At 42.1% G+C, this 121,637-nt stretch overlaps 7 protein-coding genes across 17 annotated transcripts; 3 read left to right on the top strand and 4 right to left on the bottom strand.

Moving 5' to 3' along the window:
* Positions 1 to 3,009: 3,009 nt before the first annotated feature.
* Positions 3,010 to 11,234, bottom strand: slc7a4 (solute carrier family 7 member 4). Its single transcript, XM_012854749.3, has 5 exons — positions 11,070 to 11,234; positions 8,167 to 9,230; positions 7,365 to 8,071; positions 7,142 to 7,250; positions 3,010 to 5,342 (listed from the first exon to the last, which is right to left on the bottom strand). Exons 2-5 carry the CDS (start codon positions 9,146 to 9,148, stop codon positions 5,125 to 5,127), a joined length of 2,016 nt encoding a protein of 671 aa, XP_012710203.2. The 5' UTR covers positions 9,149 to 9,230; positions 11,070 to 11,234; the 3' UTR covers positions 3,010 to 5,124.
* Positions 11,235 to 14,444: 3,210 nt separating this feature from the next.
* c12h5orf34 (chromosome 12 C5orf34 homolog) lies at positions 14,445 to 20,060 on the top strand. The gene is given in 12 exon segments (XM_036144536.1): positions 14,445 to 14,755; positions 14,836 to 14,925; positions 16,815 to 17,144; positions 17,202 to 17,467; positions 17,544 to 17,636; positions 18,800 to 18,920; positions 19,012 to 19,103; positions 19,190 to 19,259; positions 19,344 to 19,441; positions 19,534 to 19,580; positions 19,689 to 19,735; positions 19,737 to 20,060. Coding segments are annotated over 12 exon segments (1,593 nt in total). The 5' UTR covers positions 14,445 to 14,551; the 3' UTR covers positions 19,872 to 20,060.
* A 5,939-nt stretch (positions 20,061 to 25,999) lies between these two features.
* LOC105919439 (rapamycin-insensitive companion of mTOR) lies at positions 26,000 to 58,797 on the top strand. 9 transcript variants are annotated; one of them, XM_036144530.1, is made up of 39 exons: positions 26,000 to 26,119; positions 26,245 to 26,292; positions 28,242 to 28,339; positions 31,208 to 31,272; positions 31,553 to 31,684; positions 31,911 to 31,974; positions 33,969 to 34,095; positions 35,424 to 35,593; positions 35,887 to 35,954; positions 36,611 to 36,678; positions 36,775 to 36,857; positions 38,056 to 38,143; positions 38,368 to 38,458; positions 38,545 to 38,611; positions 38,700 to 38,780; positions 38,914 to 39,014; positions 40,906 to 41,071; positions 41,213 to 41,314; positions 41,393 to 41,439; positions 41,525 to 41,660; positions 41,762 to 41,961; positions 42,070 to 42,196; positions 42,417 to 42,581; positions 43,650 to 43,726; positions 43,847 to 43,925; positions 44,013 to 44,122; positions 44,207 to 44,294; positions 45,319 to 45,411; positions 45,516 to 45,622; positions 45,718 to 45,947; positions 47,444 to 48,527; positions 48,655 to 48,813; positions 50,852 to 51,010; positions 53,317 to 53,576; positions 53,673 to 53,879; positions 53,970 to 54,122; positions 56,411 to 56,534; positions 56,907 to 57,045; positions 57,131 to 58,797. In XM_036144530.1, exons 1-39 carry the CDS (start codon positions 26,071 to 26,073, stop codon positions 57,209 to 57,211), a joined length of 5,493 nt encoding a protein of 1,830 aa, XP_036000423.1. In that variant the 5' UTR covers positions 26,000 to 26,070; the 3' UTR covers positions 57,212 to 58,797. The 9 variants fall into 9 exon arrangements, with proteins under 9 accessions (XP_036000423.1, XP_036000421.1, XP_036000422.1 ...); XM_036144535.1 differs by having other exon boundaries at positions 26,001 to 26,119; positions 48,733 to 48,813; XM_036144528.1 differs by having other exon boundaries at positions 48,733 to 48,813; positions 53,673 to 54,122.
* Positions 58,798 to 60,973: 2,176 nt separating this feature from the next.
* Positions 60,974 to 81,109, bottom strand: npc1l1 (NPC1-like 1). The gene is made up of 21 exons (XM_012854755.3): positions 80,948 to 81,109; positions 77,890 to 78,051; positions 76,893 to 77,798; positions 76,510 to 76,803; positions 76,197 to 76,420; positions 76,008 to 76,108; positions 75,738 to 75,910; positions 75,273 to 75,401; positions 70,631 to 70,813; positions 69,811 to 69,925; positions 69,449 to 69,714; positions 67,481 to 67,570; positions 66,493 to 66,683; positions 65,266 to 65,393; positions 65,018 to 65,147; positions 64,883 to 64,938; positions 64,582 to 64,732; positions 64,218 to 64,449; positions 62,425 to 62,538; positions 62,133 to 62,295; positions 60,974 to 62,032 (listed from the first exon to the last, which is right to left on the bottom strand). Exons 1-21 carry the CDS (start codon positions 80,990 to 80,992, stop codon positions 61,812 to 61,814), a joined length of 4,074 nt encoding a protein of 1,357 aa, XP_012710209.2. The 5' UTR covers positions 80,993 to 81,109; the 3' UTR covers positions 60,974 to 61,811.
* Positions 81,110 to 91,120: 10,011 nt separating this feature from the next.
* Positions 91,121 to 93,260, bottom strand: nono (non-POU domain containing, octamer-binding). Its single transcript, XM_012854761.3, has one exon. It carries the CDS (start codon positions 93,040 to 93,042, stop codon positions 91,726 to 91,728), a length of 1,317 nt encoding a protein of 438 aa, XP_012710215.3. The 5' UTR covers positions 93,043 to 93,260; the 3' UTR covers positions 91,121 to 91,725.
* Positions 93,261 to 94,916: 1,656 nt separating this feature from the next.
* Positions 94,917 to 101,238, top strand: pold2 (polymerase (DNA directed), delta 2, regulatory subunit). The gene is made up of 11 exons (XM_021311856.2): positions 94,917 to 95,066; positions 95,187 to 95,419; positions 95,516 to 95,637; positions 97,478 to 97,601; positions 97,681 to 97,795; positions 97,896 to 98,094; positions 98,193 to 98,273; positions 99,303 to 99,460; positions 99,550 to 99,677; positions 99,751 to 99,852; positions 101,037 to 101,238. The coding sequence occupies exons 2-11, from the start codon at positions 95,194 to 95,196 to the stop codon at positions 101,195 to 101,197; spliced, it is 1,416 nt and encodes a 471-aa protein (XP_021167531.2). The 5' UTR covers positions 94,917 to 95,066; positions 95,187 to 95,193; the 3' UTR covers positions 101,198 to 101,238.
* Positions 101,239 to 101,332: 94 nt separating this feature from the next.
* si:ch1073-459j12.1 (inactive carboxypeptidase-like protein X2) lies at positions 101,333 to 120,069 on the bottom strand. 3 transcript variants are annotated; one of them, XM_036144524.1, is made up of 22 exons: positions 119,571 to 120,069; positions 116,878 to 117,045; positions 116,736 to 116,795; positions 115,544 to 115,942; positions 115,156 to 115,230; positions 114,556 to 114,618; positions 112,424 to 112,507; positions 110,513 to 110,584; positions 110,310 to 110,419; positions 109,917 to 110,056; positions 109,740 to 109,824; positions 109,521 to 109,665; positions 109,351 to 109,439; positions 108,556 to 108,679; positions 107,141 to 107,337; positions 106,833 to 107,009; positions 106,479 to 106,642; positions 105,899 to 106,338; positions 104,193 to 104,332; positions 103,679 to 103,778; positions 103,400 to 103,566; positions 101,333 to 101,968 (listed from the first exon to the last, which is right to left on the bottom strand). In XM_036144524.1, exons 1-22 carry the CDS (start codon positions 119,842 to 119,844, stop codon positions 101,606 to 101,608), a joined length of 3,636 nt encoding a protein of 1,211 aa, XP_036000417.1. In that variant the 5' UTR covers positions 119,845 to 120,069; the 3' UTR covers positions 101,333 to 101,605. The 3 variants fall into 3 exon arrangements, with proteins under 3 accessions (XP_036000417.1, XP_036000416.1, XP_036000418.1); XM_036144523.1 differs by having other exon boundaries at positions 114,556 to 114,621; positions 119,571 to 120,068; XM_036144525.1 differs by having other exon boundaries at positions 114,556 to 114,621; positions 119,607 to 120,068.
* Positions 120,070 to 121,637: the final 1,568 nt, after the last annotated feature.

Raw genomic sequence — 121,637 nt, 5'->3', positions numbered from 1 at the left:
AAAACAAGAATTAGGGCGGGGGGGGGGGGGGACTTTGAATTCAAATCGGCACAAAGTCAAGAAAAGAAAGTAAATAAACATACAGAAAATTAATTACATTCTAGTTAGTTATTATCGAGTGCAGCTGCCATTTTCTCTTTGTAAAAAAAAGATTAGGTTGACAGTATTCATTGGGTTGACCATTGCACAGACCAATGGGAAAGTCCAGCTAACTCAGTGAAAATCTGCAACGACTAATTGAGTATTTATACAAGTTTAGTCTTTTTTGAGCCTTTTCTGAACAAGTCTTTTCCGGGATAAGAAAGAAGACCCATACTGCCACCCTCAGATGAAATTAGGTGAAATTTGCAGCTGCTGAAACAGACCACCCAGTTGCTTTCTGAAGATATTCCATGGTGACATGATGACAAAGATGGAGTTAATTGGCTACGAGCACAAGCATATTTTATTTTCAAACCCAGTAACACTGGATCAGCTGTCAAGCGTGGTGTTGGCATCATCATGCTGTGGGGCAGTTTCATGTACTGTTGTACTGCTGGCTGACACAACGTTAATGTTGAAAATAATTATTCGACTTTCTTTCAAATTCATCACTGGATGGCTGAAATTATGAACGCAAAAGTTGTTCCAACAGGACATTTGAAAATGGATAAGGCAGACTAACAATTAGCTTTTAAATTGACAATCATGACACTCAAAAATCCACAGGACTTTCAAACTTGTGCAGCTATTTCTTTTTTCGAACAATCTTTTGAGTTTTTTGTCACTGGATCATTACACCCTGATAAAGTACAGGAAATAAATGCATGCATATCCTTAACGAGTTTATAGAAACTTTTCACCGTAGATGACTGAAAAACAGCAACACAAAGCTACAAGGGGATGTCTTGTCACAAGGTTAGAATATGTTGAATTCAGGTTTCTCTCCCGTTAGTTTATCTTCTAACAAAGCTGCAGTACATTTTTGATGTTGCTCTTCACGAAAGAGGTTTCAGAAGCTTTTTCACGCAAAACAAAAGTTGATTTCTGCAGCTGAAAAGCACCAGTTTAAAAGCCTCCTCACAAAACGGAATTAAAAAGACTATGCAGATTGTGTGTCTCTGTCTGCCTGTAAACTCTGTTTCAAACCCAACAACCAGCACAGCTGTGAGACACCCGCCAGCGATGTAAATCAATTCTCTTTTCTCATTACAAAATAATAATACAAAAGAGTCGGCTCTCAGACGTTTGAATGCATTTGAGGAGATGATACATACAAAGCATATTGTTTTGTTTGCTCTATGCTGGGACAGTCATGGCTGCTGACACGTCTCAGCTTTCAGGTCATATGATAGGTTTCTCAAACAAACCTGCGTGTGTGCGTGTGGAAGAAGGAAGAATGGCCTTCAGAGAGAATGAATCACGTGGTTCAGAGAACACAGCAGCTCACTCAACCTTGAGTGTCACACAAAGACGTAAGACACCGGTGTCTGTGTCAGTGTGTGTGTGTGTGTGTGTGTGTGTGTGTGTGTGTGTGTGTGTGTGTGTGTGTGTGTGTGTGTGTGTGTGTGTGTGTGTGTGAACAGAGCGGCAAGTGCTAGTTTCCATGGAAATGTGTTTCCATGATCCTCAGTATGTGTGTCCTCCATTCCCGTCCCTCTCATCTAACCCGTGCACACAATCTGTGTAGAAATCAACTGCACAAATAGCGGATGATGTTATAGAAAGATGTTGGTTTTAATTTTCTTTGTAAGGACTTTTAACTCTTTACGCTGAGCTGTCTCACCGTACCTTGATCTACCTGGTAACTAAAGTGTTCTGATACAGAAAATATGGCTAAAGTTGACACAATGCCAACCATTTCAAGTCAAAATGTTCTCTAACTTCAGCGTATGATGGCAGAATGGTTCGATGCACCGGAGGACACAAAATACCAAAGATCCATTTCATCACCACAATAAATATAATATTTTATTAGGATGTCATGTGAAAGACCGAGATAGTGTATAGTTGTAAAGTGTGAGGCAAGAGAAACATTGTTTTATTATTTTTCTTATATTTTTTTTTCAATAAATAGCATCATGCACACCGAGGAGCACAGCCGTATGAGATGTGGAGAATTTTAAATCAGGGTTAGGATTTGAGACGATATCCCAAAGCTTTCAACATCTAACAGAGCGGTGTTTATTTTTTTAATCTACAAGATAAAACATGTATTTTGCAACTGCAAACCTATCCAGACATGGCGTCTCACCTATGCTGACAGGCTGGGCAAGGAAAAGATGGATCAGAGAAACAGCCAAGAGCCCAACTACTCTGGAGGAGCTGCAGAGATTCCTAGCTCAGATCGGAAAATCTGTTAGGGGAAACCTATGCAAACTTGCAATCTAAAACTATGTCTTGCATTCTAAAAATCTGAGCTTCTTTTTAAAAGAGTGTCAGGAAGAAAGCTCATATTAAAAGAAAGTCAGTTTTACCCAATCCACAGGAAATGTGTGGAAAAAAGGTGCTGTGGTCAGCTGGGAGTAATATTTTGGGGAGTGGAAAGCCAGCAATATGATGCTAAATGTATAGTCCCTGCAGTGAAACATGGTGGGGGTAGCAGTGAAGCAACCAACATTGAAAGCATCCTCCTGTGTTGGAAAGATCTCGAGAAGGTCCAGACCTGAATCTAACTGAGAGTCTGTGGCAAAAGTTCAACATCGGTGTTTAAAGACAAATCGATCCAAGCTGGGGAAAAAGAACGGCTAAAAATCTCTAGATGTTCAAAACTGATTGCGACACACCCTTGAAGAACATCAATGGTTATAAAAGCTTAATACAAGGATCCTAACCTGCAACTCATCATTTTATCATGTTTTATTTTTTGCTGATTTTGTAAATAAATATATTCACTGAACTTTGTTTCTTATTTTCTGCCCCTGACTTGAAACAGACAAACCTGGAACGCAAAGCCACTCTAAGGATGCAAACCATGCGATTATGCAACGTGACGTAAATTCCTATCAATGAAACTCCAGGGATCCGTGATGCTGCTTCAAAACATTTATTTTTTGTTGTCTTTTTTGCATTTTACACAAACTAACATTACAACGTAGGGGCTCTGAGATTTTCATGTGCTAAAGCAGAGAACGATAACATTTAGAAGTAAGAAAAGTCTGATCGCTGACATTTGTGCATCCTGGCACAAAAAACAGAGAGACAGAGAGACAGAGTTGTGATAATGATCAGCTTAAAAAAAGCACCACAGTATAAATATATGGTATGTCACCAACCCTGACACCAAAAGCATAGCTATGAAACAAAACAACGGGACAAATCTGTGCAAAGTTGTATAAAATTCTTTCAAATCTTACGCCCAAAAGCTTTCTACGATCTACATTTGGGATCTTTTGTTGAATGAACGATGATTAGATAAGATTCTTCGTCTATAAGGGAAATAAATAAACAGGTGAATCGGCTTTGTAGATAAGATGTGTCACATGTTTAAGGCCATCGGTATCTATTGTAACATGCAAAAGCAAAGTGAAATCAGCAACAACAGAATTTACTTTTATCTAGGTGCATCACGTATTTCACGTGGCGTCGTATTGATATTCACAGGCGCAAACTAAAGGGAACGCCATCTCCATGTTACGGGGGGGTTCTCTCACATCTACGGCTTTTTCTTATCTAGGTCAGGCGACTGACCGGTGACAGTGACTGCTGCAAATCTGACGGATTACGGAGGCCTCGGAGAGACGAGGCCGATCCCAGGTTTAACAATATGCCTGCCTGGCAATATTTATGCGTAGAGGATCGCCGCGAACAACTCTGTGCTTGTCCGTGCGCTCATGTGAATAGAATAGTGACAGGATTTCAGTTTTTCTGTGCTTTTGATAAACGAGTGCTGCACAAATTGAAATAAAAAAAGGCTGCAGTCTAGAAAGGCATTGGGGGGGAAAAGGCTGATCACATGCAGGGGATCAGGGGGAGAAAAGACAACAGGGTCATGGGAGGAGATTTAGAAACTTAGGGAAGAAAGTGACATGTTCAGGCAATTTCAAAGTGAATACAAATTACTTATAAAGACTACTAAAGCCACGAGTGTAGGGAAAACATGTGATGAAGGAATTGGGATGAATAAAAATGTCAAAAACAGAAATGTATTGAAACGCTTCCAAATAAATAAACATGAAAAATATGAGTAGTATTTATAGAAAAATAAATAGACATTATAATTTATAGCTCAAGATAAAAATAATAAGATATTCTTGTATACTTAGATAAGTCTGAAGATTGCATACAATAATCAAATAATAAGGATTCAAACATATCTGTGCAGTATGTGGGGAAAATGGGAGAATAAAGGTTCAGCTATGCAATTCTGTGCCAAACTAAATAAATAACGTTAAAACAAAAAACCTTGAATGATTTCTATGTCGCTTATCTAATATGCAGTTATAAATAACAAAAAAAAAACAGCTAAAGTAAAATACTTAATATTTAAGTTTTATAAACGCTGTTCCTAGTTATACACAAACTAGTTTGTAGTTCGTAGCCATGGGTGTGTGAATTGTGCTCAGCTCTAACAATGTGAGACGTAAAACTGCACCCTTACAAAATAAGAGCACAGTTTAGAAGCACAGACCATAAATTTCCACTGGGCTTCATTCTTTTGTAAGTGTGGCAGTCACCAGGAGAGGTCCATGGCTTGTTGTTGCTTAAAAATGCCTGAAATCCAAACTAAATTGTTGCTTTGAAATATTGTCAAAAAATGATCAGCTCCAACTCCCAAAAACAGAAAAAAGAAAGGTCCTTTAGTAATAATACCAAAAACACAGCATGAAAATGGATTTGGACAGAACTGGCAAGGCTGCAAGAAAAGAGCTTGCTGTTTCCTCGGGGCAGTGATAAATATATTTACCGTGAATCTGATTCTTACAGCAGTTACAAAAAAAAAAAAAAAAAAAAAGAAGAAAGAAAACAGAAAAAAGGCCCTTTCCATTCTATCCCGTAAATACCTTCGCAGAGTAATGAGTACAGACTGTGCAGCACTACAGGGAGAGAGATACAGAAAGTACATTAGGCGTAACAATACAGGATGCGTGGGAGACAACAGTTAAAACCAGGCAGTGGTGATGATGACTCAGAGTGGGTCCCACATTATCTCTTCCCAGAAGCCTCGGCGGCTGTCGGGGCGGCGGAAGGGCTGAGTTGGGGCGCTGAGGTGACCACTTGGCCGTCGGGCTGAACGGACTGCACCGTCTCCACCAGGCTGCCGCTGGGTAGCACCACATAGCGGGCGGCCATGTCTTTGGGCTGCAGCTCCTTCAGTCCCTCTTTGCTGTGCCAGATCCCATAGCCAAAATACACAAGGAGACCTGGGAACAGGGCAGTATGAGACAGGTTTACTGACCAGAAGGAGCTTTAAGCCAACATAGATTATCATCTTTCCACAGGATCCCACCCCCTTCCTCCACTCGGTCTGAGCACCACCTACATCCTCAGAGGACCGCTGTCAAACAGGGAACTGCTTTCTGTTCTCTTTAAGCATGGAAAATGTTTGGGCAGTGAGGTAACCAATAAGTAGAATCAGGTTAGCTGGCTTGATAGAAGGTGGAGGGTTTATGATGCTGTGTTTAAACTGTTTCCGGAGATAAGATTCCCATCAGCTTGTGTGAACAGGAGACTGCAGTACAGCATTTGTGGAGGGAGGAAGATGAGTGCTCAGGGCTGACAGAGAATTCATTTGGTAACCAATATTTGTGCAAAATTATTGTGTTTATTATTATTATTATTATTATTATTATTATTATTATTATGTGTTTGCTCTTTTAAAAATATGCTTAAAATAGACATGGGCCAGTCAAGGTTTTCCAAAGTTGCAGTTTTCAAAACTGATTAAATCTTCCCCTACAATCTTCCTGTAGTTTAAGGTTATTTGAAATAGATGCCAGAGAAAGTGCTGAAGTGACCAGACTTTTGTTCGTGCAGCACAGAGTAACGTAGCCCCGCCCTTCATCCGCCTGCCGCTGCACACTCCTGGTCAGCTGGCTGATTGAAAGATGCTACAAATTTGCCTGTTAGGAAATGTGTCCTGTCATGACAATCATGGACCGCTATGGTCTGGAAACCAAATGAGCGTCATTCATCCCTCCTAACGAGGAAACACTGTTTACATAGATCTTACAGCTAAAGGCACCTTGTCTGCTCGGGTAGCCATTGTTCGCTAACATCTGTGGCCGTTTGCTAATATCAAGCTGAAGCTTTCTTAGAATTTTTTAGTGATGAAGCTTCTTCCAGTGAAACTTTATCCTGAATAGAAACAATTCTCCCATTTTAGCTGTGGTTTGAAAAGGTCAGATCAGAGACCGTAAGTTGTGGCTTTGCGGAAAGTATGAATAGAAAAAAATTAAGCTTTGAATTTTCAGTGATGAAGCTCATTCCAGTGAAACAATGAAACAAAAGAAGTTTTTCTATTTGTAGGAAAAAATTACTTTAGATCAGAAATCCCCAAGAATATGCTTAGCTTGTTTATTATTATTAATAGAAACAATTAAGTCTATCTATATGTTTGTTAATGTATTAAAGAAGTCTAGTCAAGGATTTATTTATCTTAATAATGTTTTTTATTGCTGTCTGTAATGTTTTTCTGCTCATATTCAGCACTTTGAATCATCTTGTTACTATAAAGTGCTATATAAACAAATGTACCTTACCTAATATCCGCTTGTTATGAATGTGTTTCTCTATAACAAGCAGATTATCAACAAGGTGTACTATTCTGCACACCTATATATATATATATATATATATATATATATATATATATATATGTGGTAAACTGGTGCTTTTTAGCTGCAGAAATCAACTTTTTTTCTGTATGAAAAAGCTTCTGAAACCTTTCGTGAAGAGAAACATCAAAAATGTACTACAGATTTGTTAGAAGATAAATAAATCAAAAGAGGACATAAAGAGATAATCCAGATAATAATCCAGGTTACCTTTTTTTTTCCAGCACTGGGAATAGTTATTTGAAACAGGAACAAATTGATAATTTAAAATAGTTATCTAAACAAATGCAGTACTGTGGTACCGTTGTATTTGTGCGCATGGATATCTCACCGGCCCATGCCTACTGAACATTATCTGCTTGTTCTGATGATTGGTGGTGTCTTACCTATAGCAATCCACACTGTAAACCGAATCCAGGTGAGAAGGCTTAGCTTCATCATCAGGAATACATTGAAGAGGATGCTGGCAGCTGGAGTCAGAGGAACTAAAGGTACCTATGCAACAAAAAAAGCTCCGTCATTCTCATTGGTAATACAGTTTTAACATATGTTTCCCTACTTAAATAGACTGCTTACAGCATGTAATACACACTATCCATGAAAGCTCACCTGGAATGTTTTGGCGTCTCTTTGTGGCTCATGAATCCATATAAGCGCCAGGCTGATAACATACGCTAAGCTAAAAATCACAACGAGCATCGTGAAGCACCAGACCGGGAACTGTAGCTGTTCATTTCCAAACTCCAGTACAGCACAGAGGGACACTGAGCTCACAATCAGGATGGTCACACAGAAAGCCACCACTTCGCCCGGTTCACAGTCCCCCAGCAGCCTGTCCAGGCAGGGTTCCCAGTAGGCCCTGAGAAGCCCCACCCCACGCCGCTCTCTCGTCTTCTGCCTCTCCACCAGCTGGAGTTTGTCGGAGAAGGACTCGTACTGCTTGGGCTCCTCGCTGTCTTCAGCTGTGGTCTGGCACTCCGAGGGAGCAGGGGAGACCTCGGCATTGGCGTTGGGCGACGTGGTCGCGGTGTCCTTGGAGCCGGCCTTCTCAGGCTGGAAGCGCAGCACAATAACACTCGCCGCCACAAAGGTGTAGGCGAGGAGAGTCCCGATAGACAGGAACTGAACCAAGGCCTCCAGGTCAAAGATCAAAGCCATGCAGGACATGAGGATTCCAAACACTAGAATAGCGTTGACGGGAACTTTGGTGACAGGGTTGACCCTGGCGAAAACGGAGAAGAACAACCCGTCCTCTGCCATGGCATACACAATCCGAGGGAGGGAGAAGAGATTGCAGAGGAGCACAGTGTTCATGGCTAATAAAAGAGGAAAAATGACAGTATTAGTCAAGAAAAAGTAAAAAAAAAAGGCTATACTTTCATTTCTTTTTTTCCAAAGGGCTGAAACTCACCACAGATGGAACCCACAGCCACGATGATTCCCGCCCAACTGTAGCCGCGGCGGAAAAAGGCGTCCGCCAGGGCTGAGTTGGGGTCCAGGGTACGCCAGGGTACCATCAGCGTGAGCACGCAGGACACCAGGATGTAGGCTGCCGCCGCGAGCCCAAGAGAGACAGCGGTGGCGATGGGGACGGCCTTCTGAGGATTTTTGGCTTCCTCGCTGGAGGAGGCAATCACATCGAAGCCCACGAACGCGTAGAAGCACGTGGCCGAGCCCGCCAGGATCCCCGACATCCCGTAAGGCGCGAAGCCGCCGTGCTCCTGGCTCCAGTTGGCAGGATCGGCGAGCACAAAGCCAAAGACCAAGATGAAAGCAATGACCACCATGCTGATGGTGGAGAAGATGTGGTTCAGGTACGAGGACACTTGAACTCCGAAGGAAATGAAGACAGAGGCGACCACCAGGACTCCTGCGGCCAGGAGGTCGGGGTAATGGGCGAGGAAGGGCACGTTCCACTGCATGATGTGTGTTTCCGTGAAGTTCTGGATGGCGTGGTTAAAAATCGAGTCCAGATAGCCGCTCCAGGCCCGCGCTACGGCAGCGCCGCCGATCATGTTTTCCAGAATCACATTCCAGCCAATGAGAAAGGCCCACACTTCTCCCACAGACACATAGGTGAACATATACGCAGATCCCGTTTTAGGGATGCGAGCTCCGAACTCCGCATAACAGAAGGCAGCCAGTAGAGAAGCGATACCTGCAAAAATGAAGGATATGATGACGGCCGGTCCGGCCGTGTCTTTGGCCACCGTTCCCGTCAGGACGTACAGCCCGGAGCCGACCATGCCCCCCACGCCCATCAGGGTCAGGTCCAGCGTGGAGAGGCAGCGCTTCAGGGAAGTCGCCATCATGTCACCGTCGAGCGTCTTGAGCCGGTTCAGTCTTTGACAAAAGCGCACGGCCGGCGCACAGCCCCTCGAACAAGTCGCCATGGCTACAGCGTTGGACAGGTCAGCGGAGTTGATGGTTGGTGCAGCTTTCAGTCCGGATCCATCATCTGCCTACGAAGATGACCTGGAAGACAGCGGTCTTTTGGTCACACATAAAAAATAAATAAAGGACTTATTTTGTTTTCAGGAAATATATCCCTACGCTCCAATATAGGATCAAAACCAAGACTTTTAAATCATTACTGTATAAACTGGTTATTTTTTTAATCTTCAGCCTAAATATAACGTTAGCCTCCCCAAACAAATAGCCTGTTTTAACAACTTTGAAAACTATGGTTGTTCCCCAAAACGTAATATTTTACTGGCTGTTTAGAAAGACAGAACAAATGGTGATAGTTTAAAATGAAAATCGCCCTTTTATTGGGGTTAATTCAGCATGCAAACCCTAAAACGTAGCTTTCCTTCTGAAATCGGCTTTTAATTTGAAAGCCGTGCAAAAGCTACAAAGCTGAAAGAGCTGACAGCACACAGTTTAATGCCTATCTTTGTGGACATTCAATATCTGCATTCCATATAACTTAAGCACACTCCTTCATGGAGCTACCAAGGACGAAGAGCCTGGTGGTCGTGGGAAGAAGTGCTCCCCTATCACTATACCCCCCCCCCCTCAGAGAATTAGTGCTCAGCAACAAACATATTTTTAGATTTCTCAGTTTACATTATGCAACTTATGTAGAACAATCTGTGATTATTCACTCTTATCCAAGGCAGCCATGCAACCCAGCTACATTTGAGAAGCATAGTTGTATTCTGTGCATTTACTGATGTAGTGCTGTTTGCTGTCAGTGAATGCGGAGATCGTGGATAAACAATCCTTGTCACGCTAGCCATTGCTTGAAAATGTTAGCTTATTCCAAGGGGTAAAAGACTGAACATTGTTAAGCGATTTTTCCACCCAAGGGCAGTCAGCTGCTCACAGGGGACTGATCAACCCCCAAAAAGGTCAAGTCCCAGAATGCCTTTCACCTTGCAATTAAACAGCAAAATCAAATGTCTAAAAGTTTAGAATGTTAATCTGAAAATTAACTACAAAATAATTAGGTCAAAAGCACTCATGGTTACTTCATTTTATATAACAGGTCTTTCCTGTAATTGAGAACTTGCAGTGAAGTATAAATAAAGGTTTGATGTTGAAGTTGACCATACCTGTGACAACAAGGTATTGTACCAACAAGCCATGTGCCTTAAACACACCATGTTTTCATTCTGTCATCAAAACAGTGTCTCTCCGTGTAGTCTACTTGTTTATTTTATAACCAATTATTATTATTTATTTTAAGTTCTTACAGTTTTATTCTTGCCTTTCACAAGCCTGAAAACACAGACGCACGGTCCACGACGCACGGTCCTCGGTCCTCGCCGGTCCACGTCACCTAAAAGGCATCGCTCATGTGTGAAATTATGACGCTTTAAATTTAATTTTTAATGTATTTTCCCCCATCCCCAGCCTTTGCTTGATGCGTTTAAGGTTTGATCATTCGCCCGCCAGCGTCAAGCCTCCAGCATCAACATCGGAACATCATCTGATTCCTGGCCTCGGTGAACATATGGCGACAACAGCAGGATGCCTCCTTTTATAATTACGTAACGCTTTTATTCCCGTCTGGAAATGGGAGCGCTGTCATGAAGTGTAGCAGCGCGCCGAGAAATTACTAAGCAAACATCCCTCCCCTGACGAGGAGATGCGCCATAGCCCCAACGAATGAAACTGGGAGTTGTTTTAAACGTCACATAAATTATTTATAACAAAATGGAAAAGAGCGCAAAGTGAACCTCGCTACCTCTGCCGCTACATCGCACTTTCCATTCGTGAGTTAGGTGTGCACTGTTTGATCCTCGATTTGCTTTATTATAAGACGAAAAGGTAGAAACACACGCAGCGACACGGGTATCAAATACGCACCCTTGTTGCTTAGAGCCTGCCATCTTTGCTGCGGGTCCGGAGTGCAGCGCTGTCAGACAGAAGAAGTTATCCGGGTGCATCGTCTGGTGATGGAGCAGAAGGTGCGCCGCTGTGGAATAAAAGCCAACGCTGCCTGCCTGCGCTGCTTCTTAAAGGGACAGGAACCTTATTTCCCCCCAGCGCGAGAGGGCTTCCCCGCTGTGCCCCACCCAACAAATAGGGCCTCTGGTCCTTATGGCGTTATAACCGGCATACAGTGACAGTGGTTCAACTTATAAAAATAATTTAAACGGAGAAGAAAAAAAATTTCTATATGTATGGACTGAATCTATTACAATAAATGCTGGTGATATTTGGCCAATGCAGTTTAAGGCTATAGTTAAATCAATGGTGAACTGTGAGCAAATAAAGGAATTGTTAGACAAATACAGTGACTCACAAAAGTGTGGAAACCTATTCACGTGCCAGGTTTTTCTACAAATAATGTCCATTGATCTTGAATGAATAAAGGGTGAAACACATTTATTAGAGGAAACAGTTGATCTCATACCAAAAAAAGTAAAAAAACAAAGCAACTATACTTGTTTTCCGTAGTTGAAGACGTTTCGCTTCCTCTCCAGGAAGCAAAGGCCTTGTAATGGCTTAGACAAGGCCTTTGTTTTGGTAGTGGTATATAGCTTGGTACTCATCATTACTCCAGACTTGAGAAAGCTTCCTGGAGAGGAAGCAAAACGTCTTCAACTACAGAAAACAAGTCCAGTTGCTTTGTTTTTTACTTTTTTTGTAATGACCACGACCTGGATGACTGAGAATCTTCACCAGCAGTTGATCTCATACTTTTCTGAAACACATTTGGATTTGGTTACAGCTTTCAGTCTTCTTTGTGGTACTGAACCATTTCAACCATCAAGGGGGATGAATAGGAAGGTCTAACGCCATCACGTTTTGGCCCAAAAACTTAAGTTGTCTGCCAGAAAGCTGAACATAAAACATGGTTTTGTATTTCAGCACGCTGAGTCCAAACCTAGGAGATTACTTCATGGAAAGCAAATGGACGTTTTGAAAATAGAGAGAGTCCTGACCTAGATTTGTACATCTGTACAGGGGTTGTGGATAAGAGGTGTCATCACAATCTGATAGATTCTGAGAATTTTTGGCAAATATACTCAAGAATGTGGCATTGTGACCAACAAGAAATGCCATGATAAAAAAAAAACAATTCTTTAATAAAATATTAATTTAAGGGTGCATACCATTATGAAGCCTGGTTATTGCACATGTTATTCTTCTTAAAGATTTATTCCTGTTTCACCTGGATTCTAAAGGATAATTGTTACATTTTGAAACAATTCATATTTATAAAAAAAAAAAAATCACATAACAAACTGAGGTGTGCACACTTCTGAGAGTCACTTTGTGGGATCCTTCAAACATAATTGTATTATATACCTTAAATAAATGAAACTTATCCTTAAGTATATTAATATCTCAGTAATGCATAAAAGATGCAAATACATAATTCAACGTCAAAATTATGAATTTAAATTTGAAATCATTATGTGCTAAAATCTCTTTAATCACTTCAGTATTTAATTATTTCATATTTCCCAAGGTGCAGTCCATCTTGAAATAGTTTACAGATTACTTAACCCTAGCATCTGATCGGCTGACCTGCAGCTCAAAACAACTACAGGCCAATCACAGTTCAGGAAGACAATGGAATCCACAGGTCAAGCAGCAAGCACACAGAAATATCCCCCAGCACCGGTGGGCATCAAATTAAATACCTTAATCGTTCTGTGTCTGTGGCTTCTTAAGATTGAAAGTGATCTGAAATCTGTCGTCTGGCTAAATAAAGGTGTGACTGTACTTTCTGCTACTTTTAAAAAAGGTCAATGAACAGCAGTTGGTCTTTGACAAAATAATGTTTAAAATGAATGGCGAAGGATTGGAAATGGAAAAAGTTAGGCCCGTGTTGGTGAAGATTCTCAGTCATCCAAGTCATCGTCATTCCAAAAAAGTAAAAAATAAATAAATACATTACAAAAAAATATATAAAAAAAAATATATATATATATATAATGGGGAGTCGTTAATGCCCTTAACGACTAAGGGGTTGTGCCTGTTTCAGTTCAATTTGCATGTTATCTAAGCCATTACAAGGCCTTTGTTGGGCAGTACCATAAAGCTTGGAGCTCCAGACTACTCCAGACATTTTGCATTGAGAAAGCTTTCTGGATAGGAAGCGAAACGTCTTCCAACTTCGAAAAAAAGTCTAGTTGTTTTTTACTTTTTTGGTTAGGCCCATGTGTGTTTCGCCCTGACTTGGCCCTAATATGACTAAATCCGCCTCTGCTAGGAACAGACGAAGAGCAGGGAAGGTAATAAAAAGCAGGAAAACACGTTCGCTTTTGTAACGAAAATGTCCCTTTCTGCTCTCCTTTGTACAGTAGGTGGCGTTATGTTGCATAGATATCCATAATAAATTATTATTATGGATATCTATGGTATGTTGCTCCAAGCATAGACATCATATACGTAGACGCGTCATAGGGCGCAGGTTCGCACGTCAACGTCACCGCCATATTGTATGTGGCAGAAAAAAGTCGAGTTCTGTTATTGTGAACGTGAATCAGAAAAGATGCCTCATTCCTGTGCTGCAATAAATACACACACACACGCATATAATAATATATATATATTATATATATATATATATATATATATATATATATATATATATATATGTGTGTGTGTGTGTGTGTGTTTATGTGTTATGAATGTAAGGATAAATTTGTTAAATCTAAACATTGTGGTCTTCATTATTTCATAAACCCGTGTCACAGGAGAACCTTTAGGAACAGACTTTTTGGGTGAGTATTAAAGAGGTAAAATTAATAATATGAGGGGAAAAAAGTCCTAAAGTAAAAATAAACTAACAAACACAAAAGTGATAATGTTATGATAAAAACATCATATTATGAGAATTAAGGGGAAACATTTCCAGAATAATCACAGTTTGCAGAATTATTTCACTCCTGGAGTAATAGGGCCAGGTTAGATTATTTTAATTATTTTTATTCTTTAGGAGAATAAATTCAGGAGAATGAAGCTAAAGGGATACGGAAATAAACTTGTAATATTACGAAAACAAAAATACTACGAATACAAAGTATATTCAGAGATTAAAGTCCCTCTGATACTGTTTAAGTGACTGAGTAACTGCCGATTTGCCACATTTAAGATGGCGGACGCTCTGACGCATCGCAGCATAGGCAGAACCCGCCCAATGACGCGTCTACTCTTATATTATGTCTATGGCTCCAAGCCTGTTTCAATTATCCAGCCTACTGTAAACAAGAGGTTGAGGAGGATACTTCCGGTCACGTGACTCCCCCGCAAACAGCGCGCGGATTCTAAACGGCTCCACGGAAATAACGCAGCCGCAGTGCTGTCGCTCACGCAAACACAGCGGCCCCACGATGGCCGCGGCGGAGCGTGTCAGCGTGATGATGATGTATGAGGACGAGTCTGTGGAGGTTCGTTACACACACGGAGCTCAGTTACAGCTGTCCCCGTGTGGCTGTGAGTTCACGCTGCTCAAAGCCACGGAGCAGCACGGACACCCTCTGCAGCCCGCGGAGCGAGTCCGACAGAGAACCAGGTTCGCCGTCAGTTCTTATAAGGTAAGAAGCCACCTTGTTACTGCACTTGGGATTCTTGGCGTGGGTCTGAAACATTAAAACTGTTGGCTGTGTTTAAAAAGGAGCTGCTGGTCAGCGCTCTGGCGTTCAGGAACAAGTATGCCAGTCGACCTTATCTTCCAGAGGAGCTCATCACTGCTGACAACAAGAAGGTGCAGTTTGTACACCATAACACACAAATTAAATGAATAAATAAATAACATAAACGGATGCATTTCAGTAAGATCAGAATATCATGAAAAACTACTGTATTACATAGTTGTCCATATATATATATATATATATATATATATATATATATATATATATATATATATATATATGCATTTATTTCTGTTAATTTGAAATCACTGATGGGTAGATTACACACTAAAACTGTCCTCAAGCAAGGGTAGCTTTGCTTTGATAGACCTCTAGCAGAAGTAAGAGCAAAAAAGAAAGCCTAAACTAAACACTTGTGTGCAAAGCAGCTCATGAATGTTGATGTGAATTAAAAATGTCTCAGCTGATCGTTGTCTCATCATGGTGAAGTGGCAACCATGGAGAAAAAAGCAAGGTCTTCCTGCGGTGCCAATGCGTCCACCGCGCAGCATTATTGTATGTGACCGTTTACAGCAATTAAAATAATTGCCACACACTTTGTCACGATAATCTGTGATCTGTGATACACGTCACCGGGGGAGAGGAGGGTGATGGTAGAAAACCCCGTTAAATTGTTGCGCAGACATTTATTAAAGATAGCCAAGGGTCACTTTTTTATTATTAATATTTGGAAGGTCCCATAAACTTGATATGATTTAATGTTTGTCACTGGTCTCACAACCAGTGACCTTTTTGATTTGATTATGATGCTTTTATGTTTTCATGATGTAAAGCACTTTAAACTGCCTTGCTGCTGAATTGTGCTATACAAATAAACTTGACTAACTTGACTATGTATACTACAGTGTCACCAGCGCAAGCAGGAATAACACTGTGGTTTTGAATTTTTATGCCACAATACAATAGAATTTAATTTCTAAAGCACTTCAAAAACAACACAGTTGACCAAAGTGGTGTACACCAATAAAAACAAATAAAATACAGAAATATAAAACTAATAAAAATAGATAAAAATGTATAATAAAAGTAAAAAACAACTTCTCCAACTGATTTAAAAGCCAAGTAGAAATAATGTGTTTTAAGGGAAGATTTAAAAACAGCAATTAAGCCACGCCCCCTCCTTGTTTACATAATCAAGCAAAAATGTATAAAGGACAGGCAGAAATAAATAAATAGGGTAAAAAAAATACAAAGGAAGAAAAAAAATCATACACATACGTACATTAGAATTAAGTAATTGATTGAACTATTGTACATAATAAATAAATAAGGTAATTGTTACAAAGATTTTAAAAAAAGGAGCTGATTAAAAGAGATATACATTTATGTCTCGCTGTAAAATTTAATTACTGCCTACAGTTATTTGCTGCATTTTTGTGCATTTAATTGTATGAATATGTATTTTTAAATATGTGTGGGGTAGCTCCTGAAGCTCAGACACCAAGCACAGTCCACACCTTGTGAGTTTCCAACAAACTTGCTACTGTGATTTGTTTCACACTCCTATCAAAGCTACATTTATCTCTGCTGCTTTTTTCCTTTCACCAAACCTTCACAATGGCCTTCAGTGGCTTACCTTCCAGTCTCAGTGATAGTTTGCTGGACCTCCGCTAAGTTAGCGGTCTTCATCATCATGTAGGGCAAAAACAGCTGTAACAGCATTTACTGTATTAAGAACCTTTTTTATTGGTCTTTGCCAAGAATCTAATATTCATAGAAACTTAATTAAATTTTTTTTTCTTTAGCTGTGAACCATATTTGTCTAAATTACCAGAAATAGATGCTCCAAATGTATCATTCTGTGTATAATGTATTCTATTAACGTTTGAGTTTCATCTTTTTGAAATTGAATTAATGAAAAACATAAACATACATAACGTGAGATGCACTTGTGTGTGTATAATTAAACTATCTAAACATTGTCTGCTTCCCTTTACAGCCTTTCTTTAGTATTGACTCGACGGTCAAATGGCCTGAGCGGTCCTCTTATGAGCCAGAGTTCGGGCCTGGAGGGGAGATCACGGTCAGGTCAGAGGACGGCCGAGCCACGTTGCTGCTGTCGCCCTCCGGCGAGGACTTCTCTGTCGAGTTCACGTGCAACCTCAGTCAACCTCAGCACCACGCTGTGTGGGGTCCAAACAAAGGTCCTGACAGTCAGCAGCAGGTAAACGGTCTGACCTGTGGCAACGCGGATCCGAATGAACAGATGCATCAGAGGAAGCAGTCCGCTAAAACGAGCTCTGCACATCTCACCGGCGCTACTAAACAAGAGGTATTACCGTTTGAATGTCGGTGTGCTTTTAGCTCATATGAAGGCTGACGTCTCGTTTGCCATCAGCCTGAACAGATGTACCGGACCACCACAGTTATACAGCATCGCTCTTGCTTTGCCGTTGAGCCCACATGGGCCTACGCTCTCTCCTTGGCTCGGCATCGCTGGACGGCTTGCCGCCAAGCTACTGAAGCTGAAAGAACAAGTAGTTCTGGACAAGCTGATGATGGAGTGAAAACATCTGACGAGCATCATAAGGACAGAGAGTCCCAGCTCCCCCAGGCTCTTCCTCTTACGTGCCCATCACCTCACTGGCATAGGTCGGGGGTTTACGCATGTTGCACACCCTCTCATTGCTAATAATCTCCAAATTAACCTGATGCTCGTGCTTTTCAGGTGGAAGATTAAAGACTCTTTGGTCGGCGAAGAAGCATCGGATCTTCCGCCGGAGCTTGTAAAAATATTATGGTGTCAAGGAGTCACGTACAGGTATGTGCAGTTAATAAGGACCTAAAAAAAAAAAAGAAATCTTGTGCATACTTAATGAACTCTGTTCATCTTGAGGCATTGAACGTTGTTATTGATGTGATGTTTAGGATTATTGGACAAGGAGGGTTTTATCACCTGAGTAAATCCCAAGTTTTCCAACTACAAGCATGATGGTCATTTTAAAATAGCAGGACAATTGGATTTGAACCTTTTCAGTCTGTTGGTGTATGAAAACAAACATCCCTGTCCAATCGCCACTCCATGGTTGAGTTGCAGAATGCGGTTTAATTATATCGTTCATAGTTGGGAGTCCATAGAGGTCCAAGTCAGAAATGCCATGTTTTAAGTTGTTAACGTCTTCAGAAGAGTCCCCTTGTAGTAAGATTGACCCTGGCCTCAAAATCCAATATGACTGCCTTGCACAGAAAACTTGGTGATTAGCTTTAGTGAAACAGTTAATCTGGTCTTCTGATGATTTACGACTTAAACCTTTCACACCTTTCCTGAACACATTGCTACAGTATTTAAAAATACAAAACCTGGTATTAGCGCTAGATTCAGATCTTAATTCATGTCTAAGTAGGCAATTACTTTTACAAGCAAGCCACAATAAAAATATATGAAAAAGAAAGCAACATTTAGTTAGAGGACATGGCACTGAATACAACAGCTGCAACCGATACAAAACAACTGTCCTTTAATTGCATATGAAGCCTATCAAATAAACAATAACTAAATTAATAAGCAGATAACATATTAAATCCATCACTTCCAGATAGAAACGAACCTTGTTAAAAAATCACAACGGCTAAAAATAGATTAAAACCCATCAGTGGTGAAGAAGATCCTCAGCCATAAATTAGTTAAGGCAATAGCGCCAGGAACAAATGAATGTTTATACCTGTTGGTCCGAACAGAGGGGAACCTGCTTAGAAAGCCGACTAAGCAGAGTAGCAGGGATATCTTCTGCCCTGTAAGCAAACTGCGAAGGATTCAATAGATCTGTTTGCTCTAGCAGCGCATTTTCCCGCAGTTTCACAAAACATTTCATAACTGCAGAAGTTGGGGCCACTGGTGTGCAATCATTAAAAACCTTGGAGTAATATTTTATTTAAATGGAGTTTTCTCGCTCCGTAATATTTGTCCTAACGTGTGGTCTGCAGGGTACTGAATGGAGCAGTCCCAGTGGTCGAAGTTTCCCCAGGGGATGGCTCATTGATCCGCTCCAATGGTGTCCTAAACTCCTATTTTACTCATCACAAACCTAAGCTCCAATCAGAGCAGGTTGGTTTCAGTCTTTCGATGCAAAGAGGTTATTCAATCAAAGGGTAGCAGCTTGTTAAATGTTTCTGCTATTTTTTTTTCCCCCCCTCAGGTAAGAGAAATAACGTATCATTTAAGCAGTCTTCCCCCTGATGTGCCTGGACAGCTGTATCCCGTAGGCTCCATTATTAGCCGTGCTAACAGGTACGATATCACTTCACTGCAGCTTGTTGAGTATAGAAACAATTATTTTCTTTTTTAGGATTTTAACCATCTCACATTTTCCCCAGAATTCTTGTTTGCTATAACCAGGCTAAGCGTTTGCTGAAGTTTCCTGCCATGCCCACCTGCCTGCAACAGGTTGCTCTACGTCAGTTTATACCTACGGTGTTAACACATTTTAAAGCATCCATTTTTGTTTATAGTGGCGCAATGTGCTTGCAGGTCAAACACTTTTCTAAACCAACACTGCCTGAGCAAAATCTGTCCGATGTGGCATTTGGTGAAAGACCTGTAAATATGCCACAGACAGCAGGAAGTCTGTAAGTTTTTTATTTTTTTATTTTGGATCACTTTATTTCAGTGGGGGTTCCCTTTTCTGACAGCTCTTTTCACCCTTACTGTTCAACTTTAGCCCAGATGTTGTTGGCGCAGAACTGGAGAAGATAAAGCGTTTCAGCTGTATCCTTTAGCAAAGAGCTCCCAACATAAAATGCAACGTAGCGTTTCTGAAAAGCGTATGATGTAGCAATATTTATGTCAGGTGTACTCTTTAACAACTCGGCCTAGTTCTGCTGGAGAACAACCACCTGCTGAGGAGGGAAACTGAGCCACGAAACTCAGTGGAAACATCTCCAAAGATCCCTCCAGGATGAACCAGTAACTGAGGACTACGTTGCTGAAGCTCTTAAAAGGACCTCTGAAGCCATTAAGGAAATTGATGCTCTCATATCAGCCGCCACGCTGGACTGAGAACTTTTAAAAAAAAAGAAGAAAAAGATGTTTAACCTTTATTTATACAGGTATTCACATTCACATCCAATATCTCATTTTCAGGGGACTGAGGACTTTTCATTATTTTCATCTCTGCTATAAAGTGTATATACTGGAATGAATGCAGGTATGGAGTCTGAAATAAAGTGTTATTTTTGTTCAAATGTATTGGGTTGCAATTTCTTGTGAAATCTACAAACAAATTAATATGATGTTACACATTAAAATTATTTCTTTCATTATGTATTTGATACCATTTCATCTTATCTGAACCAAAGTAAAAAGAGCAAATTTTATTCCCTATAGCATAAAAATTCAACATACTCTATATGTGACCTTAAAGTTCACATATAAACAATATATTCACATCTTTCTATCTTTACAACAATATTAGGCATTACATTTAGAAGAATTGGCTGGTACAATACAAACTTGCTTCTTTTTGTTGCCGTGAAATAGGATAGAGGTGCCAACAGCTAAATATCAAGCGTTTACATTGTATTTGTCTGTTGAAGAGGTTTTTCAGACATGAAATAAGGATAAGGAGTGCGACCAGTTTTAAAAAATCATTCTATTATTAAAAAGTTAATGGCCAACCTATGGTATGTTTCTCACGTGATTCATAAATTAATCCAGGCCAAGACATGTCATCAAATTTTCTAATTAGCCTTAAAACCCTGAAGTCAGACTACTTTCTGTCCAGCATCACTGACACTTCTTGTTTTTTGTGACACTCAGTGGTCCATATGGGTATTGCAGACATTTTGTGGCGCTACCATTTTGGTTTTATGTTGCTCCATCTGTATTTTGTATTTATGCTGATGAAAAAAATATTAAGTAATTCTATTCAAATTATATAATTATGCTGATTCCAGTTGTATGCTGTATTTAATTGTTTGCTGTTAACTTCATACTTTTTGAATATAACACAAATGTTTTTAGATAGCAGCAATAAAGTCATGCATTATTAAGTGTACTATTACAAATTGCCCAGTAAATAAGGTGAAATTGCTGTAAAATAAAGGCAGTCTTGTTTGTTGGTTAGCATCAAAAGCAAGTTTTTATTTTTAACATACCATATTTATTTTTAAAGCACTTAAAATGCAACATAGCAGCTGGCCAAAAGTGCTGTACAAATCTAAAAACTAAGAACAATAAAACAGTAAAGCAAATAAGCAAAAATAGTATTAAAAAAAACACAAATACAAGGAAAGACAGATATTAAAGAACATGATAAGTACTTAGTACCCAAGAAAGCAAAACCAGATCACGCATTTGTCATGCAAGAATTAAAAATATATTGTTTATATTGAGAAAACATCAAGGTTAATGTGATTTTGGTCTTCAAGAACATGTTTTATTGCTTTGCACCAAACATGTTGGTAAGAGATGGAAGTATTGGGCTGGGCAAACAAAGGCATAAAAACAATAAAACAATGCTGATCACACACACACACACACACACACACACACACACACACACACACACACACACACACACACACACACACACACACACACACACACACACACCAAAAATGTTCGGGCTGTCCAAATCAAGCAAACCCAGCATTGAACCACATCAGTTGTGGCGAGAGGCTTCATTTATTCAGAGCTTCGTTTTAGTGACATCTAGTGGCAGGAGACAGAAAAAACAACATCTTGGTTGTCCGAGTATAACTTGGCAAGTTGAGGGGAAAACGTCTAATCGATGGCTAAATGAAATGCAAAGAGCTCTGTCTTAAAATTAAAAATTTTGGGATACAAGTTAAACATTTTTTCTACGTCTTTTTTTAGACTTTGTAAATATAGAAACGTCTTAACAATGTTTACGTGCATAAAATAGTCAGCTACATTTACCCACAAACAAAGTGACTCGCATTTTGAAGACTGATGTGATTGGTTCAGAGGACTGAGACGTAGAAACAGGTTATGATGTCATTGACCTTTCCCGTCACAAAGCATGGGGATTGTGTTTTAATATTTGTATTTATTTGGTTCATTTTAATTAGGTTTTTATTTTTGATTTACTTTTGTTTTTGTCTTTATTAATACGTATTTGCACATATTTACAACCTTATTTATAAAAATGACATATTTGCATGTGAAAACAATTGGAGTTAATCATTTCTTTTGCTTGGAGGCTTATATCTCTGTCGACTTCCCGAGTTTGCCTAAAGCCCTTCATCACCGTAGTGGCCAGACTTTGCGTAATGACCTGGGCTTACGTAGAGACCAGAGTTTGCAAAGAGTACTGGTTTTACATAGCCTGCGTTTGCATGGAGGCCCTGGTTCACATGGGTGCCTCTGTTAGTATGCTGTCTTCTGTGGTCAGTGTGGCATTAACACTAACTGCATTAACACCTCTGTTTCTGTGGAAGCCTGTGTGACTGGGTGCCTGGGTGTGCATTGGGGCACCTGGTTGCATGGCGGTCTGTGTCTGCAAGGACCCCTCTGTTTGCAAGCAGACCTCTGGATGGTTGGAGAGACTTTGGGATGATTGTTTTTCAGAGCAAGATTCAACTTGACAGTCAAATCTGCAACCTGACCCTGCAGAGATTTTGTTGTTTCCTTCTGTTCTTTGTATTTTGAGGCTTGATTATCTCAGCTCCACAAAGAGTTAATGTTTAAAGTAACGTTTTACTATTGTATGATGAATGTATTTCTTGTTAACACCAGTTTATTGATTTATTTGCTGAGTGGAAGCGACTTGTTGTGAAGAGTCAAGAATGTGTGGGAATGTAAATGTAAAACTTATTTGTTTTATTCCAAAGACATTTCAACTATTTTTTTTATTTTATATATGATGAAATGCGCAAATTGTCCATGGGTTTAAATAAGCAGATCGCAAACGTTGTTCATTATGTGCCACATAACCTAAAACTCTCAGTGAAGTTTGCTTGGCCAATGTGGTCCTCAAATCATTGTCTTGATAAAGGTGTACATTGAAATAAATATTTATCTGCATCTGTTTGACAATTATAATAATTAATACTATGCAAAAATAAATTATATATATATTTTATTTATTTATTTATTTATTTATTTATTTATTTTTTTTTTTAAGGGTTGAGCTATGTGGCTGGAAACTAAAATCACAGATTTCATTATACCAAATTTGTTTAATCTGTTTTATTCCCTCCTTTTCAATTCACAAAAAGAAATTAAAGAAATTATTTTAAAAATGTACTTTTATGTCAAGCATTTTGTCAGGGAGTTGACCTGTTCAAAGTGCAACTAAATACAAGCTGTGAAGCATGGTTGTAAAACAAGATGGTGGCCCTGCAATAGAAAACAATGACAATGTAACAAATGTTTGCTGCTAGTTTTATTACACAATGAGCTAAGTACAGGCTTCCCTTCCATTGCGTAACTTCAAACTAACTTAAAAACAAATAAGTAAATGAATAACTTAAAAGTCCTCGTCTTGTGGTAAAAAAGTTTTTGACTATATTTTTTCCTAAACATTTGTTCAACATTGCATGCTATTCTGTAAATGGAAGCCCAATGAGTTCAATGGCAAAAAAAAAAATCTCAGTATATTGCAAATTTGAATTAATCAGTTTAATCGACTTATTGCCCAGCACTAATATTTATATATAGATATATGTATTTATTTATTTTATTTTATTTTTTGAGTGCAACATTCCTGATCCCAGGACATTGTAGCACTATGAATTAATAAGTCAGCCAATCACATGAAAAGTGGTGGCTGTTTCAGGGATGCCGATTGTAGAATACAAAAATTTTTTGCGGAAACTGTAGCTTTTTACAGCACTGTCCAAGAAAAAGTCAATGACTTTTCCTGTTCTTTTAGACTTCTTCGCTTCATTTAATAGAGTAGCCAGATAGGACCATACGTACTGCATTGTAAGTATATTTAGAAAATGTGCTGTTGTTTTAAAGACTGAATAACATGTTTTGAATACCTTTCTTTTTAGTCAAAGTTTTGGTAATTCTTTTTTGAAATCAACAAAACTCACCAAACATATCTAATAACGGGGCAAAATGTGTAATATTAACCAGGGTGAAAGACGTAATCTCAGCAAAGAATTTTTTCGTACTGGGCCACGAATAAGTGTTTGCATTTTATGTGGTGAAAGCTGCAAACTTTTTTGTAATAGATTAACACAAAGCAGCGCATAATTATGAAGACGAAAAAAATAGATATGCTTTTAAACCCTTTGAACAGATAACATCTGAAAAAAGGGGGCGTGCATTGGAGGTACTTTCCACCGCTTATCTAGAGAAATCTTTTTTGACCATTAATCTTTGAAAAATAGCTTAAGCTCAGTCAAGTTAAATGGGCTGATTTTTTTTTAAGGAATGATGATCAGTGGTAAAACCAACTTCTTGATGCTGACAACGACAAAAAGTAAACACAAGTAAATAATATTCACTGGCACAGTGGAACAGTGTATAAGCAAACTTGTGGAGTAACTCAGCCTTCTTAAACAGTAGATGGTGAGTAAAGAAAACAATGCAAGAGGTTATTCAGCATAACAACATTCCCCACTTCTTTTTGATTTATATAGAGGTGTCCAAAAAGTTATTATTTTCTTCAGGCCAGAGTTAAATATATATATATATTTTATTCATGTTTTGTTTTAAGAATTCTTTATTATCTAGGCACAGTCTTTCCTGGTTTAAATTTTTATCTGGCGGACAGCTAAAAAAAAATCATTACACAGAACCTTCAGAGCATATGGCTTACTCAGTTGTAACTGATCCATCTTGTTGAGAAAGTTGTCAGTGCTCTTCATTAAATCGACAAAATGTGGATATGTACTAATCACTCATTTCTGAAAATCAATGTCTCAAAAACTAATCAAATTCTAATTGATTTTTTTTTTTAGAAAGATCATGCCCTCCAGTTCTTTTGAATAGGCAGGAATTTGAAATTATAAGATAAGATAAGATAGGAAATTCTTTTAATTTCCCACAATGGGTGAATTTGGGATAATGATGTACATCAAAACTACAGGGATAAGTCTTGCGGAGCTCCCCTAACTCTACAGGACAAGAGTTACAAGGAACACAAAGGCTATCCTTGTTGACCCAAGCCACCCTCTTTACAATAATTACAGGTTGCTCCGAGGTAGATGGTAATAAAGTGCAATACCAAAAGGTATAAAGGTTCATTACTCAATGTTTGAGTCAGCCTCATTACTAATTTGATCTGATAGGCCCTCTTAGAGACTGTAGGAGCTTATGTTTAAACTGTGGTTCAATAAATGTGTGTTTTGTACTTCCTCTGCATTTGTTTTTGTTCTTGCAAAACAAATTGACTCTTGGTGACAATAAAGTTTATCTCATCTTATCATTCGATAATTACACATATAAATATAGTATTTATGTATTGACTGCTTGTGACTTGGTTATTTTGCTTGTGAAAGTTATAGATTTGCACAAGAAAATCCCATTTTGAGTAACACCTAAATTCAGGGGTTCACAAAGTGGGGGATCAGGACCCCCCCCAGGGGGTCTCGAAACACATATTGGGAATGTGAGATGATTTGATGCTGATAAGCTTTGATGTTGATAAGCTTTGATGTTGATAAGCTAAGTATTTATTTCTTTGTGAAACCAATACTAAAGTCTAACCTTACAAGATGCTCCATATTCCTCGTTTTAACGCAGGGAAAAAAAATATGACATTATAAAAATATGACATTATTCTTTTAATTTTACAACTTTATTCTCTAAGGTTGTGACTTTAGTCTCATAATTTCCAACAAAAAAAGGGGTAGCCAGTCTCTGCGACTGTTATGTTGGGTGTCGCAGGCTGAAAAGTTTGGGAACCTCTGCCTTCATTTATTATTTTGAACCTGCTTTTTTCTCTTCAGTGATAAATCGTATTTGGAGTAAAGACGGTCTTTTCTCCCTCACACCCCACCATAACTAACAGGTGAGGTTTGTGTTTTTTATTCCCATTGAGATTAGAACGCGTGAATAAATAAATAAATAAATAAATAAATAAAGAGAGAAAGAAGAGAGAGAGAGAGAGAGAGAGAGAGAGAGAGAGAGAGAGAGAGAGAGAGAGAGAGAGAGAGAGAGAGAGAGAGAGAGAGTTTCTCGCCTCAAGTCTTGCCTAGAGGATCTGCTGCGTCGGACCTTTGCTGTCCGTATTCTCGCGATACGGCACGAAGTTTCCGGTGTTGTGTATGTTCCTGGAAATATGGCGGCCAGCTTCCGCGGCCGTCCTATCCGGAGTCTTCGGATGCGGGGTGAGCATGAAAAACCCGGTTCATTGAAAGCCTTAACAGCGACATATCGTGAAAAGGGAAGACCCCGTGCAGGTAATGGCCCCGGAGCGATGTCTCACCGTGTGCGCTGTGTGTGTTTTTGTCAGGTCGGAATGACAGCGGGGAGGAGAACGTCCCGCTGGATCTGAGCAGAGGTAAGCAAAGGCTTCATCACATCACCATGAAAGCGATTATTGTTCAAAATGGATGAGGGCGCTTTCTGCAAACGCAAACGCCTCTACCGCCAAACGCAACGCGGCGTATGCAGCCGTGGTCCGGCTGCATACGCCGCGTTTCTGGCTGCTTCGCGTAAAGCCCGCTGCTAACGAGTGATGATAACCAGCGGCGGCGGCGAGCTAACTAAGACGAGCCGAGTTAGCTGCAGCTAGCTGCCACGGCTAACCAGCCATGACGCCGCGCCGTTGTTGTGACCGCCGTGACCGCGCTCCGCAGCCCGCCGCCTGGCCGGACGGCCGCCGGGACCGCGTCCGCGCGTCAGCCGCGGCTTCTCCGCGCCGAGAACCGGGGCGTCCGGCCGGCTCCGCGCTGAACGTCGCTGCGTGGGAAGGTCCGTGTGATGGCCGCTGAGCCAGGTCACATCCAGCCCTGCAGCAGAGACGCAGCGTACCCGTTTGTTTACACGGAGCAGCCCTCCGGACAGCCGCCGTCCCGGGGATTTCATGACTGCGGCCGTGTCGGCTTGAGAGATTGCTGCTGCTGCCGCCGCCGAGTCCCGGTTGTCTTTAGGAATCCCGATGTTTGCTCCCGCTTCTCTGCAGCGACTCTGTGGAAAAACATCTTTGAGTTCTCATCTGAAATCCACGCGATTGACAATCGGACGAGATTCCACTTGTAAATTACAACTATAATGCAATTTGCAGCAATGCATTGTTACATTTTTTAGGATTAGAGGTCATCCAAATTGAACAGACTCATCTGTGTAACATATTATAGTACTTCTTTAAATTGAGCAACAAAATTAAATTCTTGTTATACTTATTTGAATTCTGCACTTGGGATGCGCCACTTGCTCTGCCTGAGATATCTGACTGGGGATCAGCAGGAAATCCCCCCCCCCCCCCAAATAAAAATCCCACTACATCACCTATTCATTAGATGCATCAAAAGTCAAAACTTCCAAATTGTTCAGTCTATAAAGAAACCAACTAACTTAGATGGACTTTTTGTTGCTGTTGTTTAAAAGCAATCCATCTACGTTTACAGAGAAACGCTTCCAATGCATAAATGGGGATATAATGTATATTTTAAATTCACATATACTCCATTTATCAGTGAACCTGTCGCGCATTTTATTTCTCCTTCATGTTTTAGTGCCCTGTGAGGGGGAATAAAAAGGGAATCAGTCAACATCGGGATTAACGGGTCACAGCTAAAAATGGGAATCTGGGCATGGAAAAGGCTGATGTTCTACGCTAATTAGGAGACAAAAGAAAAAGGGTTGAGTTTGCGAAGCCTTTGGACTTCGCAAACTTTGGGCATAACAGCGCTGATATATGTGTCGTATAAACGTTTTCTGGCCAAGCTCAGAAATCAAACAGAAGACTTGAAAAAAATATCAAAATATGAACTGCTATTCTGAAGGAAATTGGTGACCTTCGATCATTTTTTCTTGTTGCTTTGGTTAAAAATATTCCTTTTTTCTCTCTCTCTATTCTTTATAGAGTCTATTTAGTTAAGCGAGCATTGGCCCGGTGAGATTTTTGTCAATATTTTGTCGCAGAAATAAAACATTGTGGAGGAAAAAAGCCTAATACGTCTTGCAGGGGTAATTCATGAGTGTTTTTGTCAGTGACGAAGTCTTATGTGGATCTCTTATCAAAAACAACTGCTGCTCATCAATCCTCTGTAACAACAGCGTAGAAAGGTTGCTAATGTGGTCAGGAACTGAAACTGTCGTCGTAGTCTGGCCTTTTTTACCTCGCTTGCTTTTCTCAACCTTTTATTTTTGCTTTACACTCACTCAGCGCAGCCAGCTGATCCCCCTTCCTTCGTCCATCAGCTGGTTATCACCTAAATGTGGCCTGATATTTGTTGATTTATTTTTTTAGTCACGCTTGGCTTTCCTGTTTCACTCCCCATACAGAACCATCAGAAAACTTTCGCGAGATCCTCCAAAATGTGGCCAAATCTCACGGCGTCAGTAACATGCGAAAGCTCGGCCACCTGAACAACTTCATTAAGGTAGGTCTGTCACGTTGTTTGTGCTCCACTGCAGGTGTTCTGTTCGTCATCGGGACTGAAATGTGGTGAAGGCTGCGCTCGGAGCGTTATGAGCTAAGCTTTCGGTTGACACTTAAAAAAAAAAAAAAAAAAAAAAGAGATGAGAGAACGTCCGTCTCACTCATCTTTACGGCTTGTAATGTGCTTTTTGCGCTTTTTTGCGCCACTGTGATGTGGACACACTAATGTAACGGGGGGTCCAGGGATGGGACAGCACCTCAGTCAAATGTGCATCCAGAGCAGCTAAATTAAAACAGTCTGTTTTTAAAATCGTTTTTCTATCTTGTTGTTGTTGTTTTTTTTTTTTTTTCACTTTGAGGTTAAGTGAAATGTACATTCTGTGTGGTTGTGGCTTGCTTCACACCCACTCAGCATGTCTGTTATGTCCACAGGCTAATAGCTACATCAAGCAGGAGCATCATCTAAGAAGTTCAGTTTTTATTCGGCAATTTGAAAAGCGCGACTCTCCTGAATCCGTACACAATTTCTGACTGGGTTCTTTAACGCACCAGCCCTGGTTAAGAACTGGAGCTTCTTTGGTCTAAAGGTCCTGATAGACATATCCAAGACTGTCACATTGCTCGTGTTTGGTCCCCCTTACAGCAGAGGCAAAGTGAGAAGCGTTTGTATCTCGGCGATTAAAAGTACAAACGCCCCCAGAGTCTGTCGGGAAACTTCAGCCAAGTTGCTGGAGGTCCGGTTTGAGGTTTCCACAGTTGGTGAGGATTTGTTGAGCCGTGTGGTCTGATGGTGTTGAGCCACCATGTTTCATCACTTCCAAACAGATCTTACAGCACTTCAAGCCTCCCTCCGCTCACCTGCTTTCATTTTCCAGCAGCTACCTTCCCACACAGCCACAGGCAGCCATACCTGCTGGTGGTCTGGTCTGGTTGGCCACACCTAACCCTGATGGAGAATCTACGATGCTCTTAATTATTGAGATACACCAGGATCATGACACTTCAGCCATCGATTGCCTCGGACAGATTACTAGCAGGCCAGATACTGAAGAATTTGACACATTCTTCCTGTTTAGATTTGACCTGCTTTGTTTCCGCTCCCCATCACCTCCTCGACTGATGTCTAATCAGACGTTTCCCTACTGTCAGCCCGCTGCCTCTCCGCGGCCTCGCCTCCAGCCGGCAGCTATGAATGGATTGTAAACAACTGTTTGCGCCTCTGCAGTCGACGAGCGTTGTGCAGCTGGCATTGTCGCGCACAGATCACTGCGGGGGAGTTTGTTTCCGCTCCTGCAGCTCCGGCTCTCTTGTTTACGTCTGACTCGAGGCTAATACCCTGTGCGTGCGTGTGTGTTGCACTGAAGCGCCATCGCTGTGATTCCTTAGAAGAGTTTCTGGACCGCAGGGGTGAGCTAATCCCCCACGGAGAGCATCACATGGCCGCCCCCCCCCCCTCTCTCCTCCTCCTCTCCTATGTCCTGCATAGACTCTGATATCAGAGCCATCCATCCCATCCTGCACCGCTGTATTGTCGGCTAATTTGATGGCTAATTAGTACAAAGCTAACAGCATGTTCCCCGGTAGGCAGAGCGTCACACTCCGGCTGTCTGGGGACGCCCTCGACAAAGTCAGCCGCTCTGAAATAGCCGCGTCCGTAGCTCGGGGACTGCTTTGCTCCTCTGACTTGGTGTGTTTTTAGCTGTTGCCGGTCCTAGCCTGTCAGCTGATTTTTTTTTTTTTTTTTCCCCCGTGGCAGCGGGAGTTCCTGTTAATGACCTGCGGGCAGGGAGCCGCTAAAGGTTGAAGTTTGCGCCCAAAGCGAAACGCCACGGTCAAGGCTGGCCCTGTTTTGAATACAGGTGCAGGTAGCCGGACTGTAAGCAGAGGCATTGGAAAGCAAATCTGATTATTTTGAGATAGTTAAGTTATATTTTTAGAGGAGTGTTTGCTTTTGCGAGGTGCTGACAGTACGCAGTAGAAGAGCCAAAAACGATTGAGTCTTCACTTTTATTGGCTTCAGACTAAATGGGATGAATAAAATCGTGACTGCATTTTGTTTCCATATCAGCCTGCTGCATTTATAGCCGCAGTTTTTCTTTTTAATCCCGTTTTATTTTGGTGCACACCTTGCAAAACTGTATTATAGATCACACCCACCATTCTGTCGAGCTAATAAATATGTTTTAGCTAACAATCGAAAGCTATTTTTTTTTCTTATTGCTGTTTACTACACTGTTCCCTGTTAGCTATTGTCTGCTGCAGCTTCCTTTCTGCTGCAACTGCAGCTTGAAATGCTAATCATTGAACATAATGACGTTCAAACAGCAGCGACTCATTAAATGCAACCATAATAATGCGTTGTGAGATGATGAACGATCAAATAGTCACTTCAGGAAGATCTGCCAGAAAACAGCCACAGGTTTGGAAGCAAAAGGAGTCAAGAAAAGGCTAAACTTTGGACAATAAGCGGTAAAAGTGCAGGACTTCCAAGCTTTTTCATTGCTTTAATTTTAACACATGTGACTGAGACTTAAAATAATGCAAATGTTCTTCAGGTGAGTTGTGCCCTGTTGGGGATGACGTATGTCGTTTTTGCTTCTGTTAAATAAAGATGAGCTACATTGATGGATATGAAAGAATGTTTACAAGCTGTTGAGAATACAATGCTGGAGAGATGCTGCAAGTTTATTTCATTGTAATAACTGGTGACTTAGGTGGGTGACGCAATCGACATTTATAGACAATACGAGGCATTTAAAGGTTAGCCTCAGATTAACCTAGCTGTTTGTTAACCGCTTGCGAGATTGAATTTTGATTGTTTGACAACAATTTAATCTTTTACCTTCTATTTTTTTTTTTTGTCTTTCAGCTGCTTTGCAGCATCGGACATCGGGAGGAGTGCTTTGGGTTTACATATGAAGAAATCATCGTTTGGTGCGTGCCTTCTGGGAATCCTGTCTTTTTCATCAATGTGAACTCTGTCCGTTCTTAGGAGTGCCGTTCCTGTAAAATTACATCCCCCCCCAAACTGTCTGGGCTGGTGGCTTTTATCAGCTGTGCTCGTTCACAATAACTTTATGACCCCCCCCCCCCTACATGAAAAGAAGCCGAACTCTTGTGTCTTTTAAAGCCCGCAGAGATTGAGCCATTCTTAACTCGGGTGATTTACGACGCACGTCTAAGAGATCTTTATTGTCTGTTTTTCAAACTTTAGTCTGCGACTAGCTCTTCTAAACGAGGCCAAGGAGGTGCGCGCAGCAGGTTTGCGGGCACTCCGCTACCTTATTAGAGACACCAACGTGCTGCAGAAGGTCCTCAGGCTGCAGGTGGATTATTTGATCGCCAGGTAAGATGTGGCTTTGAACAGACGGAAAAGGCCTTTTTGGATGACTTCATGTCTGGTCTTTAATTTTTAGGGTAGGTCAGACCCTTTTTTTATTTTATTTTTTATTAAAAAGGCCTTTGTTGGTAGGACGTGTGCTGCTTCACTGCTACAGCCTGTGCAGCACTTTGGTCCACTTACTCGTTTTGGCTCTGGCTCAACAATAACGGATCTCTCTGGGTTGTTACAGATGCATCGACATCCAGCAAAGCAACGAGGGGGAGAGGACTCAGGCGTTACGACTCGTCCGAAAGGTGAGATCTGTGTCTGTAGTTGCAAATGTCCGTGCGTTTATAAGCGTTCAGGGTAGCCGCTGTCCTGTCGGTAGAGGAATGCACCCCGACTGCACAGGCTGATGGCAGCACAAAGCCATCCGAACAATCCTTTGGGTCAGCAGTGGTGTCGGTGCAGCGGGTTCATCTGCCGCTCTGGTTATTTATAGCTCTGTCTGTAGTTTACAGTAAACCTTCTGCTCGCAGTGCTGTGCTTCTGAACAGTGACTATTGGCTGCACAGGCAGTGACACGACCTCTGTGCTCCTCTTAGAACAGAAAGGTTTCAGGCTGTTCTTTTTTTCTTGAATCGCCTTCAAATAGATTTACTTGGTAATCTTTTTGTTTTAGATGACACACAGTTCTCCATAATATGAGGTGAAAACTATGTTTTTTATAATACAAATAGGACTGAAATCCAACATCTAGACGTTTTGTTTGACAACGCTTTAAGATTTCTGTTGCATCAGCTGGTGACCCATCAAATCAAATTTCATTCCTATTTTTAAAGCTTTTTTGTTGTTGTTGTTGCTTAGAGTGGCCAGAGATCAACATTGGCTTGATTTCCCATGATGGGCTCTGATGGATGATCGGCAGATCAAATGTTGTGACGTCAATATTATTTATCCCCCTCTTTACCAAATGATGCAAAACAAAAGAATTTAATAAAAATCCAATAAAGGGAAGAGACAGATTTCTTGATGCATAAATGGGGATAATCTTGTAATTCTTGGATGTAATCTGGCAATATAGAAAAAATAACAGCAGTGCGTTTTGTGTCCTTTGTATTAATGTCCTTAGAAAAAAATGTAAATGGACAGGTCAGTCCATTAAAACCCCAAAACATCGAGAGAGTCTCTTATGTGTTTGGACACATAAAAAATAATAGAATGAATTTTGTGGATAAGGCAAGGCAAATTTACTTATATAGCACAATTCAGTACAAGGACAATGCAAAGTGCTTTACATGATTAAAATATAGCAAAATAAAACAGAATAAAAGCAAGTAGGAATAAAATGTAGATGGAAAATACAACAAAGAAGTGGTGATTCAGTTTACTAGAACAGTTGAAGGCAATCCTAAACAAATGTGTTTTTAATCTTGATTTAAAGGAACTCAGGCTTTCCGCACCTTTACAATTTTCTGGAAGTTTGTTCCAGATAAGTGGAGCATAGGAACTAAATGCTGCTTCTCCTTGTTTAGTTCTGGTTCTAGGTATGCAGAGTAGGCTGGAGCCAGAAGACCTTAGTGGTCTGGATGGTTGATACACTGATAACAAGTCTGTGATGTATTTAGGTGCTAAGCCATTTAAGGATTTATAGACTAACAGAAGTATTTTAAAGTCTATTCTCTTTAAAATACAGGGAGCCAGTGTAAGGACTTTAGAACTGGGGTTATGTGCTCTACTTTCTTAGTTTTAACGAGGACGCGGGCAGCAGCGTTCTGGATCAGCTGCAGCTGTCTGATCCACTTTTTAGGCAGACCTGTGAAAACACCGTTGCAGTAATCAATTCTACTAAATATAAACGCATGGATTAGTTTTTCTAGATCCTGCTGAGACATCAGTCCTTTAATCCTAGAAATGTTCTTCAGGTGATAGAAAGCTGACCTTGTAACTGTCTTTAGATGCTTTTGAAGGTTCAGGTCTGAGTCCATCACTACTCCCAGATTTCGGGCCTGATCAGTGGTTCCTAGATGAAGCAGCTGAAGCTGTGTGTTAACTTTTGATCTCTCCTCTATTGGTCCAAATATTATTACTTCTGTTTTGTTCTTATTCAACTGAAGAAAATTTTGGCACATCCACGTATTGATTTCTTCTAGGCATTTACTCAAATAAAGTTAAAGTCAACACAATGTCATTTAACACACACACTACATTAAATATAATGACATAAATAAAAATGTTACTTGTTTGTATAACGACTGCGTTATAAATTTTTTTGTGTGTCTTGTGTATCTCCTCTCTCCCGCTGCAGATAATCACGGTCAACGCCACGCTGTTCCCCACCTCCGTTGCAAACTCTCTAATCGCCGTCGGCACAGACGGACTGCAGGAGCGGGATCGCATGGTCCGCGCTGCCGTTGCCATCATATGTGAGCTAGGTGAGCACATGACGTCCAGGTGGAAAGTCACAACACCGACGTACAGTATCATCACCTCTGCACATGGGTACGCCGTGAGGGGTCAGTGGGATCCTCTGGTTATGATTGTACATAACCAGAGGACTTATTTTAGGTCGTTCCGCCTGGTAGAGCATTAGTTGTCCTGCATGCTTTAGACGTGACCCGGTTTGACGGAGCTGAATCACAACGACCTTCATGATTATTGGCACCGCTGGTGAAGATGTGCAAATAGCTCAAAAACTGATCGGTGCCGTCACTTAGTGTGAAGACGCGAAAACAAACGTCTCCAAATCTCATTGCTTAGGAACGGCAGCTGAGCGTGTAATCTAGGGGGCCGACAGATCTCCAAAACAACCATTAGATGAATCATGAGTTTTCTTCCCTACCTCCACAAACACGTAGGGTTTGCTGAACGCTAACTTTAACCGGACCTGTGTAGTTCGGTTAGATGAGACTAAGGTTGACAGTAACTCCAGGTGAAGCGTGAAGGAAGAGGCGCTCACGCCCGCTGACAAATGTAGCCGAGAAAATTACAGTAATTCATTTAACGAGCGGTTTTCAGAATCGTTTAAAGGAATAAGTTGAGGCTACAGCACTTGCACAGTCCCTCTCGTGTTCAGTTTCTGCACCGAGGCTCGGTCTGAGTGTGTGTAAAGCCATTGGATCAGCTGCCTTTCAAGACACCAAGCTGAATAGTCACGTGACGTAGCTGGCTACAGCTGATGCAGCGCGTATACACTGCAAAAAGGGAACTCAAAGTAGGTAAAATCCTCTTGGAATTAGTGTATTTTTCATTGAATTGAGCTAGTAAATCAGACTATTTGCCAATGGAATATGATTTTTTGCACTTAAAATAAGAACAATTTATCTCCATCATCGTGCTGGTGAAGATTCTCAGTCATCCAGGTCATGGTCATTCCAAAAAAAGTAAAAAACAAAGCAACTGGACTTGTTTTCCGTAGTTGAAGACGTTTCGCTTCCTCTCCAGGAAGCTTTCTCAATTCAAAAAGTTGAGATGAGTTGAGATGATATCTCCATCATCTTATTTCAAGTGCAGGATGTCTAATTATCTTATTTTAGGGATAGAAATTCTCATGTCATTGACAAATAGTCTTATTTAGATGCTCAAATCAGGGAAAAATACAATAATTTTAAGAACATTTTACGTATTTTTAGTTCCCTTTTTGCCGTGTATTTTCTCACTCGTTAACAGGATGTGAAGATAAGACCCGTGTTTGTTGTTTCATAAGATCCTGCGCTGTCACCGGTCTAACAATGTCCCTTTGTTGCTCCTTCTGCCCCCGTAGCCCTGAAGAACCCAGAGGTGGTGGCCAAACGCGGAGGTCTCAGCACCATCCTTAAGAGCGTCATCGACTGTCAGCTTAGCCGGATCAACGAGGCCCTGATCACCACGGTCCTCCACTTACTCAACCACCCATGCACCCGCCAGTATGTGCGTGTTGACGTCGAGCTCGAGGTACGCGTGTTGACGCGGACGGGAACCCAGAGGAAACTGTTGTGTATAAATGAAAGCGAGCGCTGGAAGTGTTTTCATGGGAGGTCAGCAGCTTCGGGTTGCCCCCATCTCTTTGAGTTTACAGTAATCAGCCACAGCAAACCCCCGCTGTCTGTAAATGTCTACGTAAGACAGAGAGACGCTCATCCATCACAGTGCAGAAGTCATAGACGATAATACGTATAGCGCCTGAGATTAGCAAAGAATGTTTTTTAATGTATTCATAACTCTGTGCTACGCACTCTGTTCTGCAGCAAATCCTGGCGCCTTTCACCGATTTCCACTATCGACACAACGCAGACATGTCTGAAGGACAGCTCAAGTAAGTGTGTGTTGGAGGGGGAGGGGCTGTTGAGGAGCTGAGGTGTCGCAGCAGAAACGAAAAGATGATGTGTGTCACACCCTTTGGTGACAACATACACTGCCAGTCAAAGGTTTGGACACGCCTCCTCATTCAGTGGTTTGTATTTATTTCTCTCACTACCTCTGGGAGCTCCTCCAAGACAGCCTAAAAAACCATTTCAGGCGACTAACCTCATGAAGAGAGAAAACCAAAGCAGTGATCACAACAAAGGGGCTATTTTGAAGAGTCTAAAATATAAAAGATGTTATTTCACATTTTTTGTTTGATACATAATTCTCTATACTTTTCCGTCTTGGTTTGGATGTCTTCAGTATGTGTCTACATTGTAGAAAGTTAAAGAAGATAAAGAAAAGTCATTAAATGCCAAAGGTGTGTCCAAATGTTGACTGGTGGTGTACCTTTTATAAAAGTTGAGACTATACAATGTTTTTGTAAAATGTCGTTATCATGGTTGTTTGATTCTCCAAGGAGGGGGGTGTTGTTATATAATATAGCTTGATTTAATTGAGAAGGCTTAATAGTTTATCATTTTATTTTTACTTTTTTTTTTAATTAGGATGCATTTTATATGCGACACGTCCAGTTTTGAATGTGCGTGTTTTTCTTTAATGCAGGGAAGACAGAGAATCCAGGTTCTTGTCAAGCAGGATGGCGATAGTTGCTGCATTTCGTTCCTGGTCTGGTAAGGGGTCGTATAATAATCAATAGAAATATGACTATTTAAGGGGAAAAATGCACCGTGATCTTAAAATCTTTCGTCTTTCTTTTCTAAATTTAGGAATTATCAACCTGTGCAAGGCTGGAAATTCTGGAATCCAGTCTTTAATCGGCTTACTTTGCATACCAAATATGGAAGTTAGGGTGAGTACGGAAACGGCTCCAGATATATGCAGGAAGAACTGATTTGAAAATATACAGTGTCTTACTAAAAGCATTACTGGGAACCAGAACTTTTTGACCCGCCACTAAAACATGGTGGTGACGGTGGCAGCATCATTGTGGTGGGCGGATTTACTTTAGCAAGAACAGGGACGCTGATCATAGTTGATGAGAAACTGCGTTTAAATACCCCTGTTGCCTTCAGAAGCCACCTAATTCACAAACCCTTGAGACATTTCTTATGCATGCACAAAGTGCACAGCGAGGATGAGAGACACAGGCCAACACACCAGACAAGTCCAGGATAAGACATCAGCAGCCAGAGAGCATTCATGAGAGAAACATATAAGAGGCTCACGGTGTCTCTGGAGGAGCTGCAAAGATCCACAGCTTAGGTTAAGATAAGCAGTCAACAGAACAACTATTAGATGTGAACTCTACAAAAGTGGCCTCCCTAGATGAGTGAGAAGAAGATAGAAATTAAGTAAAAGCAATAAGAAATCTTGCCACAGCAGTATAAGGCAACACAGCAAGCAACAAGGTGGTGGCGACATCTTTTGAGGGGTGATGCTTTTCTTTATGGGAGACAAGAAAGCTGGTCAGAGTTAATGAGACGATGGAGGGAGTTAAATCTAGAACAATCCTGGAAGAAGACATGTTTGACGCAGCAGCAGACCAGAGATCTTCTGCTTCCAGCAGGAAAGCTACCCTGATCATAATGCCAGAGCTAGAATACTGTGATTTTAGCTTAAGGCATGTTGATGTGTTATAATAACCCAGTGAGTTCACAGCTAGTCCCAGTTATAAATCTGAGGCCAAACTTTACCAGGAATTAGCTGTGCACCTCCAGTCTAACCAATGCTGGGCTTTACAGGTAGCCACTGTTATTTCTGTAGAAATGTGGTTTTATCAACTGTTTGCCCAGATGAATACAAATGTGGGTTCAAAGTGTGTACATGCTTTTAAAAAAGCACAGTAAACCCCTCCTTTGCACGACTTCAAAGGACCAAATCCAAGCACATAACGTAGTTGTCCTGTTACAGTTTATTAGAAACAAGTCTGTTTCTTTCAAAGGCGCTGAGTTGTAACACCATTAACAGTATTACGCTTACCTTAGCTCCCCTAGTCCTGTTTAATGTAGGTTAAAGCTCTAATCATTTTAATGTGCTTTGCTCTGCAGAAAGGCTTGTTGGAAGTGTTATACGAGATATTCAGGCTCCCTGTGCCCATTGTTACTGAAGACTTCATGGAGGCTGTCCAAAGTGTTGGTGAGGATTCCTCTTTTATCCACCATCAAAGCTCATTTACATATTCCCTCTCGCCAGGCATATTTATGCAAATCTGAGGGAAACGTGGTAAAGAGTGTAAACGTGCAGCTGAGTTTCTTTGGGCTAATCTTCAGACTAACACTGCTTGGACACATTGGTTGAAACGTATTTGTTATCGTGTTCGACACGCAGTGCGGACTAATCTTTGCTGCCGTGTGCTCCAGATCCCGCCAGGTTCCAGGACACCTGGAGACTCTCTGATGGGTTTGTGGCTGCCGAGGCTAAAGTTATCCTACCCCACCGGGCCCGCTCCAGGCAAGAGAACAGGAATAGAACTGGGTTAGCGTCACTTCTCGCTGGTTTACACGAACCTTTACATTTTGTTCTGGTTGCTTCTGTAGGGCTGACCTGATGGACAACTACCTGGCCTTTGTCCTTTCTGCCTTCATCACCAGTGGACTGTTAGAGGTGAGGGTGATCTGGTTAGCCCATTTAACATTTAATGGAGTATTTTCTAAACCAAGCCTCATTTCTTCATTCATTTTTGATACTCCAGGGTCTTGTGGAAGTCGTGACCAGCAGCGATGATCAGCTTGCCATCAGAGCTACTATACTCCTGGGAGAACTTTTACACATGGTAATATGCATATGTAGTTCATGATGATCAAAGATTGTTTATAATATATTTTAATTAGTTCCCTGGTATAAATAATTAGTGCAATTCTCCTAATAATTGACACTCCTTTTTTACCTGTTTTCTCTCGCTTTAGGCAAACACAATTCTTCCTCATTCCCATAGCCACCACCTGCACTGCCTGCCTACCCTCATCAACATGGCCGCCTCATTTGACATCCCCCAAGAGAAACGACTGTGAGTACAATCTGTTTCTCCTCTCAAAGGAACGATTATTACTACAAACAGGGGGAAATGGGACCGGGAATATTTTGGCACTAAACAAATTGGATTTAACATCGTTCCACCGTTTATTACCAGCATGCTAAATGAACCTTGAAGAGGCTGAAATATAAAAAAAAAAAAAAATTGCTCAATGAAGACATTGTTATGTAACTTGGTTCACGAGTTTCCACTACGGTCTGAAGTCGTAAGGACGTGTTTGCGACCGGACACCCTGACTCTGTTTAACCAGAACAGCAAACCAAGCATAGGTTATTTGTTTGATTAGCAAATATCAACATGTTCCTTTTCTTGTAGTTTGGCCACGGATAGTTTATGATGATACCTTTTTTTTAAGTCTGTCAGACCATTATTTCATGATAATGTAGCTGGTCGGAGTCTCGGAGCAGCAGATGCTAAAATCAGAGACAAATGTCATCGCCTAATACGGATGGATTTTATTGTCTGTGTCAGTGGCGACAAAAACCTTCTAATAAAAAATAGAATTAGGAAAATATAACCCACATTTGGACAAGAAAAAGAGAGGAAAAAAGAAAGGAAAAGCCTTACATCACAACTGCTCTCGTCATGGCAATATTTACCAATATAATCCCTGTCCAATGATTGTCTAATGGCGTGCAGCCGTAGAACTTCTTTAAAAGAGCTACAAGTAAGATATTTACTGTAAAATCAACCTAGATCATTCTCATTTGTCACCTGCGATGGAAGTAGCATTCCCTTTAAACAATCGGTTCTCTCCATTAACAATGTAATAGTCACCTTTTTCTCCTTTTAAACCTAGAGGTACGGTACGAAACTACTTTGGTTCAGAGTGTAGCCGGTGTTTTACTTCCTGGTTTCTGAGCCAATCATATGAGGTTTCTCAGGGTTCCCAACACAGAGCGCAGCATTTGGTATTTCATCTTGGCAAAAGAGCAGCAGCCTGCAAACATGGAAGCCAGTAAGAGAAGCGGACCAGAAATAGAACAGAGAACATAGACCTGTCCTGTGGAAGTGGAAATTCACAGCAGCAACACACCGATTAAAACGGGTTGTGATTGGCAAGCTGTTGTACCGATTTGAGCCACAAGGTGTCAGTATTACTTATAGCTTCCTTAATTCTGGCATTAGTTGTATGCCAATTTTTTTTCCCCCAACAAATGTCAAATACTGATGTTAAAAAGTATTTTTTTAAACCTTTAAACCTGGGGATGTCCCAATTTTCAGAGTCGGAAATGGAAAAAAGCCACAAATCCTGTCTACTGTAAATCTGGATTTAAATTATATATTTTTTTAAAACTTTAATGCCGACAGCATACACTCTATGTAATTTAGTCTCCCAAAAATGAAAGTGATTACAACACTCCTAAACGAACAATTGGAGCCATGAAATGTTTTTAAAGTCATTGTGATGCATACATTAAAATTATATTCTAGATAATGCTGTAGGTACACTGCCAAAAAGAGAAGGAAAAACAAGTAAAATTGTATTGAAGTGCGTGTATTTGCACTTGATTTGTAATAAAATTATTTGCCAATGGAATGAGTATTTTTACCCCTAAAATTAGACATACTGCACTTGAAATGAGATGATTAGTTGTTCCAGTTCTAAGTGCAAAAATCTTATTCCATTGGCAAATACTCTTATTTACCTGCTCAAATCAAGGAAAAATACTTTCATTTCAAGAACATTTTTCTTCTTTTTAGTTCTATTTTTGCAGTGTAAAGCTCAGCTAATTAACCGAACAGTAATTTTCTTCCAATGGTTCTGTTATGAATCTCTTACAAAGGGTATCAGTCAGTAGCCATGGTTTGACTCTGAACACCTGAACACATCCTGTTTTTTAATGTTTCGCGTGTTCTCCAGCCGTGCGAGTGCAGCCGTGAACAATCTGAAGCGTTTCCACGAGAAGAAGAAGAAAGGTTTGAAGCCGCACAGTCTTTACTTGGACCACATCATTCGCAAGTCTGTGTCGTCCCATAACCGCAGAGACTCCCACTCGCGGTCCCAAAGGGACATCTACATCATAAAGGTAAACATCTGCAAGGTTTTCATGCGTTTGATCTAACCGTCATATGCAGCTTTAATCGGCGCAGTTTGAAGACTTAGAGTTAGAGTTCCTTTCTGATGTGTCTGTATCGTCATACTTTAAGCAAGTGTTCATTGTTTTTAGGACACTGAAGAAACCCTGCTGATGAACCTGAGAGACAGCCACATCCTTAACCACAAGCAGAACCTGGAGTGGAACTGGTTGCTCATCGCCACCATCCTGAAGGTCAGGCCTGCTCCCACACAGCTGCCATTATGTAGGTGTTTTCTGCTTCCTCCTTTTCTAAATAAGCTTTTCTTTCAGTGGCCAAATGTGAACCTCAGGAACAACAAAGACGAACAGATGCACAGGTAAGATCAACTTTGCTGCGCATTACGACGGTTTTGCATGCTTGGGTGACATTTGGTTTTAAATGGATACTTGTTTTCTGTGCAGGTTTGTTCGGAGGCTGCTGTACTTTTATAAGCCCACTAGTAAATTATATGCTGGGCTGGCTTTGGATCACGCCAAGGCCAGACAACTCACAGTGGTTGGATGTCAGTTTGTGGAGTTCCTCATGGACTCAGATGAGGTGAAAAAAACAAAAAACACAACAACATCATGTCTTCCAGCTGGATCCTTCTGGTTTCCAGAGCTTCTCTCTAAATGTGTTTCTCCCTCTCTTGTCACCAGGATGGTCAGGGGTATCTGGAGGACCTTGTGAAGGACATGGTCTCGTGGCTGTCCTCGTGTTCAGGACTGAAGCCGGAGCGCAGCCTGCAGAGCAACGGCCTTCTCACCACACTCAGTCAGCACTACTTCCTCTTCCTGGGGACACTTTCCGCACACCCACAGGGAGTCAAAATGTTGGAGAAATGTGGCCTGTTCCAGTGGTGAGCTCTCCTCAGCACTTCCACCGAGCCTTAAGGACGTGTCTCCGTTTGATGAAATGTGCTGCTTGGAGCTCGCTGCGTCATCTACTGCTGTTCTGGTGTTTGCAGCCTGCTGAATTTGTGCTCGGTAAAGAACCAGGATGCTGTGCTGAAGCTGGCCGTAACGACTCTGGACTACAGCAGAGACGGCCTGGCCAGAGTCATCCTCTCAAAGGTCCTCACAGCTTCCACTGATGTAAGGAACCACAAACACGAGAAATAGTATTAATGGGGAAGTTGTCTTAATGTCATACAGTTTTAATAGAAACCACGTGACCGCAAGTGGCATTTTGGAGTAATATGCATGTAATATCAAAAAGGCTTGTTGCTCTTAATCCGTGTCCAAAGCAAACCTTCCACTAAGGGCTAAACTGTCTGAGAAATAACCACATGGTGTGTCTTGTCTTACTGAGCAGACGTGCAGGCTGTATGCTACCAAACACCTCCGCGTGCTGCTGCGTGCCGGCGTGGAGTTCTTCAGTAGCTGGGGCATGGAGCTTCTGGTCACCCAGCTTCATGACCACAACAAGGTGGTTTCCATGGAGGCCCTGGACATCCTGGATGAGGCCTGTGAGGACAAGGTGACCAAGTCAAATGTCTGGCTGATTTATTTCTTTGTTTCCTGTGGGTTTTAAACCTTTCAGGCTGTGTTCTCTTCTAAGGGCAGCAATATTCCTCAGGGTTCACCATTTTCCTCAACATGGGGGAAAAATAACAGGTTTAACGTCTCAAAACATGCATACAAGTGTATGTAATTATGTAATACTTTCTTCATTCATCAATAACCATTGATTAGATATTTATCTAAATCAATATTTTTTATTTGGTGTATAGTTAAATATAAGTGTATTTAAGCATGCATATATATATATATATATATATATATATATATATATATATATATATATATATATATATATATATATATATATATATATATATATATATATATATATATATATATATATATATATATATATATATATATATAGTGTATATAAGTGTAATTCAGCAGCTGACCTCCAGTTTGCTGGCAAAATACAGTAAAATGCAAAATTCCTAAGCGGAGACAATTCTAGCGGTGCAATAAGGACTATGGCACCAATACTGATTTGCTGTCTCTGACATTTATTGTAAATGAGCATAAAAAATAACATCGTTGTCTTTTATGTGGATTTAAAAGAGGTTCCTCTTGAAAAGATTTACCTCTATAAACAAAGCTGACATGAAAAAACAAAGTTTTTCTGCTCAATATCAATAGATTTTTTTGCTATCACTGTAACTATCATATTGTGTTACATACAGATGTCTGTATACATAGAGATTTTTTTTATTGTTTATAATACAACAACAAAACCTAGGATGATACAATAATCCATAATATTGATCAGTTTGAGATATGTTTTCAATTGATAAAAATGATAACATCACTTATACGTAAAAAAGTACAAGACGTGTTTATACAATAGTTGTGTCGTTGCTCATTAGTATACTTAAAATCTGCTGCTTTACTACGCAGTATATTTGATGTTAGTATTCTGCTGCATATCTTTATAGATGTAAACACGTGAAAGTAGGTTTTATTTTTCACATATGACTGTGCTAGGGGTTATTGTGTTAAACCTAACCTTTGTTTTTCTGTTTTACAGGCCAACCTTCACGCTCTTATCCAGCTGAAACCAGCTGTGTCTCATCTGGGAGACAAAGGCCTCCTGCTGCTCCTCAGGTGAGCGTTCACAATAACAGCATTTTCATCAGCAACTCCATGCAGTATCTGATCGGATTTTCCTTGAAGCTGCCGATGTACCGTCTTAAATGAACTGTGCATCGTCGTTTCGCTGTTTAGGTTCCTGTCCATTCCTAAAGGTTTTTCCTACCTCAATGAGAGGGGTTATGTCAGCAAACAGCTGGATAAATGGCAGAAGGTATTATTAAGATGTCAGCAGATTGCAAAGAATCTGAAAAAGTAACAGAGGTTGTTGTTTGACTCTTTAATGTCGTTTCATTGGCAGGAGTACAACCTAAAATATGTGGATCTGATAGAGGAGCAGCTGAACGAAGCACTAACGACTTACCGCAAACCCGTCGATGGAGATAACTACGTCAGACGCAGCAACCAAAGGTGAGTTTGTGAAACTGGCGAGCTCTTGACGGGCATCGGAGGAGAGATGACCCTGTGTCTAACTTTATTGATTTGTGTCTCCAGGTTACAAAGACCAAATGTTTATCTCCCTGTGCACTTGTATGGCCAGCTGGTTCATGATAAGACAGGCTGTCATCTCCTGGAATCTCAGGTAAAAGTTTTGGCTATTCGGAAAATTTGTGGAGATCTACAAGAGCCAAAATCTGATCTCTGGTTTTATTGAAGCCTTGACCTGCTTGTGTTTCTCTCTGGGAACTATAATAACAAATTCAAACTACTTCTTACTACCCATTATAAATTGTCTTTAGCATAGCATTAGCATGATTAGCATTACTAACTGTAAACCTCAGTCTCTGTGTGCATTTAATGGGGAATCAGATCTTAGCGTAGAGATATCCAAAAGGCTGCCAATTCAATAAAATGTTATTTATATAGCGCCAATTCATGAAACATGTCATCTTAAGGCACTTTACAAAGTCAAATTCAATCATATTATATAGATTGGTCAAAAATAAGGGAACCAGTTGATTGCATCAAAGTCCCGACAAGCAGCATTCACTCCTGGAGAAGCGTAGAGCCACAGGGAGAGTCATCTGCATTGTTGATGGCTTTGCAGCAATCCCTCATACTGAGCAAGCATGAAGCGACAGTGGAAAGGAAAACTCCCCATTAACGGAAACGGAACGGTTTTAGGCCAAATAATGTTTACACATAAATTTCAAGATTTTCACAGTAACCCTTTAGGCCCAATTTCTACAGTTTATCTACAAAAGCAGTTGATTTGGGGTTTTGTTACTCTTTGAGAAGTGAAATAAATGGCTCTGAATGATCAGCAAAGTCTTTCTCTCTATTGCTCTAACAAACAGCAGATTGGCCTCTGTGGAGAACGATTTCTTTTTTAAAAAGCTTCTTGCTCTTGGTACGTTTCTTTTACAACCTCTTACATCTGGACGTCACTCATACTATTCGTCTTGGAGTCTTCTTCACTTAGTGACAGCGTTCACACTGAAGAGTGGCTTTGTCAGCTTAACTATGAACCTCTCAGGGTGTGGTGTATTCACTGATCGGGGAAAAAAAATGGGATTTTTGACTTTCCAACCAGCCGATTCCAGTCTCAGTTTCTCTGTGCATCTCCACTTATGTCGGAGCTTTCTAATATTTCCTTTTGTCTCCAGAATGTAGTTCCAGACCTCAGCTACACGGTCCGCTCCCCGATGCTGGACACCTGGGAGGGCGTCAAGCAGCTGAAGGCTGCTCTCTGGGCTCTGGTCAGTACTGTCTCTGATTAAAGGCTTCTCACCCACTCCACTGTCTGGTCGATGCTCTCACAGAGGCGGGCGGCTCTGATCGCGCGTGTTGGCTTTTATTCCAGGGCAACATCGGCTCTTCAAACTGGGGTCTGAATCTCCTGCAGGAGGAGAACGTCGTCCCTGACATCCTCGCAATGGCTCAGCACTGTGAGGTGCTGTCAGTGCGCGGGTAAGCTTCACTCCGTAGGACTTTTCCCTAAAATCAACCAGCAAGGGGTAAGAACAGTGAGCTGCACACTCTCTTCTATCTCTTTCCATCCACAGGACATGCATTTATGTGCTCGGCGTGATTTCCAAGACCAAGCAGGGATGCGAGGTCCTCAAACAGTACGGATGGGACGCGGTCAGGCACAGTCGCAGGACGCTGTGGCCTGTCACTCCCGAAGAGGTCGACACCCTGCTCACCTCAGAGCTTTCCTCCGTACCGAGCACGCTCAGTCTGAACTCGGAGTCCACCAGCTCACGCCACAACAGCGAGAGCGAGTCTCAACCAAGTACGTGGGCTTGGTTGTCTTCCCTTCATCAGTTAGCTCTCTGTTTGGCAAACTGCCTCACTGAAGGTTTTAAAGTCATCGTCAAGGATTTACGAGATACACTTCAAGCCACATTTATCGGCTAAAAACCTTTAAAAAAATTAATGTCGAGTCGCTCAGTAACGTTTTGTAAATCCAACCTTTGATGCCATTTGTGCTGCTGGGGGGAAACCCCACACGTTAATTAAGAAAGGATTTCCTTTCACAAAATCACCACACTGCAAAAAAGGGAACTAAAAGTAAGTCACATGTTCTTGAAATTAGTGTATTGTTTCTTGATTTGAGCAGGTAAATAAGATTATTTGCCAATGGAATGAGTATTTTTACCACTAAAATAAGATTATTAGCTATCCTGCTCTTGAAATAAGATGATAGAGATGAATTGTTATTATTTTAAGTGCAAAAAACTCATTACATTGGCAAATTGTCTTATTTACCTGCTCAAATCAAGGAAAAATACACAAATTTCAAGAAATCTTGACTTACTTTTAGTTCCCTTTTTTGCAGTGCATTGGCCCAGTTAAAATTGGCCTTGCTGTTGATACTTTGTACAATCCCCTTTGTGCCAACATGAGCATTGCTTATGTTAAAGTCCCTGCAGCGATTAGCAAACTCAACATTTGTGCTGTTGGACAGGTATGTCCCCTAAAAAAAAAAATGTAGACGGCATCAAACGGTGGTCATGGAGACTCGGATGGTCCTTGACGGCACTCTTGGCTGCAGCTCTCCAGCAGTGAGCTTTGGAGATTTTTTTTATTTATTTTTTCCTTTCCTTTCTCCCTTTCTCCTTTTTTTCCCCTCCTGGGGGTGGGGGGGAAAGGGTGAAAAACGGGGGGGGCAGGGGGGGAAAGGGGAAAAGGGGGCGAGGGGGGGAAGAGGGGGAGGGGAGGGAGGGAAAAGGGGGGACCCGAAAAGGGGGGGAGGCCGGGGGGGCTAGGGGGGGGGTTCTTTTTTTCCTTTTGGGTCCCCTTTTTTTTTTTCTTTTTTTTCTTTCCCCTCCCCCTTTTTTCCCCCCTTTTTTTCCTTTTTTCTCCCTTTTTTTTCCTTTTTTACCCTTTTTTTCTTCTTTTTCCCCCTTCCCCCCCTTTTCCTTTTTTCCTTTTTTCTCCCTTTTTTTCCTTCTTTTTTTTCTTTCCCCTCCCCCTTTTTTTTCCCCTTTTTTCCCTTTTTTTTCTTTCCTTTTTTTTTCCGTTTGGAGATTTTTTTTAGCCTCCTTACCATCTTGTTCGACGTGCTTTGCAGCTTAGAGGCCGGTGGCTTGTGCCCCAGCGACACAGAACGCGATGGATCAATAGTTAAATAAAAAACGGTTTATTTATATAAATTATCTGCTTCAGATAGATCTGTTTTAAGAGATTTATTCGAGTACCAGGGCTGCTTTTGGCAGCGTGAGCCAGCTGTGGCTGAATGTCCTCCTCTCCACACTATTTATATGGCTGTCTCCTCTCTGTTGCCAGACATGTACATCCTGGACGATGACAAGTGCGACGGTCTGGACTCATCCGACGACCCCTCGTTCTATCCACACTCCAAAGCGGTCAAAGAGCGCAGCCCCTTCACAATCCTCGGTTCCACGCGCTTTGTGCGCTCCCGCTTCCTCAACTCCCTGTCCCTCCCCAGCAAGAAGCTACGCTCCACTAGTGACCCAAAGAGTCCCTCGGGCTCGCGCACCCTGTCCGACCTCAAGATGGAGAGCCCGAGGCGGAACCGGACGGTGACGGAGCCCTCCGTCTACAACCAGGGCGACGTGTTCACCACGGTGTTTAACGGCAGGGGAATGCCAAAGAGTCCCACGGTTAGCCTGGAGACCTCCTTTGTCGGCACCAGGGGGGGCTCCGAGGAGCAGCTGGTGGACGGCAGGCTGGTGAGGGGAGGGGGCTCGGGCCTCGGGCTCAGCGGTCTCGGTGGACATGGGGTGGTGGAGCACCACAGGGAGCAGAGCAGCCGAGAGCGTCTAGCGGGCGACGGCGGCTCCTCCGGCGGAGGGAACGTGGGCGGGGGCGGAGGGGGCGGGGGCACTCAGTTCAAAAGCCGCAGCCAGAGCTTTAACACGGATACAACCACCAGCGGCATCAGCTCCATGAGCTCCAGCCCCTCCCGCGAGACCGTCGGCAACCCCGAGCATCCCGAGGTGGAGCCAGACTCCTCCGACTGCGTGAGCCTCAACACCGTCGTGTCAGCCAAGACTGTCAAAACGCTCTCCTCCCTCAGCCCCCAGCCCCAAAGCAACCACATGTGCGCCTCCAAGTCCTCCAACATTTCACTGGTGCCGCCGGGCTCCTCGCACACTCTGCCCCGCCGAGCTCAGTCCCTCAAGTCCCCGTCGGTGTCGACCATCAAGAGCCTGGCCGACTGCAGCTTCATGTACACCAGCCCCAGAGACGCGCTGGGCTACGCCACGCTGAAGAGGCTGCAGCAGCAGAGGATACACCCGTCTCTGTCTCACAGCGAAGCCCTGGCCTCGCCCGCCAAAGACGTCCTGTTCACCGACACCATCACCATGAAGACCGGCAGCCTGGACTCCAGGTTAACGCCTCGCAGGTGGGTCAGCCGGAGCCGCGGGGGCCCCCCCCCCCCTCGGTCGGCCACGCCTACTTTAGTCTCCTCCTTTTTTCAGATGTGAGAGTTGTTTGTTGACAACGTTTCCATGAACATTACTCTTCAGCAGCTGTGGTTCTAGTGGAGGTGCGGGTTCTGCCCCCCTCAGCAGTGACAAAGTCCCCGTGTCTGTTGCTGTGTCTGTCAGGCTATCAGACAGGAGGAGTACCTGTCCAGCGCCCAGCGTCCCCAGCCCGTACCGCAGGCTGTCCCGAACACTCGTACCGCGGTGGGTGGACCTGCCTAGTGTCGTCCTCAGTAGAGACTCGCCTCCTAGCTGTGATTGTTTCTGCTTGTAGTGAAGTAGCAGCAGCTCCAAGCCTGCAGCTGATGTCCCAGTAGTTAGGTTATAGAATGAGCAAATGAAGGTTACAGCGCTGCTCAGAGATTTACATGAAGATCTAGTTAATTCACACTTTAAATCATTTGAAGCGTTCTTTCTCCAGGGTGGAGAGATTATAAGTTGCGTAGTGCAGCTCTAAGAAGGCTGTTTGTCCAGCTGTGTTGTCTGGTAGGTTTACGGCTGCTCTGACGCTCGTTCAACAGCTTTACTGACCGTTCCATGTTGCTCTCAATCATCCGTTAAAATGAGCGCAACGATCTGATTTCAGCGTAATTTTGAAAACCTTTGAAATGCGCTGCTGAGAACCATGGTGAGGTTGATCAATTTGCTGATTGCCGTCATTTAATTTCATTCATGTACAACGCATCAGTAGCACTGACAGCTTACACTGCAAAAACGGATCTAAAAATAAGTAAAATGTTCTTAAAATTTGTGTTTTTGTCCTAGATTTGAGCAGGTAAATAATATTATCTGCCAATGGAATGAGTATTTTGACCCCTAAAATGAGATAAATAGACATCCTGTACTCGAAATAAGATGATGGAGATGAGTTGTTCCTATTTTAAGTGCAAAAATCTTATTCCGTTGGCAGATCATCATATTTACCTGCTCAAACCAAGGACAGATATACTAATTTTAAGAAAGTATTACTTATTTTTAGTTCCGTTTTTGCAGTGTAGCACACTGTCTCCATGATGCCGCCGCTGCCATGCCTGACAGTTTTGTATTGCATGTTATTCACTGCAAAAATGGATCTAAAAATAAGAAAAATGTTCTTAAAATAAGTGTTTTATCCTAGATTTGAGCAGGTAAATAAGATTATCTGCCAAAGGAATCAGTATTTTCACCCCTAAAATAAGATAATTAGATATACTGCACTTGAAATAAGATGATGGAGATGAATTGTTCTTATTTCAAGTGCAAAAATCTTATTCCATTGGCAGATCATCTTATTTACGTACTCAAATCTAGGATAAAACACTTATTTTAAGACAGTATTACTTATTTTTAGTTCCGTTTTTGCAGTGTTGCAATATTATTAACTGTGAAGCATGTGAAATAGATGGCTTTAGATGAGGAGAGCTACTGACCATGTGATGGAAATGGAGTATGAGGAAAGAGTCGAGTTTCAAGGCTTTTTTTTTTTCTTATTCTATTATTTAAACAGTAAAAATCAGGATTTCTGCTAAAGTTTTTTTTTGTTGGTCTCTGTTTATCAGATGACTTTCCTCCTTGGTTTGCTCGTTACAAGTTGAGTTGGGGACGATTTAGAGGTTTGAGGTGCTGACGGATCAGCACACATATTTAGAAATGAAGAAGGCGTCGCTTCACTCCTCTGTTTGTCCTCCAGATGCTTTCACTTTCGGTCTGGAGGCTAAAATCAAACTGACCCCAGATTTGGAAAGTGGAGATCTCCCTGATCACAAACCGATTCAGAGGATCTGCCTTCAATCTAGAATAATCCAGGTCAGATTTTTTTCTGAGTACATGTGAGCCGAACTCGCCTGCATGACATAAAACAGTGAAACAGGCGAGTTGGGAGCCAGCGTTGGCTCTGTGGTTTCATGATTACTGTGGCAGGAAGCTACGCCAACCTTTGCACTCAAATATACAAAATCTTATTAATAACTGACTAGAAAAAAAGGATAAAACTTGAACTGGGAAATTTGTAGAAACCCTCCTTGTTAGAAACAAATCCCAGGAGCTCATTCCTCCTTGTAATTAAATAGCATTTTTCTATAGAAAACAAAGGGATTCTTGAACTGTGGTCATGAATCTTTATTTTAGCATTTGCCTCTATAGTATTATTCGCTCTATGTGACCCTGATGAGTGCCTTCCTAAATGTAGTTTGACAAGCTCCCCCCTCTGTGTGGTTTTTCGTCCAGTATTAACAACGTTTCCATGAACATTACTCTTCAGCAGCTGTGGTTCTAGTCGAGGTGCGGGTTCTGCCCCCCTCAGCAGTGACAAAGCGCCCGTGTCTGTTGCTGTGTCTGTCAGGCTATCAGACAGGAGGAGTACCTGTCCAGCGCCCAGCGTCCCCAGCCCGTACCGCAGGCTGTCCCGAACACTCGTACCGCGGTGGGTGGACCTGCCCAGTGTCGTCCTCAGTAGAGACTCGCCTCCTAGCTGTGATTGTTTCTGCTTGTAGTGAAGTAGCAGCAGCTCCAAGCCTGCAGCTGATGTCCCAGTAGTTAGGTTATAGTATGAGCAAATGAAAGTTACAGCGCTGCTCAGAGATTTACATGAAGATGTAGTTAATTCACACTTTAAATCATTAGAAGCGTTCTTTCTCCAGGGTGGAAAGATTTTTAGAGCTTTACTGACCGTTCCATGTTGCTCTCAATCATCCGTTAAAAATGAGCGCAACGGTCGGATTTCAGCGTGATTTCTGAAATGCGTTGCTGAGAACCATGGTGAGTTTGATGAATTTGCTGATCGCCGTTGTTTAATTTCATTCATGTACAACGCATCAGTAGCACTGACAGCTTAGCACACTGTCTCCATGATGCCGCCGCTGCCATGCCTCACAGTTTGTCTGGTTTTCTTAGGTTTGATGGCCTTGACCTATTCAAACGCACTGCAAAAACAGATCTAAAAATAAGTAAAATTTTCTTAAAGTTAGTGTATTTATCCTTGATTTGGGCAGGTAAATAAGATTATCTGCCAATGGAGTGAGTATTTTGACCCCTAAAATAAGATAATTAGACATCCTTCACTTGAAATAAGATGATGGAGATGAATTGTTCCTATTTTAAGAGCAAAAATCTTATTCCATTGGCAAATCCTCTTATTTACCTGCTCAAATCAAGGGCAAATACACTCATTTTAAGAACATTTTACTTATTTCTAGTTCCATTTTTGCAGTGCGTTCTCTTGCTGAGGCTGTTTTTTTTTTTATATATAATTCTGAGCCAGAGTGGCTTTAAGAAAATGCACAAAGCTTAACCAATATGACGTTGCCTTATAGATGAGATTATAATGGTGATAAATTGACTGTAAATGTGTCCGGTGTATAGGCCTGCACTCCATTCATCACAAATGTATGGTTTTGGCAATATCACCACGCAGTCTGTGTAGCGTGAAGAACGGCTTGGACTGCAATAGAAATAAACAAGTTATTTAAGCAGTACCACGCGTTCAGGCTCCCTACGCCTGTAATATATTTAGTGAGGCTGGCTATGTAATGCACAATAATATAAAATATAAAATAAAGAGGTGGAGACGTGGTCCTGTCATCAAGAAACTACAACAAAGTTGTTTTAGTGCCAAAACAGCAGCAGCTTCTTCACAAAAAAAAGAATCGCAGTTTAAATGGAAATAGTTATTTTCCTGTAACTTTAACGACTTTATTATTCTGGACCTATGTGTGCTACAAACCCAAAGCAGAAAGTCATACTATTATCGGGACATTGACCATGGATATTGCATGTTGTTGCAATATTATTAACTGAACCGTGTGAAATAGATGGCTTTAGATGAGGAGAGCTACTGACCATGTGATGGAAATGGAGTATGAGGAAAGAGTTGAGTTTCAAGCCTTTTTTTTTTCTTATTCTATTATTTAAACAGTAAAAATCAGGATTTCTGAGAAAGTTTTTTTTGTTTTTTTTTGTTGGTCTCTGTTTATCAGATGACCTTCCTTCTTGGTTTGCTCGTTACAACTTGAGTTGGGGACGAGTTAGAGGTTTAAATTGCTGACGGATCAGCACACATATTTAGAAATGAAGAAGGCGTCGCTCCACTCCTCTGTTTGTCCTCCAGATGCTTTCACTTTAGGTTTGGAGGCTAAAATCAAACTGACCCCAGATTTGGAAAGTGACGGTCTCCCTGATCACAAACCGATTCAGAGGATCTGCCTTCAATCTAGAATAATCCAGGTCAGATTTATTCTGAGTACATGTGAGCCGAACTCTCCTGCATGACATAAAACAGTGAAACAGGCGAGTTGGGAGCCAGCGTTGGCCCTGTGGTTTCATGATTACTGTGGCAGGAGGCTACACCAACCTTTGCACTCAAATATACAAAATCTCATTAATAACTGACTGGAAAAAAAGGATAAAGTTGAACTGGGAAATTTGTAGAAACCCTCCTTGTTAGAAACAAATCCCAGGAGCTCATTCCTCCTTGTGATTAAATAGTAATTTTTCTATAGAAAACAAAGGGATTCTTGAACTATGATCATGAATCTTTCTTTTAACATTTGCCTCTATAGTATTATTCGCTCTATGTGAACCTGATGAGTGCCTTCCTAAATGTAGTTAAACAAGCTCCCCCTCTGTGTGGTTTTTCATCCAACATCTCCTCACTTTACTCCTCGTGCTCCTTCTCTGTCCCAGCCTCTCCCCCCGGGTCCTCTCACGCACCTCTCCTCTTGCCCTGCCTAGGTTCCTGAAAGCCCTGAGCTTCGCCTCTCTGGATAAAGAGGAGCTGCTCAGCCCCATCAACCAAAGCACGCTGCACCGCTGCTCCTCGGTGCGCTCCATGGTCTCCAGCGCCACCTTCGGCTGCACCGACGACTACATCGGCCTGGCGCTGCCCATGAACATCAACGACATGTTCCACATCAGAGACTCCACCTACTTTCAGCAGAGGATCAGCCCGCCCTCCGAGGAGCGCAAGCGCTTCCTGTTCGGCGACGGAGACGGTAAAGGCGACTCGGCGGCGGCGGGGGGGGAACGGTGAAAGCGGGAGGTGCGTGATTTCTGAGCTGAATGCTGAATTTTTGTGGCTACCTCTGCAGGGGATCGGCCTGCTCTCCCGTTACTGAAGCAGCAGTTCAGCATCTCTGAGCTGATCGCGTCCCGAGGAGACGCTCAGAACCACCTGGTGGATTCGGAGGAGACGGGTCTGCAGGACCACTCGGAGGAAAACTGTCTGTACTGCGTGGGGGCCAGCGTCCTCGGGTACCCCACCCAGCCACAGATCAACAGCACCCACTCCCGGACAGGTGAGGGGGTCCAAAACGCACGTTTCGTCTCATGTGGAAAAAAGCTTCACGGTCCGAACAGAATGTCAAAAATATCATTTTCATTCCCAGATTATGTTGACTTCCCTTCATGGGGTGGTCAGGGTGCTCATCGTCTGGAGGTGATGCCCCAGTCTAAGTTCTCTGGGGTGTCAGGCTGCAGTGATGCTGCTGTTTCACAAGGTTCAATCTCTAGCACGCCCACGCCTGGTGACATTGTTATTGGTAAGAACCCCGAGCACAAACTGGGAAGGTACGCTGGAACCAAAGCAGCTCCGCTTACCCACCACCTGTCTATGTTTCGAAGGACCAGCTCCAGCACTAAATACACGCTCTACACTCAATCACACCGATGCTGTACTGGGCCAGGGTGAAGGATGTTCTGTCGCTCTGTGCTTTGTTTAGCTAGACCACCTCAACGAGGCAGTTTTTGGTTAAAACTGGGAAATACCAAAGGTACTTGATGGAGGTGGAGTCTGGTGTACCATGAGGATGTGGCTCTGAGTTTGCTCTCCCTCTGTAGCAAACAAAACCTCCTATAATGTTTTATTTTGTTTTATAGAACCAGCCCTGGCACCAGTTCTCATCGAGGGCAGAAGTAATTTTGGGGGAAAATGTCCTTTTTCTTTACTCACCGGGGTATCTGGTGACCAGATTTGAACTTTTCCACGTTTTCTGATGTTCCGACTACAAACGTTAACATATTAGCAGGGTTCCCATGGGTCCTTGAAATCCTTGAAAGTTTGTGAATCTGAAAAAATTAATTCAAGGCCCTTGAAAGTTCTTGAAAACAGCCAAAAAAACACCTTGTCCTTGAAAGTCCTTGAATTTTTTTGTGGGGTTGAAAGTTCACACAGATGACGACTCATGTGTCATTATTTTACTACCACACGATCTTTTAAAATTATGTTGATTCCGCAGACTTTTAATTTGCAAAAGTACGTTGGCTCTTCTTCGTTAGTTGGTAGGCTACGGTTTAGGCCTACGTGCATCCAATAGGTTACATTCACGCTGTGTTGCCAACTCAGCGACTTTGTCGCTATATTTAGCGACTTTTCAGAGTCAAAGTCAAAAACGAGTTTAATCAAAGATGAAAGTAAGTGAAACAAATTGATAAAATTCTGAACATCTGCACTTTTTTCCATAAATTTCCATGAAACGGTAGGCTAATGTACATCTTATATGTAATGTAGTATGGCATAGCCATGTACTGTGGATATAAATGTAGGCTATGAATATGATCAATATCAATGTAGGCTATAAATTAATGAATTAAGTCCACTTTCTTGCATTGCTTCTGACCCAACAACTTCTATGCCGTTTAGTCTTTTATTGAATTTGCATTGTATTAAAATATGAAAACCTATTCAGCGGTCACAGTAGGTAAATGCTGCCATGTGTGGTCCTTGAATTTGAGGAAATTGGTCCTGGAAAGTCCTTGAAAGGTCCTTGAATTTGATGTTCACCAAGGTGTGGGAACCCTGTATTAGGATTTCTTGTGAGAGACTAAAGCAAAGTAGCATATAATTGTTAAAGGAAAGGAGAATGTTTGCTTTGAATTTACTGATAAAAATGGGAAAGATCAGGATGCATATGTTGTTTGGCCCCAGTGAGGCGTTACGTGATCGAACCGGTTTTTGCTGTATTTACACCTGCTACTGTTCTGGGTATGTCTCTGCCAGCTTTGCTCTCACTTGGTCCAAGCGATCGGAGCGCGTCTGTGAACATCAGCATCAAGTCTTGCCGCAGACTCTGTTGGATGTAGGTCTGAGCTTTAATCGGGCCATTACGGCGCATGAATAGGCTTTGATCTCAGTAATCCCACTGCGTCTCTGGCTGCATGCTTGGGGTCCTGGTTGGAGGGGGACCCTCTGCCCCAGTCTCTGCTTTTCTGCTGTAAAGGTGTCCTTAGCTGCGTTTATCTTCCCGTCAACGCTGAACAGCTTCCCTGTCCCCGCTGAAGAAACGCGTCCCCACAGCACGGTGCTGCCGCCACCGTGTGTCTCTGTGGGGACGGTCTTTACAGATCTAAGTGTTAGTTTTCCGCCACACACGTTTTGGATGACACTTTTGAAAGGGGCAGCGTCTTTCAGGTCAGACTCTTCAAGTCAGTTTTCAGCCAGAAGCATCGATGCTGAAGGTAAGTGTCTTAAACTCCCGTTCTCTGACTTTTAGACGTGTCCCTGGTCCGACATACTTGAATCGAGTGGCTGATTTGACTCTGGCCCTTGAGGACTGGGGCGTGAGACCCCTGCTATAAGACAACGGTAGTTTGAATTTACTGTGAATTTCTGTCCTGTTGCCATATGTCTCCAAGGATGTACAGAACCAAAGAGACTAAAAGAACAAGGCAGGATTACGTGTACCCTGACTTGAGAAACAGTAAAAATGCCCTAATATTAAAAAAATAGATAAATAAACGGGGACGTCTGGAAAGCACAAGAGAAACAGGCTGATAAAGATGTAGGAGCGTTTATTCACTTATGATGACGGGTGTTAAATGTCTTCTGTAGGCGGGAAGGCGATATCGGATGACGGCCCGGCCTCTCGAGTCCTCCTGAGGAAGGAGATTCTGCGCCTCATCATCAACCTCAGCTCCTCTGTCGGAACCAAAGGCAACGAAACCGGACTGTTGACGTGAGTTGGCTGTTCACATCTGTAAAAATGAAGCTAAAAATAAGTCAAATTTTCTTGAATCTGTCCTTGATTTAAGCAGGTAAATAAGATGATTTGCCAATGGAATGAGATTTTTGCACTTAAAATAGAAACTCATCTTCATCGTCTTATCTAGAGGGCAGAATATCTAATTATCTTATTTTAGGAGTCAAAACACTCATTCCATTGGCAGACCATCTTATTTACCTGCTCAAATCAAGGACAAATACAATAATTTCAAGAAAATTTTACTTATTTTTAGTTTAGTTTTGTGCAGTGCACCAGCCGGGCACTGGTCGCCAACCGCCCGCCTGTCGCTTTGAGCGTCACCTTAAATTTCTCCTGTTTTCTCAGGATAAAGGAAAAGTTCCCTTACGCCTTCGATGACATCTGCTTGTACTCGGAGGTGTCCCACCTCTTGTCCCATTGTATGTTCCGTCTGACTTCGAGGCGCTTCATACAAGAGCTCTTCCAGGACGTGCAGTTTATGCCAGTAAGGAATCAAACACTGTTTAAATTGTTTGTTTGTTTTTTCTGGACTGTGCCGCGTGTTAAATCACTGAATGTCCGTCTCTCAGATGTACGAGGAGGCTGAAGCGATCCTGACAAAACTACCAAAACCTGTTGAAGAGGACGTTAACCCTCCTGCAGAGTCCTGATCGTCCCTGCGCCTAAACCCCACCACCCCACCCACCCACCCACCTGCCTTGTGCTCAGTTCACAGCTGCAGTCCTGGCTCCTGACAACCGTGGAAAGAAAGCAGGTCTGAGGCTCTACGGACAGAGGAGCACTGGCCCCGTGTCTGCTGCTGGAAACAAAGGACGCTCGTCGCTCAGCTCCTTCCTGAGCTGCAGACTAAAGACTTCAGTAACCGTACGCACACTCAGTGCCGTTTCAGAAACTAAATTCAACAGCAGTCTGGCCAAATACTGTTTCCGCGTTGATTGGCAACACTGACAAATATTCACTGAAGGACAGAAGACGGTGCATTGAAAAAAAACAAATGTTTTAAAATATCGAATCATGTTCTGATTTTCGCAGATTTAGGTTGTTTCCTGTAGTGAAACAAAGGCACATCTTGGCGTCTGCCTGAAGATTCCTCGGACCATGCGTTCTTTTCGTCAAACACAACACTATGAACTGATCCCGCTGTTCTCCTAACCCAGCTGGAGCCGTCCTGGTCCAGATCCCGCATCCGCAGCTCTCCTGCCTCACCACTTCCTGAAACCTTAAGCCTCCTGTCAGCAGAGACAGCCTGTTAACCTTTCTATTCCTTGTGTCACAGACAATCAAACGTCACCAGTGTTGTATTTTCTAAAGCATTATTATATCTGCCACTTTTACTCGGCCAATAAGCAGAATAGCATGTGATTTAACGCTAGTTTGTTCCATACTTTACTTGCTTTGGGCCGTTCTTGTTTTCTTTTCCTCTGCTTTTGCATCTTTACCAAGCTTCAGAGAAGGCCTGTTGGTTTCTGTGGGGTTTTTTTTTTTTTTTTTTTTTTTGAAGGTGCTCGCTTGTGTAAGTAATCTGTAGAAAAGGTCGATTTGCGGATGCACACAGATTTTCCTGAAACTCTCACAAACCAGCAGCTTCTCATCCCAATGCCTTCTTTACCTCTGTGCTTCACCCTCTACTGCATGTTCAACAAGCATGGCGAAGTTGTGCTTCACCCTAACTTATTTCTGGCTTATAAGACATTTTTTAAATTTTTTTAAAATAAATTATAGGTTGCCATTTCATGTCGCCATACATCGTAGAAGTAGCTACCCCATGGATCTGTTTCCACGATGCAATATCACTATCTGTCATTGGAGGAGGAGGACGACGACAGCAGAGGAGGGGAGTAGTTCAGCGCGAAGACTAAAGTATAAGTAAAAGGTTTCCAGGGAAACGGTTCGGTTTCCATCGGCTTTTTTAATTTTATTTTTTATTATTTTGCTATAATGCTGCTACACAAATGGACTCATAGAGAGATGATTCATAGATCCGCTGAGTGATGTCAGATCCGATCTATTTATTATACGTCTGTACCATAGTGAGCTCAACCAGAGAAGAAAAGTTATTTATATTTTTCCTCGAGACTGTATTATAATTTAATTTTTTTTTTTTTTCTTTTGCCTGAATTGTGTTTCCCTTGTATAATGTGTACAGTATGTTTTTGGGGCACTGATGACCTAAAGAAACATACAATCCTATCAAAGGGATATGTTGTTAATAAAACAAAATTTGAAACACCCTAAATGATTCTTAATTATTTTCCCCCACATTGTCTTGGATATATTTAATCTCACAGTTGTCAACTTAGGAGTGAATGCATCCGATTTTTCAATACCTAGTTTTAACTAAAGCTTCGAATTGGAAAATTGTTGGTGTGGAAGATGCAGGTAAGTGTTCAACAATCACCAGAAAAAAACTTAATGAGACAACCAGAGTGAACACAAAATGCTGTTTTCAATGGGAAACTGCAGTTCTGCCCACCCGGTACCTGTCAGCTACTTCAGGAGTCCCAGTCCCACTATTTCTAGCTGGTACCGCTCCGTCTCACCAAACACCTCCAGCTCCTTTCCCACCACTTAGGTGGCGTTCTACATCCATAAAGCCACATTCTGCCAGCAGAAATTAGCACAGCAAGGCCATCGTCTTTCATCCAACTTTCCATTTCACCCCATCCTGATGTTCCTCTCTGCAGGTGGTGGGCCTGTGAAGTCTGAAATTGCACTTTTGTAACGTTTTAGGAATGCCTAAATGCAGAACAGAAAAATAAGCGGACAGGCCGTCATGTAACAAAGTCCCTCCTTGCTGCTTCCACAGGATTCAAGAGGGAAGGCACCAATGTTTTTTATCTGTACTACTGTACAGACTGTACTACTACTGGGGCATAAAAACACAGAGACACGTCAGTCTGTATTTAGAATGGTGCTATAACAACATCAGAAACGATTTAGAGGCACAAATGACGTTTGCAAAGTTGAGCAGGAACAAATGCCAAGAATCTTGGAAGAATGTCCTCTGGATAGAAGAGACAACAGTAGATATGTTTGTCCTGAATGCACAACACAGACGCCTCAGCATCCACCATCAAGCGTAGTGATAAAGGGACGATCATCTGGGCTTGGTTGGTAGCGACAGGACCTGCACCCTGCTAACGTCCTGCTCTGTATACCAACATATTCTGGAGTCAGATGTGAGTCCATTTGTCCAATAGCTTAAGCTTGGCCCAAACCTGGTAATCAACACTTGCTGAACTCACACACAGCAGCAAATCCACCACAAAAGAAAATGAAGTGTTTTTGCAGATTTTTGCCCAGGTCCCCCTTGAAAATGAGATCCAGATCTCAACGGGGTTTACCTGGTTAAATAAAGGAAATAAAAATAAATAATAATAAAAAAAAAAACGAAAGAAGAAGAAAGTGAATGTTTTGCGATGGTCTAGTCAAAGTCCAGACCTCATCCATATTGCAGTGCTATGGGTTGGTGGGACCATCATGAAGGAATTTAGCAGAAGAAATGTCTGTAAACTGAAGCAATGTTACATTAATGATGTTGTTGCTGCTAAAGCCCAAAGGTCTGGTGTGTTTGTCCCATGTCCATATGGAATAAATGTGTTTGTAACAAGCCTTCACATAAGATAATATTAGCAAAGACAAAAGCTACAGAAGATCAAACACAACAATGCGTTTCCTCTGAGGAAAAATCTAATTAGCCGTTCACAGCTGTTGTCCAGTGTTGCTCTGTGTTAATATGGCCTCTTTCAGTGCTGATCCCTAAGACACCGAACTTGATAGCTGGAGCTATTTTGCAACTCTAAACTGGAGGGCAGCCCTGTAAAAAAAAAACCTTGTTGGTTTTTCAAACCACAACTTACAGCGTCTGAAGAGGACACACCCACACAGATATGAGGTGCCCTGAAAAAGGTGCATTTTTTATTTATTTATTTTTTTACTCAACTCCAGTGCAACCGGTTGTTTTCACAGATCACAAATTTAGCAAGTAGTTTCCCCTTGTAGCTCTCTGACCGACATCCAAACCACGATAAAACCTGGCGGTGGTATCGTCATGCTAACTGCTTCTATTCTGGCTTTGTGTTTGATTCTTTTTGAGCAATTACACCATTCCCTATTACCTGGGGGGAGTGGTGGCCTAGTGGTTGGAGCAGCATGCTTGGGCTCTGAAAAGGCTGCATACGCCCAGTTTGATCCCTGCAGACGGCCACTTTGGGTCTCTGAGCCACAGATTGCTCCTCAGGTGCTGTAGGCTGCCCTCTAAGGGATGGATTAAATGCAAACGACACATTTCACTGAAATGTCAAACTGTAATGACAAAGATTTCTTCTTTCTTCTTTGTAATCTGGATTAACATGATTCTTGCAATCATGCTGAAGTGACCCCGATCAAAGACACAATCAGTTCTTATGGAAGTTTTCATTTTATTTAAACCTTCTAAACAACTTTAATCTAAATGTTCAAGAATATTCACTTTTTCACTGTTTTGCAATGAGAAAATAAATCCTCTCAGCACATTTTTAAATACACAAACTGGCATTTTTTTTCATGCATAAAGACTTTTAAAGTCTTCTGAGTGATGTTGTGGCACAAAATTGCAGCATTTTAGTTTGTAAATAATAATAATAATAATAATAATAATGTTAGAACCAAATACATATATCTGCATTATATCTGTAACTTCTGATTATCTATCATGACAAATCCTCATTTATTTATTGAAAAGAATAATACACATTGTTTGGTGATTGCACATTTTCATACATAATGCATGAGGAAAAAAGACTAATAAAAGCTGGAGTGTGCTCTGTGAACGCTCTAAACAAGGCTCCTATGTAAATTGTGTACTAAATTGCACCCATCAGTTCATTTGTTTATTCATTCAGCCATTAATCGTCTATACCCACGTAATCCTGTTTTGAGTCAAAGGGAGGGCTGGTGGCTCCCAGTAGCACTCAGCAGGCTAAAGACGGGTTACCAGCCATATTCAGTACAAAAAATCTACAAAAAACCCCTCGGCAAACTCAAGGTGTAGAGTCGCAGTCGCTTGCTTTTGCATTATTTCTACAAATATTGCACAACTTTATGTTGTTATCATCCTTCCCAGAAGTCCTTTTGCTGATTGAGGTACAAAGTTGGGTTAATGATTTCCACATGGAGCTGCATACGTGACAGCATAGGGGCTTTGTGTCCTTCTCTCTGTCCGTTTTTGCTCCATATACAGTACAATATATATTAGAGGAATGATTTCTTTTATGGTTGATGCTCAGGAGCGTGAATTCTCTCCCCGTTTTCATCTTTAGGTGAGGGTTCTCGGACGTCAACTGAAGCCTTTTTGAAGTTTGAGTCAATTTCCTCGTATTTCTCCTCTGAATAGGTGATGTTATCGTGCCCTTTGTCCATGTTATATCCCATCTCCACGGCTTGTCTGGCCCTCTGTTGCAGCAGCAGCTCTGCTTTGTTCACGCCAGGACCTAAAAAACAAAAACAAAACAAAGGACAGCAGAACTTAGCTCCACTGCTGCCATCTGTTGCCCTGAAATGAAACTGAGAAGATACAATTAGTGATCATACCAAAGTAACTGAGCAGCACAGGGAGGAACACGAGTCCGTGGGCCATCCCCAGGAGCGTGATGACGAGATTTAAGCGGAAGAAGAAAATCTGGATGAGCTGTGCTTTGGCAAACGCCAAAACCAGGATGCCCGGCAAGTTGGTCATCGCCACGCCAGCAAACACCTTCAGGGGTTAGAAAGAGGATTATTAACCTCAAGCAGCTGTTTCTACTTGTCACAATTATACAAAACTAGTATCTAGGTTGGTCCATCAGCCTTAAGTCCTAACAGAACCGACGCAGAGTTTACTTACGGCGCTGCCCATGTTGGCCGTAGCCTCTTTTGCTCTTTCAACGCGTGTGTTCTTGGTGCTGAGGGCAAAGGATCTCGTCATGTGGGACACAAACTCCACAGAGATGCCCACCGCCTGCAGAAAGCATGGATTATACAATTAATGAATGGGGGGGGAAAAAAATCACTGCATAGATAATATGCTTAAGGATAGAATTCATTCATAGCAGGATATTTCATAGTGAGTGTCAGTTTCATCGTATTTTAGAAAAAGACCAGATTAAATATGGTAGAGATCATCCCAAATAGGATAAGCTTCTGGTAAAATAGATTAATGTCCATACAAAATGGAGAATAATAGGAAATGGTAAAAGAATGTGCCCATATTAAGGGACTATATGTATGAAACTGCACTAGGGTTGGAAAATATATTGAGATTTAAAACAATACCCAGACTTTAAAAAAATATATATACAGGATGAGACTATAACGTTTTTATATCAGAATGGTCAATGCTGTGTTAGAATTATACTTTTCTCAGCAGGTTATTTTTCAGCCGTTTCTCATATTTACCTACAGCTGTTTGTTAAAAAAAATGTGCCTGGGAGACGCCTTTTTATTATTATTTTATAAAAAGAAAAACATATCAAGATAAATATCATATATCAGCTTTCAGTCAAAAAATATTGAGATATTCTTTTTGGTCCATATCGCCCGGGGCCCTGAGCTGCACCCTGGCCTGGCCTTTAGCACGGAGCCTGCAGAGGCAGAAGCCCTGCAAAATGTTGTTTGTTTGTTGGCTAAATGTCTTTGGAATCAAAGAAAACCAAAAACGAGTATTTAGGGGTGCTCCCCCTGTAGGCTATCAAAGGGCTGCATTACAACCAACCAGCCACGCCGAGCAGGTCAGAGATAACAGCATGAAGCACCTCGCCTTCTTAATTGGTGGAGCTCAGAGCTCTACAGGCCTCCAGAAATGACTAATGAAGGACGAAGACATTACTAGAAGCTACCCCATTCTTTACGAGGATTTTTCTTTTAGAAATGGCAAACAAAGATCGTTAAAGACAAAAATCTATTAATGCTGACGGGGCCTAAAGGCCGAGTAGCTGTCATGTTCCTCATTGTTAGTCCATTACAATCAATCTTTTAAGACGGGTCAGGGTAGATCACCAAAACTGTTTCATGTTCCTGTTTGTTTAGATCTTCCTGTGGGCGGGAAAACATAAACTCTAAAATATTGTTCAATACAAGCTTGTGGCATAAACCAGCACAACGCAGCACATAACTGTGAAGCTGAAAGACAGCGACAGACGTTTTTCATTTTTCACTAGTAAAAAGTTTATACGTTTGTTTTCATTTCTACTTAGTCTGCCTGAGTCAAAACTTTGAAGAACCACGCTGCACTTTCTGTTGGGGGTATTTCCCTATCAGCTTGTCACGTTTCACAAAACCGAAACATTTTCTCATTCTTTGCAAAGCAAACCTTGCTCCAGATACTCAATTAGATTTAGCACCCCACAGCATGAGGCTGTCGCCACCATGCCTCACACTGAGGATGGTTTTTTTTTTTTTATGAGAGTGTGCAGGGTCGACTTTCTTTCAGCGTGGCTCTCTCCTTGCTTCTCTTTAAAAAAAAGGCCACGGATCTCTTGTGAGACTTGTCACATTTTTATGTCCCACTTTTATGCTGCACATAAAATCCCGTCAAAAATAAATAAAAGTTTTGGGTGAGAAACAGCTGGAAGGCCCCAGAAAACAAGCATCTTCAGATTGATCTGCCTTTCGTTTCCCCCACCGGGAACGTTCTCCTACCGTGACTAGATTGATCAGGGCCACCGCGTTGTAGTCTATGCCCCATAACGTCATGACACCAACGGTGTCCACGACGATCATGATGATGGTGAGCAGGTTGAGCAGGCCGGAGCGCAGATCCAAACCCAGCAGCAGGCAGCACACCACGAAGGTCGGCAGCAGACAGAGGGAGATGTTGAAGAGGCCTTCCTGCACGATGGTCAGATACTGCTCGTAAAACACGTAGGTTATCCTGGAGGACGAGGAAGAAAAAAGAGGCGATAATAGCTGTTTAGAAAGATGAGCACGAAGTAGGACATTCTAGAGCTGTGTCGCCACATCGGTATGTTTGTTCAGAGAGACAGACGTTGATTAGAACACGTACGTGTAGGGAAATACTTCAAAGTCGGGCGAGGTGCCCGGGATCTTCCTCATGCCCTCGGTGATTTCGTCGGCCAGCTCTCTGGCTTTGAGCAGGGCAGCCGTGAACTCCTGGGAGTTGGTCAGTGGAGTGTGATAGGCCATGAAGCGGGTGGCTGGGACGACAGGACAAGCAGAAAGGTTACTGACATCACCCCCACAACACTAAGCAAATCACATTTAGCGTGTTGTAAAATAAGACACCAATAAAACGATCATTTTTGTGCATGATCACGCGTTTGTCCAACAGTGTGAGAAAAACATACCTATTATTTCTCCGTTTTGGTCTCTCACCACCGACGTGTCATAGGCTCCTAAACCCCTGTGAGAAGAGGTACGGAGATGTGAGCGGGCAGTTTGTTTTAATTTAACTTTTCCACGTGTGAAGCTTCGTTACACACCCTTTGGAGCACTGCAGGTCAGGCCTGTTGCCCAGGAAATCAGGCAGGAAGCGGTTGAACTGCTCCATGGTGGGCCGGACAACGCCGTCCCCAGGAATCGGCATGCACCTCTTTCCACAGAGAATAGCAGCTGTTGTGGCGCGCAGGTCACAACAGGGGGGATTGTTTAAAAAAAAAAAAACTTGTTTAGAGAAATTTACAGCTAGGTGTGCGTTTTAAGGTTTCGTTTGCAGAGAAATTCCCCTCACATATGTTTGCAGGACAGAAGTTTCCAGCGTTTGGACCCAGGGTGTAGAGGCGACAGCATTTGGATCCAGGGTTCAGCCAGTCAATGAAATCGTCCACCCACGAGTTAGCAGGAATAGCCATGTAGGATCTGCGGGGTCACATTATCACTTTAAAGTAGGACAGACAGTGAACTGATATGACATGTCAACACACTATGACTAAATAACATGGTTCATAGTCAGTGGATGCAGTTCTGTTTAGAAGAATAGCTGGGCCAAGAGATAAAGTGCCCTAAACCTGGTAAAGATGTGTAAAATGCCTTAAAATAATTTAATTATACAGTGGGTAAAAAAAAACACATCTGTTTTTCACCCTGGCATTGATGCTTCAGTTACTAGTGCCCAAACAATTTCTGTAAATATGAATATACATGAACCGTCTTTACATGTACTGTAAACTTTAGCTTTTAAGGCTGATCTGTGTCTACAAATTTGTTGCTGATCCATGTCTAGAAAGCTTTGTATCTAAATATAGGAAAGGATAAAAGTGCCTTTTATCTTAACCGCTCTTTAAATAGGGAAAACGCACCCCAATCAGAGCAATAGTCAGAAAGTTTCAGACACCTGAAGCTTTGGAGAAGAAGGCTAGATGAGGACCAAAGCTTGGCATCAAGGAAAAGTGAGAACGGTGATAAAAAGGTGGACAGATTTTTACAAGGGGTGTGAATTATCACCAAGGCCATTGTCTAATGTTCTAGTTCGGGTCGAAGCAGAACCATGACTCAGTAAAAGCCGCTTACAATCACTACAGCCACTTTTCTGCTAACGCCATTAGGAGTTCCATGAAAAAGGATATCTGATTTATTAGTCAGTATGTTCATATGTCAAAATGTTCCTCGGGCTTGATTTATGAAAGTAAACGGGTCAGGTGCAGCTAATCAGGAAGTGTCTGAGAAATAAAAGCCTCCAGACGAATTTATTGTTGTTCGCTCTCTTCCAGGAAGTGAATGATTGTTCCAATAAACAATTAGCGCCACGATATGTGATTCATTCTCATGCAAACAACAGCAGGTGCTTTCTGCTTTATTGAATTTGTGCGGCATCACAGCATCGAGGTTGCTGCGGCCTACCAGGGAGAGATACGCGGACGACGGACACACGCAGGAGGTCTAATCAATGCAGCGAGCAGGAAATAACAGATGCAGAGGTTGGCTTATTGCTCTGATGTTAAGACTGGAGCGGACTCACCGTTCAGGGTAGTCTGTGGCATACCGGATCTTCTGGGTCATGGAGAACTGGTCGCAGCCCACGCTGGAGCAGACGCCGTTCATGCCCTCCACCGTGTTGAAGTTGTATCCCTTCTTTGTCACGAAGTAGACCGGAACGCCGACTTCAAAGTATTTGTAGAGGTAGTGGAAATAGTCCAGCATGTAGGACCCCTGCAGCAGAACGCAAGCATCCGCATGAGGCTACGGAGACAGAGGTCCGCTGTAGGGCTGAACGATTTTGGAAAATAATCTAATTGCGATTTTTTTTCTTAATATTGTGATTTAATGCGATTTTCTTTTTCCAGTTTAATTTATCATGTCTTTTTAAACATATACAAACAACAAATCATTTTGTTTCCTCGCTGTGCAGATTAGTTGCTAAAAGACCCACAGCATCTAAACTCAGATCAGAAATGATTGTGTTCTGCCTACAATATGTTTCAACCAAAATTGCAATTTTGACTTTTCTCTGCGTTAACCACAAGCAACAAAAATGGCCTCTAAATAAAGACATTTGTAAACAAGGACTATTTAAAACAAGAACTTTTAATGATTACATTAATCAGAATATTATTCAAGAGAACAGCTTTTAGTTGATTTGGACATCAATCCTTGTTGAACATAAAGTGCAACCAACAAGCAAGTCTATGTATTAAACTGATTGACCGGTACTTAATGCTATATATGATTATATAAACTCTAAAACAAGTAATAAAGTTAGATTTTCTCACTGCTGCAACTGTCTTCCCTTCCATGTGGAGGCAAACCCACTTTAAACATTTTACCAACCCCTAATGGACGTGTCTAATTCCCTAATTGTTACGTAGCCAAAAATTGCAGACTCTGCGATTTGGAAATTGTGTTTTTTTAAATCGCGATTATATTGAAAATGCAATTAATTGTTCAGCCCTAGTCCGCTGTCGTGTTTTTTTTTTTTGCGGCCCGCGAATGAAGCGCCTCCAACTGACCTGCGGCATGGCCAGCTCCTGGTCCAGACCCACTTTCACGTTCAGCATGAGGAATAAGGACGCGCACAGCATGAAGATGAAGACCAGCATCTGAAGGGGGAGAAAAACACAGCGCTGAGCATAAAGAACAAGTATTAACTCGCTAAATCTTTTGGAAATGTACACAGTTTTGTGGCATTATAACAACATCCATGTATTTTATTTGGGGTTTTATGCAATAAACCAGGACAGCGTAGTGTATGGTTGTGTATTAGAAGAAATATGAAAATGTGGTTTTCACAATGTTTTACACTGCAAAACCTGATCTAAAAATAAGTAAAATGTTCTTAAAATTAGTGTTTTTGTCCTAGATTTGAGCAGGTAAATAAGATTATCTGCGAATGGAATGAGTATTCTGACCCCTAAAATAAGATAATTAGATATACTGCACTTGAAATAAGATGATGGAGATGAGTTGTTCCTATTTTAAGTGCAAAAATCTTATTCTATTGGCAGATTATCTTATTTACCTGCTCCAATCAAGGAAAAATACACACATTTTAAGAAGATTTTACTTATTTTTAGTTCCATTTTTGCAGTGTAGAAATGAACATTTTGGTAGGCTATTCTCTTCAGAGCTCCTTACTTTGATGACCCTAACTATGATCCACTGCAAAGAGCAATATAATTGGCAGAGTTCCCCTGACTGTGTAATAATATCCATCAATAACATCAATATCCAGCCGTCAGTGGGCTAGAGGCTGTGTGATAACATCTCAGGTTAAATCCAGCTGTCCTGTGAAGGCTCTGGGGTTTTCCAGAGAGCATTAGAAGACCAACGGCATCACGAAGACCAAGAAACACGGCAGATAGGTCAGAGACTGGCTTGTAGAAAAATTTAAAGCAGGGTTAGGTTATAAAAAAGCCTCCCGGACTTTGAACATCTCATTGAGTTCTGTTCAGTCCATGTTTCTAAAGAATAGAAAGAGTACAACACAACCACAAACCTGTTCATCCAGACCAGGCGTCTCCACCTTGAAAATCCAAAAAGCCATTTTTGCCCTCAGTTCAATCAGATAAAACTCTTTTAGACCCCGTGAATGTTACATGAACTTTTGAAAATAAAGTTCACAATAGAACGACCCAATCTGTATAATATGATTGAACTTGACTTTGTAAAGTGCCTTGAGATGACATGTTTCATGATTTGGCGCTATATAAATAAAATTGAATTGAATTGAATTGAACAACTCTTTAACATCTATTTTTAAGTTACAAATAAAGAAAAGACAAAACCATTGTAAAAAAAAAAAGAGGGTTGATGCCCTGTCTGGGACAATATTAGTAGTACTTTTATTTTTTCTTTCTTTTAGGCATGGTTGATCGTTTGTTAATGGTAAAATTATATTTCGGTTTGACCCGCTCCGTTCATAGTGGTCTTTAATGTTGATGTTGTCGCTCTTCAGTTTAATTTTTTCCTAGGCTTCCTCGGAGAAAACCTCGTTTCTCCTTGCCCTCAGTCACTGAACTCCGCTCGAGTCCACCTGGTTTGACCCTGCTCCTGAGTGGGGCCGGAGAAACCGGACCCTGAAAAAAACTGTTGCTGTGCATGGCAGAAATAAGTGAATCGTGATGGTGGAAGGATGGTGATGCTTTTTTTGTCAGTGGTAAGTTGGTCAGATTTGATGACAACATGGGGGGAAGGTAAATTCAGGGAGAGAGACAGAGGACAGCAACCCTACACACACAGCAGGAGCTACAATAGAAATAAGATCAAAGCTGATTTGTTGTTTTCTTTATCACATAATATCCCCCACACCTCAAACGTTGAAGCTTGTAAGGTTGTAACTCAATAAAAAACATAGTTTTCTGGTCATTGAACACTGCTTTTTATGCGTTAGGGCGTTCAGTGACCTGAATAAACACGGTTTATACACCAGTGAGTAATACACGTGTCGTAAGTCACTTCTGAAGTTTTAGGAGCTTTACCACAGTGATCCTGGTGTAACGGTGCAGCAGGACGGGGGCATAGTATTTCCTCATGAAAGGCAGCAGAAAGCCCTCGTTTGGCTCGTTGGGGCGGTCTTTCGACACCGTAACACAACACAGCAGTTCACAGCGGTTGTTGTCTTGGCGCCGGGCATCGAGGGACAACAGCGCCACAAAGGCCGTCATCTGGAGGACAAAGTCCATGAGCACAGCCAGAGCAGCATACAGGGCAAAGGACTTCACGGCTGGCATGGTGGACAAGGCCCCTGGTGAGGCGAAACAGAAACATGGTCAGAATTTAGCAAAGCTCTTGGTCTTTTTTTATATTGTTTAGATAAAAGAATAAAAAAAAAAAATCATACCTAAAAAGAAGCAGACAGATTCTGAGAGGCTGCACAAGAGCATACTGGGAGCAACCTGCCCCAGCACACGGCCAATCTGCTCCTCCCGGGTCTCTCCAGACCTCCTAACATCTCTCTGCAAGCATGGAATGACAATGAATGACATTTACAACAAGTCTCCCTTCATAGAGACGTATAAATGGTACGTAGAGATGTCATTAATTAACCAGTAAACACTTCATAAATCAATAGTAACTGTTTATTATGTAATAACAATGGGTAAGAAAGACAAAAAGAGACATAATTCTGTACAGTGTAATATTTTTATTTGTGTCATGGTGTACACTTTATAAGTAAGGCTCCCTCGAGGGATATCTAAATGTTTAGCAATAATTAATAAAGGGTGCCATGGTGTAATAAGGCTCCCTCTGATAGTTGTGGATGTTTATATTGCAGTGATAAAGTAGAATATTACACGGTACAGAGTTATGTTAGCAAATGCTTATTGAGCTTACAAGGTTGTACTTTAGACTGAAATTTTTCATGTAGCAACTCTAGATGAACTATAGAGAATTAGAAAAGTTTTAGCCAAATATAGATTTTGCTCACTATTTGGCATCAAACCGGTCGTCTCCTTCTCGCCCCTTTATTAATGCACATCAAACAGTTACTGATGTTTAGTAAAGTGTTTAGAGATTAAATTGTAATATGTCTACGAAGCATTTACAAACCAATATAAAGGGAGCCTCAGTGTAAAGTGGTACCAACGTGACTAACATGAATATTGAAGTTTTAATTAGCAGCAATGCTGCAGATTCTTGGTGCAAAACAACAGACACACCTGGTGCTCCAGAACAAAGATGAAGATGTTGTCAGCTCCAACTGCGAGCACCAGGAACGGCACAACCTGCAGGATGACCAGCGAGGACGGGATCCCGATCCACGAGTAGAAACCCATGGAGGCCAGGACCGAGCAGCCCACCACCAGAATCCCCCCCAAACCCACCAAGAACTTCGAGTCCACCTACAGGACAGACACATACATCTACATTAATAACAACCCACACAAACACACCCCATACTATTTTTTGTACCACCGCTTTGGTGTTGTAAAAGTTTACGATCAGCAGACCTACGGTACATGTTCTAGAGTTAAGATAAGCACCATGGAGCTGACACAAGCACACTGTGGTAGCGTGAGCTTATCGATGTACCCGATAAGAAGCTTTTCATCAATTCTTCCCTCTTACCAGAGACCTTGTCTGATTTTATGTTCATAGAAAAACAAAGTATCAAAGCTACAGCTTATCTTTCTAGCTTGCTAAATAGCAAAAAAACAAGCCGAGGCCAATGGGAACGCTGTTGTTTTAGCAGCACACAGGCACGGTGGATGCATGATGCTACATTCAGTTTGAATTACAGCTTTTGCTGTTACATATGGAGAGCGCTCTCCATAGTTATATATGCCTATGCATGATAATGATGAAACATATCATGTCACTGAGGAACAGATCTTATCTTAATATACTAGAGGAAGGACAAATTTGGAGACGACTTGCAAGTGGCTTGCCAAAGTATTCACACCCCTTTTGCACATTTTGTCACATTACAACCTAAAACATTAATACATTTTATTGTAATTTTATAAAAATCTTTTGCAAGTGTTTTAAGGTATGTCTCTACAAGCTTTGCACATCTAGTGACTGAAATCTTTGCCCATTTTCTTTGCAAAACAGCTCAAGCTCAGTCAGATTACATGGAGAGCGTTTGTGAACAGCCGTTTTTAGACCTTGCCACAGATTTCCTTTCTCACTTTGACTGGGCCATTCTAACACATGAATATATTTTGTTTTAAACCATTCTATTCTAGCCCTGGCTTTACGTTTCGGGCTGTTGTCCTGCTGGAAGGTGAACCTCCACTCCAATCTCAAGTCTTTTGCAGACTCCAACAAGTTTTCTTCCTTTTTATGGTTTTATTTTAACAATGTTTTCTTCTTGCCACTCTTCCATAGAGACCACATTTGTGCACGACTAATAGTTGTCCTGAGAACAGATTCCCCCACCTGAGCTGTGAATCTCTGCAGCTCATCCAGAGTGACTACGGGCCTCTTGGCTGCATATCTGATCATTGCTCTCCTTGTTCAGCCTATAAGTTTAGGTGGACGGCCTTGTTTTAGTAGGTTTACTGTTGTGCCGCACTCTTTCCATTTCCGGATGATGGATTGAACAGTGAGATGTTCAAAGTTTGGGAAATCTTTTTAAAGCCCAAGCCTGCTTTAAACTTCTCCACAACTTTATCCCTGACCTGTCTGGTGTGTTCCTTGGACTTCATGATGCTGTTCGCTACCCAATATTCTCTTAACAAACATCTGAGGCCGATACAGGGCAGCTGTCTTTGTACTGAGATTAGATTACCCACAGGCGGAATCTATTCAGTCAATAGCACTCACCAGGCAACTTCTGAGGGCAATTGATCACAACTTCTGATCACATTATTCTCGTAGAAAGACTTGAACATATTGTAGGGATTAAGAGGAAAGCATCAAAATGGTTTAAATCTTATCTGTCTGACAGATTCCAGTTTGTTCACGTTAATAATACATCTACATCAAACTCTAGGGTCACCTGTGGAGTACCACAGGTTTCAGTCCTTGGACCAATTCTCTTTACTATATATATGCTTCCGATTGGCAAAATTATCAGACAGCATGGGATTAATTTCCACTGTTATGCTGATGACACTCAGCTATATTTATCCATAAATCCTGATGAATCCAATCAATTACTTCGACTGCAGTCATGTCTTGATGACATCAAAAGCTGGATGACTTTACATGTCCTGCACTTAAATTCTGACAAGACCGAAGTTGTAATCTTTGGACCAGAGTCCTCAAAAAGATAAACTTCTTAATCAATCTCTTAATGTGGATGGCATTAAATTGGCCTCTGGTAATAAAGTAAAAAACCTTGGTGTTATTTTTGACCAAGACATGTCATTTAAATCCCATATTAAACAGGTTTCCAGAGTTTCCTTTTTCAATATTAAAAAATATTGACAAAATTAAAAATATTCTGTCCAGGTGTGATGCTAAAAAACTAGTCCATGCATTTGTTACTTCAAGGCTGAACTATTGTAATTCTTTACTATCAGGAAGTCCACAAAATGCAGTTCAAAGTCTTCAGCTGATTCAAAATGCTGCAGCAAGAGTTCTGATGAAAATCAACAAGAGGGATCATATTTCTCCAATTTTAGCTTCCCTTCATTGGCTTCCTGTTAAATCAATAATAGAATTTAAAATTCTTCTTCTAACGTATAAAGCCCTTAATAATCAAGCTCCATCATATATCAGAGCTCTGATTACCCCGTATGTTCCTAACAGAGCACTTCGCTCTAAGACTGCAGGTCTGCTGGTGGTTCCTAGTCTCTAAAAGTAGAATGGGAGGCAGATCCTTTAGCTATCAGGCTCCTCTCCTGAGGAACCAACTCCCAGTTTTGGTCCGTGAGGCAGACACCCTGTCTACTTTTAAGACTAATCTTAAAACTTTCTTTTTTGACAAAGCTTATAGTTAGAGTGGCTCATGTTACCCTGAGCTATCTCTATAGTTATGCTGCTATAGGCTTAGGCTGCAATTGTATACCACTTTGTGTTGGTCTTTCACATAACATTCCAACAAAATGTATTTCTCTTTTAGGTTGTAATATGACAAAAAAAAGGGCTATGAATACTTTTACAAGCCACTGTATTTGATTTCATAATTTTTTTGTCTAATTTTGACCACGTCTTGGTCAGATTAATTTTTACCAGATCATATTACAATCTAAAGCTCACCCTATTTTATATTAAAGCCTTACAAAAGTAATCATGCCAGCTGATGTTTTCCACATTTTGCCCCTCTACAACCACAAATTTTAATGTCTTTTTACTGGGATTTGCTCAGCCGTCACCAACAAAAAAGTGTGTCATTTGTGAAATTGAAGAAAAAATAAATATGGTTCTAAATGTTTTCATGAATACAAATGTTAACTTTTGTTGTGGGGGAAAGTGATATTGCATTTTTCTCCTGATTCGAAGTGGGTTTAATGTTTTGGATTCCTGACTTGAATTGGACAGAGAATCTATGGAGGGAGTTTAAGATTATTGTGATGGTAGAGTTCAAACATCTGGATGGCATCATAAATGTTTTCAAAACCATTACTCCTTCCACAGTGTTTTAATATCTTTTGAGACATCCCTGTCTACTTTCTCTTAGAAACAAGTTTTATTGGGGGGTCGAATCAGATCCATTTCAAATCTAAGTCTGTCAAGATTTTAAACGATTCTGGGTCTAATTGTAGGTTTTGTTTGGAAACTCTGCCCCTCTTACATAGTAGAATGGATTTTATTTAAAGGCAGTAAAATCAATTTGGCAGGCTCTCTAGATTCTGCCTGGATGCACCATGCTGGGTGATCCAGCTCTTTTCTGGTGTAACAACCTGCCAGACCTCAAGGGCCTCCCTCCCTTTGAAATTTCCTGTCTGCTCTCTTTTAACGTCTCCTGATATTTAAGAAAGGTAAATATGTGAATACATTTTTTTTTTTACCTTTAATCAGCTACTGATATTACAAATGTTAATTCTGTTTTTTTTCAGAAATTCTCTTTTTTATCTTTAATTTATGTAATCTTATGTCTCTTAACCTAATTATTATTTTAACAGTAACAATGAGATTACTAACAAGTAATGACCGATTCCAGAAGAAACCAGTTTCAATCAGTTTTAATAGCACAATTAATAATATGATGTTGAGAATAAAAACATTTTGATATTTCATACTGCTCACTCCTTTCAGTAAAGTATGCAAATATGGGGCTTCTTGTGCAATTAATTGCTTGTCTTACGGTATTGCTACTGTAAGTGTAAGGTAAACCCTCCAGGTATATTCTTTCAATATGAGACTATCGAAAAATTATGGATATACTTAACAAAACTGGTGTTTTTAGGCATATGAGTATCTCAACCTCTAAATCAATGGGTCCACCGTTGATGAGTTCTTATTCTTCTGCGCGTTTTTCTCTTCTAAAGGCTTTTGAGGCCTTCAGAGAACAGCTGCAGAATCTACCAATTAGGTGACTTCTGAGGGCAGTGGACTTTATTTAAGGGTAACAGAGAAAGGGGGTTGAATACAAATGCAGACTCCACATTTTAGATTTCTACCAGGCAAAGGTTTTCATATAATTTTCCTTTTAATTCACAATGATGAGCAAAGTCGTGTTGCCCCATCGAACAATGTTTCCAGAAGAGACATTGAAGTTTGTGGTTGTAACTTGACAAAAATGGAAAACTTAATTTTACAGGGTGCTGAATGCAAAACACAGTAGTTTTACAAACATTTTACTTATCTTCTGACTACTAATCGACAAAAGAGGTACACAGACCAACTAGAAAATGGTGTGTGGTGCTGAAGTACTCCAGTGAAATTAGACTTCACTGCCCATAGTCTTACCAGTAAACGTTTGCATGAAGAGTACTCCCCCAGGGCCACGGCGATATAAACAAAGATTACTGCGTAGCTGATCATGAAGATGGGGATATCTTCTGCTGTTGTCCGATTAATCTCATCCTCCAGAGACCTCTGTAGGCAGGGAGAAAAAGACAATGTTGAGAAACCGCATGTGAAGGAATCATAGCGGTCAGTCTGAGAAAGACAGGATAGAGGAGGGAACTCAGTGACCCAGCAAAAGAAAGCTGCTGCATCATTTTCTTATCAGCAAAACTGGTGATAGCAACTTCATTTTACAGCTAGGAGCTGATCATGGGCAGTAGGTAAAAGATTGGTGGGATGTTAACGATGGCACATTATCAGGGGCAGTCCTGACATTATGCTTCTGCTGATACCACAGACGGAGCATCAAAAAAAAACAAAAAACATGAAAAGCAGAACCTGTGGAAATCCCTCGGCTCACTCTACCTCAGCCATGTACGCAAAGGTGAAGTTGGCATCCGGGCTTCTTTGGTAGTCTTGGACAATTTTGAGAAACTCTGTCTCCCACTGCAGAGCTACTTTGAACTTGGGGTTGTCGCGAACGTAGTTGTTGAGGGAGAAGGTCAAGATGAAGGCTTCCGAGTTGGTGTATTCGTCATCTGAAAAAAAGAAAAAGAAACGGGACCCACAACGTTCAAGTTGGCTCAAATGCATTTTTTTGTGTGTGTGTGCTTTGCAAAACACGAAGAGACTGACCCTTGTAGCCTCCCACAGCTAGAAATGGGAATACTGGAGCTCCATAGTCGGCCATGCAGCTCATTCCTAAATCAGTGATGTCTTTGAAGGACAGCGGAGAGCTTGAGAAGAGGCAGAAGAAACGAAAGGGAATTATATTTGAGCTTTGTGAGGAACCTTACCATTGCTCTTCCTTACGTCAATACGTACTTGAGGCAATAGATGAGATGGTCTCTCCAGTCTACCTCCTTGGTCACTCCCAGCTCAGTCATATTTACTTTAGCATTGATGTTGTCCAGGCTGTTCTGGAAGTACTGTGGCAAGCTGTTTACTGCACAGTCAGTCAGGGAGGGGTTGGACGGGTTTAACGGTGCGTAACACACATCCTTCAGGGTTGCCGTCTTGTTCAAATCCTCTGACCAGAACTCAATATCCTACAGCAATGCAAAAATAGAAAAAAGTCAACAGAGAGCTAAAGTAGCACTATTGTCTCAACCATTGCTGTATGCCACCCAGTCGTTACCTGTATTTTTCTCTGGAGATCAAGCAGCTCGAGGATGAGATCTTTGGAAAGAAGCCCGCTGAAGTTCTGCTTCCCGAACAGCAAAGAGTCGTAGATGTGGCCTTTTCTTCCCGGCGCTGTCAGGATCAGCTGGTTAGTCCTGAAGAAGGGAGTGAAGTGTTTGTCATGGAAGTCCTTCTCCTGGCGGGCCCTGCTGTTGGGAGAGGACCACAGCTCCACCGGATCCGTGGTGAGCTCGATGGACTTTAGGCCAGCGGAGAAAACAGCCACAACGATGGCTGCCACCAAGAGGACCTTGAATGAAGACGGAGGAGAACAATTGTCGGGACTCCAAGCGTACGTAGGCATGTAGGTGGAACAGATTCTCCTGGACCCATACTTACCGTGAGGGGATAAGAAGCCATGAGAGTCCCCCAGTGCTGAAACTGCTGACTCATAAAAGCTTGAGCTGCAAAGCTGCTTTTATCCGTACATGACACTTCTGACGGGGTGATGATGCGCTGACGCACTTCATTACAGTTCTCGTCTTTGCTTTTCCCTTTCCCCGTAGTTTCCTTCTGATCTTTTCGAGATGCAAGGTAGCAGGACACGGAGAGGTAAAGCACAAAGGCCAATACCAGAAGACAGAGTAAGATGATAGAAATCACTAGAAATCCATCTGCTCCCAGCAATCTGAAGGGTCCAGGAGGCGCAGGTGGCGGCGGCACAGGCGGGCACGAGTCTAGGCAGTCCTGGCAGGAGCAGGCCTCGCCGCCTGACGTTGTGACCTCGTTACATCCTAAAGCACGGCCATTGTAAGGAATAATCCCCTCCGGTACTCCTGTAGTGTCGTTTTCCTTCAGCAGCCTAAAGTCGATGTCTAGTGGGGCCAGGCCATTGCTGGTGTCACCCTGGAAATCGTACCAGCGCTGGGCCGTGCACAGCTTGGATCCATAACGGCCACACATGGTGGCGATGGCAAAGCCTCCTGTGGCCGGGATCCTGACGTTCTTGCAAGACTGGAAGGCGCCTTCGGCGAAAGTGTTGCTGATGTACGCCTGGTAGGCCACCACCGCATCCCTCGGCCTGCCCAGGTGAGTTACGTTCATGACCTTCGTCACGTTTACCGTCTGCGTCTGGTTGGGACTGCAGGTGGTGACACAGTGCAGGTGGGCAAAGTTCTCGGCGCAGGAAGGGCAGCGGACCAGCACGGCTTTGGACAGGGTCAGACTCCTCTCCAGAGACGAGAGCTGCTGTAGGGAGCAGCAGGCGTAGGTTTTGCCTTCTCCCTGGTCCAACATGGGGCACACCTGCAGCAAGCAGAGCATTTCAGTCATTCTCAATAAAGGAAAGAAAAGTGCCAACGTGCCTAGCCTTGCTTCACCCCGGTGAGGGACAAACCTCTTTGAGCCTTCTGTAGTGATCTCCTGTAAGGTGTCGGGCTTGGCTGTAGTTGAGACATGGGACAATAGGAGGGATGAGGCTTCCTCCCACCGTTGGGTTACGACCACACTCTTCATAGAAAGCACAGTAACCCGGTCTGTGCTGGCTTTCTGAGGAGGCCTGTGGACAAAGAAAAGATGTTTTTATATATATTATAGATGTTTATCCTTCCATCCGTCCATCAGTCGTTATTTTCATGTCGACTCTCAGCAAATCTTCATCATGACCTTGCTGAACTTGGCTCCTTAACACCCCATTGTAACCTTCATAAAATTAAGATTATCTAATTGTTGATTTCAAGAAGAAAAATAAAAATAACATTTAATGCAGATATTTGCATACGTTATTTAAAAAATACACAACCATTTTTTCCTCACTGCCTCACATTAATGACAGTAAAATTCTGCAATGCATATTACATAGACCTCTCAGCCCCTTCTTGTGAAAAACTTACAATTTTAACAGTGAAAAAAAAGATTAATGTATTAATAATTGGAAGTTAGTTTCTTTCGTAAGTGACCACAATAATAAAATAATGTTGTTTTGAAGTTTGGGGACACCTCATTAACTTCTGATAATGGACACCTCGTTGGGCATTGCAACTTACATGGAAGACCCATGCGTGCCCAACCTTTAATTTCCTGCTTGATGTCTTGAATTGTTGCTTCAACACCTTCATACAGTATGTTTTTCCCCACTATGTCGTCTGTTTTGTGAAGTGCACCAGACCCTCCTGCAGCAATCCCCTCACACAACATAATGCTTCCACCCCCGTGCGTCACGGTTGGGATGATTTTTCTCAAGCTTGTATATTTCTCTTTTTTCTTAAAATATAACTATGGTCAATTTGGTCAATGCTTCAGTTTTTGTTTCATCAGAGCACAGTTCATGTCTTCAAAAATGTCTTTCTTGGTGTGTGATTAAAAACTTTAATCAAGTTTTTTTTTATATATCACATTTTAGCCCATACTGCTACAGGAGTCATTTTACTGTGAATTATAACCCTCTCCCAGCTTCAGCCATCATCTTCATAAGGTCTTTTACTTTTTGTTCTCACCAGAACACACCCATTGCTGGGACACAGAACCTATCTCTTCCTGAACTGTATAATCATTGGCCATCCCTGTGCTGCTTATACCTGCAAATATTTGTTTGAACAGATAAATGTGGCAGCATCCACCATCAGGAAATGTTACAAACCAATCGTGTATTGGTCCAGAATGTCCCTTCCTTTTTTTTTTCCCTTCAGGATGTCAGACAAAGAAGCAGCAAGTTTGAGGCGTTCCCTACTAATACAACCATAGCTGTGCCTCCATTTAACTTAAATGTTGTGAAATCTATGAGGTGTACAAAGCTGTGACATCATCATCTGGTTTTTCCCAAAGTCTTCTGACTTTAAAGAAAGTACAAAAAAACATCCAAGAAATTCTCTCTATCATTATTGCTAATGATAGAGATAGAATATTGCTATATAGAAAATATAAATAATCCTAAATGAACTAAAACAGAATAAATTCTGCATGATTTTATGGCAGAAAATGTTTGCATCTCTTCATGCAGTGTACATAAATATTTGGTTTTGACTGTATGTAGCAATAAATACATTTTGTCAAAGTATGCTTTTATAATTAATGTGTGCAGATGTACATTGTTACATTTAAAACCTATTTATAGTAGACAGCTCTCTGGCTTTATTAAAGGGGCAGTCTGTGGCACCAAAGCTGTGGGATAGTTTTCACGCAGAATCTTTGGTTTTTCTAAAAAACAAAAAAGTCAATAAGTGTTGACTAAGCTGTTTTTCAATTAAACTTCCCTTACAATCATCAAACATCATCATCAAAAATGTATAGATAATTTCAGATTATTGTAAAATGTTCAGTTTCATCTCTTTATAACTTGCATCTATTTAAATAAGTTGAACTTGTTTATAGGACTTTAAGCGACAAAATGTAAATGTAATCAGTTATGTTAATCGAGCTGATCTTGTTCTGTATTATGATTTCATTTACTCTTTCTACATTACAGCAGGTTTCTGCTAAACCTAGAAAACCTTTTTAAAAACTTTATAATACACAAAGTTTATCAATAATTTAAAACATAACAAATTTACAGCATCCTTCCTATTTACTGACACCGCTGGTTAAACAGGTGAGGAAAAGTCTTAAAGTAAATGAACCACATATTGCAATAAGAATATTTCTTACACTAAATATTTTTGACAATTAACCTGCCTATTTATCACTTTATTAAGTGTTATTTTAGATCTGTATAGGCCTATATATATATATATATATATATATATATATATATATATATATATATATATATATATATATATATATATATATATATATATATATATACACAGTTTATATATATATATATATATATATATGTTATAAAAGGTTTTTTTTACATTTGGAGTGTGTAAGGAAAATTATTCCCCTCTGGGATTATTAAAGTATTTCTGATTCTGATTCTGCCTTTAAATTAAGCATTTTTATTTAGTGAGTAAAAGAAAAACAACATTGTCTTATTAAAAGATTACTGGTTTAGTAATTAATAGCACCCACGAGAGTTCTTAAAGAAGGTTTTGTATATTTATACACTACTTTATTATGTTGGTCAAAATACTTTTTATCAGTAATCGGTGTCTGCGAGTTTTCCTGGAATAACAACAATAAATTTATAAATCCATAAAGAAAAGTTTAGTCCACACCCAAAACCTAATCACCATACTACGTCTGTGAAAGTGTACATTGGTTTATGTCGAATACTGGTGAATTAATAATGTAAGTGTTATGTCTGTTTTTGCAGTAATTTTACTAAGCGCTTATGTTGTGCTGGTATCAGTTCATATCTTACTGAACTTTTAAGGGAGGATGAAAGTTTGCATTCAAAGAATAAGAAGGCTGAAAAAGTGTTCTTTATCAGTGCGTCTGGTTTACAGAATGCAAAAGTAAACCTTTAGCGGGCCCCAGTTTGCCAGCACAAAAGCAAACACCCAGTTACTCACCAGACAGGCCAGGGACGCGACGAGGACCGCAGCATAAAACATCATTCCTGGAGTGTTTCAGAATCCTCACTTTCAGGAGGCCGGAGTATTTAGTAATCACCACCGTCCTTTTGGGAGACACATCAGGCAAAGGCAGTCAGTGGGCTTCAGTTCCTGGGCTGCTCTCATCTGTCCTTCTAACTAAAGGTATTGGGTGGGGAGAAAAAAACATCCTGGCTTTCCAACGTCATCACACCTGTGATGTCACAGCTCTCTTATCTGGCGTGATGTTGGAGACTACCAATCAGAACGACGCAGGATCAATATCAGCAATAGATTATTAACGTTATGGCAATTAGGACATGGTTACCCAGGTGACTGAAAGCAACTTGGAGGAATGATTTGGGAAAATTCAAAATAAACAGCCGCACCCAGTTTTTCCATAAGCTGTATCAGACTGTACGTTGTCACTGCCTGTCTCAGACCTCCTATGTACTGTCTGGTTATCTATTGACAAATCAAAGAGCTTTGGGTAGAAGAATGTTCTTTATTCTTTCGTCATCAGAAAATTACACTTGGAGCTTGCAAATTGCAGGTAAAAGTAGGCTTCTCTTTGATGAAACTAAAAAAAAAAAATCTTTAGAGGATCATTTAATGGTACAAAGTTGATATCTACAGACACATAAAAGACACATTTTATCTTAGAATATACTTTTCCTGTTTTAGTTCAGAATTTAGGTTTTTATGATGTTTTTATTTATTTATTTTTTCTTTTTAGATTCCAGAATAATGTGAGTGATAGACTTTTGTCATAGACTGAGATTACTGTACCTTTAAACAATTTGGGGAAGGCACTGCGTTGTAAGCTTTTTATAGGTCGATTTGAAACCTTTGTGTTAAATGAAGACACACCTGGAAATATACAATATATTGAAGCGACACTTCCCAAACACTGTTTGGAAGCGTTGACACACAATCATTAAGTAGGAAGGAAAGCAACATCGTGTTGTTGGGTGGGGGACTTGTTGCAGGAGGGACTGGTGGTATCATCAGAAAAGAACATTATGTGAAGATATTGAAAATATCTCAAGACAATAGCCAGATAATTAAAGTTTGGCTCATAAATGTCTCCTTTAACTGGGCATAGTCCCCAGTCATGCTGCCAAAATCTGTTACTGTGTGGCCTTAGTTCAAGAAAGTTATTGTTTTATAGCAACTAACACAAGGTCTTAATATTAGTTTCATTGAGTTTCAGTGTGCAGAGCTGAAAATGCATGGGTCTTGTTCCTTATCAGAATCGTGGGGTTCTAGTTCGACAGAACATGTGAACTCTAAGCAGAAAGACCCCAGGCAGTAATTTGAACTCGGCTTGGCAACAGTGCTAATCACTGCAGCACCCCATTCAGTCTTTGATGCACATCATATAGTTTAACACTTAATTCTATAAACTGGTGTAATGGAATATTGGCTCTAAAAGGACCTCCTTCATTGCTCTGTAATTTATCAAATAGAAATGTCACTATTTATATATTCATCCTTTGTCCTTTCAGGGTCACGGGTTGCTTATAACAAGCGGTGAAGAGCGAGACGCCGGGTACCAGCACACACACACTCATAAATAAGGACAATTTAGAGAGACTAATTAACCCTAGCGGTCATTTTTTGGGAGAAAGTCCACGCATGCACAGGGAGAACATGCAAACTTAATGCATAAAGACCCCAGACCAGAGTTTATACCCAGGATCTCATTGCTGCAAGGCATCAGTGCAGCCAACTGCGCCGCTGTCTAGCCTGCTGTAATTGTATATACTATTTTTGTAACAGACCTAAAACAGAAGTTATTTAATGTGATTCAGACGATACAAATAAAAAGGCTTTTCTTTACACAGTGTATGTAATAGTTTGAGCTGGAGGTGCAACAACTGTACTGTTTTAATGGCCCATGATGTCCTTAAAACACACGGCCTCTTTCTAACAAAAAAGATTCAAGAACAGCTTTTTGTCCAAAGTTTCATCCCCACTGTGTCGATACTGGGCGGCCACGCTGCACACAGAGATGATGATAAATCCTTTCCTGAATCATATCTGCTGCTTAAGATCAACCTTGTGATTAATGCCATTATCACTTTATGTCAAGGTCAGTGCAGAGATAATGGCTGACAGTCCAGGTTTTGCAGTTACACCACAAGAGTCTGCATAATCAGGGCGAAGGTGCTGGTTGAGCTTTGTGATAAAAGCAGATGGTGAGAAGTGGAGGAGAATTGGGGAGGCCAGAGATGTTCTCTGTTTTATCATTTGCTGATAAGTTGCAGTAAAGGAGAAATTAGCCATTTGTCATGCACATGCAAGACGCTGCTGCAGACCGCGCCGTGCAGAGGCTGAAGGCTGAAAAATGTCAGGATCTGGGCTGACCTGCTGCCTAAAGTTGAACCGTTTATTGTTGTGTTCAGTTTTGGTTGGAATCTGGTTGAAAAATTCTGAATATTTTCTTTTTAACATAAGAAATGGAGATTCAGACGTGTATGTGTATGGGCCGATGGTTTAGAGTTCACCATATTTCGGACTGCATATCACTTATCTATCTGGAGTTTTTGTTTTTATTAATCACTGTCATCATGACTGTTGGATCTTGTTTCTTGTTTTATTTTTCCCCAGTTACAATTATATATTCATATATATATATATATATATATATATATATATATATATATATATATATATATATATATATATATATATATATATATATATATATATATATATATATATATATAAAACGTGCAAAATAACTTGGTATGCAAATTCCTTCACATTAATGAAAAAAGTATTACAAATTATTAATTACATTTTTAAGTAAATTTTTATGTTTGAATATATATATATATATATATATATTCAAACATAAAAATTTACTTAATAATTTGTAATACTTTTTTTTCATTAATGTGAAGGAATTTGCATACCAAGTTATTTTGCACGTTTCACCTATATTTGATCTTTCTATTAGATAGCTAGATCAGTCCAATGATCCAGTGAGAAGAGCTCTGCCTGTCTATAATTCATATAGGTAAAGATTAGTCATACTGAATTATTCGTTTGAAAATAATGACATTTTGGATTTGCTAATATGTGACTGTTTGTGATCATTTAGGATTTCATTCATACACCTTTAAATATTTAACTAAAAAAGTATATTATTGTAAGAAATCGGAGACTCAGACTGTTTTTCCAAATTCTGAAGAATTGTACTTTTAAAAAAAAGATTCAAATACCATTGGATCTTATTGCTTCAAAGCAAGTTCCTCCAGCTAAGAAAAGAGGAAACTAAATCTGATGAGTCTGCACAAGAACAGAAAAAACAGCGATAGAATGAAGACAGATTGTCAGCCTGTTCAAAGTCTTCACCATCAAAGATTTCCACATCTGGTCAAAACAGATGAGTAATATCAATTAGTTAGTTCTTCCTTAAGGAAACCCTTAACAGTGTGTGAAGTTAATTAGCTGTTTGTGTCCTATATTTAAAACCTTCCACTTTATGCTAGCAGGAATATTACCAGCACCTCCACAGCCTTTATTAAGACATGAAATATGAATATTATTTTTGCAAGAAAATTAAAAGGTGCTTGTTCTCACCATATTTTTTTTTGCAATCCCAGCATAACGATAAATGCTTTCAAAATTCTTCAAACATTTTTTTCTGTTTTATACAATTGTCCACTGTAAAATATTATTTAAACTCTTTGACTATTGCTCTGACTGTATAAATTCAGAGTTTAGGTGAGTTGCTGTTTTGTAGATAAACAAGCTCAACAAACACCTGCCTTGCCTTTTCCATTTGGAGAGCGTAGCAAGGAAATTAGGGTCTGACCCAGTAAGTAATTTAGTTTGTAATCAAAAAGTTAGTTAACTTTGTAACTCCATCTGCTAAATAATTACACACCAATTAACACTTTCAAATCTTTATCTCAGTTATTTATGATAATTTTCTCCTTACAGATAATGAAAATGTGACACTTAAGATTAAAATATTAGATCAGAACAAAACAAAAAAAATTATTCAGAAACGTGGGCTTAATAAAAGGTATGTTTATTACCTGCTTAAATGTTGTTATTTATTTTAAAAAGGTACTTTTAAAATGACAAATGAGCCTAAATGGAAAGCATATTCTAATTGACTCAATATGACTGAATATCCCAGGGAAACAGACGATGCATTTTCAGTGTGGGACGATGCTACTGCAAGAAAGTTAAATTTATTAAAAGGCTTGTTGCATATCTTTAACAGGGGTGCCAACAAATATAGGGTGTGCTAGATATTTGTTTTTTTTTTTAATTAGTGTTTAAACATGTTGCTATTTGTTTTCAGTCTTAATCATGTGTGTAACAAAACTCACTCACATTAGCTGAATAAAAAGTGCACCAAGGGTTCCCTTGGAAATGATCTGGTCATAACTTGGAGGACAAGTAAAGCATTATAGAGAACATTATTAAGAGCATTATAACAGTTTACATCTATATTTATTTATTTTTTACTAACACCTCAAGAAATGATCAACCTCTATAAATAGGTTCCGTCTATCAGGGGGAACTTTGAATATTTGATAGGCCATGAAGGAGCGTACATAAATCGAATTGAGATTTCAGAAAAATCTGTGAAGATGTTTTGAGTTTAACTAATTACCGACAGAAATATAATCATTAGAGCATGCTTTTCTTTTTTCCTTAGTAGAAAGTTCACTTGAATATTCTTTTGTTTTATGGTAACTGCATGTGCAGCAGCAGAGATGTACTGAAAAATTATACCATAATTATTTATGCAATAATCTTAATAGTAGAAAATCTATTATATCTATTCAAATTACATGTTCTCTTATCTTTCCCTTTTAGAAGAGTGGCTTAAAGAAATTAGCTTCTGTGAGTATTTACAGTTAAAACTAGGAGTTTACAAACACTATAAAAAGACACTCACTTTCAGACACCAAATTTAAATAAACCTTGACTGTCTTAGGTCTGTTAGGATTATCTAAATTATGAAGTATTTTTTAATACAAAATAATTTATGTTTGCCTGGAAAGGTCAGCTGGTTATTCTTTTGGTAATAAAGAAATGAACAAATTATGTAAAAGTCTTGTGTAAATTTGCGCTGGTGTAAAATGTTATATACAGAGCACATCACTGTTTAGATTAAATATGGGGGGAAAACTGCACAAAAATGATACACCCACTGAAACTGAAATTATAAATTAAAACTAAAATGTCCCTTAATATATGTTTGACTGTAAAAAAACCATGTATAAAATAAAAGAGATGGATCTTATTTGTTTAATTTCCTTTGATATGGTGAATGTACTTCATTATCTGCATATTTCTCATGGAAAATGCCAGAAAGAAATCCATCTAATTCTAAAATGAACCATTTGCTTGATGAAAATGTCTCACATGCTTAATCTAGCCTAAAGAAATGCTATTCAGCATTCCCATATTTAAACTGTATTGAGTGTAAGTTTGATTATAACTTATTTTTTGTGGTTAGTTTATCCTCAGCAGATAAAAAGCGTGATAGAGGAAGAGAGGCCGTGGTCAGCGTGAGCTACAGAGAAATCCTCCAGGGTTCAGAGTATCTCCAGAAATGCTCGTCTGGATTGTTTTTGACCTGACAGATCTGACATGCAGATACCGCCTTCCCCTCTTTACTGTCCCGTCCTTATCGACGTGTATTTATAGAGCTCTTCTTGCTCTGGCTGCATCACAAGCCAAGCTGACTTCTTGGACTCAGATAACAGGGGTTGATAGAACCATCTTCATTATCTGATAGAAGAGCAACATCAGAAACTATATAAAACTGTTGTATGACTGTAATAAATATGCATTACAATTATCTCTAAGTGTAATTAGACTTGTTTTACAGCACTGAGAGAAAAATCAGCATAACGGTTATTTTACTGTTTTGGGAAACCAAGCTGTTACATTTTTATCTGTTGTCAAACAACACCAATGTCTTTAGATGTCATTCACCTCTTAGCCAATTTTCATCCTTAAATCTGCTTTATTTCTAATTAAGTACCTATATTACAGACAGAATCGCAGACATTCAATGCATTTGTTGGACCGGTGGAGCTTCCCACTGGTTGACCTTTGCTTCGGGAAATATCTTCTTCTTCTTTACTGGAGCCTCCGGTAAAACTGCTTATTAAATAAATAAGAAAAACAATCACTGGTGTTAAACAAAAACGTGCCTAGAGATCCACGCTAAAAGATTACAAGAAAGTCTGTTTCGTTGGAAGGAAAACATAAAGGAACAGGGGAAGACGTGCAGGTCAGATTACATTATAGTGAAGACCGTCACTAACAATTCATAATGAACGTTCAGAGGATTTATAAAATGTTGCGTATAAATGTTCCACCCTGGAAAGCCAAATTGTCCATTTAATTTCCAAATGGGAATGTGTTTTTGTTTTTTTTTTTACAAAAAAATTGCAGAATGCTGAAGAAGACCTGAAGCCTGTGATGTAGACCAGAAACGCAGGAAAGGAATAAAAAAGCACTGCTTCCTCCGTTCTTCATGAACAAGCTCGTTCCCAGTGTCGCTGAAGAATATGGTTGACAAAAGCAGCCTTTTAGTAGGTGCTTTACTGAAAAGATCATATCCAGAAATCAGAAACCTTTTTTCAAACCTTTTTTTCTGAAATGAAATCAGCTAAGGCCACCAAAATGCTTTCTGTTTGCCAAATACCAAAATAATGACAGAATGTTTTTTTTGTGGACATTTTTTTAATCACTTTCTGCTGTCAGACGTTCACCTACACTGAGTTTACCACGCTGTTAAACAATTTGACAAGGCCCGGTTGATAATATTGAGACTCTTTGGGCTTCTAATAGGTTAATTCAAGAGATTTCAGTTAAATAGCGGCTTGCTTATGTTAAGGCAGCAATGCAAACACACCTTTTCCTTTAATAACATGAGCAAATCAAACTAAGTCAACCAGGAGAAAATCGAAGCCACACACAGGTCCGAGGGAATGTCAAGCCATCATAATGTTCAGGAAGAAAAACAATGTGCATATCAAACCCAGGATCAAAAGCAAAAGACCTTGTGAAGTTCTGTACGAATGAAAAGCCTCTTCAAGGATGAAGGCCGTCTACAAACCTGACTTAATTACACCAGTTCTGTCAGGGGCAATGGGCCAGAAGTGCAGCTAAATGTTGTGAGGCACTTGTGGAAGGAGACCCAAAACATGGACAGTTTAGAGTAGTCGATTAACCTAACAGGCATTTTTATTTTTATTCGGTGGGAGGACCCGTGGGCTTTTGCAGCATGTCTTCCTCTTCTCTCTCAACCCCATTTTCTGGCAGCCTACCAACAAATAAAGGCCACTAGTGTCACAAAATAAAAATGATTAAAAACCCAGGCCAGAGTAGAACCCAGGACCTCATAAAAGCCAGTTCTTTCAAATGCTTCACACGCATGTGAACTCCTGCACCCAGGGCCGGCCCAAGCCTCCATGGGGCCCTGAGCAAAATTAGATTTTGGAGCCCACTATTTCAGTCAATCTATAGGGCCAACCCCGAGAAGCAATTCAATCAAAGATAAAGCTAGACAAATACAAACATGTTAGTGTGGTTTGTTACTTTAAAAAAATAAACTTCTCTTGTTTTTAACTAGCTAATTTGCTGTTAACAGCTTGGCTACACCAAATCTCTTTTATAAACATTAGCCTACCAAGCAAGCCAAGATTGAAACATACCTTTATCGACACTTTTACTCCGCTTCCTCTTTCTTCCTTTGTCTTTTCTTTGTCCCTTGTTCTTTTTTGCGACAGTGTGTCATCTAACCACCTGTGTTTTAGATGTGCTGTGTGTATGCATGTCTGGAGACGGGAGCCGGCGTACACTATTTTTATTCTTTTCTTGGCAGGAGGCACCGGTGCAACAAAACTTTAGCCTCAGAGGCATTAAGAATAACTGGGCAGCACTCTGTTGAAATTGTGTTTTTTTTTTCACGATATCTTTGATCATATAGATATCACCATTTACACATGGAAAAAAATTTTTAAAATAACTTTTTTGATTGCTCTTGGGGGCCCCCTAGTGGCCTTGGGGCCCTAAGCCAGCGCTTAGTTCGCTGCTGCTTTGGGCCGGCTCCGCCTGCACCTAAAGAAAGTTAAAAGTTAAATCCAACAGCCTGAAATCAGCCGATGAGGTAGTTGGCTTATCTGCTCGGGGAACCAGGCCGCAGCCGGATGCTCTTATCTCATGGGCTTTATATTTGAAACCGTATCACCTTAATAGGAGCGATGGATGACACTCCTTTAGGTTTCAAACCATGAACTTCTTTCAAATGTTTGCCACTGGCTATACTGTATATCAACAATGGATATGAAGATTTAATGAACCCTGCTTAGTTTAAAATATTTATTTAACGTGTTATAGATCTACTCGCTTTGCTTTCTGGGATTGCCATAACCTGCTGGGGGGCCTGAGGTTACTGCTTTTCCATCTTTGTTGGCACGCCGTCTGATCCTTCTGAGGTGGATGGATGCTGCCCCACCTGCAATATCACGCTGGAAAAGGGATGTCATCTAATTTAAAAGTAGAGAAGATCAGACGTGTGATGAGAGACTGTGGAGAAAGCTTCTATCAGACTTGGAAATCTTATTTAAATTAATCAACATTCAACACATGTTCAGGAATAGACGGTTTTAAGCTAAACCGGCTGAGCCTCTGTTATATTCACTCTATTCTGTAAAGCTGTTTTACAACATAAAACTGCCTGTAAACCGATGCAAAAAAAAAGGGTTTTACAACCTATGTGGTGTATGTGCATTAAACTTTTGTACATGAGTGGGGAAAAATGACAGAAAAATTAAAGGACAGCCTGAAAATTTAAGCCTAGAAATCTGAAATGAGACACCGTGTAGGAAAAGGATGCCTGAAAAACATGCAGCGTGGAACGTTATTGTTAAATATTGCAAAGATGTCAGCTGAAACGAGACATTTTCTGTCAATATTCAGTTTTTTCCATCAATATAACGTTCCCATCCCCTCTATGTGACCTTTAACATCCTGATCATCACTGCATCCAACCAGGGCAGAGAGAGTCCACATCCAAAATAAAAACATAATAAAGCTAGATGCCATGTTTGTTTTTATCTCACGGAGAAAGAAAAGATCCTAGAAAATATATCTTCCAAGCTGCTGTTGGCATTTACAGACAGTTGTGGTCAGATGTTGTGCAGTTCTAGTTAAAACCAGTGTGTGGTTTGTGCTCCTCATTCTTCAGATGAGTTTCGTCTGGCTTAGCCGTGCTTCCTGCAAACATCTCGCGCTGGAACTAGAATGGAGTGATAACCGCCTCTAACTCATCACTGAGATCAGGCTTAGGCCAGTTAACGGTGTCAAGGTGCGGCAAGGTTTCAAAAAGGATTTTTTTCATACCATTCTTACAATTTAAAGCAAATAAATAATGCAGCCTGGACCCTTCCTCTTCTGTCGCTGCTCATCAGCAGATTAAAGAAGGCTCCAACACTTAAAGGAAACCTGAAGGTGCATTATTGAAGGTACATTTCACCCAATTTACTTTAAAATTGCTGCTAAAATTTGCAGCCGTCAAATTTACATTCTCTTAAGTTTGTGCACCAAAAATATGCGCCATCGCTACCGGTAATGTAATAACCAGGTTGAGCCTTTATCATATCGTTATGTCGTTATCGTGAAAAATGTCTCATAAGAACTTGATTTGTCTCCACGATAAATTCCAATTAATGTCTGAAACTGACAGGGTTGCATCAATAAATAGCAACAAATTAAAAAAATATATAATGAAAAGCAGCTACTGTGTGAATTTAGGTGATAAAAAAAAATCACGTTTCTTTATGTGACTAGTGATGAAAGGTGTTTGGGATTTTCTTTCAATGTTACATTATTAAATGCATTTGTGTTTATTGGGGCTATGACTGACGGCAGCTACAATAACACGATTAGAACACGTTGCAGGTATATTTATATTATTTTCTAATACCCTTTTTAATCAGGGAATCATTAAAAGTCATATCACAACACACAGTGAGATGTTTATGTGTAGAAAAGCCCCAAATCAGCCAGAATCACCCAAATTTAAAGGAACCCCCCCCACACAATTCACTAGAGGCATCAACAATTCACCAGTTTTGGTTAAGAAATGCATCAACCAACAGCTTTTATACACATTTTTGCATTTAATAACAAATGAAATAAACTACAGGGACATTTGCTTTAATGCAGAAATGAGGACGATGCGCTTATCCATATTCACTTCCTGTCAGATTCAAAACCACACGGCATCATTATAATGTACGGCACATCCCATTTCTCCTGTGTGATATTGTCATTACAAAAGGGAAAAAAAACAAAAACAAACAAAAAAAAACAACAACAACCCCAGAATGGATCAAAACCTCACTCTCCAGCCTTGGCCTGTAGAAAGGTGCCGGCAGGCTGGTGGGTGAACCGCGCTGTGAAACCGCTCCATCCTGAATAAAAACACCTTATTTATCGGGAATCAGGCCTTTAGTACAGAAAGCGTAAAACATTCTGAACAGAAAACAATATCTACCCCTAACAAATTTTTTTAGAAACAATGTAAAACGCATGGCTCATTTGGAGATTAGTATTAGTACAGAAACAACTCAAACATACCAAAAAAAAAAAAAAAGAAAAGAAAAAAAAGTAACAAAATAAGGGTTTTAAAAGTCCTTGGGGGAACATCCACTACTTTTTAGCGTACAGTGAGCTGGAAAAAGAGGAGAGAACAGAAATGTGATTCAAAATCTGCGCTGCTTGCTATAGTCTCCGGAGCTGGGCAGCCCTCTGGGGAAGCCGCCCTGGCCTCCTCCGGGCAGGCTGCCGGAGGAGGGCGCCATCATGGGGGCGCTCTCAGCCGCCAGGGCAGCGGCCGCGGCGGCCCCCGAGCCTCCGCCCAGGGAGTTTCTGTTCATGGGCATGCCGTGGCCCCCCATGTGCATCCTCATCTCCTGCTCCCTGGTCTCCGAGAAGCCGCCCCTGAAGCCCTCCTGCTGCCTCTTCATCAGCTCCTCGTTGCGCAGCCTCATCTCCTCCTCCCTCCGCCGGCGCTCCTCCTCCTGCCGCAGCTCGGCCTGCTTCCTCTTCTGCACCTCCTGGTTGTGCAGCTCCTCCATCCTCCGCAGCTCCTCCTGCCGGCGCAGCAGGTCCTGCCGCATCAGCATCACCTGGTGCTCGTGTCGCGCCGCCTCCATCTCGGCCTCCAGCTTCTCCTGCGCCTCCTTCATGTTGCGCTCCACCATGTCGTACTGCTGCTTCTCCATCTCCATCAGGGCCTTCCAGCGCATGGCGTACTCGAACTCGAAGGAGCCCGGCTGGGCGAAGCGCGGCGGCTGCTCCCGCTCCTTGTGGTACTGCTGGTTGCGGTTGATCAGCTTCTCCGGGAGGCCCTCGTCCTCGTCGAACTGCTCCATGGGCTCCACGGTGATGGGCCGCGGGAAGGCGGTGAGGAGGTAGGCGCTGTCGTTGCACTTGTCCAGGGCTTTGCGCGCCGCCGGCTTGGCGGTGAACTCCACGATGCCTTTCCCCGTGGGCCTCCCCCGGTCGTCCACGATCACCAGGGCCCTCTCGATCTGGCCGAAGACGGAGAAGGCCTCCTCCAGGAGCTCGTTGGACACGAACTCCGGGAGGTTCTTCACGGACAGAGCGGCGCCGTGCGTGGCGAACCTCACGCGGATGGGTCTGCCTTTGAACGGCAGGTCGTCCAGCTCCGCCCGCGCGATCTCCGCGATGATCCTGGTCTCCAGGCGGATGAAGCCGAAGCCCCGGTCCTTGTTGACGAACACCTCGCTGGCGTTGCCGTACTTGGAGAAGAGCTTGACCAGGTCGTCCTCCGTGACGCCCGTGGGCAGGTTGCCCACGAACAGCCTGCTCCGCTGCGTGAAGGTTTTCTCGCCGGGCTTCCTGAAGCTCTGCGGGTCCAGCGTCAAGGCCGCGTTGGGGTTGGTCTGCTCGCTGGGCTCCGGCTGCTGGCCGTTGCTGTCGGGCCCCTCGCCCTTGCCGTGGTTCCCCGGACGGTTGGGTCCGTGGTTCTGCTGGGGGCCTCTGTATCCCTGCATGTTTTGTCAACAGATGTGCGCTAAAAGTCGACGAAAAACGTGCCAAAAAAGCAGGCGAGTCTTAGCAGACGGAGGCGCACAAAGAGCTCCCGAAAATGGCGACGCTATTGTGACCTCATCGGCGTGCGACAGAAGGAGCTACGGTGGCTGCGTCATCACTTCGCGACGCTGCCAGCAAAGCGTTGGCGGTTTTGGGAAAACGGGTAGAAGAAATGTAACAGATCATTAAGGATGAGGATGATTATACCATATTTTATCTGTGTTGTATGGAAAAACAAAGGGTTGCCAAAAATATGTGTCTAATTAAATTAAACTTTGAATCAGATGTTTACAAAATCATTTCATACACAGTAAAAAAACAAAAGATTCATCACGTCATTAGGGTGGAAGACAATGGTTGGCCAAAAAGTGTCCCATATTTATTTCTCAAGGAGTTGGCAACCCTAAATGTAGTATATCATTGAAAAGCTGACTTGTGTCCTTTAATAAATAATACTACTAATAATAAAAACACAGAAACATATTCATATCCATAGAGTCACATGTTTTATTTGAAGCATTTAGCTCTAATCATAGAAACAGAATTAGTTTTCTTTCCCAGGTACGTGTACACATATGAGGAATTTGGCCCTGGATTAATGCTGACAATGTGCTCACTTATACTATGATGCAATAACACTGTAGTGCAGTAATAAAAATCAAACAGTCTGCAGTATAGAAAACACATGAACACATTATAAACAAGCAGACTAACTGACACAATAATGCAATGAGCAGAGAGCAAAGGACGCAGGAGTGAATATTATTTCCGTTATTATCGTGGAAGCGATGCACAGGTGCACATACACATACAAACATACATGTTCACAGTAAAATGAGTGCAGAGAATGGGAATGCTGGAATAAATGAGAATTATATAGTGTTATACATGGGATAGGTGTGTATGGTTGTACAGTAGATACAATATGAACAGTGAAAATGAACAGTACTTTTTTGTTATCAGAGTCAGCTGTTTATAAGAGTGATGGCTTGTGGGAAGAAACTGTTGCTGAGCCTGTGGGTTTTGGCATAAAGTGCTCCGTGGCGTCTACCAGCGGGGAGAAGTTGGAAAGAGTTGTGGCCGAGGTGAGATGTTCTGCAGTCATTTCTCTCCCGTTTCCTGACTTTGGAAATGTACAAAGTATAATAATAATAAGAATAATAAATATTGTGCTTTGTTAAATCTGAAGCTGAATTTACTCTATTGAATATTTTCAAAGATAAATTAAAGTTGGAGAATAGTTTTATCCTTTTTTGCACAAGGTCCACAGTTTCACAAATTCATCTCGCAAGCAAATGACGTCAAGGCGAAGGTATTCAGATTATGCTCATATCCTCACAGATGGAGCCAAGAATCCAGATAATGGAGGGACAGGTTTTGGGGTTTCAGTTCCAGCAAGGAGGAATGGGATTAATAGACACACTTCAGATGGTTTGGGGGTTTATACTGTGACAATTTTGATGGCAAAATCCAAGAAGGTGTTATTGTGTTCAGATTCAGCCTCGGTTCTTTCAAGTATTTGGTCATTTCAGTCAAACAGTAGAAAGGATATTCTTTGTAATATACCGAGTACTGTTTTTAGATTTCATTAGTGGGGGGCCCATGTTCAATTTCTTTCTGTGCCAGCTCATGTGGGGATTGGTGGAAACCAGACAGCGGACACACACACACACACACACACACACACACATATATATATATATATATATATATATATATATATATATATATATATATATATATATAGTTCCTAGATTGTAAACTCAAAATGTGGCCCAAACTCTGGATCAGTAGGTGGCAGTAATGCCCCTTTAAGTTGGTCGCCAACCGCCATTAAACTTTAAGGAAGAAGAAGAAGTGACGTCAAAGCGTCATTTCGCGGGAATTGTCTGTTTTTGCTCACCTGGGGGGAAAGTCGGAACATTTATGCCAATATCACGTCTAAAGACCGACAGAGCCTGAGCCAGACCTCACTTCCTACAAGGTAAAGTCTCTGCATTTCAGACACAAAGTACGGAAACAAGCACATGGCGCTACGCCTTCCTTCACCGTGTAAAATTAGCTCGCAGTCTGTGGACCGGAGTGATAACCAGCGTGTTTTCAGGGCCGTCATGTTCTCGGACCTGAGCGCCCAGAGGGACGGCTCCTCGCTGCTCCGCCGGCCGGCCTCTGAGGAGCAGGGCCCGGTGTTCGAGAGGAGCCCGCCGGACTACAGCCTCTGCACGGCGCGCTACAGCGTCGGGGAGCGGAGCTTCAGCCGCCAGTACGCTCACATCTACGCAGCGCGTCTCATGGAGATGAGGCCCCTGCTGTCCGACAAAGCTAAACACAAGTGGGGTGAGGGCAGAGAGAGAGAGAGAGAGACGCCCGGAGCATCTGCCTTGTCCCCGGGTGTGCTGCTGCTGCTGAACGCCTTCTCCCGCCTCTCGCCAGGTCCGGATGTCCGCATCAGGAAGCTGTGTGACCTGGAGACCGGGGAGCAGTGTTGCATTGTGGGCACCCTGTTCAAGCGCATGGACCTGCAGCCGTCCATCCTGAAGGAGATCAGCGAGGAGGTGGGCAGGTTTACTTTTATTTTTTTTTACTTTTTATGCAACGTTAGTGCTCAGCTTCAGTGTGGGTGTTGGATCTTATGCAAAGTAGCGTCTAATTTTGAAAGGGCAGGAAAAGGAAGCACGGTTTTCTTTAGTTTGGTTATAGTTTAATTTAGTTTTTCATAAATGGTAACCCCCCCCCCCCCCCTTTAGTCTTTTCTTGTATGCCTCTAGCTGCTTCAAACGTGAAGACAATGCCATTTTTGCCCTCTCTTCTTTCCAAAATGACTGGGATGCAGTCTGATTTGATGGAAAGCGTTTGTGGACATCAATAAGTCTTTGACTGTGGGCTTTGACTAGGCCGTTTATAACAGTATAAATGATCCGATCTGAACCGATTCTCTCCCAGGATTATCTTGTTTAGTTCCACGGACGCTGACCAGCTCTCCTGTCCCTGAAGGAGAAAAGCATCCCGACGGCATGACCCTGCCGCCGTGTTTCATGGTGAAGAAGGCGTTCAGTCCATAGCTTCACCTATGTTTATGATTGGGACGATGCAAATGGCCGTGGGGACACCAGGGACGCAGTGTCCTGCTGTAGGGCTGCTTTTCTTCTCCGGCATCAGAGCTGCTGGGCAGAGCTGATGGGAAGCTGGACAAAGCCAAACGCAACAGTCCTGGGAAAAATAGTGGAGAAATAGTGAAGGTTCACCTTCCAACAGGATGACAACCCTGTGGCTGGAGCTGCAATGGAAAGGTTTAGATCAAAGCATAGTGACACGTTTCCCATAGCCAACAGGCTTAAAGCTGTGATTGCTGTAAAGGTGTTTCTACACATTATTGCAGGAGGCTGAATGCAGATACGCTTTAGCTTGCAAAACGTTAAAAAGCATCCATTACCTAAAACCCGTGTAAAATACATGAAAGGTTGTTGTTTTTACCTTTTTAAGCTGTGGGAAAAGTTGGGGACGGGCTATTTTCGTACCGTTTGCCCTTATCCTGGCATTGTTTTTATCGAGAGATTTATCCAGAAGAATGTGGATTCATCCTGACTACAAACTCCACAAGATGTTCACAAACCAGCAGAAGGCTAAAATCGTCATTTGGATTTTCCCTTTTCCAATTTCTTTGTGTCACTTTAGGGGCGTAATCACCTTTTTGTTTAGACGGTGTTGGCTATGTGTTCAGTTACGTTTGGGGCAAAACAAATTTACGCTGTTATACCAGCTGTGCACCGACTCCTTCACATGGGATCAAAGTGTCGTACCGTCGGTGTTGTCCCATGAGAAGATGTAATAAAATCTGTAAAAAAAAAAAAAATGTGAGAGTTGTGCTTATTTTAGCGTTATATTGCTTATTTCACAATATTTTTCTTACAAAATAAAAGCCCCAGACTGCCAATAATGTCCACAACAGATGCCTGTACAAACTTAGGACAATTATTTTACCAAGTCTATAAAACTCCTCCAATGTAATGTTTTAGGAATACTTTCTTTAAAAAAATAAAAGCCATAAAACCCACAACGTCAGTCAGTGATGAATGCTGTAATTAGAGACTGTAATGTATATCGAAATATCAGAGATGTCGCATCACCGTTACTGAATAAAGTTATGTTGCGATTTATATATTGATATTGAATTATGGGCGAGATATCAGAGCAGCACTTGTGTTTGACGTGCAGCTACAGCCATCCTACCTGGTACTAAAAAAGGTCCCGATAGATTTTTAAATGGTATTAATCATCATTGATATTTTCACAATAAATGCCGCAAATCATCCATATCCCTGTTTAAAGGTTGGGAAAATTTTTGCAAGGCAGATTGCTCCTTTGTTTATGACTTTTTTTCTGTTTTTTCTCCAGCACAACCTCCTGCCCCAGCCGGCACGAACCAAATACATCACAGAAGCCGACGAACTGGTCCTGGAGGATGAGCTGCAGAGGATTAAGCTGGAGGGCAAAATTGACAGAGACAAGTGTGTGACGGGTCAGTTTGTAGCCGCACACGTCCCGCAGCGTTGAACTCGCGGCTTCCGTATGACTGACTGTCCCGCTCGCCCTCTCAGGCAGCGTCATCGCCATCTACGGGGCTGAGAAGAACGACGGCAAGTTCACGGTAGAGGACTTCTGCACGGCGGGCCTCCCCTCGCAGACACCCAGACCTGCGCTCAGCTCTGACAAGTAAGCCCCGCCCCCCCCCCCCCCCCCCCCCGGTCCTCCTGTGCCGATGAGGCCCCAGCCCAGCACGGCCCCTCCGGTTCTAACCCGTCTTTCTGCTCAGGTTTGTGCTGCTGGCCTCGGGGCTGGGCCTCGGCAGCAGCCGGGCCGACAGCATGCTGGGCCTCCAGTTGCTGGTGGACATGGTGACCGGTCAGCTCGGCGACGCGGGGGAGCAGAGCGGGGCGGCGACCATTTCCCGGGTCCTGCTGGCCGGAAACCTCCTGAGCCAAAGCACCCAGGACAAAGACGCGTCGACAAAGGTGAGACGAGCGCCTCGGTCCTAACGAGCGTCTGCTCAGAGTGCCGTCCTTAGGAATGTTTTTCATATAAACCATCGATACGTTTCCTGTGTTATCAGCCCAAGTATCTCACTAAGAAGACTCAGGCGGGCACCGTGGACGCCATCCGTTTGCTTGATGAGATGCTGCTGCAGCTGGTGGTGAGTCTGCTTCACGCAGTATTCTGCTGTTGCTGTAGATCAAGGCTGGATGATTACTGTAGCATAAATATTCAGATGGTGATGTTTGGCATTTAGGAGCTTAATGAAGGTAAGTATTAAATCTAGGGCTGGACGATAATTCAATATCAGAAAGCACCTAAACACATTCCTATTTCAAACGGCCTTTTAATACTTATGATTTAAATTTTGCTTTTATGGTGTATTGTTTTTATTATACTTTGGGAACTTTTTTTGATCCCTTGCTATTGTAGCACTTTGAGATTTTATTTAATATTTAAAGAGCATTATAAATTAAATTTATTATTATTATTATTATTATTATTATTATTATTATTATTATTATTATTATTATTATTATTATCATCAATATATATTGCATATTGATTACAAAAAAAAAAGGGTCAATAAAAAGTTAATCAGAAGAAGTTTATCTTCCTTTTGCATTCTAGCCATGTAAGTTAATATTACAGTCATTACATCCTCCCACCCAATCACAAATGCAGACCCAGGAACCAAGCTCCGCCCCCTTCAAAGGGTTCAAAGAGCATGTGTTCTTTTTTTTTTAAACTTGCAATTTTGGTTAAAAAGTTGGTTGAATAAAGGGTTTAGTTTGAATTCATTGTTTGTGTGTTCTTCATCTAAAAATAGGTTGCTTGGCAACATCATAAAATGGCCAGGGCTGCACTTAAAAGATATGTTTTGAATTTGTTGATAATTCTCAATATCAATCAATATGAATTCTATTTTATCGATACTTTTTTTTCTATATGGTCCAGCCCTAATTGTACCTGTTATATCAGGTCATCTTGGTGTCTTATTGCATAATAAACTTCAGAGATTGCGATCAGTCGTGTCTAGTAGCTGGTAGCAGAAGAGCCAGAATGGATCCATCTTTAAACAATTTGCCCATTTCAACACGTTTTCTGTATTTCTCCTGATGTTCAGCGTAAAATCTCGGTTTTACTGCATGTCTGAAGCTGCGTGTCGTCTCCTCTTGCTCATGCTAAGGCATCCGTCCCGGTGGACGTAATGCCCGGGCAGTACGACCCCACCAACTACACCCTCCCCCAGCAGCCCCTGCACAGATGCATGTTCCCGCTGTCGTCTGCGTACCCCACACTGCAGCTGGTCTCCAATCCGTACGGCGCCACCATCGACGGAGTCAGGTAGGCGGGGTCCTCCGCAGACACGCCGTCCCCTCAGGAGCGATTGTTGGGGTATGCTTAGGATCTGGTGGTTGTCTCTCTCTGCCAAGGTTTTTAGGCACATCGGGCCAGAACGTGTGCGACATTAGGAAGTACAGCAGCATGGAAAGCCACCTGGAGATACTGGAGGAAACGCTGGGGCTGCGACACCTGGCGCCCACCGCGCCTGATACTCTAGGTTGGTTAAAGGTGGAGAGGCTTTGGCGGTCTGCACACATAACTGGGTAGTTACAATAGTCTTTGTGTTTTAGGTTGCTACCCATTTTATCACAGGGACCCTTTCATCTTGGAGGAATGTCCCCACGTGTACTTCAGCGGCAACGCTCCGGCCTTCGGCTCCAAGCTTGTCACAGGTTGGTGACAGACGTGTGCTCAGGTTCCTTTAGAGCAGGGGTGTCAAACATACGGCCCACGGGCCGGATCCGGCCCGCCGAACAATTTAGTCCGGCCCTGTGGCTAAATGCATTATCATTATTTAAAAAAAAAAAAAAAATTTTTTTTTTTTTTTTCCCAGTGTTCTGTCTGGCAATGTGGCAATAAGAATTTTTGTCTTAATGCAAAAAAGAGCTCATCAGATTTGACTTTCACAAGTGGAGCAGTACTGCTTTTGCCATAGTGCTCCGCTTGATTTATGAATGTGAGTAGTTTTATTATGATTCATGCGGGTAATATCTCAAATTATATGGACACTACAATGGGAAAGTAGGAGAGGAAAGGAAGAACAATAAGAAAAAAGAAAAGGTGAAAGAAAGAGGAGATAAAAGGAAGAGAATGATAAAACAATTATTGAAAACAACATGTACTTCGCTTAATTGAAAATATGCTGTGTTTTAATTGGCAGATTAAGCTTCAGGTGTGGAAACATTTTAATCATTTCTTAATTTTTATCTGTTTGATGTATTTTGTCATGAAGGACAGTGTTTTTAAGTTCAAAAAAATGTGAATAAATGTTTTTCAACATTGTCCAATCACTGTGATCAGTTCTTATACATAATGCACAAGTAAATGTTTAACTGAGTAAAAGTTTTGTTGAAATTGTACATACTTTTCTTAAAAACGCTGAGGTTATTCATAATATATTGTGTAAAAGTGAAATGAATTTAATATAAAAATCAACAAGTCCACTTTTATTAGTTCTATTTAATCTTGCAATGAGTTTACTCGTGTGGCCCTCTTGAGATCAGATTAAGCTGAATGCGGCCCCTCAACCAAAATGAGTTTGACACCCCTGCTTCAGAGCCTGGAAATGCGCAGGATTATTTTTTTATTTTTTTTATTTCCAGGTCTGGATACGTTTTGTGCAACAACCCATCCTCTCATCTATCTGTTTGCCTGTCGATTCAGTTCATTAGTCCTTCCTGATTTCCTGTTTGTTTGTTGTTTTTTTTTTGCATGTTCTGTCTATAAAGTCTGATGGCATATCTGCCATAATTTTAGTTTTACTTTAAAAATGGGAGAACTCTTGATATTTGACTGTGGAAATGGCTGCCTGTGAGTTTTCTCAGTACGTCCTGTAACTTGGGTCTCGTCCTGCCAGGTTCTGACGGTCAGGAAGTCCTGTTGGTTACCGTCCCAGACTTCAGCAGCACCCAGACCGCCTGCCTGGTCAATCTACGCACCCTGCAGTGCGAGCCGCTGTCCTTCTCCGCCTTCTCCGCTGACGAAGACGAAGAAAGCGAGATGAACATCAGCCATTAACGGCAGAAGCTGTTTCCGTCTCGGATCCGCTGGGTTAACTCGTTCAAACACTTTATTACCATTTTTATCGGGACCCACCTGTTACTGACTCATCTTCCTGTAAAACGTCACTGACATGAGCGACGACAGTGTAAATAATTCACCTGTTTTTTTGTTTTTAATGTGTGTCAACAATAAACATCTTTTCATCAAGCGTACACTCGGAAACAGCAACAAACAACGTGGACGTAGAACTGGACGCATCTTTCTATAAACATGTTTTAGTTTTCTGGCGTAACAGAGACTCTTTATCGGCATAGTTACATGTACATTCTCACTGCTTCTGTAATGAAAGAGACTGGACTTGATCACAAGGGCTACAATTACAAACCCGCGGCTGTTTACTCAAACAAGCCGTGTGGTTTTGGGCTAATAGTCGTCGATCTTGTACTCGTAGTTATAATCCAGGCCAGGCGTGATGGACTCCGCCTCCCCTACGGCCCACGAGTCGTACCACGATGTCGTCGGGGCCGCCGGCGCTGCTGCTGTTGTCGTGGTGGTGGTCGTCGTTGGCACCGTCGTCGACCTCATCCTCAGTAACCTCTGCCTCCGAAGACGGCGGATGCGGGCGATCCTGAGCAGCCTCCTGCGCTCAGGACTTAAAGCGTTGTTTGAAGCGAAGCCGTTGTTGCCACCGGTGGCAGGTCTGTGGTTGCCGTCGCCTGAAGGGTTGTACGCTCTGGAGTTGCTGTAGCTGAGTCGGATTGGCTTGTTGCCGTGGAGAGCCATGATCTGTGAGGAAGTCGGTCAAGTACAAGAGCTTTAGCCACAGGAGTGCCTGGAACAAACTTTAATGTGTTGGGAAAAACACAAAACAGCAGATCATTGTGACGCAGAAGGAAAAGAATCATGGTTTTCAAAATCTATGAAGAGTTTCTACTTTGAAGACGTCTGTTGTGGGTTTGTCACTCCCAGTTTTGCTCATGCAGAGATTTAAAAACATTGTTTCCGTTCTTCATTGCAGCCTAATTCCAAGTCCGTCAATGGATGGAGAGTCTGTGAGCATAAACGTTCAAGTCATGCCACACATTCTCAGTTGGATTAAGGTCTAGGCCATAAACGGGCCATTCTCCCACATGAGTATGATGTGATCTAAACCAGGGGATTGCTCTGCACTTCGCAGGTGTTTAACCAAATAAAAATGTTGCTAGCAGGCTCCATCAGTAGTCGATGCCGTGCAGAGATAACTCCGCCTGTCTGTGCTGGGAGGTAAACTTCTTACGGTGGGTGACGGTGGCACCCCCACAGGTTAGGGGGTTCGTCTTGCAATTGGCGGGTTGCCGGTTCGATCCCCTGCTCTGACTGTCATTGTGTCCTTGGGCAAGACACTTTACCCGCATTGCCTGCTGGCGGTGGTCAGAGGGCCCGGTGACGCCGGTGTATGGCAGCATCGCCTCTGTCAGTCTGCCCCAGGGCAGCTGTGGCTACTAACATAGCTCACCACCGTCAGGGTGTAAATGGGTGAATGACTGAACTGTAGTGTAAAGTGCTGGTGAAGATTCTCAGTCATCCAGGTCATGGTCATTCCAAAAAAAAAGGTAAAAAACAAAGCAACTGGACTTGTCCGTAGTTGAAGACGTTTCGCTTCCTCTCCCGGAAGCTTTCTCAATTCAAAAAGTCTGGAGTAATGATGAGAAACAAGCTTTATACCATTACCAAACAAAGGCCTGTAATGGCTTAGATAACATGCAAATTCAATCGAAACAGGTCCACCCCTTAGTAATGGGCGGTCGTTGAAGCCATAGTAGTGTAGTAGTGTAAAGCGCTTTGGAGATCGTCAAGACTAGTTAAAGCGCTATACAAGTACAAGCCATTTACCCATCTCAAGTAGTTTTTTGCAGCCCCAGTTTTTTCCTGGTATTGCCCGCTATTTAGCTCCGTCTCTAGCTTCCCTTATGAAGAAAAGCATCCACACAGCATGATGCTGCCACCCCCATGTTTCAAGACTTGTTCAAGACCATCAGAGAAAAGAAATCTGCAGGCAGATTTTTATAGCTAAATTATTTTCAAATCCATGTATAATTTTCTTTACTCGTCACAATCACGTTCTGCTCCGTGTTTGTCCATCATAAAATCCAAGTTTGACAAAGTGGAGAAAAGGTTCAAAGGGGTACGACCGCTTCTGTGAGCTGCCGTATATTCAGTGGGGTTAGAGAGTCTCACCTGTTTGATGCGATCCCAGTTGGACTTGGCCAGGTTAAAGCTGCAGGTGGTCGCTCCGGGCTCGTAACCCACCACGCAGAGTTTGGTCTCGGAGGAGAAGCCTTCAGCCTTGGCCGTCACCCGGTACTCCCCCGGGTTCAGCAGCCGCCAGTAGTCGCCTGTTGGGGCTGCAGTAATGTATATGGGGGGAGGGCATGTATGGTTAAAAGCATCAGAGGTAAAAATAAATAAATAAATAAAAATGGGCAGGGGTTGGGTTTAAAGGGGAAGAGGCTTTACCTGTGGTGACATCATGGTTTATCCCCTCTACTGATATTGTGGCGTTTGCGATAGCGTTTCCCTGCTGGTCTTTCACGATGCCTCTGATGCCACGATGCACCTATAACAACAGGACATTCAGTACACCAGGAAACACCCGAGTTCTCAATTTACTGCCTAATACTAAGTACGCTGCTACAGTAAGCTGTTTGCTTCTTCAGTAAGTAGACATCTGAAGAAACCTGGCCACACCCACACGGAAAGGACAAATTACAGACTTCTCTCAAGGGATGTTGACCTTTCCTGAATTTAGGGTTGTCTGATCTTTCCTCCCCCGACACCGGTAAATAGTCATTTATAATTTCACCTAATAACACCACAAGAGTCTTAAAGCCAGCCGTTCTCCCAGCCCTGTCCAACTTAGATTGTATAAAATAAGTCGTCGTCTCTGAAAGATGGCAGATTTTCAAGGTAAGACGTTTCTATTTCACGAAACCTATGACGGCCTGGATGGGGTTACGTTCTTGTGACTCACCTGCTCCATGAAGGTGAGCATTGCTTCTCTGTTTTTCTCCCACTCCTGAGCCAACTCACTCTGATGGGGGAACTTATCACAGCCCAGGAAGATGGATAGCTCGTAGCAGTTGGTGTGAAGGTAGCTGAAGTCATTCATACCTGGACAAAAAGACCATGGATTCATGTAACAGCACCCTTTGTCCACTGAGGGAAGAAAATAAAGACTTTAAATCATCAAATTCAGGTGTTTTCAGTCACTTCTATGGTCAAGTATAAAATCCAGAGCCCAGCCATGCAGACTGTTTCCACAATATCTTTCTTAAAGGGGTCGCTCGGCGAATTCCAGCACGCTATCTGCGAGAAGCCCATTTGTAAAATGTTCTTGTTACTAAATATTGCTCAGTCAATGGTTAGTGGTATTATAACTGGCTGGAGTGGTAGGAGATAGTGTTGCACCGATGCCATTTTTTGGCCCGGATACTGATACCGATACCCGATACCTGGCTGTGCAGTATTGGCCGATACCGATACCATCTGTTTGAAATTGATGTGTGTGTGTATATATGAAGAACTGCATACTACGTAGGGTAGTAGAACTTTTTATTGCCTACCTGGAATGGGTGACAATAGTTGAATAAACTTTTGGCTCTCAAAGGCCAAAATAGTGCAACATTCATGAAATTATAACATGTATAATAGTAGTGCAACAATAAGACAGTAAAATTACATTAATAATTGAATAATCTCTTTTAAACCCTAAGTTTTGGCTCTCAAATGCCAAAATAGTGCAACTTTCGTGAACTTGTATAACATGTATGATACTAGTCGCGAGAGAGAAGGCTGCGTTCAAGTGACATACAAACATCAAAATGGTATCGGTGCCCTATTTGTTGGTACTCGCTGATACCGATACCACCATTTTAGTGCTGGATCGGGACCCCGTCCGTTACTGGTATCGGTATCGGTGCAACACTAGTAGGCGATATAAAATCACAGCGCGGGGATTACAGATGCGAAAGTATTTAGTTTGTAGAAGCTGTGGCTTCAACAGCTACAGACCTCTGAAGTTCATGTGGCCTTTAGATTAGTTGAAGAATAGAGTGTGGAGAGCCTCAGGAAATGGGTTTTCATGAGCCCAGCAGCTGGATCTGAACCTTACATCAGCATGTGCAATGCAAACGTCTCCACTGGACTCAAAAGCAAGGGAGATGTGTGATCTGGAAAGAAATATCTTACTTCTCTAGCTGTCTGATGGATGAGTCCGGGTTTAGCGATTGCCGTGAGAACGGTACATGACTGACTGTATTTGGCCAAAGTATTTAAAGATGATTTAATGTTTCTCAGTTTGTGGGAACATTGAGGGGGGGTTGGTGTGGAAGGACATGGCTGACCTGTACAGAGTCCTAACATCAACCTGAAATTGTTTTGATTCACTTTTAGGATGAATAAAAACAGAGACTGTTAGCCAGGCCATCTTGTCCCAACATCAGTGCCTGACCTCATAAATGTGCTTCTGGAAGTCTGGGTAACAATTACCATAACATGCCTAAAAGAGATGGAGCTGTTGTAGAGGGTGGAGCAACCCCCAGCTAAAGCCTATATATCAGGAATAGGAAGTTAAAGTTAATGCTTCTTTGACCCTAACCTGAGAACATGCAGTGTATGCCATCTCCACCAGGGTGTGCTACAAGCTCAAGCAGATGGTGTTTTTTTTTTTTTACTTACTCCCGGTGACTGGCTTCCACTTTGCCCGGTTGACCATGCCGTGCCCCCCTGAGGGCGTGTCTCCGTGGCAGGATCCGTGGTAGTTGTGGGTCATGGTCAGGTGTGTGGAGGCGTAGGACACAGCCAGCCACCTGAAAAGGGACTCGTCTGGAGTCTCTCGGGGCTCGTCTTCAGGCTCAGCGTACTGATACCCAGCCCCCCGCCCTCCGTCGTCTTCCTCTTCCTCCCTGTGGCCATAGCCCTGGCTGTGGCCGTGGTCGTAGCCGTGGCCGTGGTCGTAGCCGTGGTCGTGGTCGTAGCCGCGGTCGTAGCCGGGGTCGTATCCGTGACCCCGCCATTCTTCCTCCGGCTGTTCATATCCCCGACTTCTCCAGTCCTCCTCTGGCTCCTCCTGGTAGCCCCTTCCCCACTCGGTCACATCAAAACCTTCATCCTCATACCTGGGGGACATTATTCTAGTTCAGCCTTTCAGCACAGTTCTGATTTATGCAACAGAAAAGGAAGGCTGAACTGCAAAGCAACCCGAGAAACAAAGTAAGCGAAGAAGGAGGGCAATAAATTCAAGGAGGAAATGTCATACTGTCTCTTCTTGCGGCTGTGGGCCCGCTGGCTCTCGGCAGGCTTGTTCAAACGCAGACCGTCATAAGGATAGGCCACGATTGTCTCTCCGCCTTGGAAGTTTGCGCCCAACACAAATGGATAGCTTTTCATCCAGGAGATTATAGCTCTGGTTTCCATGGCAATCTGGAGCAACACCAGGAAGGAAAAGATTAGACAAATCTTTATCCTCTAAAAGGCAAAATATGTAAAGTAAATTTCTCCACATGACCACCATATCCACACTGCGTCAGGCCAAGTGTGTTGTAGAGCTAAAAATAAAAAATAAACTGCACACAACAACAAGAATTTAAAGATACATGTGCGATTTCTTTACCGATGTATTAGACTCAAAGCTGTCTGGAATGGGCACATGATGGTTGGGGGTGAGTTTTGGCACCATGCCCTTATCCTCAGCATCCCACAGGATGCTGTTCAGGTCAGGGAAGTTCTGGAAGATGTCGAAGCCGTCCTCTGTAAAGTGTCCCGTGGTCCAGCTGCTCAGCTCTGAGCCCTGAAAAAGGTAGGGGGGGGGATTAACTGACGAGCGCACTGACCAAAAATGTCCCGCTTTATTTCATCAGCATTTCCTGTTTGTCGTTTTTTTGTTTTGGGAGATCAACCCGGGACGTTTGATCCACTCACCGCCTCAAACGCTCTCTCGTGCCCGTCAGGGTTGAGTGAAGGCACCAGGTGGATGCGCATTCCCTCCACCAGGCGCTGGGCTCTGGGGTTCCTGTCTTTGTATTCTTTGCACAGGTACTGCATGAGCAGCAGGATCAGCTCTCTGCCCACCGCCTCATTGCCATGCAGGCCGGCCGTGAAGCGAAACTCCGGTTCACCTGAGGAGACGAGGGCCGAGACCCGTTATTGTCTGGCAACCACAATCTGCAGACGACCACCTGTTTTTTTTTAAGTGATTAGTTTTTAGATATAAAGAACGCTGCAGATTTACCCAATTGGATTTAACACAGCTGGAGTGTTTCAAACAGATGTTTCTGGTAGAGTTATACTTTAGGTATAATGACATGTTTAAGTGTTCACACTTTCTAACCTTTTTTACATTTCAACCACAAGTCTGTGTTTTAGTAGCATTTTATATGATAGACAAACACAAAGTAGTACACAAAATTAAAATCTAAAAAGACTGGTGCTCACTACGCGTTCAGGCGCTTTACTCTTGAAGGTCCTCAACAAGATATGGTGGAACTGATGGGTTTAGCATTGGTGTAAATCAGGTCTGCGCAATATTAGGAATAATTGGTGGGGATTAAATAGTTTCCTCACACTATTTACTTTCTTCATAATGTTCTGCATACACCTTTAAAGTTCAGCATCTCTGCCTCCTAAATCTTGATCAGATGCAGGTATCGAGGGTTTTGATAACAAGTCTATCCATATTCATTGTCTATACATGTTTATCTGTATAGGGATGCTGGTACCTACCTTAGTCAGTCATCGGGTGAGGAAATGAACGGGCCACCAGTCCACCACAGGGCAACACAGAGACACAGGACATATCCATGCATGCGCGGGGGGAATAGGCAGAAAGTCCCACAGCGGGTATCTGAACCCAGGATCTTCCTGCTGCTAGGCAACAGTGCTAACAACGGTTGTGCAGCCCGAGGCTAATACGCTAACAGCAAATATGTTGCTGCAGACGATGAGTGCCGGGTGTTTGATATATAATAGGCTGCCTAATCCTTTGCAGTTGTGATATTGCACATATTTACATTGTACAAAAAAAAGTTTAGAGGCTACATGAAGAACTTGAGACTATTGTAAAGGATTGCCTTCAAGTGTGTGTGAGAAACTGCTTCTCACAGACACTCTCCATCTAATCTGTATTGGCTCTGGGTGGCTGAATATATACGCCCACCAGAATATTCAGATTTATGTTTGTAGAAAAAAAGTGAAATCTATTGAATCTTCCGGTTTCCCAGTACCATTTACATACAAAATACTGATATCCCACAGTGACGTTTTACAGCTGTAATGTGGCAAATTGTGAAGGGATTGAAGGAACCGGAAACAAGTGTTTGTCGTGCTCACATTCTCACCTATTTCATGCTCCATGGGGTCGCTGGAGATGACCATGGCCATGATTTCCCGTCCTTTAGAGCTGCGGCCCAGGCTGTAAACATTGGTGACGTTGGGGCACTCCTCATGCACAGACTTCATGAGCTGGATGAGACAAAGGGGAACATGCATGAAGTGTTGCAAGGCGCTCAGTTAGACAACGAGCAGCCGGCCGTCAAAGTTACACATCGTGTTTGTCATTTGAGACGTTCGAGAGCAACGCTGCCTTATTGGACCCATATTATGATTAGTTTCAGCTAGTTTTCAGCACGATATTAGGAAACCGCACATGTGGTATTGAGGAATACTGCAAATCGAAACATCAGTGGTGAAAAGTCAGGTTTTTCCCTCACTTCTTATATTCTCATCCATCACTACGATGCTTCAACCACTCATATAATATCCACTGCCGTGAGACTCCATTCAGCAGGCTTTTTTAAATTTTATTTATTTAACATGGGACAGTGTATGGAGTGAAAAGGGTGTTCTTTGCTTGCAAAACATAATGGAACAAAATTCACTCCATAAAGGTGCATATAAATTGACACGAGTTCTCATGTAAATAGTTAAATATGTAGTCCCAGGGCTGAATTATATTATTGACATGCAAGGTGCAACTTTGTGACACTATAAAATATAATATGCAACAAATATTTCATTATAATCTGTCCTTTTTGCACACTCTGGTATTGCCTTAATATATTTGTGATATATTGTGCAGCCCAGCATAAATTAAAGTGTAATCTTTCTAGGGATGCACTTTCAGGGATACTCACTTCCACCATCTCTGAGTAACTGTGGTATTTGAACTCCAGGTAATCCACGGGGGTCACCTCATTCTGTCTGTGCAGGGCATAGCCTGGATCTGAGAGTAAAAAAAAAAGCCTGATCAGAACACAGCGCCCTTCATGTGCGCTGCACCGTGTTTGGGGGGCGTGAGGCTCACCGGGCAGAGGGCAGCCGAGGACCTCCAGCCTCATGCACAGGGAGCCGTTCCAGCTCTGGGGGATGATTCGGATGTAGCGAGCCAGCACCGGCTCGGCCAGCCGGTTCATCACAGGCGTGTCTTTGTCGCTGTTTCCAAAGAACAGCTGGACGAGACAGAGGAGAGGTGTGGGGTCAGAGAAGGAGAGGTGGAGGAGCAGGAGGTGTCAGGGGAACTCACCCAGTCAGCGTATCCATCATGAATGGTGGTCCACTCTCTGCTGTCGTTGCTGAAAGCCAGGAAATAGGATGTCACGTAGTCGCTCCTGAAACGAGACAGCAGGGGGGGGGGGATTGTCATGTGGAGTTTATTATGGAGCTGAAAGGCTTCACGCCGGCGTCTTCGTTTGTTACGTACTCGTTCAGAGAGTCTCGCCCTTGAGTTATAACTCCGGTGAACTCGGTCTCCCTGCGAGCATCGATCTCAAACCAGTGGATCTTGTCCTCTGAGTTGGCGCACCACGCTCCGCCTCTCATGCTGTCCTCGTCGTCTGAGCCCTGGGAACCACAGAGACCAGAGTGTGTGCCGCTGAATCCTCTGGCTCACTGACAGTTTGAGCCCTAAACTAAAAACAGCCCGCGTGATTTAATTTGAATGGATATTTTTCCTGCTTTGACTCAGCCAACCGTGTGTTTCTGATTTAATAACTCGGTTGTTTGTCTGAATCTCCGGGCTCCACATTCACTGTATTTTCCCAAAGCTACGGTACTGGATACCCGTGCGGCTCACCGTGCGGCCCTGACTGCGTACCTGCATGTTGAGGCGCGCCCTCGGAGGAGAGAACCGGTACTGAGACATGGAAGAGGCTGTGAGCTGGTCTGACTCGATCTTATGGGACTCCATCCCCAGAGGAGGACATTCTGTCACATGCAGAGGCACAAAGAAGGCCATGAAACCATACGAAAGCTGATTATTTTCACATCTTCACCAAATTTGAAGGGATGCTGGCTTACTCTTTGGCTCCTTATAGACGCGGGGTCTGTTCCTGGCCCGCTCCTCCGCCTCCTTCAGTTTCTGTGCTCGTTCTATCAGGGGTCAGAGGAACAGTCTCAGTGAAAAATTAAATAGCAGTTTTTCCTGAATAGATTATTGTATTTCTCTAACCAGAAACAACCTAAGAACTTTTCCCATTTTACTTGCAAAGAATCCTCCGGAGGATGTGAAGTGCTGGAAGAATGAAATTTAAAAACCAAAGCAGATGCCATGACTTGGCCTTGAGTATCAGTTTGCTGTAATAAAACTCAGGCCCTCCTGACCTCAAGCAGAACCGGACCAAAGCAACACAGACCAAGGAAAGCAAGTGTTCGTCATGATTTAAACATTATTTCATCAGCGTCCATCACTGTTGTCAGACCGTAAAGATTTAAAGTCAGATACTGACATTTACAAGCAGCATAATTACGACTAACCACTGAACCTCTCAACCATTAGCCACTTTATTAGGCCCACCTCGTCATTACCAGGTTGGGCTTTGACCTTTAATGATTCCTTAATTGCTCATGGTATAGATTAAACAAGGATTTAGAAACATTCCTCAGAGACTTTGGTCCGTGTTGAATTGATAGCGCCGTAAAGCTGCTGCTGATTTGTTTGCTGCAGATCTACGATGAGGATCTGTAGATCTTCCACCACATCCTTAGGGTTCTCTGTTGGGTTGAGCTCTGGAGACAGTGGGGGGCCACTGGAGCACAGTGAACCCTTTGTCATTTTCAGGAAACCACTTTGAGATGATTTAAGCTTTGTGATAAGGTGCGTTGTCCTGGAAGAAGTAGAAATCAGCAGGCGCTGAGGCCCTAAAGGGGAAGGACACGGTCAGCGACAACACCCAGGCAGGGTCTGGTGTTTAAATCATGCTTGGTTGGTACTTGTGCCGAGTAAGTGTCCTTCAGATCATTGCACCGCCCCCGGCGGCCTGACGTGTTGATCCAGTCCAGGAGGGATCCATGATTTCATGTTGTTTTTGCCAAATTCTGACCCTCTCATGTAAATGCTGCAGCTGAAATGGGGACTTACCCGACCAGGCAATCTGTTGTTTTCCAGTTTTGGTGAATCTGTTTGAGCTGTAGGGTCAGTTTCCTGCTCTTAGCTGACAGCCCGGTGGGGTCTTCTGCTGCCAAAACGCCCTGTTGGCTACGTTTTGTAGAAGAATTAAAAGAAGACTCCTAAGACAGGTACGTTGTTTTTGATGCGCTGAACTGCCGGCCTTGAGGATGCTCTGTGATCTCAGCTATGTGGGTCAGTGTTTCAGGTTCTGGAAAGTCTGCTTTGAGTTAAACTAAAAACTCCTTTTCACCAAATATCCAGCATGGAGCAGACGGCGGCTGCTGAAGGTGACCTTTTGACCCCGTTCCCGCCTAAGTGATTTATCGCCTGCCTTGAGCCGTTCTCCTCGGCCACCAGCGAGCCTGAACGCACACAGCAGACACGTGGCAGCACTGACTGATTGCACCGAGCCTGCTTTGAGAGTTTGCAAGTCCCCGGTCCGAAAACTCTCCCATGGTCTCTCTTTACTTCATAACATCAATTCGACCCAGGCGGCTCCTTTTTTCCATCGATCTGTTTTCTTTTCTCCTGAGCTCACAGGAGATTTTTGAACTTTTAGCACCTAATCTCTGTTCTGTTACGGCTGGCTAAACTTTGGTCCCTTTGATGCAAGCTAAAGCTAGCCTCTTTACAACATCTGCAGTCGCCAATGAGAGACTTGAGACAGAAAACAGTGAACACCTTAGTGTTGTTTTGCTGGTGCTGTTAGTTAGGTCAGAGGCTGCGCTCTGTCTATTGGCAGCTGGATGGTTTTTGACTTGATTGCAAAGAAGGAGACATTCCAAAAGGTTTTGAGTAAGTCCACATCTGGGTCTTCTTACCTCTCTCCTCCCTCTCCCTCTCTTTGTTGGCTCGTTCTCTTTCTCTCTCTACCCACTTATCGTCCGTGTCGTAGTCTTTCCTCCCTGCAGCGGAGAAAGAAGGACAACTGGTAACTTTATAGAACACATAAGCTAGAAACATGCAGGGTTATCAGTGATCTGCTTTTATTTTCTAAAGTTATTGAACGTTTTTCCTCTCTTGGAGTCGCTCCTAGGCAGAGGTTCATGTGAGTTTCAGACATATAGTGGCTTGCAAAAGTATCCAGACCTTTGAACTTCTTCTTAAATGTCACACTGCGACCACACAGAGCGGTTGTAATGTTTATTATTTATTCGGATGTGATAGACCAAAAGAAAGTGGTGAATAATTGTGAAATCTAATGAAAAAGTATGCCATGCATTTGTATTCAGCACCATTCACTCTGATACTCCAACATAAAATCCGGTTCAACCTATCGCTTTTGAAATAATCTGATTAGTAATCAGAGTTTACTTTAAGGAATGCCTCGTCCGACCACAGCTGTTAGCCTTTTGTAGTATGGCTCTACTATTTACCATCCAGAGACTGAATATTTTTGTCCCATCTTAACTGCACGGCAGCTCAAATTCGGGCAGCTTTGATGGAGAGCTTCTGCCAACAGCAACTTTCAGGTCACGGCACAGATTGTTAATTGGATTTAGCTCTGGACTTTGACTGGACCGTTCTAGCGTACGGATACGCTTTGATCTGAAGTCTGAAGCATTCCTCGTATCTCTGACTGTTTGTTGAGGGGGGGTGGGGGGGGTTCTGATCTACTGGAAGCTGAAATTCCACTTGAACCCCAAGTTTTTGTTGTGGCCTCTAACAGCTTTTCTTCCAGCTGCATCAGAATCAGCTTTATTAGCCAAGTCTTTGGACACAAATGAGGAATTTGACTTCGGTTCCACAATGCTCTGAATGAAGACATTTTATATACATCTATATAAAGTGACATAAAAATGTTTTATATATTTTAGTGAGTATATGTTTTCACAAAAGACAAGGACATGGTTGAATTAGTGCAAATATGCATTTCCCTGTATTTAGCTCCCTCTTCCCATCAGCTCCTACCAGCCTCCCTGTCTCTGTTCCTGAAAAAAAAAAAGCATCCCCACAGCACGGTACAGTTGTACTGAAACTGTAATTTCGATTACAATGCAAATTGTAGTTGACAATAAAGATTGATTGATTGATTGATTGATTGATTGATTGATTGGTTGATTGATTGATTGATTGATTGATTGATGGATTGATTGATTGATGGATGGATGCAGCCCCCAGCGTGTTTGGCCGGTGTGTTCGGGGTGACCAGCGGTCTTAGTCTTCTTCCACATGCAGCCTTCAGCTTGTGGACCAAAGAGTTTGATTTATGTTTCATCTCACCAGAGCACCTTCTTCCACAGGTTCCCCTCCATGGCTATCAGTTTTCCTTTCAACAGATTTTTCCCAGCTGAGCTCTAGATGTCTGCAGCTTGCCCAGATTTACGGCGAGCCCCTTGGCTCCTTCTCTGGTGAACGCTCTCCTTGCTCAGCCTCTCAGAACAGGTGGACTTCCATGTCTTGGTAGGTTTGCAGTTGTCCCATGCTCTTGCAAATTTAGGTCGATGGTTTGAGCAATACTTTACAAGATGCTCAAAGCATGGGATTTATATTCTAACTCAGCATTAAACTACTGTCGCAGACGTATCTGCTGTGTTCCTTGTTCTCCACGATGCCATCCATGGTGGTCTCCAGCAAACCTCTGAGGCCTTGCAGGGTGGATTTTTTTCAGGCGTATCAGAGTAAAGACGCAGTTGAATGAAATATAAATGCAAGCCACATTTTCTACTAAAATGTGTTGCTTTGTATGTCTATCAAATTGAATAAAATGAGGTTTGTGGTTATAATGTGACTAAAATACGAGAAGGGATAGAAATAGTTTTGCAAGGCACTGTGTAAATACATGGCTTTCAAGTTTAAAAGCTGGAAACAAACAAAGCAAAAAGGTTTGTAAGTACATTGTATTAATCTGTAAAGCTTTTGAGCTGAGTGTTTTATTCCCTCTAGTTTTTTTTCTGCATAATAAAGAACATGTGGGGTTTGGGAGATATTTGACCTGTGACTGTTCACTTACTCATCCCGTATTCATCATAATCGTCATACCAATTCCTCTCGAAGGGAGCAGCGGTTGTGGGCTCTTCTGTGTTGAAAAACAACAAAAAAAAAAGACAAAACATCCAAACCGATTTAGAAACCCAATTTCACCATAATAAAAAAAAAAATGCCGCTTTACAATTGAGATTTTATGAGATGACATGTTTTTTCCACAGTTTTACGCATTAGCCCTGCCCTGATTCGCTGGACCACAACATCAGATCTGCTTCTGCTACGCCCGCCTATAATCAGGATGTTAAAGCTTTAATTTACATTTACAGGAATCATAAATTAGTCGGAATCTGATGACAGGGCTCCTTTGAGTGCCACAACAAAACCATAGACGGTCTTGTTGACTTAGTGGATCCAAGCAAACCCACCCACTCCTGTCTGCAAAAGTAGGGCAGGTTGTTGCAGGGACTCACTGTAAAGTCATTCCCATCTGCTCATGAAAAGCCACAACTGGAACACATATTCCATATGTCCCGTGCTTCTGGGGACGTCTCACTTGTGAAGCGCTTGGTAGAAGACCTGCCATATTTTTTTTAACTTTCTGAGATGCTTGTGTGACAGCAGGCACCTGGGAGAGCTTCCACTATGATCTCAGGGCTGACCTCTTCGCCGTCAGGGAATGGTAGATTATCCGGAAGGTCGACTGCAGGAGGGGGAAAAACAGAATAGAGTAAGAGTTAAAAGGGAAAAGCTGAGAGGTATTTAACTTGGTGGAAAATGTAATACCCGGCGAATGAGTGGGCATGCAGGAAGAACTAAAGTTTCAGGCCAAACGCTGGAAACACAGAGTAAGGACAACATGTAGTGTCAGCGGCACAAACGCTTCCAGCGTCTGTGGAAAGAAATACTGCGCCTGATGATCGGTTTGACCTCAGCTGGAGGCAAGGAGCAGCAACGTTTTTGCTGTTGCGTCTCCAAAAACCAAAGCCAAGAGCAATGGGAGTCTGTAAACGTACCTGTTACATCCCAGTAATCGCCGTCGCTGTCTGTCCCAGTCTTCCCGTCCACATCAGGAGCCCCGGGGGTTGGGTACACCTCCTGGAAGGAGGTGTCATAGTTATCGGTCACAGACGCGTACGGTTCCTGCTCATCGACGTCCCAGAAAGCATCGTAGATGTCGGGAGGTGAAGTCGAAGGCTCTTCCTCTAGAGATTTCCAGTAGTCATCGTAGATGTTGGGTGGTGAAGTCGAAGGCTCTTCCTCGAGAGATTTCCAGTAGTCATCGTAGACGTCGGTGACGGGGTCAGACGGGTCTCCTTCGTCTGGTCTCCAGTACGGAAACGGGGTCTCAGTGCTTGGAGATGGAGTGGTGTCAACCCCCCAGTAGTCGTCGTCTGATTTCCAGTAGTCGTTGTCTAGCAGAGAGAGGAGGAAGCTCAGATGTGCAGTGAATCTAAGATGCATTATTTACAGCAAAACAGCATAGACACGATAAATTTAACAAGATCCCAAACGTCTGGAGTCACATGCTTTGGCCACTTACCCGTATCAAGGTATAAAAAGGTTTTAGAAAGTTATCCTTGTCTGTATGCAGCTAAGAGAAATATGGCGAGCCCCCACCCCCACCCGTTGCTTTACACCGCTACTCAACTACCTGAAGGAAGGCTCAGACGTTTTCCCTCACTTACAAGAAAGACATATTTACCTGTTTGGAAATATTTTGCCTGATGAAAAGCAGTTAATAGTGTGTGGAAACTAAAGAGGCATCATTCCTCATTCTTATTATGGTAACATTGCATTAAAACTGCAACTGGATAAAGAGGAGAACAGTAAAATATTCTGTATAATAAGCAGCTGAAAACCACAACTAAAACTTGGTAGAAGATCAAAATGTTCCATTATTTTAGTTACTCTAGAATTAAATGTTGTGTTTCTAAATCAGTCTATGAGAATTTTCTACCTGCCCATGCTGTTTTAGGAATGAATACAAGTGAGGTGAAAAGGAGATGCTCTTAATATATTAAATATGTCGGGACTCTTTAGTTGTAGTATCATGACCGCACACCGAAAACTCTAAAGAATCCCAACTTTAATTTGAGTGCATTTATTCAGTGGATGAAACAATCTCCCATGTGGAAGTATGAGTCAAACTTCTCAAGTCAGGAAATGGGTGCAGGCAGTAATTAGAAAGTTCAACATGGTGCTGACCAGAATCGGGGTAGTAGTCGGGCTCAGCTGGGGGCTCAGTGGGGGGTTCTGTTGGGACTGCTGGAAGAATGACAGAAACCAGGTCAGCTCCTCTACGTCAAAATGACTCAGTGCAAACATGACTGCGGTGTCTTGTTCTCACTTGTTGTGGTGGGTGGGAGAGTTGTTGTCTGCCTGTCTTTCTTCTTTCCTTTCCTATCTGTTTTAGGCTTTTTGGTGGCGTTTGGATCCTTTGGTTCTTTGTTCTTCTTTTTGTCCTTCTTCTTCTTTTTGCCTTCCTCCGCTGCTCTTTTTACGATTCTCACAATGCCTGAAGGAGAAGAGAAGCAGTCAGAACAAATATTCACCAAAACATCCTTCTTTTTTTTTTCTAAATACTTCTCTACAAAGAGGAGTCTGATTAATTCCAGACTCACATTCAAAATAAACACATCTTAAAAGCTTATAAACTATTTTGTTGCACATCTGATATGGGCTGAAACTATTAGGACTATTCAAGATTAGCTGATTATTTAAAATAAAATCTAGTTAGGTAATCAAATTGAATTATTAAGTATACAGACTCAAAAACAGACACAAAAAAATCTATCTATCCTATAGATAGATATCCTATCTATCCATCCATCCATCCATCTATCTATCTATCTGTGTGTATACTAATAGTTGAATGACCATGTTGTGAGCTTTGATTTTTTTATTTTTGTTTACATGATTTTGCCATTTACAATGCATTTATCTTTGGCAATAAATGTTTTCTAAGTTCTGAACACTTGTTTATTGAGGTATGTTAGCTACTAAAGAGTGTCTCTTTTTAGACTGATCGCTTAGTCTGAAAAATAAACGATAGATTAATGGATTACCTAAAATAATCGATAGCTGCAGCCCTACATGTGATAACATCCAAGCAGCATGGATGTTTTTGTAATAGTTTCTGCTATTGCATCTTTTGGGAGCAACTAATGTCTTATCTAAGTTCTGCTCTGTGAAAACAGGGAGAGGAGCAAGAAACCAGACAGCTGGATTTGTTGCAGTGGTTTCTTCAGATCCATCAGTATTTCCCTTTGAGGTTGTCTGAAGCTCTGCTGATCTTCCATGGAAAACACGGCTCTCTTTTTCCATTAGCTGTCTACATTTAGCTCCGTTTTAACAGCGCTAAATCTGTCAATACACTCAGTAAATGCACCGTTCTCACATCAGCATCTTCAGCAGAGCTCAGTAAAGAGCTGATTTGGCCTCATGTTTGTCATTGTCTGCTAGGAAGCTCCAGATAACAGGCTTGTGGATTAAAGAGCATGAAAATAATGCCAGGATCTGCGCTAATCTTCCAGGGCTGCACGAGGAAGTGGAATAGACCAGCATCCTCACAACCAAGAAAACCCCACGGGCGGGCTACCAGCACTGAGCTCATCTGGTGGGAGCTAAATAAATGAGCAAATGGTGGACAGGTGAGCGTCTGGAGTTTCTCTGTTGAGTTGGTTTGCATCTGCATTTTCTCCTTCTTACTCAGACTACTGTGCCTCGCAAAAGTATTCATTTTTCTGGGATTATATCAACACAAAATAGCCTCTAGCTGTAAAGTGGAAGGAAAACGGGGATGGTTTTCAGTGTGGCCTGCATCAGCCCTCTTTATTCGTACACCTCTAAATAAAATCAAGCAGAGCCATCTGTCTTCAGATATAATTTAATTAAGTAATAAACTTCACCTTAGTGTAATTTAATCTCAATATATACAGCAATATGTTCCGTGAAAGCCTCAGAGGTTTTTCTGGAGAACATAATTGAACAAAGAGCGTCACAAAGACCAAAGAACACTGCGGACAGGTCAGGGAGAAAGTTGTGGAGAAGTTTAAAGAGTTAGAAAATAAAACAATATCCCAAGTTTTGAACATTTCACTGAGTACCGACTCAGCTTCTCATCAGAAAGTGGAAAAAATATGGAACAATTGCAAAACCTACCAAGACATGGCCGTCCCCTTAAACTGAGAAGATCAGAAAAGCAGCTAAGAGGCCAATGGTATCTCTGGAGGAGCTGCAGAGATTCATAACATAGATGGGAGAGACCGTTGTGAAGACAACAAGTGGCAAGAAGGAAAACAACGTTGAAACAAAACCATGAAATGTCATGCTCGCTGTTGGCCACAAGCCAAATGAAACACGTGGAACAAGGTTCTGTGGTCAAATGAGACCAAAATGGACCTCTGCTTACATGCAGAATGTAAGAAAAATAAACCTGCAGACCACCCTGAAGCAAACCCCACGTGAAGCATGGTGGTGCCATCATCATGCTGTGGAGATGCTTTTCTTCACCAGGGCCAGGGTCTGAACTGAAGAGAAGCTAAATACAGGGCAACCCTGAAAGCCTGTAAGAGGCAGCAAGAGACTTGAGAGCAGATATGGAGGGTCATCTTCCTGCAGGACAACAACCACAAACATGCAGTCAAAGAACGTAATCCAGATCTGTGGCTGACTTTGAAACATCCAGATCACAGATGCTCTCCATTCAATCTTGAAGCTTAAGCTGTTTTGCAAACGTGAATGGGCCACAGTTCAGTCTGCAAATGTGCACAGCAGGCAGAGACATGCCTCAAACAACTCTCAGCTGTGACTGCATCAAAAGGTGAATCTACAGAGTAATAATTCAGTAGGGCTTAATACAAATCCATGGCCTTTTCCTATATGTTGATACGTAAATGAAATAGAAATCACATACCTGTATTAACCACAATTATTCCCTACTTTGTGTTGATCTATTTATCTTAATGAAATTTTGTGATTTTTTACATGACAAAATGAGAATCGGCTCAAGCGTGGGAGACTCTGTGAACAGCACCTCACCAGTTTTATTGTTTTGTCTGTCTTCCCCTGGCTTACCCGCCTGTGAGGTCCCTTCCGCCTCCCTCTCAGCCTTGATGGTGCTTCTCGATGATTGCGGGTCCACTGCAAGCTCTTGCTCGCTCTCTGGGTCATCCCAGGACAAGTGTAGCTGCTGATCCTCTGACTGCTTCTCCCGCACGCGAGACAACATTCCCCCGGCGCCCTCTCCTCTGGGAACCAGCAGGAAGCAAAGGGCCAGCAGAGCCACGGACACGGTCGCGGCGGGCCTTTCCATGTCTGCCGCAAAATCCCTTTGGTTTTGGAGTTTGTACGTCTCTTTTGTCCGCTCGCTCCTCTTTAACCTGCAGAAGCTTCCTCTCTCAGCCTCTTCTCAATGCGTTCCAAACTTCTACTCCAGCAGGGAGGTCTCCTCCTTCAGCTCCACACGTACCCACATCCACAGCGTGTCATGTCATCTGGGCTGAGCCTGGGCCAGACAGCGGCGGAGGGGGGGGGAGAGAGGGGAGGGAGAGGCAGAGAAGGGGGAAGTCTGCAGAGACAGAAGGAGAGAAACACCTAAAGCAAAACACTCAAATGAATGGACAGGAATCCTAATTAGTCAGCTGAAAAAACAACAACAAGGCCAGAGGATCCCCGTCACCTGCAGGACGAGTCACAACAGGTGTAGCGCTAAGACCTCAGATTGTGGGGCAGGGCAGCCGGGTTTGATGCTCCTGGTTCGGAGGGGAGGCCGTCTGTTTTATGTCTGCAGCTCCTGTTGAATTCCTCAGCAGAGAGCTGCAGTCCTGCAGAATCACCACAAAGCTGAACAGCGGGAGCGGGGAGCAACTCCTTGGACTCCAGGTTACACAAGCAGAGGCGGAGGGGGGAGGAGGAGAAAAAGGAATCTTTCGTGTGACAAAAGCAAACACTTGGAAGAAAGAGAGACCTACGCAGATAAAACCAGGGAATTTTCTTCTTCTTTTTAGGTCAGGGGTTTCTTCTCCTAAGTAGTCTCTAGTGGGTTTTGTTTTGCGATTCTCCTTTTCAAGAAAAAAAAAGGAGACTCAGCAAAGGGGGCAATGAAGGAGAACGCACACAGAAGATGGGAGAACAGTCTGAGCAGATGACAGAATCATAGTTTTATAAGATGTGGCGTCTTCTTCGCCATCCCCCACGTCTGTCTCCTGCTCTGTCTGCTGTTTGGAAAGTCTGTCAGGAGGCGTAAATGCTGCCTGGTTCAAAAGGTTCGCCTCTGGGATAGAATAAGTTGAACCTCTGAGTTGGATAAAACAGGAGACAGGAGCTTGATCCTGTAGCTGGTGGGCAGCGACAGATTCATTCCACCTCACTTTATCGACATGTTAAAACTCTTTAGCAGCACCGCACAGCCCGCAGTCAGTCGCAAGGACTGGAGAGAAAACAGGCGATCGTGTGCATTTAGCACATGAACGTGCTAAAACCGTGTGGCTCATATGATCTCAGAATGCGGGGGCAGGAAAAGCAAGAATTGTTTGACAAGGATTGGGAAATGGAGGATTGCACTTCAGAGAAAGCGATCAAACTGTGCAGCCATCTCTCTCTGGTGGGTGTTACTACAGCTGTGAAGAATGCAACTGATAGCTCTGGATGCTGGGAGGTCAAGCCGAGGCCATTTTAGCCGGCGGGGATTGAGACGGCAATCACTAGCAGAGGTGTCCAAACTTTTTCGCCGCAGAGGCCAAAAAATGTGGAGTGTAAAGCATTCGAGGGCCACAAAACGATTTTTTTCCTTCAAAATTGTATTGATTAAAGCTGTATAAACAATTTTACCGTAACTTTATTAGTTTTAGTGACTCAAAAATAAACTAGATTAAACGGTATTCTAACAAAACAAAGTGGTTGGATTTCTAAGAAAATAGGGATCTCTGAATCTTTGCAGAGATCAAACATAAAAAATGGTCTCGCATGTGTGTTCTTACTAACAAGGACAGGATAATGGTCACTCTTTTATTTTATTTAGCCAGGTTTAATAGATGGGTGCACCCAAGTCTGCTTTTGAAGGAAAAAAAAATCACTGGATATTTGTGGTCATGCTTTTAATTTGTC

Source organism: Fundulus heteroclitus, chromosome 12 (assembly GCF_011125445.2).
Source record: "Fundulus heteroclitus isolate FHET01 chromosome 12, MU-UCD_Fhet_4.1, whole genome shotgun sequence".
Classification (NCBI taxonomy): domain Eukaryota; kingdom Metazoa; phylum Chordata; class Actinopteri; order Cyprinodontiformes; family Fundulidae; genus Fundulus; species Fundulus heteroclitus.
Note: the sequence above shows the minus strand (reverse complement) of the source record. Positions and strands in the feature narration are given on the sequence as shown.

Bases quoted from the DNA above. Each gene is read 5' to 3' on its own strand.
- slc7a4 (XM_012854749.3), bottom strand. From the start codon at position 9,148: ATGGCGACTTGTTCGAGGGGCTGTGCGCCGGCCGTGCGCTTTTGTCAA. The intron at 8,072-8,166 runs GTGAGTTTCAGC...CTCTTTTATTAG, and splicing joins GGCTGTGGGTTCCATCTGTG to CCATGAACACTGTGCTCCTC. The intron at 7,251-7,364 runs GTGAGCTTTCAT...TTTGTTGCATAG, and splicing joins GAGACGCCAAAACATTCCAG to GTACCTTTAGTTCCTCTGAC.
- LOC105919439 (XM_036144527.1), top strand. From the start codon at position 26,071: ATGGCGGCCAGCTTCCGCGGCCGTCCTATCCGGAGTCTTCGGATGCGG. The intron at 31,273-31,552 runs GTGCGTGCCTTC...TTCAAACTTTAG, and splicing joins TATGAAGAAATCATCGTTTG to TCTGCGACTAGCTCTTCTAA. The intron at 48,528-48,654 runs GTGGGTCAGCCG...ACTCTTCAGCAG, and splicing joins TCCAGGTTAACGCCTCGCAG to CTGTGGTTCTAGTGGAGGTG.
- npc1l1 (XM_012854755.3), bottom strand. From the start codon at position 80,992: ATGATGTTTTATGCTGCGGTCCTCGTCGCGTCCCTGGCCTGTCTG. The intron at 76,421-76,509 runs GTAACGACTGGG...GCATTGCTGTAG, and splicing joins ATCTCCAGAGAAAAATACAG to GATATTGAGTTCTGGTCAGA. The intron at 69,715-69,810 runs GTATGATTTTTT...TCGCCTCACCAG, and splicing joins ATCTGTCTGCTTCTTTTTAG to GGGCCTTGTCCACCATGCCA.
- nono (XM_012854761.3), bottom strand. From the start codon at position 93,042: ATGCAGGGATACAGAGGCCCCCAGCAGAACCACGGACCCAACCGTCCG.
- pold2 (XM_021311856.2), top strand. From the start codon at position 95,194: ATGTTCTCGGACCTGAGCGCCCAGAGGGACGGCTCCTCGCTGCTCCGC. The intron at 99,461-99,549 runs GTAGGCGGGGTC...CTCTCTGCCAAG, and splicing joins GCCACCATCGACGGAGTCAG to GTTTTTAGGCACATCGGGCC. The intron at 99,853-101,036 runs GTTGGTGACAGA...TCGTCCTGCCAG, and splicing joins CGGCTCCAAGCTTGTCACAG to GTTCTGACGGTCAGGAAGTC.
- si:ch1073-459j12.1 (XM_036144523.1), bottom strand. From the start codon at position 119,844: ATGGAAAGGCCCGCCGCGACCGTGTCCGTGGCTCTGCTGGCCCTTTGC. The intron at 112,508-114,555 runs GTAAGTGAACAG...TCTCCGCTGCAG, and splicing joins TTATGATGAATACGGGATGA to GGAGGAAAGACTACGACACG. The intron at 104,333-105,898 runs GTAAGTAAAAAA...CTTTTTGTCCAG, and splicing joins GTGGAAGCCAGTCACCGGGA to GTATGAATGACTTCAGCTAC.